This window comes from Podarcis pityusensis, assembly GCF_964106645.2.
Source record: "Podarcis pityusensis genome assembly, chromosome: 14".
NCBI classification, from domain to species: Eukaryota; Metazoa; Chordata; class Lepidosauria; order Squamata; family Lacertidae; genus Podarcis; species Podarcis pityusensis.
Window position 1 is genome coordinate 13,085,671 of NC_138039.1, and position 107,917 is coordinate 13,193,587.

Sequence of the window (107,917 nt, forward strand, 5' to 3'; positions counted from 1 at the left end):
TTACTTCTTAAATTACTACTGGTTTGCTACTAAATACCTGCAATATATCCTGGTTTTGCTCCAAGGAGCTCAAGCACAGCTATCCCCCCTCCTCCATTTTATCCTCATGACAACCCTGCAGTGTTTTTGCACAGTGCTTAAGTCTGTACCCAGTATCATATTACATACTTTGTGAGGATTCTTTGGAGTCACACAAGGTGAGATCAGTGATTGGGCATCTCTATGCCTTCCCTAGCCTAGCAGCTTTGGGGAAGGAGCTATCTAGACTGAGGAAATATTGCAGTGGAAAGATTAAAAGAGAACTGGTGATTGATCTACAAGCTGGGACCCTGCCCAGCTGCATAATAAGAACTGGAGAGAAGGAAACATCAGGAGATCCAGTTATGGATCTCCTGCAGCTCTTCTAGCTTTGTCCTCTTGTCTCCTCTTTCTGGAAATGAGTAGCATTAATGCAAAATGAAACATCTGTTTTAATTAATCTGTTCAAGTCAGGTCCTGAACATCTGTAAAGAAAAAAATGTATTCAGGGGAACATTTTCAGAATGCTTTAGTATGGAAGTTTTTTGTCACAGTTTAAAGCTGTTGTGTACTAATGAAGCATATCTATCAACTTGACATCGTTGCGTTCCAATGAGGAAGCAAATATGCAATTTGGTTGCTAACTGCAGGAGAGAGAACAAAAATTGCTTAGTTGTGCCTGTTTGAAAGAGATTTGCAATTTCTTGCCCTTATAAAAACCTGACTCTGTTGGAAACAAATAGTATGCTTGAAACATGTTCAGAATATAACAGATAGGACAGGTGTGGTTTCTTCTGCCACATTTTTTTAAGAGTAATTTAGCCACATGTCTGTTTACAGAGAAACACCCAGTACCAATGTTGTTCGTTTCAATTGTGTTGGTAGTTTAACAGGTTCAGTTTCCATGGCCTGTCATTACTGATGAAGGTAGATGTTTCCTGGGTACTTCCCAAATAAGAAGCAATGTCTTGTAAACCGGAAGCAGTTCTGGATGAATTGCGTGCAGCTCCATCTATTTTTTTTATATAAAAACCCCAGAAAACTGGCTCTTGATTGACATTGTCAATATAGAATGAATGCTGTGAGGTTTCCCACACATCCAACATGCGCTCCATCCACATTTTAGCTTTTACAAGATTCTCCTACATGCCTTTTCAGTGTCTAAAATATTTTAAATAATAAAGCCAATGGGTCAGAAACTGGAAGAGCATTGCTGCAGATGGGGAATAGGAAGGAGTTACCTTGCTGCTCTTTTCTACTTAAAATAAGTTCTGGATTAATATTCTGTAGAGTGGTGTGTTAGATAGGTAGAGCACAAGGGAGCTTCAGACAAATTTTATGTGTGAGGAGGGGTGGGGTGTTGTGCTGGCTCCCTCTGTTGTCCAGAATATATTTTTGTTTAATTTGATCCACATAGCCCAAGTATCAAAATAAAACTTCATAAAACAAATGCATAAAAACGAAACCAAACCAAGGCTGGCATGGGATGTTACATTCACAAGAAAAAATGATACAGCTGGTTATCTCTATAATTGCAATAAGATAGAGACAATTGAAGAGTACTGGCATAGCAAACGAAAGAATGAGGTACAGTATACGGAAACCTAAGCCTAAACCTATAACAAGAAACCATCAGAGACACAAGGAGTACCAAGAAAAAAAAGGCTACTGTGTCAAGAAAAATGTTCAGCCAGTTAGATGTTACCTATCTTAGGGCTGTGGAAGAGAAAAGTGTAAATTTTCTTTTTTATGTATTCAATGAAATCCCAACAGACAAAAGAGGTGGTTCCTTTCCAAAAACGAGGATTAGGAAAATTTCTCACGTAATGCAATATTCCAAATATTATTTCACCATAACGTGGTGTTAAATTAAAAATGTTTTCCATCTTTGGGTAATCGGTCGGCGTGCAGAAAAAAAAGGCAGTGTAACAAATCTTTTAATTTTTGTATCTTGATATTCTTTCCTTCAAAAAAAAAAAAACAACAACCAATTTTGGCAAGAGTAAAATGTTTTCTTTTAGGATCTTATTTATGTCACCAGAAGCCTTCCGCCAAAATCGCTGCACCCCAGATCAGTCCCACCAAAGGCGGTAGTGGGTCGACCTTGATCCAACAACTCCTCCAGGAATCCGAAGAGACGCTCGAGGGACATGCGAGAGAATTGAATCATAGAACTGGAAGGAACCACGAGGGTCATCTCGTCCAACCCCCTTGCAGGCAACGTCGTCATGGAAACGCCGCTGGAAACGCCCCCTGCGTTTCTCCGTCTGAGGCGCGCGCCGAGCCACGTCGGACGTCACACTCTCGGAGGCGCCGGGGGCGGGGCTCGTTTGCGTGCGCATGTCCCTCGGCGGCCGCCACCCTCCCCATTGTTGACTAGGCGGAGCCGACGGAAGCCGGCAAGGCCGCCGCGCATGCGCCGCGCTGCGTGAGGCAACTCCGGCCGTCTTGTGTGGCGTTTCTCCCCGCCCCGCAGTCATGGCGGCGGAGCAAGAGGCCTTGAAGGGCGGCAGCGCCGTCAGCGGCCGGAACCGGGGCGGCGTCCAACGCGTCGAGGGCAAACTCCGCGCGAGCGTGGAGAAAGGGGACTATTACGAGGCACACCAGATGTACCGGACGCTGTTCTTCAGGTACGCCGGGGCGCCGCTCGCGCTTCGTTTCACACATAGCCCCCCTCCCCCCTCGCGCCGCCGTGAATATACTCCTCGCTTCGCCCCGCCTCTTTCCAGACGCTTCTAATTGCGCACCAGTAGTCCTCCGCGCGCACGCCCCCGCCCTTTCCCCAATACGATTGGCTGAGCCTCTTGCCTTTCTCGATTCGCCGAAGCTCTATTGGTCGAGAAAAGGGGCGGGGTTCGCGGGAGGGAGGAGGGGGCTCTCTGTGTGTCTCCCCATCTATGCGAAACTCCGGATCTGGAGGGAGAGTAAGGGGGGCAGAGTTAATGAGTGAGGCATTTAGAGTCGTCTGTATGTGTATACGTACCTGTAGGTAGGTAGGTAGGTGGGTGGATGGCTGCTCCTATATACACGCACACAAACCCCGCATATACGCATACTTACAAAACAGATGTTGAAGCTTGCTATATACAGACACACACACACCATAGAAACAGAGAATTGTAGAGTTGGAAGGGGTCCCCAGGGTCCATCTAGTCCAGCCCCCTGCAATGCAGGAATCACAGCTAAAGCATCCATGACAGATGGCCATCCAACCTCTGCTTAAAAGCCTCGAATGAAGGAGAGTCCAGGATCTCCCGAGGGAGAACGTTCCACTAGTGAACTGCTCTCACTGTCTCCTGCACGCAAGCAGAGACCCACAAAACAAATACACATATTTACGAAACAGAGATGTTAAAGGCTTAAAGCAAACAGCTTTGCTATCCACCCTCTGCTGCCCTGATGCAATGTGGTTCACGTCAGAGCAGCTGAAAAGGGCGGAAGCCAGCTCATCTTGCTTTATGAGTTTTAATATATGTGTTAAATTACTGCAATGGAAATATGGCTGTAGTGCTTTAATTGCAGCCTTCCAAGATCCGGTGCAAACTGGTCAGAAGTGCTGTTCAATGCATTTAAAATTGCCCTGTGTAATATATTCAGTGAGAGAGTGATTAATAGGTTTATTGTGCCAATGCTTTCATGTGTAAGTTGGTGCCCACTTTGTCAGATGCATGGTTATCCTTAGTTGGCAGATATATTTTGGCATGCTTTGGGGGGGTGAGGCGGCAAGGACAGTAAACAATGGGTTGAAAAGACCATGGAATGCAAGAGTTATACATTGCGTGACATTTCTGTTCAAAGCTGAAATGTAGACCTGGTAAGTGCAGTAAGCATTTGCAGTACCAGTAACTGGAAATAGCAGTCTTTCTAGCATTTTCTTCTGTTGTAGCAAAGTGATGTAGCTACTTCTCTTTAATCTTGCTTAGTACAACACTCACTGTCAGCCAGTGATTTTAATTAGCGGTAGGTTATTAAGGAACTATTGCTGCTTCATTCATCACTTAATGAGTAGAATCTATTCCACAGAATTTTGGGACAGCCACCAACTTGGGTAGCTCTGACAAGGCTTAAACAAATTCATAGGAAGTAGTTGCTCTCAGTCACTAATCTTGACTGCTAAATAGAGCTTCCATTTTTCAGAAGCAGTCGACCACTGAGAACTATGTGGGGAGAGCACAAAGTGTGCTGCTCACACATTGCTGAACTAGATAGACTTCTTTGATCTAGCAAGGCATTGGTTATTTTACAACCACCTTTTATATCCAGCAAGTGGATAGGCATCTTAGTGATATTTGAGAAGGGAAAGCTATGCTTATTTTAAGATTCAGAAATGCCTTGTTTCATAAGCTATTGTAGGCTGGATCTTGCTTCATCAGATGTATCTGACCAAGCAGGCTTCAGCTTGTCAAAATCTATGACACAATGTAACTGTTACTCTGGGAGCCTTCAAAGTATACTTACTTTGTATACTTTGTATACCTACTTCATCATCATCATCATCATTTAATTGTATGCCTCCTTTCCATAGTTAAAACCATAGTCAAGGCAGCTTACCAACATGAAAAGATTTAAAAAATTACAAACATAACAAAAGGATACATAACCCACAACAGATAAATAAAATACATTGAAAAATACACAACCGTAATTGAAGACTTTCCACATAAATCATTATAAGATCTAAGAAGAAAGATACAAAAAATTATTATGAATAACAGCAACAAAAACCCCTAAACAATACTGCAACTCAGGAATCTGTTCAGCAACCTCAGCTTTGGTAGCTGGAGTCAGTCAGGACACCAACCTCCCAGACCAGGTGGAAAAGACTAGCAATGCAGGGTGCAGGGAGGTAAATCACTTGGTATTGGTTGGAAATAAATGGTATTGGTTTTTCACGACACTTGGTTCTCATTATAAGCATGATTATAGGTTTTTTTCTTTTCAATTGACCTCATATCTGTCAACGTTTCCCTTTTTTAAAGGGAAATTCCCTTATTCTGAATAGGATTCCTCGCAAGAAAAGGGAAAAGTTGACAGCTATGGTTGAACTACTTAACCTCTTCACCTTTAGAACTTGCAGCAGATGGCAACATATTTAAACAAAGCCAGCAAGTAAAGATGCACAGTTAAAATAAGGCATTCTGTACAGGAGAAATCCTTTTACCTGTACAGAAAGTCTTGGAACAAATTCATTGTAGTGTGTATGACAGAATAGCTAAAGTGTTAATGAGTAAGTATAATCTTTTGATTAGTTATCTTTAACGTGCAGCCAGTATCCCAGTCAACCTGAAGTATTGGGATAATGGAGAGGATATTTGGGATTATAAGCAGATGCATTTGAGGTCAGGGTGTAAAACAGGTTAAGGTGGAAGCATTTACATCCAAGTTCCATTACTTCAGACAAGAGGTATAGAGTAGAAGAAACCTTGTTCTTTATCAGGAGTGGGAGAAGGGATTCAATTTGTGGCCATAGTGGAAATTGTTATTGCTGCCTTGAGTCTTTCAGCTAGAAGAGGGAAAATATTTTAATGTGTGAGCTGAGTCAAGCACTATCATAGATCAAATATTTCCCCAGAGGTCTGGTTGTAATTGCAGTAGTTTGAGGCAATGGTAAATGCATTGATGGGTAGAAAAATGGCAAAGGTCTCAATGACTCAAGCTAACTGAGTTGGTATTTTGTACTTTCAGGTTGGAGTTGATAATTGCACCTCAGTTTCCCTCTTTACCTTCCTCTTGTCTCATTTCCTTACCCATTTGATACAAAACCTTATACAGTATAGATCAGAGAAATTGAAGTATTTGAATATAAGGCATAACTTGCATTGGGAAAATATTTCTATGGCACTTGGAAATATATTCAAGGCATATTGGGAACATGGGCATTTATGCTTCCATTACAATCACACATCACCAGCTATTGCAGAAATTATCTTACTTGTCTGCAAAAAGCCAGTTGTGAGCATTATCCGTGGGAGTTGTATAGTCCAGAACGTCTGGAGCACCCCACATGGTCTATCCCTGAGTTAAATCCCCACAAACAACCCATGAGAGGTTTGATTGAGAGAGTAGCTGGCCCAAGGCTGCCTAGTGAACATCATGGTTGAACAGGGGTTTGTACTATCTGCTAGTTCCTTTCTCTGAGGTTGCAGCTTCTGGAGAGGTTGGTTGTGCTACTCCGTTGTAGCAAAAACATTGGACTGTTGTAGAACCTTAAATATTAACTACAGTATTTTAATATTTAAGTGGGTGGCGCTGTGGTCTAAACCACTGAGCCTAGGGCTTGCCGATTGGAAGGTAGGTGGTTCAAATCTCTGTGACAGGGTGAGCTCCTATTGCTCAGTCCCAGCTCCTGCCAACCTAGCAGTTCGAAAGCATGTCAAAGTGCAAGTAGATAAATAAGTACCGCTTCGGCGAGAAGGTAAACGTTGTTTCTGTGCACTGCTCTGGTTTCGTCAGAAGCAGCTTGGTCATGCTGGCCACATGACCCAGAAAAACTGTCTGTGGACAAATGTCGGCTCCCTCGGCCAGTAAAGCGAGATGAGCGCCGCAACCCCAGAGTCGTCCGTGACTGGACTTAACTGTCAGGGGTCCTTTACCTTTTATTTTATTATGGTGTAAGTTTTTACTTTTCTCAGGTTAGGGTTGATAATTGCATGTCTTGGCTTTTGTCTTTTTCTTCCTCAGGCCCATTTCTCTTACCCTGCAAATACAAAGCTTTTTGCAGATTTGAGAAATTGGGACACTTGATCAAGTCATTTCTGAAACATAGGTCCATGCTGCAGTACATTCAAGTCAACTGAACCGCTCATTTGAAATGGAAAATAAAATGAGGTTGGATTCCTTAAAAGGTTGATATATCATTTGTCACTGAGAGCAGCTTGTAGAAATATGGGGATATATAACATTTTTATAAAAAATGAATGCTGAAGCCTGGGTGTAAAGAGATTTTCAGCAAACAAGTTGCAATAACATTTAAAGTTGTTTGTTAGCTGCTTTATAGGAAAAAAAAGTATCAAAGTGATTTAATGAGATAAAATAAAAGAGTTAAATACAGTCAATTAAAAGCCAAGAATATTGAAACCAATGTACAATACAACATTCCTAAAATGTTCATCCCACATTAGAATGAGGACAAGTCCTACTCCTCCCCACATGCACAAGATGACACCACACTAGAGGCTAGCTTAACAACTAAAGGCCTGAGTAAAGGTTTTTGCTGATGAAGACTATAGGGGTCAGGGTTGGTTCATGTGGGGAAAGGTGGTCTTTGTGGTATTGGGGTCCTTGGCCACATATGGCAGTTTGAATTGAGCATGGAAATTAATTGGTAGCTAGTGCATTTGGGCCAGTTTCTGTGTAATATTCTCAGACCTTTGGGTCTCAGACAGCAATCTGGCTGCTGAATTTTGCATTACCTGTAGTTTCCAAACTGTATTCAAAGGTAGCCTAACTGTCTTTGTGTAATCTAATAAGAGCATAGACAACTGATGCTAGACATAGCCTTCCATTTTCTGATCAAGATTGAGATACACACGCCAAAATTTATTTGGCACACAAGTCTTTTTATTTGGATCAAGGCAGTTGAATGAGCTTGTTAAAAGTACTTAGTTCACTTTTAAATTCTATTTATAGACAAGCAATACAAGAAACCTTTGAAATGTCCTTTGTGAACTGGTCTGAAGTGGTAGGTTTTAGGATGCTTTAGATGGCATTGAGTGCACAGTTTGAATTCTGTTGAAAGCCAGCAGTGTGGGGCAAGGCTCAAGAGTGCTTGAAAGATCACAAAAGAAGCTCATGTCCCAGATGTTGTGTAAGGGTATCTGTTTAAGTAGTTCAAACGGTAGTGAAAACTACTGTAGAGGAAATGGCAATTGTACATATTGTAAGGACGTCATAGAATCATCTGTGAACTGTTAAGAGTTTGAAATTGTTTTTTGTTTTGTTTTCTGTACCTCCTCACCCCTATCACTGCATATTTACCTAAGCTGTTGGATTTGTTAGATTATAAACATCTGAACGTTAGGTCTCAAGGATGTCCTTGAGTTTGTGCCGACGATAAATTGATAAAAAGTAGATCTCATTGTGACAAGTTTGGAAATATGTTGATGTGGTACTTGTGATGATTTGGGCAGTACCTGCCCTCTTTGTACCACTGTGGTCTGGGGTGCTTTCAGGTGCTGCATAGCAAACTTGTGGATGGTATCTTCTCCAAACTGCATGGTTGCAAAGTTAATTACAGTGGTACCTCGCAAGACGAATGCCTCGCAAGACAGAAAACTCGCAAAACGAAAGGGTTTTTGGTTTTTTGAGTTGCTTCGCAAGACGATTTTCCCTATGGGCTTGCTTCGCAAGACGGAAACGTCTTGCAAGTTTGTTTCCTTTTTCTTAACACCGTTAATACAGTTGCGACTTGACTTCGAGGAGCAACTCATAGCACGCGGTGTGGTAGCCTTTTTTGAGGTTTTTAAAGACTTTGGTGATTTTTGAAGCTTTTCCAAAGCTTTTCCGACACCGTGCTTCGCAAGACGAAAAAAACCGCAAGACAAAAAAACTCGCGGAACGAATTAATTTCGTCTTGCGAGGCATCACTGTACAGTTCTGCTATATTATTTATAATTCCAGAAAACCTGAGAGGTGCAGGCTTTTCCTTCTATAGTTCATCCATTTGTTTTATGTTGTGTCATTTCTGTAAACATAACTGATGAAACAAAAAGTCTGGGAGCTATTAATTGGAGCATAACATCTGCTTGATGTTCTTAGTTATGCCGATACTCCAGAGCAGTGGAAAATAATGGTCTGGACTCTTAGTAAAACAGTCAAGGTTATGATTAAACCATGATCAGAGCTGTGATACTGGGCACTGCACAAATTCGGTGCCAAGAAAAATGGGATTTGGTGACCTCTGCAAGGTAAGCATATTAAACAAATCTGTTTCCATTTTTGCATAATACTGTCGGATAATTATGGAAGGAATCAAGGAGCCTTTTTCTGGTTTTGTGATTTCATTAAGTATTGCCCATTTCCTGGCCTATTTTCACATATAGCTGTACCATTTAGAAACCTATGTTTTTGCAAAAGAAAAAAAGAAAGAGAACATTTGATGCACTCAGGAGAACTGTATCTGATTCGGACTGAACCAAAACTAGAGTAGAACTGCAAATCAATTTACCCCTTGTGAATTGTATCCCCAATCTTGGCAATAAATCAGGGGCTGCAAAACAGAGTAAATATCACCCTCTCTGATTTGTCTTTGTGATCTCAGGATTGGCTATATGGTGCCCTGATGTTATAATTCTGATTGCATGTTCCTTAATTGGCTAGTTCAGAGATCAGCAGGAAGAATGTGGTTTTAAAATGGCTTTAAAAAACAACAGTGTGGCTGAGCAATTGCAGAGAATGGCAGTAAGAAAAAGTGCAAAACACAAACACAACCCCAGGATATTTTGGAGAATGTTTGGGGTTGCCAAAACTCCCTTTTTTACACCGAAAATACCCATAATTTTTTGTCTGCCCTCTAGCAAACTATGTGCTTCATCTGGGAAACTGCCCTTTTCTATGGAAGCTTCATTATGTTCTTGTGCTTGGAAGCAGTTGTTTCATATAGAGCTATGCTTGTTTGGTTTCTCACAGATACTTTGAAATAGTGACCATGAATCCTAAAGTTCCCATGAACAAAAAACCCTTTTCTGTACCTCTGCCTTATCCTAGTATGTAGAAAGGGGCAAAATCACTTTGAATGGGGGCAGTTGAGAAGCGCTTTGAAATGGGGAATCTCATATAATCAGCAAAGCAGAATTGTGTGCTGGAAGAAGATGGTGGCTTTTGGAAGGAAACTGTCTTTCTGTAGGCATTAGGTAACGATTTTGCAGGCTATAAGGAGTTGGGGTGAATCTCTACACTGAATGAAAAGGTTCTGAAATAAGGTACTTCCTAGAATGTATGGAATAGCTTGAGCTAATATGGTATATGATTTTGATCTTTGAGGGCGGGAGCATTGGTACTGAAGCTTTCCTAGGGTGCAGCAATTTCGAAGATAGACAGATGTGTGCACTGTAAACACCTGCAGTCTGCATGCTTCAGCTGGTCTGTGTGGTGCTAATCATTTGCTATTTCCATCCCATCCATGATGCGGGTGTTAGTGAGCATAGGATCTGTTTGGTTATGCAGCCCATATGACAAGGGCTACTACACAGTGAACATGTGCCCCCCCCCCAAAAAAAGTGTCTGCATTTTGAGGTTGCCTGCTATGCCATCTTCCTGAGATTCTGGTTTGGCATGCAAGTATCAAACCCACGTTGCCATCTGGTCACACTTTTACTGCCTGTCCAAATTTACCGAGGCTGTCTATTTCAGCTGCTGTTAACTGCTGCTTTGCCATATGCCACACCCTGCTTGGGGATTTTAGATGGGAAAGCAGCAGCCTGAAGGACCGATTCATTGTAAATGTAGTGCACATAACACTGGTGTCTAGAAATCAGCAGGGGCTTGGCAAATTCAGGAAAGCTGGAACCAGTGGCAGGGTGTGGTGGGTTTTGAAAGTGCAAGGAAAAGGCTACAGGGGATTGTGGGGGCCACTCGGTCAGGATTAGAGATAGCCGCCTCCATCCTCCTGCAGACATTGACCTGCAGAAGAAGAGAGCAGGTTCTATTTCCTCGGAGGCTAATACTGACAAGCCATGGCTGGAGGGGGCTTTCTGCACTGTGGAGAGAAAATAAATGAGATATTTCTTTTTAAGGCTTGGTGCTGCTGCCAAAGACAGCTGGGTGGCAGCTCAGTGGGAAAACAGTTCTTAAATAATGCTGTCTTATTCATGTGGTGAATCTTCATTTACGTACTAGGTGTTGTTTGGCTTTTTGTTTCGATTTTCGCAGTCTTCTCTCTGTCAGTTTTCTTGTCTTCTCAGTTGGTGGGCAGGAGGAGCATCTCTCCTCGCCAGGAATATATGGATTTGCAGTGGGATGCCAAGAACACTGTGCAGCAGTCTGGTTTTTTGGAGGGTTGAGTGGGGTGGGAGTTTGCTTTCTTCTTTGAGACCAAGGAATGCTCATATGCATACATTCTCTCATTAGGTGGGTACCTGTGTAAATTGGCCCCCTAAGATTGAGGGGCAGTTCAAAATACATTTCTCGTGAACACCTTCCATGAGTTTTTGTTTGTTCCTGCAGTCTGCGGCATCTCATGATTTAAAAGATAAAAATCCATTCAGTACAAAGCATTTTCAAACATATGCTAGCTTGCCTCTTTCTGCTGTATTCTGAATACCTTTCACTCTTTTTCCCCCCATGTGCAGGTACATGTCACAGGGCAAACATGTGGAAGCTAGAGAACTCATGTATTCGGGGGCCCTCTTGTTCTTCAGTCACAATCAAGTAAGACCCATTCAAAATGGTGATAAATGTAATAAATATTGAACACTGAAAGATAGCGGTGGGAATGCCCTGATAAATGCTGGGTTGTGGCCAACTGCAGCAGTTTTAAAGCAGCCTAACGATCTGCTACTTATGCGCTTACCTGGTGCATGAGCAGTTACTCTGGGAAAGCACTGAGGTGGCAAATGCATCTGCTGTGCTTATGTCTCTCTCTTAGCGGCCCTTTGAAGTTAGGAAAGAGAGAGGATCATTATTGCCCAAACAATAAGTATTTTAATATATAGCACAGGGCAACTCTGGAACAACTGCTCAGATTGCCCCTCTTTCCTTTCTCCCTCCCCCCCCCCCCCAATCTTTGAAGGCTGGAAGAGAGTATCTGATGCAACAGTGTGCACAGCCTCGGCTCTTCCACTTCTCCTACTGCCTTAGAGAGAAACCTTTTAAGTTTAGAAAAATGGGGAGCTGCCTGGCTTCATGGTTGCATTGTTGAATGAGTGGTAGCAGCAGCCTATGTAAGACATAAGCACACCCTAAATAATTGATTCTTAGACTATTGCAAAAGCTCTCTACAAATAGAATATAAAGATAGCAGCCTTCACCAGCATATTTGTGCTGGTTTGAATAAAACCGTTCAGAAATCTCAGGGAAATTAGTCCAAGCAACAAGTCCAAGTGGGGGGTTTTTTATATATAATTTGTGACATATACACCCCCCACCCTGCCCCCTTAATGTTGATGGCTTACTTCAATCTATTCAGTATTGTTTCTTCTGTATCTTCTAGCAAAACAGCGCTGCTGATTTGTCCATGCTAGTTCTAGAGACGCTAGAGAAATCGGATGCAAAAGTAACAGATGAGCTATTAGGTAAGAGCTTCTTCGGTTTTTGTTTTATAGTTGGGCACCTAGAGTTCTGAGGTGTAAGCAGTAGCGTCAAGTGCTTTGATTCCTTTTTTTTGTTTTGGTCCTCTGTCACCCTGAGTTGGGAGAACTTAAGAATTGTCTTCCTGGACCAGAACAGTTCTGATCTAGTCCATCACTATTTCCATCAGTGGCCAGCCAGGTGGCTCTGACAACTTACAAACCGTGTGTGAAGGTGATAGCTATCCTTCGCTTTTTGTTGTTTTGCCTTACTTACCTGAGAGATGCTGCTTCTGAACACCAAACATGAGCTACCATGGCTAGAAGCCTCTGCTAGACCTATCGTCGACTGATGCCAAGTTACTGAAAAATAAACTATTATAATGAACTGACCATGGGTCTGAGTAAACTAGAGTTGTTTGTAGGTGGAGCGTGATCTTTGGCACTATCCTCTCCCCAACACAGGCACAACCTGTAATGTCTGCACAATAATTGACCTCTCTGCCGTTTTGATGGACAGCCACTTCTCCAGTCTGCTTGGCGATGCGCTCACTGCTTGCGGGTCGACCTTTTTGCCCTTTACTTATCAGACTGCCTGATTCGGTAAGCATGCAGTTGATATAGCTCTTCACACAAGCTGCCCGTCTGGAAATCCTTTGGAGAGTCTTTTCCACGTTGACCACTGATCCAGGGGTTTGTGGACAGAACGAAGGCCGGGAGAGAAAGAGTTTTGTAGCTTGCCAACCTGGCAACTTACCTGGTGTCCTGCAACCCAACTCCATCTTCAGGCTTTGGTCCTTGACAGCATCCTCTGATGGAAGATAGACTTCTCTTCACCTGCCTGAAATTATGGTAGATTCAGAACATCTGTGTTAAGCCATTCAACAAGGGAACTTGCCCCCTGACATGCCATCACGTATTAGGAAAGGGTGTGGCTCCTTGCACTGCAGCGGAGAGGTCAATTAGGTGTTCCTTGCTGATTTCTATCTAAAGAAACTCACGCTTTAAAGACATTTTAACTGAGTATATTCTGGTAATTTTACACGACCTTTGTGTTTAAACAAAAAGGATGCAGTTGCCGTTAAAAAAATGTTCAGCTAAGTGTTGCTTGTTGTGGTTGCTTCTAGAGAACCTGGCCAAAGTGTTCAGCCTGATGGATCCAAATTCACCTGAAAGAGTGGCCTTTGTTTCCAGGGCGCTGAAATGGTCTAGTGGCGGATCAGGAAAACTTGGGCATCCAAAATTACACCAGTTGCTAGCCATCACGCTGTGGAAAGGTAGGAACAGTTAATGTAAGTGGCCATTAAGTTGGTTGGCTGCTTGCTCTTCAAAAGATCCAGATACTGGCTTTGTTTGCATGTAATGTTCTACCATGAATATGCTGAACCCAGTCAATTTATTCCTCCCTGCTCATGCCAGGAAGAAACAAACCATGATCCATGGCTTAGCGTTACATACAAGCTCAGGGTAATCATTTGTTTTGCTCCCAACGCACCACAATCTGTAGTGGGCGAAACAGACCACAGTACCTGGTTTGGACATAATGTGAGACCAGGGATTGTGGTTTGCTTCCGCTGTGCTCTAATGAGACAAACAGGAAAGGCAAGTTCATGAACTGTGATTTACTGTGACTGGTGTACCAGGCCACTGTGGCCTAGATCTAAAAAGAGTTCTATGCCCTAAAGGGGACTTTGAAGAGCAGCTCCCATACTGCACTTCCAATCACGTCTGAAACTGAGAGGGATCTCCAAAGTGATCTGGGCTATCGAATTGAGGGTGGGTCTATATGTCCCAACTGGCACATGCAGACTGGTGGGAATACTTAAAATAGTTCTCTCAAGAGCATAGCTTGCATCTTTTAAATGTCTTGTTTTAATGCTCAGCCTTGAAGCCTATCAGACTGGAGTGAAAGATCTTGGCTTGTAAAATACTAAACCTGGTCTGGCCCGATTGCTTGAGATTATGGCAACTTGGATTAGTGTGTGTTCAGTGTCTGCTTTATTTTTAAATCTGGGATGAACACAACAGAGATAAATTAGGAACTTGGCAGCATGTCTCTAGATTTTTTTAGGCCTCCGATCCCTCATATCCATACAGTATTGACACCTGCTCAATAGACTTCTTTTAACATGAATGTATTTCAGTATCTTACTACATTGTAGTACATATGTTATAAAATACAGCATATATTCTTTTTTAAAGAATATTCAGCTTTAGGAACGTAGGAGGCTGCCTTATATACTGAGTTAGGCCATTGGTCCAGCTAGCTCAGTATTGTCTACACTGACTAGCAGCAGTTGTTCTGGCTTTCAGGCAGGGGACATTCCCAGCCCTCCCTTAAACTGCCAGGGATGGATCCTGGGACCTTCTGCATACAAAGCAGATGTCCTTTCGTTGAGCTGCAGCCCTTCACCAAAGTTTGTTCATATTCTATGCTGCTGTCTCCACCCTCCACACAAATTCAAGCTGCGTTTCAAGGAAATTCATAATTCTTTTTTACTCAGTTCATAGTTTGTCGCTAACAAAATTTTATCAGCCACTGTTTGACCTGTTAGAAATATGAAGGGAGTGGGGAGAAGGGGACAGGTGGGTAGAGTGGAGCATGTAGAGGGAGGGCGGATCAGGGATCTTGCATATTTCTGACCTCTGATAACCCTCCGAAATGACTCTCAGGCTTTCTGTGCATTCATATGGACTAGAAACGTTAAAAACAAAGTAGAACATTATGTGAATTAAATGAAAATAGGGTAGCACCTTACTGTGTTTTGTGAAAGATTACAGAGCTGTGTGGCACCACTTAACCTCATGGTTTACTTTAGATAAAGCTACCAGGCTGGCGGCACAAAGATTTTCCACACCTATTAAACACCTTTCTACATGTACTAGAGAAGATCTGGCTCAAATCCAATCTAATCCGTGTTTTAGCACTCTATTTAAAATTTCCTATACTTATAAAAATAGATCAAGACCTGGCTCATCACCTTACACTGCAGTTTATTGTAATGAGAAACTGACAGATAAACAAGTATTAGGGAATTTTAAAATATTAGAGGACTATGGTCTAATTTGAGATTGCAAATATGTTGAAAAATGTATTAACACAGAGTTGCTGATACTGGCAACTCTCGCCTCCCATTATTTTTAGTCTCTACAAATAAGTTAGGTAGTGACCTCCATAAGTGCTAAGCATAACTCATTGAGTGACTGCACTAACTAACTAACAATCAGAGACACTATAGGTCAGCTGTGTAAAATCTCAGCAAATTTAGATACTATTAGTCATCCCTTCCTAGGTAGATGGGAAGGTGAGGTTAATGACAATATTCCACATACAGCATGGAAATGGAAATAAAATCCACATTTCACACTCCGTTTGAATCTTTTTTTCTTTTCTTTATAAATTATTCTTCAGGAGATATTTAACTTCATGAAAACTAAGCAGAATATACAAAAACACAACAGATAAATGTTGGAGATGTAACTGGTATCATGCCCATTTTCAAACTATATTTTGGGCTTGCCCTCAAATTAGAAATTTGGTTCTGATAATAAGTGAAATGGAAAATAACACCAGTTAAGAGACATCTGTTGATCTCTTAATCATTCATCTAGGCTACCTGAAAGACATAATAGTTAATACATTTACTGACAGTGGCCAAATTGTCAACTCGAGAAAGGTCAACACAACATCCTTTGAAAAACGCCTTTTAAGAATCTGGAATGTAGCCTATATGGTTAAATTTATTGATTTCATAAGAAAAAGAAAGGGAAGACATGAGAATGACAAGAGAGTGGCATTTGTTAATTCATTAACAAAGACCATTAGGCATGCTCGATTAAAAACATACTTAGCTAGGAACAATCTAATTAATCACTTTCCTTTTTTTAGGTTTTTTAATTTCCTTCTTAATGATACCTGGAAAATTCAGAAGAATTGTTTTAAAATGATTTATTCATCTATTAATTTTAGGAAATCTAAAATAGCGAACTAATTATTAACTTATAACTGAGAGATAGGTATTTTATTTTCACCAGTCACCTGCCTTTGCAGTCAGAGTATAAAATGCAAAAAACTAAGCAGGGAAAATTATCAGACCAAATAAAAGCACCAGCCATTGCAATTTGTATACAAAATATGAACACAAGAATGATGCTAAGCAGATAAAACCACCAAAATCAATTAGAATTTTAAAATCATACAATTCTAAAAACTAGGGCATTCTTGTGGTCCTTATTTTGATGGTGGTTGCTAATAATTTTAAAGTGTCTGCTTTCACCAGCCTGTTATGATCTGCAAGGAATAAACTTTCTTAAATAAATAAAATTTTACTAGTTTTCAACAATGTATAGGCAGAACAAGATGTTTTCCCCATTTTTACCCTCCTCCCCTGGAACAGAAGATTAATGTATAAGATTTTGCCATAAATCCACATGCGTGGTCGGAGTATTTTATGAAGGATTGCCAAACTTCAATAAAATCATCCACATCATACATATTGTTCAAGGCATATACCTTCTTCTTAAGTTTTTATCTGAATAAAATGTATGCCCTATCTCCATTGTGTGATACGCAGATATTCAAGTCCTTTCTAATCCTGCACTATTAGTAATTGTGCCGCCACCAGAAGAAAAGTAGTAAGTTTATTATATAATGAAGCAAGTTGCCCTCCCTTAAGCATTGTTAATTGACCCAAACTTTCATTACCCAATGCTTTCTGATTGTTACTTATTTCAGCAAATACTGATTCCAAGAATGGTTGTACTAGTTCATATGTCCTCCACATGGAAGGTGGAATGTTCTACCAGTTGCCCAGCATATAGGTGAAGATGTTCTATGTATGTCTTAAGAGAGTCATATGCCACTTGTCAATGAACTTAAAGGAGTTTTCTCTTACACATGTTGATACCGATTTTAAAGGGCCTTTTGCCCATTGGTTGTTCTAGTCAGCTTCTTCAATTTCAGTGCCTAAGTCTGTTTCCCAAAGTTGTTTGGTGGCTGAATGTTGCCCAACAGCAAGATCATTGAGTATATAATGTTTTTTTAGAATGCTCAGCCACATTTAAAACTAATTTTTTCCAAAAGTCTCAATGGTGCTTGGGAATTAACTTCTGGATTTGAAATAAATTTGTTGACCTCACCCAAACTTTCCATAATTTATTCTGCTCCAAGAATGTTATCATTTTCGTAGAGATTACCTGGTCTGTATAAGCCCTTTCCTTTCCATTTTACATCAAATAGGTTTCCTTCAGGTGAGTAAAAGTGCAATGTGGATGGGATTAGTGGTGATATAGGTGGGGCTAATTTGGAGATCCAAGACTGCCAGATTTTCTGCTTTTGCGAATGGGTTTTGCAATTATTCATTTCTAGAATAATTTTATTATGGATTTTAAAATGTATGCTTGGGATTCTGTGTTGCATAGCTTTATCAAATTCCATTTGCACCCATGCCTTTCCTTTTATGTTGTGCATCATGCCAAAGGCATTTTGTATGTGGGCAGCATCGTGGTATCTTTGCAGATTTGGTAGGCCCCTGCCCCTTCCCTCTGAGATTGTTGATACAACACTGTTAAGTGCAGTCTGGGTCTTTTGCTGTCGTATGCAAAGTTTACAATCATTTTTTGCCATTTCTTAAGAGTATCAGTACATATAGGCAAAGTTTGGAACAGAAATAAAAACGTTGGCAATATCATAATCTTGGCTGATGCTACCCTCTCCATCCACAACACGGATGTCTTGGACCACGTTTTAAGGTCCCCCCCCCTTTTTTTTTATACTCTTCACCATTGACAGAAAGTTGGCTCTGTACTATAGGATTTTGTGATATTAATTTCCAGGTAGTTAATATGATGTGGGCAAAGTTTAAAGCCTGTTTTGAATTGTAACCTTATTTGCAATTCTGAGGGGACGTTCAAACATAGCAGCTCTGAATTAGTTTTATTGATGGTCAATCTGGCTATTTTAACAAATGCTTCAATTTCCCTGATGACCTCCAACAGGTTTGTCTCTGGGTCAAAGACCATCAGGGCAATGTCATCAACAGCAAAAACAGCTGAAATCTGCATCTATTTCTTAAGATACCTTTTATTTTATTATTGTTCTGAATGTGCAAGGAAGTAACTTACCACTGCATTATTGTCTTATCAGTTTCTTGCAACATTTTTAAAATATGGAATATTTTGCGTCAGAATATTGAATTAAAATAATAATAAACCTCACTCATATCTTGGCATTCCAACCTTCATGTTGCATGCTATAATGTACTTTCTTTATTGGCTTGTTCAAATCTTGCAATATTCTCGAAAAGTAAAATGGCTTCCACCTTGCCAATATAAACTGAGACTGTTATATACATATTTCACACACACACAGGGAGAGAGAGAGATATACAGCAAACTGATTTTCTTTTTCAACTTCTTTTCCAGAGCAAAACTATTGTGAATCTCGGTATCACTTCTTGCACTCCACAGATGGTGAAGGATGTGCAAACATGTTGGTAGAATATTCCTCATCCAGGGGTTATCGCAGCGAAGTGGACATGTTTGTCGCTCAGGCAGTGTTACAGTATGTGTTTTGATCTTAATTTGTTTACACGCTTGTGTGGTTGCTCGGATAACTTTTTTTAGCCATAAGGGAAGGATGGGTTATTGGTTTGTTGTTGGTTTTCTTTTGTTTTGTATATGGTGTTCTCATTTTTATTTTTTTTATGTTGTGAACAGCCCTGTGATCTTTAGATGAAGGGCAGGATAAAAATGTGAGCCATTAAATAAATAAAGGAGCAGAAAAGTATACAAGCTCTGCGCCACAGACTAATCTTGGCCCACCAAGGTTTCCAAATTGGCCCACAAAGCCATTTCCCCAGAAACACACCCACTTGTCAGCTGACATCACTGGGTGACACCCACAGATGTGCAAGGTTCAATCCTGCTTGCTGCTGCTTCACCAACACATTCCCCAGCAGGGACAGAGAGCAGGACTGTGAACCCTGTGCTCATGGGCAAACCCTTGAGGTAGGTCAGTTTTATTACCTTCTGTATCTCTTGAGATGAGAGAATAGGGAGAATGTAGCTGAGGTGGACTTTAAACCACAAGCACCCAGTCTTGTCCTCCAAGCGACAGCATTCTACCACCAACGCAAGACTCCACTCTCGACCTTAATTTCCCTTCTCTAATACATTAATAGCGGTGACGCCAGAGGTTACTGTGAAGGTGACCTGCTTAATATGCAAATTTTCAGGTATGCTCTGAGCACGAAACAATAAAGAGTGTTAAGCTCATTGAGCTCTTCTTGTCCTAGCACTGATATTGTACATAGCTCCTCTCTAAACCTTTTGACGTTATTCATAACTTCAAAAATTCTGTTTCCTTTTTTTCAGATTCCTGTGCTTGAAGAACAAAAGCAGTGCATTAGTGGTTTTTACGACCTATACACAGAAGCATCCTTCCATAGAAAGAGGACCTCCCTTTGTACAGCCATTGCTCAATTTCATTTGGTTTCTGCTGCTGGCAGTTGATGGGTATGGTTTTCTTTTAGCCGCAAAGCACAATGCTGTCTTTTTTTGCCCTTGTGCCTGGTTTTACATTCTCTGTTGCTTCTTTTTTAGAGGAAAACTAACAGTATTTACAGTATTGTGTGAACAGTATCAACCTTCATTGAAGAGGGATCCTATGTATAATGAAGTAAGTTTACTTTTAAATTGGTGGAATTTAATTCCTTTACGGTCACCTTTATAAACTTTCATTTTGCTTCTGTGCTTTTCAGTCCCATATGTGCCCCCCAGAGCACTTCACAACACAATAAAGCAGCAACAGTGCAATTAAATTGGATTCAGAAACAACTTACCTTAGTTTATAAAAAAAACCAGCCGCATCATAAACTCTAGGAATCAGACAGCATAAAAGCACTTCGAAATAAAACCATGTTATCAATCTCATGAACCACCCTGAGATTTACAGATGATGGGTGGTATACAAATTTTATAAATCATCATCTTTTTGACGGCTTCAAGGCAAGGTGCTAAACAGTTCTCCCAAGGGAAACAGATTCAGGGCCTAGGCCCCACCACTGAAAATGCCCTGTTCTCCATATTTGCTGAGCGCAGTGCTCAACGCATCCTTGCCCAGCCTTGGATTCCCAGATGCTGTTGGTTAGCATGTACACTGCCTTAAGATGGATTGTTATAGGCAGTATATAAGTAGTTGTTCTAAATACAGTGGTACCTTGGGTTAAGAACTTAATTTGTTCTGGAGGTCTGTTCTTAACCTGAAACTGTTCTTAACCCGAGGTACCACTTTAGCTAATGGGCCTTCTGCTGCCGCTGCGGCACCACCGTGCGATTTCTGTTCTCACCCTGAAGTAAAGTTCTTAACCCGAGGTACTATTTCTGAGTTAGCGGAGTCTGTAACCTGAAGTGTCTGTAACCTGAGGTACCACTGTAAACCCATTAGTCCCAGCCAGCATGGCCAGTAGGTAACATCTGCAGGGCCACAGGTGGTTTTTATGATGGTGATGATTACTATTTAGAGAAGCTACCTTAAAGGATAGCATGCAGATCAACCTTGCTTTCAGTGTCCCCTAAATCAGGGTTACAAAGCACTGTGTGTGTGTAGAGACTAATTCAGGAGGGGGTGATACTTACATGGGACTTTCAAGTGTTCAAAGCACCTCACATATCACTAATACTGTAAAGCAGGCTGATATCAGTGGCAGACTTTGGGCTTTCAAATTTCAGTGGCGTCCTGTATGATGCCAAAGCTCAGTGTCCTCCACCTCTTGCTTTCTAAGTCATCGTTGTGGCACCCATTGCCGGGCGAATCAGTTGTGCTCCCCTAAATCTGCCTCTGCTGATATTACTATCCCCCAGATTGCAGATAGAGATGCTGAAGCTGAGAGAATAGCAGTGTGCCTTGAAGTCATCTGGCAAGTTCATGGCTGCACTGCATGTATTTGACATTGGCAGCTAAGCCTCACACCTGCAATGCGGCACCCAAAAAGTAGTAATGCAATCTGTGAGCGTGAGACTGGAGCGAATGGGGTGGGGAGAGGCAAACCAGGTGTGATTCTGTTGCTAGAAATTAATTGGTTTTCCCTGTGAAGGAATTATTGTGGTTCAGTCGGACATCAAACCATGGTTAAGGATCTTTAATGATAGTTTGGCAGGGTATCAAAACTGATACACCATAGTTATGGCCGTTAATTCTCCTTTAGGGAATTGTCATAGACTAAGGAATGGACTTAATGGAGCTGAGTGGTGGGAAACTGAAAATAGCTTTCCACCGTGGTTAATATGTAGTACATTTGGAGGATTGAGCTGTGGTTTGGATTCTGATCTACAAATGCAAACCATGGCTTTGTGCGGTGTCTGAATTGAGACAGCAATAACGACAATAATAACTACAACTAATCCAGAATGCGGCAGCTAGACTGGTGACTGGAAGTGGCTGCTGAGACCGTATAACACCGGTCCTGAAAGACCTACATTGACTCCCGGTACATTTCCGAGCACAATTCAAAGTGTTGGTGCTGACCTTTAAAGCCCTAAACGGCCTCAGCCCAATATACCTGAAGGAGCGTCTCCACCCCTGTCGTTCAGACACTGAGGTCCAGCTCCAAGGGTCTTCTAGTGGTTCCCTCTCTGCAAGAAGTGAGGTTACAGGGAACCAGGCAGAGGGCCTTCTCGGTAGTGGCACCCGCCCTGTGGAACGCCCTCCCATCAGATGTCAAGGAAATAAACAACTTTCTGACTTTTAGAAGACATCTGAAGGCAGCCCTGTTTAGGGAAGTTTTTAATGTTTGATGTTTTATCGCGTTTTTAATATTCTGTTGGGAGCTTCCCAGAGTGGCTGGGGAAACCCAGCCAGATGGGCGGGGTATAAATAATAAATTATTATTAATATAACATTCCCTCTTTCTTGTGCTTTTTTAGTATCTAGACAGAATAGGACAGCTCTTCTTTGGTGTCCCACCCAAACAAACATCATCCTATGGAGGACTATTAGGTGAGTTTAACACCATAGATAAACAAGATAATCTAAATGAAAAGAGACTGCTGGATGCTTGTCACTCATTGTCATCTGAAGTACAGTAGCTTACAGGGTTTAGGGCTTGTGTGTACTGACACCAGTTTTCCTACTTACAGCAGTCTGCATTTTGTCAGAAAAATAGCACAGTGTCCCTCAATCTAGAAAGCTACCTGTCAGCTAATCCAATGTTTCCTGCTGCATGTTTGACACAACACTAGTGTCTCGCCACCAGGTTACTCAACCCTGGCAGACAACCAAGTGACAGCTGTCATTTCAGCATATCTCTCAAACAGAATGTGGGAACTTGCCCTTCCACTGGGCATTCGAAAATGGCCGCTTCTTGATACTTTCCCCTTGTCCTGTACTTCCATCCTAGGCAATCTTTTAAACAGCCTGATGGTAGCTGGGGAGGAGGATGACACGGAAGATGGACAGGAAGACAGCAGCCCCATTGAACTGGATTGAGACCTTCCAGAGCAGCTTGGAATCTGACCATGTGCTCACTGGGGGATAAAAGAAAGAAAAGACACTTTGAGAACGAGTCCTGCAGTCGTTTCTCAACAGGTCAAAGGGCTCCTCTGTTCTGTTTAAAAGAAGGTTGCTGAGATGTTCATAATGTTTTGGTCTATATTATTTATGTAAAAATGCAATGGGGTAGCCAAGAGAGCTGATTTGGTGTGATCATTAGTGGACCTCTGATAACGCTGGCTGGTGATGGACTGAGATGTAGCCTTCTCTGTGATTCCATGAGCAGTATTCCCTCTTTTCACAGTCACACTAAATAAAGCTGAAACACACATTTGTTGCTTTACATTTTTTAAAAAACTACACTTTTGTTTCAGTAAACTAATAAATTAAGCGCTTAACTGTCACCAAGGGACCCCGTAAAATGCAGAGTTGTAATTGCTGTAGCGGATGATCGGTAGACCCGGTGCCAAAAGCGTTTCAAGATGAGCCAAAGAAATCAAAACCCCAAGCAGAAATACCAAATTAATTACCACTGTAGAAAATGATATGATTTGGAAACCCAGGGTGATTTTGAATATAGCGTGTGGGCTGTGAACTGACCAAATCATCTTTAAGGTCTTGCTCCACTCTTAATATATGTGATTTAATGCGAGTGGATCACTTGAATACCGAAGGCTTAATCAAAGTAGACCCTCTCTGAGTCCAGTTAACACTGTATGTATATGTACTGTGGCTGAAATACTTTTCATTCCCCGAGAGACAGCATTCCCCCCCCCCCTACACCCATTCAGTGATCTTGCTACAACCCAGCCAAAACACTGCATTTTGGCAGACGAAACAGAGCATGCAAATATTTGAAACAGGGTGATCCTTGGAGAAGGGGAAGCTGCAGACCTCTTGGTTCTTTCTTGTTCAATATTTATTTTTATGGGATGATTTATTGATTCATTTTAACACTTTATGTAAAAAAAGAAAAGAACAAAATTACAAGTAACTGCAAACCACATGTTAGGCTTAATATAATTCTACATCTTGTCTCCATTAATGCACAACACCAGATGTTAGCGGTATGATTCAAAGATGAAATGGGGGAAACACTTTATTTTTTCACATTTAAAATTTTAAAAAGGCTTAGATTAATACAGTGATCATGCATGAGGGGGAATAATACGTTTTTATTTACTGTAAAAATAAAAATAAAAGGATGAATTTGTGTTAATTGTTGAGTATTAAATAAATACTTTATACTGGGATCTCTACTGCTCTTGGCTTTTGAACATGGTTGTGGATCAGCTGTTTTATAGGTGATGAGAGCTTTGAGCAATGATTTTGCAGGGTTTGCAGTTTCTGCAGTAGGCAAACTGGTTCTTCTGGCTTGAGAAATGCAGCTGCTCCAATCCTGGGTAGTCAGATACTTTCAGGTCCTTTTATTCAGTCCATCTAGAGGGTGTTTGCTTTTCATGCCTTTCTGCATCTGCATCTTCCATCTTTCTTGCAAGTTTAATATCTTTTGTAATCCTTTGTGGTATGCCATACACCCTTTGTTTCATGGCAATATAAAACAAAATCATTTTCATACTTTACATCCCTTCTTTCCACAAAAATTGGCTCATGTTCATTGCAAAGTGCTTTCCCAGTTCCTGGAGGCGAATTCCCAGAATACTATATTTGTTGCTGCTGTTGTGAGCCTGCTCTAGGTAAGAACTAGTGAGATGTGGAAAGTTGGCAGCATCTATTACCCATCCGCAAATAGTTTTCATTTGAAACAAGGTGTATTGAGGAAGATTGCCTGCTCAGGCAGCACATAATATGAATTCTCAGGCAGGCAGCTTTGATATTGTTCCATGTAGAAAAGCAAAATCACGCCTAAAATTAAGAGTTGTCTAAATGAACCCTTGATCCAGACCTCCCCAGCCTGGTGCCTTCCAGCTGATGTGGGACAACAACTCCCATTGGCCATGCTGGCTTCTGCTGATGGGAAGAATTCTGGTCCAACCTTGGGAGAGGCTGCCTTTTGTAGTTGGCACACAATGCCGTATGTTGCTACTTCTATATAGCAAAACCATGCTGCAGATTATATGTGACAAGCTGCCTCCTCTGGCTTTGAATCTCTTCCTTTGACAGCATTAATTGTAAAAGCGGGGTGGGGTGGGGGGAGTATTCTGCAGTTGGGGAAAGTGGCGTCGTGAAGATTGCAGTTTTCGTGCTTTCTAGAGAACCCTTTTTCTTGCTTCTTCTGTGGAGCCCTCACAAAGTGCCGTTTGGAGACACATTTTATGGCACACCCTCTGTTCATATGGAGCACTGGTCAGGCCACTTGAAGACCACTGTTGGCCCTATTCAAGCCTGAACATAAACCAAGTTCTTTAGCTATGGTTGATGTTCAGAGAGGTAAGGCAGCAGGCCCCACTCCCATTGATTTGGCTAGAGGCAGCTGCCTCCTTAGACTATGTCCTTAGGCTTAGTGGCTGTTTTAAGTGTCATTAAGGTAATGGGAAAGTTTTTGGTTCTTTCATTGGCTTGTTTTCCTCTTCCCTTCTCATGCCTTTTTTCCTTATGTATCCTGTCTCTTAGATTGTAATTTGAAGGGTGGGGCCTTTATAATTTTTTTTTAATCTAGGTGTAGTAGTAATACAGTTGCACATTGTAAGGGAAGATTATTAGGGAGGGCAAAATGTTTCATCTGCCACCACTAATTTCAGTGAGAAGCTTCAAGCTTTCCCAAAGCACAGTTTTGGCCAAAGTGTTTAAGGATTCAAGAATTTGCACAAAGGTAACTTGGAATATGCACCTGTACTGTACAACCCACTGCTGAGAATGAGCAGATTCATGCTGTGAAACAAAGCATTTTGATGAATGGCGCTCACGATTTTTGTGCATGCTTTGCCTAAATTGCAATCGGTAGCCTATTTCAAGGTTCTTACGCTGATTAAAATTCATTTTTCTCCTCCCAATGTCTTGCTGACATTTAGCAGCTTGTGTGGGTTGTTGCTGGTTTTTTTTCCTTAAAAGAAAAACCCACATGGAGAGAGACGCCAACAGCCAAGCTAAATCCAAATCCCTAATTTGAAAACCTGTCATGTGGGGGACGCTTTTGTATTTTATTTTGAATCACTAGGTGGCACCAGAGCCTTCATTCTTGGCTTCTTGCTGTTTTCAGAAACAAAAGGGCCTCTTATCTCTGAGTCCAACACCCCTCCCCAATGTTGAATTGCTTTTAACAGCAGCAAATGCATGGTGTGGAGTGTTAGGAAACAATTCTCCCTCTTCATCCCTGCGCCCACCATATTGTTTGGTCGAACTGCATGCAAGGTTCTCTCCAAATCAACTGGGACAGGTATGATTGTATGCATCCATGTGCAGACCAATAGCTTGTACCAAGTGGTTCCTGTGGTAATAGTAAGCATGACTGACTTGATTTAATTCACAGCAACTGTGCAGTTTCCAAGAATTCAGAATTGCTTGCCCAAGGAAGTGAGGGAGATGAGAGAAGCCCTGTGTAAGACCCCAGCTGGTTTCAGGTGATGGTCAGTGTTTGAAATTCGCCAGGTGCCAGGCCCATTTTGCACCTGGCTGCCAGCCACTTGCAACCAAGTGAAGATGCCTGGGTGCCAGGATGGCGCCTGACACCTCCACCATCTGAAGGCGCATGTCTGGGTATCCTTGGATCTGGACTGTTTTAACATACTAGCAACACATCTTGTAGAACTCTATCTGTTACAGTTTATCTGCGCAATCAGAACAAATTCCAGGAACCAAAAAGTCATATTGAAAAATGTGTTTTTGAGCCATCTGGCCCAAAAATGGCAACTAGGCCAGACTATAACCCTGGTTTACAAAGCCATTTGGCACCTAGCTTATATATCTGAATTTCTAACACTGGGTGGGGTAGGGAATCACAACACCATAGCAGAACCACTGCCCTGCATGCAGGAAGTGGCAGGCACAGTCCTTGGCATCTGCAGTTCAAAAAGAATCAAGTAGCTGGTGAGAAGAAAGACCCTAAAGAGTTGCTGCCGGCCAGTAGCAGGCAGCACTAGTCTAAGTAAAAATGGACAAAATGACTTGGCAAGATAAGTCACCTTCCTTGGTGGTTCTTCTTGTTGGCATCTGTCTGTCTTGGGAGACAACGGAGTACACTTCTGGAGGTGAAGTCAAACTGCATAGTGGCCTCCCCAGGATGCAAGCCTTGGCAATGTGTATGGAGGTCCTGGGCTGCCCAGACAACAAGACCTCCCTCGGCTGTGTTGATGTGGCCCAAAGGAAAGCAGAGTAAGATGTTTGGTACCAGCTTGGCTTCAGGAGTTGCCAGAAGGAGGAGTACAAGATGCCATCCAACAATCTTACAGACTACACTGCAGATTTGTGTAGGTTTACCCTTTGGTTTAGCCTTTTCTTCTCGCAAAGATGTCCTGCAAAGCAAGGTTTACTCCCAAAGCCTTTCTCGTGAATGAGTATAGCTGCAAGGCAGCCGAGGTTAGGATCAGTGTCTTCCTTTCCCTAGTTGGGTTACCTTCCCAAGTTGACAAACCCCACCTGCCCCTCATTTCCTTCTTCTCACTTCTTGTATACTCCATAATTCATAGTAAGCCTAAAATCTCCCGTGCATTCCCAAGAGTTTTGCTATCTGCAAGGGTTTCGCGTTTGTTTTGTGTGGTCATCCTAGCAAAATGCTGTGTTGAAGTGTTCATGGACTTCTGAATAAGAAAGCAAGTATGCCAGATCTCTCTGGCTAATCAGATAGGCTCCTCTAACCCATCACATCCTCCCAACTAACCTTTTAAGGCAGACCTTATCCCTATATTACAGATATTAAAAGAACAGCTTGCCTACCAATTATAGGTTCATAGTGTAATCTCCAGTTGCTGCCCTTGTCTATAATCACAGTGCTTGTTTTAAGCTTTAATTGTCATGTTGTAGGCTATGTTTTGCATCTCATTGCTTTTTGACCCTCACAGTTTGCAATTTACTCTCTCTGCACCAGTGTGTAGATGGGTGGGTATGTGGTTGGCAAGCAGAATGAGCAGGGGTGGTAGCCCCTGTTATAATGCAACATTATTATTATTATTATTATTTTATATTGTGTGACTATGACAGCTGAGAGCTCTTCATATATCTGATGTAGAAAGCTTATGCCATTATTAGGTCTTCAAGATTCTTTGTTTCAGGTGAGCTCATAATAGAAGTAAGTTTGAACCCAGGGCTTTTCTGTTCCACACCTTGGGTTTTTGTGCTCCTGCGCTTCACTAGCTTGCTTTAGTCTCACAGAATGAAACTGGGCTCTGTGCAGTATCTATCCTAGCCCACCTCCCCATCCCTCAGGCAAGGCACCAAGAGCATCCTTGTCAGGTGTTCAATCAAGCATCTTTTGCTTGACAGCTCCAGATTTTCACAGCCTCCTCTGGTTAGGCTCCTTGCAGTCAGCATGTACTTCCTGCTATTTAGCCAAAATACACATCCCAGTATCTTAAACCAGGCCTTTTTCCTCCCAGCTTTGGCAAGTAGGATAAACGGTTGTCCCCTCTCTCTTGAGATACTGCTAAATACTTCAAAACTGTCAACATCTCTTGTCTGTAATCCTCTTTTTCCCTTGGCTAAAAATACCTACTTCCTTCAGCCGCTCTCATAGGGTTTGCATTCAGGACCTTTCATCAGCACAGCTTTTCTCTGAACCCTCCTCCAATTTAACATCCACCTTCTTGTGCGATGCCCAGAACTGACCTCCTATTTACAGGTTCCAAATAATGGATTGAGCACCCAAACCTGGTGTTTTGAGCAATCCTGGAACAGTCCCGCTGCTGTGCCACGTTCTTGCCAATCTTTCCTCTGTTAAGCTCGAAAGGCCTTTTTTCTCTGAAATTCGGTTGTGAAATAGGTGTCGGCCTTTAAAGGCATTTGCAGAAATAACACGCCCCGTGCAAGTTGGGAAATGCTTCCTGGGTAGCGAGGCCCCTTGTGAAGCAAGCTGAATGTTATGAAATGGCAAAGAGTATGAGAACAGCTGACCTTGATGCAAAGTACTGCAGGAGTACATTGAGAAGGGGTTGCTCCTGGGCAATAGGGAAAACAGATTGTGGTGAAACCGATATGAGCCATACGCTCATGACTAGCAGTAGACGTTGCTCTGTACTGTCATTTTCTGTCTACTCTGCATACATGTAGTCTCAGCTCTTGGATCATGAAGGGGAACTGCAAATGTAACACCCATTAGGAACCTAAGAGCCCTGCTGGATCAAGCCAGTGGCCCATCTAGTCCAGCATCCTCTTCTCACAGTGGCCAACCAGATGCCTGTGGGAAGCCCGTAAGCAGGACCTGAGCATGACAGCACTCTCTCCCCCTGTGGCTTCCAGGAACTGATATTCAGAGGCCTCCCCCTACACAGGAAGATCATAGCCATTGTGCCTAGTTATTCCTCTCCATAAATTTGTCTCATCTTCTTTTAAAGCAGCCATGGCCAAACCTGGCCCTCCAGCTGTTTTGAGACTACAGCTCCCATCATCCCTAGCTAACAGGACCAGTGGTCTGGGATGATGGGAATTGTAGTCCCAAAACAGCTGAAGGGCCAAGTTTGGCCATGCCTGTTTTAAAGGCATCCAATTTGGTGGCCACCGCTGCATTTTATGGGAGTGAATTCCGTAGTCTTAACTAGTGCTGTGCGAATAAGTACTTCCTTTCGTCTGTCCAGTGTCCAGCACACAAAGCTCCAAATTCGTCTGTCCAGCACACAAAGCTCCAAATTCGGCTGTAGATGCTTATTTATTTATCTCGGTAATTGTATCCTGCCTTCCAAAGCTCAACCCTTCGCATATACCTTTCACAATACAGTACTGGAAGGCAATTCACATGTAATATTAAAAGGAGAAGAAAGAAAGCACAGAACCAGCCTTAAAGGCAACTAAAGGAACCCCCAGAGGCAGAACAAACATGGAATAGTTAAGACCAGTCCTATTCACACTTAGAAGTGAGTCCCTCTGAAAGTGAATAGTTGGCTGAATATACACCAAGAGGGATAGCACTGCTAAACTGCACCAGAATCTCAATGATTTGCTGGGAAAACTCTTCAGCCACTGATAGCACATAAGTAAAGGGGGAGCTCATTTAAGATCTTGGGGCAGTGAGTTCCATGTATGAGGTGCTGCCCTGGAAGAAAGCTCCTTCTTGTATTACTACCAACTGTACCTTATAAGATGGAGGAGAGCCTGCTTCCACAGGTGTAGAGCCCCTCCTGGATGGTTTGGAGGCAGCTGTTATTGCAGGAGCACCTCTGAAAGGTATGAAAGCGTCACCTGGCAAAGGTGGAAAACCCGGTGCGACTTGTTTTGTATAGCTAACAGCATGCCTGCATTGTCTCTTCAGAGAGCCCGTCGCCTCAACATACTGATCTTCTGTACTGGGAATTTCCAACCTCTGGAGGCCTAGTGTTCTATGAAGAATAGTTAAGCACCAAACAGCTTAACTATAGAGCCTGCCTGATGTACGTACATCTCTGTGGCTATGGCTTCACTGCCTTTTAATCAACCTCCATGAGGGAGGAGATGGGCCAATGTCACTCTGCTGCATCTCTCCCCCTCACATCACTGGATCATCCTATTTCAGGGAGGCTGCCTACTTTTGAGGAGGCTGCCTGGTGTACCTCTGCATGATATACTGCTCTGGATTTGCAGTATATCAACCTCTGCTGCAAGGCAGGCGATTCTGCTGCCACGTGTCTCTGTATCAGGCATCATCCAGTCTCTCCAGGTGCAGAATAACCTGGTCAGATGAGGTTTGCCGTCATGTCTCTGCATGAGTTGGGCTCCTTTGTGGGCAAGCATTTATTGCTCTTGTGTGCTATAAGTAAAACTTACTGAGATGCAATAATGCCGTCTTCACTTCTAAAACTGCTTTTGATACCAGATATTTTGAAAACTCTTTATCATGTTGCCTGCATCACCAATTTATTTGCTCCACAAATTTAACCAGACATTTGTCTCCATTGATCAGACAGAATAATAATTTATTGGCATGGATGACATTTAGTACCAATTTTTTTTTATAACCAGCGACTTAACACATGTATGCAATGGATAAGAGGGCATTTATCTTACAAACACTGACTTAAGAAAGAAACACATTCTGTTCTGAGACTTGAAACATACCAGCTTCACCCTTTCTCCCTTTTACTGAAGTTGAGCAATCATTTCAGGGGGAAACCAAGGCTGTATTGTGTGTAGCACTGATACTGCTGTGGGTGTGCTCTCTCTTGCATAATTTGTGAAATTGGTGGAGATTATTGTTGAGCCTGTGGGGGAGCGAGAATTAATATAATTCAGCGGGGGGGGGGGAGAGACGAAGCGCCAACCAAATGATAGAGCAAGCAGATGTTGGCAAAGCATGAAGGCTGGCTAAATCTGTCAGTATTACTACAATAGAAAGGTAAACACGGCTAGAACCATAAGAGGGGGCGTGTGGCTTATAATAGCGTAAGGCAGAAATATTTACCATATTGTAACTTGTTTGCTAACTTCAAGAGTCCCAGCGAAGGTTTGTTAGTTGGGGGTGATTATCTGGCAGCAGCAAAATCTATGAACTTCTGCAACAGCCACTTAGCTGGGGGTAAAAAAAGGAGCAAGAAAGACCTATGATCTCATGCCCTCGGCCAGGAATAGCCAGCATAGTGCCTCCAGATATTGTTGGACTCTTCCTCCCATCAGTCCTAGCCACTCTGGCGGATGATATGGCATGATGGGAGCCGTAGTCCAACAACCTCTGCAGGACAACCGTTGCAGCTAATGGGTCTTTCACCAAATCTATATGAACTTTGCTTCCTGACATGTTTCCGATGCATTCCACTCGTACAGTGCATAGTGGTTTGTTTGGGGGTTTTTTGGAACAATAAATATTACCACTGTTGTGTAAACTGGGGTTGTTCTGTTGAGAGGGGGGGAGGCTTATAGGGCCCGCTTTGGGTTAGAGGGGGGTGGTCTTAGCAGAAAGCCCTCCAGAGCGCCCCCTTTCTGTGTCAGAGGGCCCTTGCGAGTGTGCACCTGAAAGAGGCAGCAGCAGAAGACGCCAAGGTCCCGATGCCGCTGTTGCAATTTCCCACAATGGCCCTGATGTAGCATCACTGCAGAACATTGTGCAAAACGAACACAGCAGTTCCCAACCCCAGCTGCTTTTTTTTGTTCCCCGAAGGCGGCGGGTGGTAGCCAGAACAGGCACCAGCAATGCTTTTGGTTGGGACAGTGGGACCACCAGCAGCTACCCAAAGAAGCTGCATGCTGAGCCTGGGAAATGGCCCTTTCAGTCTTCTATAGGAATCTCTTGGGTACAGAACCATTTCACTTCCATACCTCCCACCTAGCCGCCAGCAAGCTGCTGTTAAGTCAAGCCTGGGTGGAAACCAACAGGGATGTTCTGTCCATTGCTCTTGCCCACGTGCTGCTCGTTTCAGTGGACACCCTGTGGGATTTTTTCTGGCTTTCCCTGAATGAGGCAGTGGCATTGCAGAGTCTGGGCCCAAAACAAGTAATGCCCTGAGGACCAACTCCATTCTGCTAGACTGGGACAAGCTTCAGTGCAGGGATGGGTAGATCGGTGCTGGACCAAGACGTTTTGCTGCCCGAGACAAAGGATGCAGTGGTATGTTCCCGCCCCGCTATTCACGTACAGAAACTGAACTGATTGGCAAGTGAATATTGAATTAACACCGGCAGCAAAAAGAGCTTCCTCCGCCATACCTGAAGGCAGCAGGCTAGTTTGTGGGGTGCAAGGAAGGCTGCTTGAGAGCTACCCAGCTGTGTCCTCCCAGCTTTTGCTGCCCACTTTGTCAAATAGTAGGGCTGGCCTGGGATAAGATTGCAGAGATGCACTCTTGAGCAAGTCACACACTTTCACCCTGATCCAGCAAGGGAAGTCTGTCTCTGGAAGCTCATGTGGTGTTCATTCTGAATTCATCCATATTGCAATGATCAGCTGGGCCTATTGAACTTGTGTTGGGGAGGGTTGAGTGGGGGGTTAGGGCTATACAGACAGACATCCCCACCAGAGGACTCTGGTTATGTGACAAGCTGCACATAATTAGAGCCAGATCGATTTACAGGGGGAGGAGTAGTTAAGTCATTTGCAGCAAAATCAGCAAAGATATTTGTTTTGTGCCACATGAGTTTTGTGGCATGAGTTTCAGGGACTTGAGTCCACCTCCTGATAATGCCAAGGTTGTAGGATTATGGTGTGACATGAAACTTTCTGCAAGGGCTTTTGCTTAGCCTGGAATAGTCTCAGATTGGCCATATGAAGACCCTTTGTTTCATCAAAGTGTCCATCTGTTACTAAAATCACAGGCAGATTCCCCATCCTTCAGGAAGTTTCGGGGCTCAATTCCCCCACCGTTTTCTCAGAGCAGTGTGCTTTTTTTTTTGTTAAGGTCACTTCTCAAGTTACAATTTAGCAGCACAGAAGGAACGTTGAAAGTCACCTTTGTCCAGAGAGCCCTGTGCGCACACTCGTGCACACAAGGTTTCCCCATTCTCTTCCATGGAGGGGACAAGTGCAATATCCACCTGGCCATACCAATGCATAGGTACGACCCAGCCAGTTTCAAGACCTATGGAATCCAGTGGGAGAGATTTAAGCATGTGCTTAACCCTCATTGAAACAAATGGGTGATGCAGGCCAATCCCAGAAAATCCCACTGCACTGATAGGAAGCTGGCTTATACCAAGTTAGACCAAAGGTACCTCACTCAGTATTGGCTTCACTGACCGGCAATGGCTCTCCAGAGTTTCAGGTAAGAGTTTTTCCCAGCCCTAATTGTGGGGATTGAACCTGAGACCTTCTGCATGCACTTACAGGTGTTCTGCCCACTGAGATACTCCCATTCCCAAGCAGTGCACAGGATTGCAGCCTTAAAAGTGCTTAGCTTGCCGATTTGTGCCCAGTTTCCCACATACTAATTTTTATCTCAAAACCACACCAGTCACACAAAGCCATTCAACCATTTTCGGGAATAAAGTGTGTATGTGGGCACACTTCCAAAGGACTGAATATATTTCAGCTCGGTAGCAAGAGTCCAGCTGAGAATCCCATGATGTTAACAATGAGCTTATGTGGAAGAAGTTTTCCTGTTAATTTTTACAACGAATGGCTCCCTTTGTTAATGAAAATCGAAAGAAAGTCACAACACTCTCTGGGCTCAGAAAGGAAAGGTAGGTCTGATTACCACACTTCAGGCTGGGCCTGCTCAATCTGTGGCCTCCCAAGTAAAAATTAAATATAGGTAGCCACATTTTTTGGCCTACATCAATAACCTCAGAGAGGTAGCAAAACAGATTCTAAAGAGCCTCTCTGGTGGACCAGTTTTGTTGGAGCTGAGGAGTGTGTGAAAAGTTTCATATATGAAAGGCTTTCTCTACCTTTTCCATGGCTTCCACCACTTTTCTTGTGATGGTGCCAGCACTATCGGTTGCACTCCCGGGAGTCCATCAAGAGTGAGGTCAGGAGCCATCGCCCTCACTCCAAAATGGCTTCATCATAAGATCATGTCAAAAAATGGAATCATCATCAGAACGGGGACCAGATTTCCGGTCATCCCGCTGAAGCCCAGTAGGTCAAAAAGAGCAAAGAAAAAGACACACACTTGGAGCTGCAAGCATAATTGCCACGACAGGTAAACACTGCCCCCTCTTTGCGTATTGGGTGGGGGGTGAAATTAGGGGAGGGACTTTTTAACTCGGCCACCAAGTTGCCTGCCTCAGCCCAGAACCACACCAGGCTGCATGGCTTGGAATAACCATCTTCCATTCAAATACTCCGTGAACAGGTCCCAATGCCGAAACACCAGTGGTTGTTCAAAGAGTGAGGAGGGACAGAGGCAGAGGTATCTGAGTGGCGGCGTGCTCACTATCAAAGGAGCTTCAGATTGGTGGTGACCTCACTGCCAGCGCCTCGCCCTCTCATGACAAGCACACTGGTGGGGGAGCACCACTTCCTCTGCCTTCCCCCTCACGTGCCGCCACTGCCACGCCATGACCAAAGCCATCTCATCCAGCAGAGGTGGACCTGCTGCTTAGACCTGTAGCATCACAAGGCGATAGGCGAACCACAGACCAATGCGCATAAACGTTTCGTCAAACAGTTGTATGAAGTGACGCTTCGCAGGATGCGGTGACCAGCTGACTTTTGCTGAAATGTCAGCATCGTGCACAGTGCTTCTGGGCTTCATGATGATTCTTCCTAGTGGGTTTAAGCATAACAAAGGACACCCTTTCCGGGGTGTTTTCTCAGTATATGTCAAGCAAACGGCTGCCATCCTCTGAAAAAGACATCCTTGGTCGCTGGAGATGTTTAGACCCTTTAAGAAAGTGTTTGGGCAACATTGCTGCTTAAGGAGGGAGTGGACTGTGTGGGTATTTCCCAAATCTCCTGCGGTGAGCCTCTTGCCAAATGTTACATGTTCAAGGACAATGTCCCCAAGGGAACTGCTTAGGACAGCCTGAGATGTTAAGAAACGCATCATCACCTCCAGCTTAGGAAATGCAACTTTTCATATGTATTAAAAAAAGTGTCTGCTTTGGCCCCACAACACTGTTGTCGTCGGCCCAGAGGCCCCTGTTATAGCACCTCCCACCTTGCCAGTCCAACGTGATTCGCTGAATATGTTGTCGTTGCTCACATTGCCAGGAACAAACAATGTTATTGGGTTGTAAACAGATTCTCCTTCCTTGGTTCTGTCCAGCATGATACTACTATGGTTTATGCTTGAAATGGGCTTCCACTGTGAGGAGGGGGGAAATAACAGCATTAAAACATTGACATGTAAATGCAGCAGCAATCTTAAGTGGTTAGTGACTAAACCATGCCTGACCATTAAGTGCAAATACAATCATCAGGTTGCATCCAAGTTCTCCTCACAGCAGACCTATTGGACTTAATGAAAGCAAGTTAGTTGTGTCTTTTAATTCCAGTAGGTCTGCTCTGTGTACAAAACAGGATGCAACCCAGTGTCTTAAAGTTCAGCCAGTTAGTTGATTGATTTAAATGCTTTTGATTGATTATAAAACTACTAATGCAAACCACAGATGGCAGGTACATAATAGTTTTGGAGGGAACATCATATAGATAGATAGATAGATAGATAGATAGATAGATAGATAGATATAGATATAGATATATTCCATAGAAACTTAACAAAGAGGGTTAACTTTAAAAATAAAAAAATCAGACCAGCAGGCAGAGTAAAAACTACACAGGAATCACTCTCCAAAAAGTACAGTACAAAGTGCATCTTTTAAAATACGATGTATATGCTAAAACAAAGGAAGTACTGTATACTTTTTTGTTTTATTCCCTATGCAGAGTGAATCAATTAATTAATAGCTTGATTGATGAAAAGTCAGTCAACTGATTTAATTTCCAGGCATATATTCAAAAACCCCATCTCCGCTGCACATTTAAGTCAGGACCATGCCACTTGAAACAGTCATGAGTTCCCCCCAAGGATCCTGGGAATTGTAGTTTGCTAAGGGTGCTAAGAGTTGTTAAGAGACCAGTCTTCCGCTCCCAGAGCAGTTTAACAGTCAGTCCCTTTTCCTAGGGAATTCTGGGAATTGTGGCCCTGGGAGTGTCATAGGGGCCTCCTAACAACTCTCAGCACCCTTAACAAACTACAGCTCCCATAAATCTTTAGGGTGAGCCATGCCTGTGGTATGATAGTGCTTTAAACGGTGTGAATGTGGCCTAAGAGAGCTTCCTCTGCCTCTCCACCTTCTTGCCTTCTAAATGGCGAATGAGGAAACCCATTTTTTCCTCCCTTGCAGGGCTTAGGTCTTCCTTTCTGCAGCAGGTGCTGGGAACCGAATCTTCAAAACACAAGCTGTGCCACCGAACCATGATGACCCGCCATCATTCCCAGTCACGTCCCACCCCTCACCTCACCTGCATATTCCTGCGGCAGCATTGGCCTACTGATCACTTTCTGGAAAGCTGCGATCCACTCCAGCTGGTCGCTTTCCGTCTCACAGGCAAAAAGGAACTTCCTGTCTGGAGTCACGATGGTGATTCCATGTTGCCAGTGGTTTCCCTGTATGGACGGCGGGAGCCCTTCCAAGACCTTGTAGCTGTTTTCTTTGCTTCCAATAAAAACTTCCCCCCTGGCGAAGGCATCCTGTGCGGGCGACATAGCATAGGATCTCAGAAGAGCAAGGAGGCACTGGCATTTTTTCTTCCAAAAATTCATCCATGTCCCCTAGATTCCAAAGGCCTGACACTGTTGTCCCTGTTCAAAATGGCTTCGGGGCTTATGACAAAGTACTGTTGCTATATATCCCCTATGATGGAGGCAGTGCATGAGATAACAAACAGAATTATCGCAGATCAGCTGACGTAATGTCCCTGCCTTCTTGGCTTCAAAGATTTCTGCAGCAAGTTGCTTTTTGGGGGGTGGGGGTAAGGGTTAAGGTTTATTTCAGGCAACTGGAAACTATAATTCTACCATCCTTTCTCAACAGAGGCTTCCAAGCTGTATGCAAAAAAACAAAACCCCAACCTTTCAAGGAAGTCATTTCAAAATGAACAGGAAGTCTCTCCCATTTTTTCCAGCATCCCAACTGATCCCCAGCATCCTTGACAGAAACAACTCCACACAAAAACTGCAGGGAGATGTTGCAGCTTCAGACAGTAGTTTATTCCACTGCCCATCTGTTCTCAGTTTCTTTATCTCCCCCATTCATCTCAATCAGTCTGCGCATCTCCAACTTAAGGCTAATAAAATTGTGTCCTAGCTTTTCTGTGAAAGGGCAAGAACATAAGAGGACCCCTGCTGGATCAGGCCAGTGGCCCGTCTTGTCCATCATCTTAGAATCATGGAACTGTGGAGTTAGAAGGGATCCCAAGGGTCATCTAGTCCAACCTCATGCAATGCAGGAATCGCAGCTAAAGAAAACCTGACAGGTGGTCATCCAAACTCTGCTTAAAAACCTCCAAGGAAGGAGAGTCCACAACCTGAGACGATCAAAGAGCTCTTCCCATCACCTCGCTCAGTAGGTTAGAGTATGGTGCTGATAACGCCAAGGTCGCAGGTTTGATCCCCATATGGGACAGCTGCATTGCAGGGGGTTGGACTAGATGATCCTCAGGGTCCCTTCCAATTCTATGATTCTATCAGGAAGTTCTTTTGAATGTTGAGTTGGAATAATCTTTCTTGTCATTTGAATCCATTGATTCAGGTCCTACCATGTGGAGCAGCAGAAAGCAAGCTTTCTCCATCTTCCACGTGACAGCCCTTGAGATATTTGAAGATGGCTATCCTATCTCCTCTCAGTCTCCTCTTTACCGGTCTTATCACACCCAACTCCCTCAACCATTCCTCAAAAGGCTTGGTTTCCAGGCCCTTGATCATCTGGGCCTTTGGCCCAGGTCCTTCAGTCCCCCCCTCCTCTGCACACGTTTCAGCCTGTCAATATCCTTCTTAAATTGTGGTGCTCAGAACTGGACACAGGACTCCAGGTGTGGTTTCACCAGGGCAGAATAGATTTGTTCTGTTCTCACAGTGGACAACCAGATGCCCATAGGAAGCCCATAAGCAGGACATGAGCAAACCACAATTTCCCCCCACTTGCAGTTCCCCAAAACTGGATAGATCAATTTAGTTTCATTCCATTCCATGACAGTTTTGCACATGTTCATTCATAAGTCTGTCCAATCCTATTTCTGGGACCAGTGGGACAAAAATGAATGAATGAATGAATGAATGAATGAATGAACGAACAAACAAACAAACAAACAAACAAACAAACTGGATCACAAAATTCAGAGAATAGTGAAATTCAAAGGATACTCCTGTTCTGATATGTGTATTAACTAAGGAGGTGCGAATCAGGTTGACTGACTTAAAAATGTGAACTGAACAGAAAATGTGAACTGAACAGAATCCACCCTTATCTCTAGTTTTTGCTGGCCCTAATTAATTCCCACCCCCTACTCATTTGGAACATTTATAAGCCACTTGATCAAAAATATACAAATATATATAAAACGGCCACCATTGAAAACAAATCTGTTTGAAAACAAATCTGTTTGAAAACAAATCTGTTTGAAAACAAATATGCATAGAATCGTTATCATGAAAAGCAAAGATAAAAATCCTTTGGGAAAGTGGAATGTTTTGAAATCCTGCCATGAAGTTCTGCGGTTGCCCGTCCCTGGACCAGCCTGAGATCATTAGCAAACATGGGCCTTACCAGGGGATCTTTGAAGTACATTAGTCTTCTGTCATCCATGGTGAACCACCGCTTCTTGAAGCCTTCAGTTTGCTAAAGAGTGGGAAAGAGGAAATAAACAGTGGGGGGAAACATTTGTATTACATGGAGTTCGGTGGGACTTATTTCCAATCAGTTTGCTTAGGAGGGCAGCTACGGGCCATTAATTTATTTCTTCGGGTGTGAATAGAGCATGTTGAAATGCCAAAATGTAGATATGACAAATCAAATCGTTTCCAACAATGCTACCGATGCTTGAACAACTTTCTTCCCCCCTACAAAGGGACAGTGTCAATTAAAGTATGGTGAAAAGCCTAGATTTATTTAATTTGCAGCTAATGAATTGGTTAGCCACAGAGACAGCTTGATTAAAACGCTATTGGCTCACGGCAACAAGAAAATAATTAATCTCTCTGCACGTCTTCTTAATTAGGATAGAGATGGTGAAGTGTGAATAGTGAGCAAGGCTGGTGTGCTTGCCTTCGAGGCTAGACTTAGGAACAGATGACCCAAGATACTGCCTAGGATGTGGCATCTGGAGATAATCGCCAGTTCCAAGGTATACACATGGTAAGGGCACCTTTCTGAACCTCAGACTCTTCATCCCAGCTTGGGATCCAAACTTTGAGAGTTAAGTACCCACCAGTTTGGAAGAGGAAAATGGCGCCTCTCAAAAATAAGATAGTGATTTTTTACTTACTCAGGGCACTCCCTAGCTATGCAGAATATACAAGTTTGAAAATTAACAAAAATTAACCCAAATACAACCTGATCAAAACCTTTGAGCTTCTGGGCCTTTCATAATGTTAGGATGTCAGTTGAGAGGGTGTGTGTGTGAGGCCTCTCGGCTCCAGTGACAGAACGCCAATCTGAGTTGAGGGAGTTGGACAGCAGGGCATGGAGACTAAGGAAGACTGCTTTGCCCCTCACCTTAGTGACTGAACAAATCCCAAGCTTTCAAATAAACTATAAACACAGATATGCAGGGCTATCTAGTGTGTTGCACAGAATGTCACTCGTCTGCCAGTCAGGCAGACGTCATGGGTGTGTGGCTGGCGCAATGAGCTCCTACGCCCCAGGGAATGGGTTTGTTCCCTTGAGGCCAAGATGGCTGACCTGGAGAAGATGAAAGAGGCTGAGATGTTGGTGGACAAAGCCTTTAGGGACACGATATCTGCGTCCCACTCCATGGTGACAGCTCCCTGCTGTCACAGAGAAGGAGGGTCTCCAGAAAAGATGGCATCACTCTGAGGGAAATTATCCCTTTAAAAGGGCCCCGTTTCCCTGGGGAATGAGGAGTTGTTCTGTCATGCCAAGGATACTCTCGCAGGGGATGGAGATACTGCCGATAGTGGGCCATTTGATCATTAGGGGCCTAGACTGCTAGGTTTATGATGTGAGTGCAGGCGGCATAGTGACTTGCCTTCCTGGCACAAAGTCTGTTATACAGCGCCCATAATTCTTTGCAGGAAGCAATGGATGCCACTTGGAGTGCCTTGGAGGACAAAAGATGGTATATAAATGTAATAAATAATGCAAAAATAAAGGATTGTATGCAAAACAGCTCCATTTGACCAATGGTGGCTGTATTCCATAATTCAGCTTTTCTTTAAGCAGAATTTGGAGTGTAAAGCTTTTTTGGGTTTGGTGCTTCAGGCCCCCAAACACACCCCAAATCTAGGCCAGTTTAAGGCACTGTTTATGACTGACCCCATCCAGAGCTACTTGAGTCAGTCAGCCCCAAACAGCTGCTGCTTTGCCCGGCTATTATGGGGCGAACTATTACGAGGTTTCAGCTGTCTACCTAGTGTAAAAATATCGTAGCCATTTTGGGGTTTCACATCATGGCCTCCGGAATTTGCTTGTACTACAAAGTATACTAGTATATGTCAGCTTTCTAGCTCATGGAGAAATACCCCAAAGATTTATTTATCTTTGGATGTGATGGCCGCTTCATTTTAGATCTGATGTGATGCTGTGGCTTCCAGCCATAAAATGCAAACACGATGCGGATTTTTAAGCCGTCTATTTCCAGTTTACAACATAGCGCGTAGTAGACGGTGCAATGTGGAAAACATGGCTATATATAGGGCTTGAGCACAGAGCACTGATGCACAAGATACGCAGTGCGGTCTTGCGAGTGTCCGACTAGGACCTGGGAAACCAAGTCTCAACTCCTCAGCCAGAAAGCTCCCTGGGTGACCCTGGAACAGTCACTGTCCCTCAGACTAATGTCCCTCACAGGGTTGTTGTGAGGATAAAATGGAGAGAAGGAGAGCTATGCAGGCTCCCTTGAGCTTCTCAGAGGTCAAGTGGGATGTGATTGCAATAATAAATAAATATAAAATAGGAAGTCAGAAGCATCATGGTTGGCAGGTAATGTGAGGCAGAACATTGACAAAACACTTCAACCCACCCCAAAGTTTCTAAACAGCACAAATAAGAATATTCTTCCTTTTAGCATAGACAGAAAACATAACATGCCTCCTACCTTTGGCCCAGTCTTTTCCATGTATCCTTCCTTCAAGTAGTTCCTAGAAAGCTTTGGCACCAGCTAAAGTTTGTGAGAAATAAGGGACAGTGATACTGCAGGTAGTAGATAGTGGGTAAAAAAAAATAATGCATGAGGAAAAACTTGGGTGTTAATGGACTCAGTATAGATTTGGTTGACCATTTTAGCCAGAGCTTCTGGGGAAAAACAGAAGTCAGATGAGGATTCGCAGACACGACACAGTTCGACAGCTGGCACACAATTCCCACATGGTCTTCCCACCCGTTGCTCTGCCCTAGTCGAGGGTTTGGTCCCCTCAAGATATAGGCTGCAACCCTGCAGGTGAGAATGCTCAGAGCCCAAGGATCCAATGTGGCCCTGCAGTCCTTTCTCTCTGGCCCTTGGCTCCACACTCTCCCAGGCCACACCCCTTCCAAGCCCAGCTCCGCCCCCTCCTTCAGCCCTTTTGGAATGCCTCCTTGAACTGTGGCAATGACTCTTGCTTGCCTGGGTGGATACAGGGCTGTGTCAAAACCTCTGGCCTTTTGCAGCCTAATATTAGGCTGCAAAAAGCCAGAGGTTTTGACATAGCCCTCTATCCACCTAATATGCAAAGCTGAAGGGACGCGGGTGGCACTGTGGGTTAAACCACAGAGCCTAGGACTTGCCGATCAGAAGGTCGGCAGTTCAAATCCCCGCGACGGGGTGAGCTCCCATTGCTCAGTCCCTGCTCCTGCCAACCTAGCAGTTCGAAAGCACAAAGTGCAAGTAAATAAATTAGGTACAGCTCTGACGGGAAGGTAAACGGCATTTCCGTGCGCTGCTCTGGTTCGCCAGAAGCGGCTTAGTCATGCTGGCCACATGACCCGGAAGCTGTACGCCGGCTCCCTCAGCCAATAAAGCAAGATGAGCGCCGCAATCCCAGAGTCATCCGCAACTGGACCTAATGGTCAGGGGCCCCTTTACCTTTACCTTTATGCAAAGCTGAGAGATGCTTCCATTGCTCTGCCTCGTGCCCATAGAGGAATGTCGCCTGCAAGCTGAAAAAGTTCCCCCACTTATGCTGTACGCATGTAGCTGGGAATCATTCCTACTGAACTCAGTAGGACTTACTTCTGAGTAGAAAGAACTGGAAAAATCAGGGGGCTTCAGCCATTACCACAGTTCCCCCCAGCACCTAAGAGTGCTTGAACATTTATAGTGCGTTCCCAAAAGCACACCAGAGAGAACAAATTGCCCCTAGACATAGCTAAACAGAGTGCATTCTCAGGCAAAACTCTTGCAAGCAAATGAGATGCCAAAACACTGGTGAAGATTTGGGAACTCTGAGGACCTTGAAATGCAAAAGGGAGCACACCAATCGCTTAAATCAAGAAGGAGAGCACAAATCACTGAAACAAAGAGCATTTTCAATACGGGGAATGGATGTTGTCGTTTTTATGAAGTATTAGTGGGGAACCTCTTGTCCGCAGCTCCTCATTGAAGCCTCACCTTTTGGCCCATGGGGGCTTTTTAGCTAACTTCACCCATCTGCCTGGATGTTATGTACTGAGTTGAATAGGATCCAAATTGCAGCAGTCTGATTGGTCCTAGAACAATAGGATTCAGAATGCAGCAGTTTGATTAGTCCTAGAACAATAGGATTCAGAATGCAGCAGTCTGATTGGTCCTAGAACAATAGGATTCAGAATGCAGCAGCCTGATTGGTCCTAGAACAATAGGATTCAGAATGCAGCAGCCTGATTGGTCCTAGAACAATAGGATTCAGAATGCAGCAGTCTGATTGGTCCTAGAACAATAGGATTCAGAATGCAGCAGCCTGATTGGTCCGCAGGAGCCACCCAATCCAACTCCAGGTGGAAGTGAATCCGCAACCTGATTGGCCTACAGGAGAATACCGGAACTAGCCAATCACATGGGGCCCATTGTGTAAATAATGTATATAAAGCAGACATTTCGGGGGAACTTCCATTCCTCACTACTATGAGCTGAATAAAGGGCATGAAATCCACACTCGATTTCACTGGATGTCAGATTTAAAGGAAGAACAGGTCATGCACTGAAACGCATGGTTCATTTGAATAAGGGACGTGAGCACTGAAAACTGAACTTTGTAAATTTCAAGGCAATGCTCTAATAGTTGGTTAGGTCAAAGCAATCCAGAAAAAAGGAGATACAGCTTTCAGCAGCAATTGCATCAATCTGCAGCTAGTTTAATCAACGAAACACTTATCACTAACAAACAAATGATCAGAAACACCATTATTCACCGCCCATAAGATTCATCTATGTACCAATCCATTGCAATTCACTCAGAATTAACAAATCCATCATTCAAACTGAAGAATCAGGAGAGACATGATCGATCAATCCTTTCTGCTGCCAGAATCTCTTTCAGCTGATACATGAACTCAAGGTCCCTCTTTAGGTGAATGCACATAAAAAATAGCCGCTTTAAAAGAAACCCTCACATTTAGATTGAGACCCTTTTATAGTGAACTTGTCAATGCTGAAAGTATGTTGCAAGAAGTTTCAAAAGCTCATTTTTATAAATGCCACAGAATCAGGGGTCTGGCAATTCCAGTTCTCTCTGTCTCTCGTTTTTCCAATCTTAAATTCACTTCTCCATATTCCAGCAACAATTTGTGATTTATTTAGCTGTGATTACTGCATTGCAAGGGGTTGGACTAGATGTCACTGGGGGTCCCTTCCAACTTTACAGTTCTGGTTTGGGTGTGTCTCTGTCTGTCTGTCTGTCTGTCTGTCTGTATACAGGAACCCTTTAACACCTGTTTTGTAAGTATGTGTATTTGTCCTTATTTCTATGATTCTAATTATTCTAATTAACTATTGGCCTCAGTTCAAGGTGCTGGTTTTGGTGTATAAAACCCTATACAGCTTGAGATCAGGCTTCCTGAAAAATCATCTCACCCCTTATTTACCCAACCACTCACTGTGCACCGAGGGCTTCTTGCAGATACCCTCTTATGGGGAGGACCTGTCCCTTGGAGTCCCTACCTCTTGACAGGCATCTTCTCTGCTGTCTTTTCAATGCCTACTGAAACCCTTTCTCTTTCAGCAAGCCTTTTAAGTAGAGCTCTTTTCCCCATCCTGCATTTAGACTGAATTGGTTTCTGGATGTTCTAATTGTTTGCGTATTTGCCTCCACAAGCAGGATATAGGTTGTTGTTGCAGTCTAGCAAGCATCTGGAAATCTACAAGTTCGAGAGTGGATTTCATGCTCTTTATTCAGCTCATAGTGGTGAGGAGGAATGGAAGTTCCCCCAGAATGTCTGCTTTATATACATTATTTACACAATGGGCCCCACGTGATTGGCTAATTCCGGGATTCTCCTGTAGGCCAATCAGGTTGCGGATTCACTTCCACCTGCAGCTGGATTGGGTGGCTCCTGTGGACCAATCAGACTGCTGCATTCTGAATCCTATTGTTCTAGGACCAACCAGACTGCGGCATTTTGGATCCTATTCAACTCAGTACATAACACCCTGGCATCAAGAGACACTGTTCTTCTGAATCACAAGCTCCTATTTAGCTATTCTCTAGCCATTCAAGGCTTCTCCATGAATTTCTCTACTCCCTCTTCAAAGGGGTCAACACCGTACCTTGTGGCAGGTAGTTCCATAGGCCATATTTTTTGAGAAAGCTGTTAGCTGCCCTGGGCTCTGGTGGGAGGAAGGGCAGAGTATTGGGAAGCAATGAACATAAATGAATAAAGTTAATTCTGCAATGTGCGAAAAGTGTTTTTTCCTTTCGCTTGCCCTGAATCTTCTGAATCATAACCCTGCCAAAGAAACATCCCCACTTGTCCAAATGTCACAAACAAGGTGTAGCTCAGGGACAGAACACCTGCTCTGAAGGTCAGGCCCACAGCATCTCCCTGTTTGCAGGGCTGAAAAGGGCTGGAGAACGTCTGGGTTTGGTGCACCAGTAGTCTGACTCAGGAAGCCTGACAGAATCATAGAATCACAGAATTGTAGACTTGGAAGGGACCCTGAGGATCATCTAGTCCAACCCCTTGCAATGCAGGAATATGCGGCTGCCCCATTCAGGGATCGAACCTGCAACCTGGGCATTCTCAGCACCATGCTCTAACCAGCTGATCACATACATGTGCAAACAGCAAGCCGTCCAGGCTGCAGCCGTCTGGGCCATTGGGGTGAATAAGCTAGGACTGTATCATGTTGAAATACTTATGGGGATCCACGAAAGGGCCTGATTTCTGCTACAAACAGAGCCTCAGAGTGGGAGGAAGAACAAGTTGCTCCAAAGGACCCCCATCAGCACAAAATGTACTGCAATAATTTTATAATCCAAAGGAGTACATTCAGCCAAGCCAATATGCTGATCAACCATTTCTTTTGGCCAAGGGCAAGAGAGAAGACAATGCCATTTTTTCTCCCACTACTTAAGCAGTGCAGTTGCATGATTAAAAGCCATCTCTGGCTGCCGTCTCCAAAGACTGGGAGATTCAGTCCTGATAATAATAATAATAATAATAATAATAATAATAATAATAATAATTTATTTGTACCCAATCTATCTGGATGGGTTGCCTGAGACATTCTGGGCTGCTTCCAGCATATATAAAAACACGGCAAAACATTAAACCTTAAAAAGCTTCCCTATACAGGGCTGCCTTCAGATGTTTCCTAAATGTTATATAATTACTCATCTCCTTGACATCTGATGGGAGGGCGTTCCACAGGATGGTCGCCACTACTGAGAAGGCCCTCTGCCTGGTTCCCTGTAACCTCACTTCTCGCAGCGAGGGAACCGCCAAAAGGTCCTTGGAGCTGGACCTCAGTGTTCGGGCTGAACGATGGCGGTGGAGATGCTCCTTCAGGTATACTGGGCCGAGGCCATTTAGGGCTTTAAAGGTCAGCACCAACACTTTGAATTATGCTCGGAAATCATAGAATCATAGAATCATAGAGTTGGAAGAGACCACAAGGGCCATCGAGTCCAACCCCCTGCCAAGCAGGAAACACCATCAGAGCACTCCTGACATATGGTTGTCAAGCCTCTGCTTAAAGACCTCCAAAGAAGGAGACTCCACCACACCCCTTGGCAGCAAATTCCACTGTCAAACAGCTCTTACTGTCAGGAAGTTCTTCCTAATGTTTAGGTGGAATCTTCTTTCTTGTAGTTTGGATCCATTGCTCCGTGTCCGCTTCTCTGGAGCAGCAGAAAACAACCTTTCTCCCTCCTCTATGTGACATCCTTTTATATATTTGAACATGGCTATCATATCACCCCTTAACCTCCTCTTCTCCAGGCTAAACATGCCCAGCTCCCTTAGCCGTTCCTCATAAGGCATCGTTTCCAGGCCTTTGACCATTTTGGTTGCCCTGAAATGTAATGGCCCCTCCCTGACCACTCAACTAGAAACACCTAGGAACAGGGGGAATCAGAGCATCTAGTTCAGTATTGTCTACACTGATTGGCAGGGGCTGTTTGGTTTTTCAGGCAGGATACTAGGCAGCCTATAGGGAAATATTATTCTTTCTTTTTTTTTAATTTTCTTTTCTCAAAACAAGTATCCAATATCATTGCTAAACATACATTTTCCACCACCCCCCGTTGACTTCCCTCAACTACCATTTCTGGTTTATTACATCAGATGATACATCCCCCCCCCCATTTATTTATTTTTTTGATGGCACCCCTTATATGAGATTTTGTATATAAATTTTCCCTCGGCTCTTTTTGCTGGCCCATGTAGGACCAACATGGATAGTTGGCCCCAGTGAATATTTCACGTTTTCTCCCCTTATGGCTTTGATCTATAGGCTACCACTAAAACGAGGCTGCATTTTAAGTTGCATTTTAAACTGTATTCTAACTTATATTTTAATCAACTGTTTGTTTTGTTTTGTTTTGTTTGTTTTGTTTTTAATGTTTTTACTGTATTTCTTTTCGGTATTTCTCTTCTGTATTTCTGTTCAATGTTAGTCGCCCCGAGCCCAGTCTTGGCTGGGGTATAAATAAAAATTTATTATTATTATTATTATTATTATTATTATTATTATTATTACAATATTATGTTATCACATTGTTGTACTTCTTGTTCTCTGTAAATAAAATTGCAAATGTTTATTTAAATCCTGCCAGCGAGACCATTTCCTTCTGTTGTTTCTGCAATATAGGGAAATATTCAACAAAATAGATCTCTCAGCCACAAGGACTTCCGGTTATGCAAATCAGCTCTACAGGGATTGGGAGAAAAACCCCAGAAGAGATTTAGGGGACTCTCCCAGAACCCCAGAAGAGATTTAGGGGACTCTCCCCAGGCACTGACAGCAACACATCAAGCAATGAAGAAAGAAAGAGAAAAGGCGAGAGAGAAAGAGGAACTCACATCAAGGTCGCTCGCTCCAGGGAATGCCACTTGTAAGTAATGGAATCGAGCGGCGCGAATGGCGTTGAACCAGTCCACCATTTCCTGGGAGGAGGAAGAAAACAACATTTGAGGGGAAAGAGGCAGAAGTGATAGCAACGGGCACGTCCATAGATGCTGCACCAGCCTCAGGTCAACTCTGATTTGATCTGAATTTAAATGCAATTTAAATTTGCCAGTGATTACTTCTGCAGGCTTTTGTAGCATTCTGGTCTTCGCCACGATTCTTACGCACGCTTCCTTCAAAGTCCCACTGTGTTTGCTGGGGCTCAGTCCTTAATAAGCTTAGGAATCATCTATTCCGTGGCGACTCATTGCTTGCATTGAGAAGGACCCCCTTGTTGTTATATGCGAATGACGAGGCCATCATCTCACGTTCCAGACCGGGTTTGAAATATCTGCTGAGGAAGTTTTCTGATTACTGTTCTGGAAATGGTTTATCCATTAATTATGAAAAATCTAAAATTTTAGTATTCGAAAGAAGCTTCTCCCGGTCTAAATGGGTGCTGGATGGCCATAACATTGAACAGATTAAATACTTCAGTTATCTAGGGCTCACATTCCATCATACAGGATCTTGGAAGCACCACTGGCAAACCTCCCTTCAAAAGGTGGAGATCACAAAGCTAGCCATACTCAGATTCTTTTTCACAAAGGGCAGCAAATATGTTCCAGCAGCCTTAAGGGTTTTCAACGCAAAATCGGTATCCGAACTCCTGTATGCTGCAAATGTCTGGCATCATGGGGACCTGCCTAAGCTAGATGGCTTTCAGGCAAAATTTCTTGCATTAGACTTCTTGCGGGGAGGGGGGGAGAGGTTAATCGTTTTGCATTTCACTGATATTTTTGTAAGCTGCCTCGTGTATTTTATCTATTACTAATATATATGTTTTAAAATAATTTCTAAACCTTTAAGATCTCTAAGCAACACATAAAAATACAAACGGTGTGTGTGTGTAATAAAAACAGAGATTAAAAACAGAACTCTAGTAATAACAGAGTCCAATCCCATCATAGAATTGTGGAGTTCAAAGGGGACTCGAGGATCACCTAGCCTAACCCCCAACAATGCAAGAATCACAGCTAAGGAACCCCCAACAGATGGCTGTCTAACCTCTGTTTAAAAACCTCCAAAAAAGGAGAACACACCACTTCCTGAGGTCATTCGTTCCACTGTCAAGCAGCTCTTATCGTCAGAAAGTTCTTTCTAATGTTTAGGAGAAATCTCCTTTCTTGTAACTTGAATCCACTGCTTTGAATCTTATCCTCCAGAGCAAGAGAAAACAAGCTTGTGCCATCTTCCACAGAACAGATATTTGAAGATGGCTGTCATATCCTCTCTTAGTCATCTCTTCCCCAGCTCCCTCAACCATTCCTCAAAAGACTCAGTTTCCAGACCCTTGATCATCTCAGTCACCCTCCTTTGCCCACATTCGAACTTGTCACCGTACTCCCGGTCAAGGAAAGTCTGGGTGCTTTCTATTTAAAGCAGAGTCGTTTCACTTTAAACAGCCATGGCTTCTCCCAAATAATCCTGGGAACTGTAGCTAGTTAAGTGTGCTGAGAGGAGGCCCTCTATTTTCCTAACAGAGCTACAATTCCTAGAGTCCACTGCAAAGAACTATAGTCCAGATAGGGCTCTGGAGAGTCACTCTTGCACTAGAGTGCAACGAAAACAACACCCCTGGATTATTTGCAATGTGAAAAGTTACAGGATTTCAGCAGGGAGCTACAGGACAGGCACCGAATGGAAACAAAACAGTACGTCTGCCCCAAAATCTTTATAGTCATAAACAGTACTGAAAACGGGAACATGTATCATTGCTCCAATTCCCTCAGGAGCACAAATCCTCATGAATGGGCAATGCAAAAGGATGTCTGCAGGGGCCCCGAGAATGCGTATAACATAAAATGATAATTATTAGAAATCTGTGATATATTACAGTAGTACCATTCCGGGAGTGCATTCGATTCCTGAAAACATTCGAAAACCAAGGCGTGGCTTCCAATTGGCTGCAGAAGCTTCCTGCACTCAAGCGAAAGCCACGTCGGATGTTCAGCTTCCAAAAAACATTCGCAGACCGGAACACTTACTTCCAGGTTTGGAGCGTTTGGGAGCCAATTTGTTCGGCAACTAAGCCATTCAGGAATCAAGGTTTGACTGTATTAGCAAACCTACAGCTTTTTGATCACCACCTTTGAGGATTTCATTTCGAAGGCAAGCCCAGAAGCGTAATGGCAGCAACAACCTTTTACAGTATATTATCAATGCAGCACATTTAAAGAAATCTCCTGCTGGCCAGAACTTGCTGCTGAGATTTGCTGCAAGGCTGGGAGACAGCCTGCAGAGGGTGCTTCGGCTACAAAGAGGTGCCCTGATGACAGAGAAAGGGCAGGCAGAGGCAGAGGCAGGTCAGCAGTGCTGTCTAGTAAATCAAGTTCACTCTTGTATGCTTTCGCGGGGATCAGAGCCGATCAAGGCTTGCCAGCCCTGTCAAAAAATGGGGTACAAAAATGGGGAAACCTAACGCTGCCTTGCTTGCTTCTTCTACCGTACTGGAGCACAGGTTTATCTCGAAGAAGAAGAAGAAGAAGAAGAAGAAGAAGAAGAAGAAGCTCATCAGATCATAGAAGGCACACTTTGCAAGTCACTGGGAAGTGTCAAATCCAGAAAACCAAACAGCTTTACACAGGGTAGCCCTCTGTTTGAAGGCATCCTTGAAGCGCTGTCTGGTTCAAGTTCAGTGTAAATAAAAGCAGGGCTGTCTTAAGCATATGTGGCGCCGGGGTGCAAAGATCCGCCCGGCGCAGCCCCACCCCTGGTTGCCCAGTCCCAGGCGTGCAGGAGGGCAAAGCCAGCCAGCCACCTCAGCGTCTTGCTGGTTCAGTTGCCCCCGAACCTGCGGCGCACATCAGAAGAGCCTGCTGCAGCACTCCGACTGATGGGCGGGCTCTTCCCTGGACTCACCTCTCAGGCCCTGGACTCTTGGCCTGGCGCCCCTGAGAGCCCAGCGCCTGGGTGCCCTGCACCCCTAGTGCCTATGTGTAAGACGGCCCTGAATAAAAGGATAGCTCAGTTGGTTAGAGCACAGTGCTGACAACGCCAAGTTTGCAGGTTCAATCGCTGTATGGGACAGCTGCATATTCCTGCATTGTGGGGGTTAGGTTGGATAATCCTCAAGGTCCCTTTCCAACTCTACAGGTCTAGGAGTCTAGGATTCAAAACGAATTCTGCGATTCACTGATTCTATGACCTTAAGAAGGGAGAGCAAGAGGGGCCCTTGACATTGCCCATCAATAGTTAGCAGCTGTGCAGCAGATGGACCAGTCACAGCTTTCCTCACTATGATACCTCTCTTCAAATTATAGTGGAAAAAATCTGCATCCACCCTGATAAAAGCAGCATATGCACATTTTCTGCAAGTCAATGAAAGGGCAACTGTCTCAAAACAAACAGCATCTGTCCACACACAGGGATGGTGGTGCTGGAACATTGCTTTGGGCACTGCTATGGAGCTCTTTGCAAAGAGATTGCATAAGGAGTTAATCACCTTTATTAATATTACCTCACCCAGGGAACTCAGCTGATGATGACAATGCGACTTTTCTCCTTGCAGATCAAGATAAGCTGGTGACAGCATGGACTAACTATTCCTAGCGAACATATTCCTAGCGACAGGCACTAAAGTAGGGGCCGCAGTGATGCTCTCTGAGCTTTAAGCCGTATCACTAATTTAGTATGGGAATCTGATCTGCTTAGTTGCATATATGCACATTGCAATGGCTGGTGCAAATATCTATCGACCTATCTGCATCTGAAAACCGCAAGAAGAAAATGAAAGGAACTGAGGACTGGCAAGGTGGATCTCAAACCTTTTCTGATCAGGTGACATCTCCTGACTCCAGGTAACCCAGAACAGAATCCTTCTCCTCCTTCTTCTCCTCCAGAGCCATTATACTGCAGTACTAAATGATACTGTACGGCAGCGGTGGGGGACTTGTGGCCCTTTCCAGATGTTGTTGAACTCCAACTCCCATCAGCCCCACAAAGGGACATAGGAGGTTGCCTTACACCAACTCAGACCATTGGTCCATCTAGTTCAGTACGGTCTACACTGGCTGGCAGCAGCTGTCCAGGGTTATTAGTGGGGTAGGAGAGCTAAAAATAATGCCAATATATTTAACAGCTGGCAACCAATGCACCCCTTGGGTTTCAGATAGTACATGGGTAGCAGAAAGCCCTGGAAACAAATCTTCACGGCCCTCTACCGGCTATGGTGGCTCATTTGCCAGAAGTAATGTATTTAGCATTAACTCTGGAAGTGTTTACTCGATTCTGACCAAACTAAGCCTCCTATGTATATTTTGGTCTCACAATGCATCTGGTATTTTGCACTTGCAACAGGAACAGGTGCGGCACAAAAACACATTGAGCGATATTTGATGCACCCAACATGATGGCAAGGAAGGTCCAGAACTCAACAGAAGAGCATCTGCTTTATTGGAAATGGGCAAACAGTCTGAGCTGGTATTAAAGCAGCTTCTTTGTTCCTCCAAACATCATGCCATGCATGCGACTCCTGTCAAGGCAACATCTAACTTGCCTAGGAGCTCTCCAAGGTCCTGAAGATTTCAAACCTTTTTCTGCCCTCTACATCCACTTTGTTGAAACCTACAGTCTGTTGCCTAATCTCCACTGTCAGGTGCTGGACAGCTCCAGCAGATCTCCATTCAATATCTAAGTCTTAAGATCAACAGAAAGGATGGCCCTCTTGGTAGGTCCCACACCCTCAGAAATTAAGGGAATGGCAGCCAGAGGGAGGGCCTCCTCTGCAACAGCCCCTAAAATGCAGGACTCTTGTCCGAAAGAGGTACATCTGGGACTAGATTGTCATCATGTGCTGAAGATGCACCTCTTTACCCTGGTCATTGAAAAGCAGGTAAGAAATCATCATCGCCATCACAATATAATTATTTCTTCTCTGCCCAGATGGTACAAAGCTGGGAGAGATGCCACAGTTTCTTTGTTGGCACAAAAACCAAAAAACATGGGGAATGTGCAAGCCCCACCCATGGGTGCTCTCTACTGCCCTTTCCTTATGACACATGCAAGGCGGCTCTTACAGCAGCCTCCTTTCTTACTTCAGAGCTCCCACCTTGCCATCTTCATGGTAAACAAAGATGTTCCTTGTGCTGTTGTCTTTCAAGTACGTGATTTGCAGCCCGTGCGGGTTCCCGATTTTGGCAGGCTGGAAAGTGGCGTTCAGGTGCTCAATCTTCATGATTGCTTTGGGTTCTTTTGCCTGGGAGAGGGGGGGAGAAAGGAAACCGAGAGCAGTAAGAAGCCAAGGCGAAGGCAGCAAGCATGCTCTGCAAAACACAGGCGTTCAAAACAAAAGAGCACTTTTACTGAGAGTGCAGCCTTGATCCAGTAGCTCCAGGAAGGGCAAAGGGGGCCTGACCACACACATACACCCCGAGAAATGTGCAAAAAAGTGCTCTGTCCCCCCCCCCCAAAAAAAATTAGCTTGATAATGTACAGTGGTAAAGAATTGTAGAGTTAGAGGTGACTCTGAGGGTCATCTAGTCCAACCCCCTGCAATGCATTCTATTATTCTATTGAAAAACACTCAATATAACCTGAAACTCTGTTCTGCTTCACTAGAGATGCCACGAGTTGAATCTTCTACATGCAAAACGCATACAATACTTATCAGTGATCTATGGTCCTTTTCCCTGGGAGATTCCCAGATATTTGGTCTGTGGTTGCGCACACGGCATACATTTATAATATATGACTTCCTCCTAAAGAATCCTGGGAACTGTAGTTTACCCCTCAGAATTACAGTTCCCAGCACCTTTAACTAACTACAGTTCCCAGGATTCTTTGGGGGAAGTGACGTATGTGCTAGATGTATGGCACAAGTGCAGCCTGGGGCAGCAGCTCAAATGCCTAAGTCAATTAAAAAATGGAAATAAGTAGGCTAGGCCAACAATCAGTTAAATGACATATGGATTCACCAACATGGAACTTTAAATTGTGCTTTTATATCAAATTTCCTTTTCTGCGCATACTGTAATGTTTTACTGTTGCTATGGCCATTGGCTAATGCAAATAAAGTTTTATTTATCTATCTACACGGAACAGTTCCCTTTATTATGGTGGATGAGATCAACACCATGACCAGTCTTTTGAAATAGCTGGGAAGAGGGGGAATCCACCCATCTTCCACACCCAATTAGATAGCAGTGGTTCATGATGGAATGCTGTGGACTTTCACTTCCCCAAGGGTCAAGACGGCTTCAGCCATGTGAAAGAAAGAGCAGCAACATCTTAGCCCACTCACTGGGAAATCCCCTTTGACAGAGTAATCCAAATCATGTCTACTTGAAAGCAAACAGCACTGATTTCAATGGGGCTTACTCCTCCTTAGGTGGGTGCAATAGTGCAGCTTGGAAATGCCCTGGAGAAAGGGGCGGTAAAGGTGGTCGTATCTAAAACTGGCTTCCTGGAAAAAGAGGACGGCTTGCAACATAACTTCTATGGAACCCTGGTGCAACCACACCTCCATTTTCCAGGGCATGGCCAACATGTGGCTTTCTTAAGGACGGGCTTTTTGGAGAAGTTGCGTTCTGATTCTTGGTAGTGATGATGACTCTAGATTCTGAGCAAACTTGTGGGTGAACCCATGTGGAAGTCAGAAGGGCCAGAAACAAGACTTGACTCACCCAGCCTGTGCAACTACACCCATGACCAAGCCCAGGTAGGAGACCCTGTTGGATTAGACCAAAGGCATACCTAGTCCAGCATCATGGGAACTGTAGTTTCACCTTCACAGAGATACAATTCTCAGCAAGCTACAGTTTCCAGGATTCCTGGAAGGGAGTGGTGTGTTTCAAATGTGTGCTGGATGTGTTTCAGTGCATGCTGTGGATCTGTCCCTGCTTTTCCAGGAAGTCCACAAGCGTCACAGACTGGTTGGGCATAGAGGAGTGGTGGGAGCAACCAGCTGGGGAACCCCCAGGGAAGAAGACTCAGAGCCCGGGCAGTGGTGGTGGGACAATGATGATTGCTCAGAGGGAGCAGGCTGGGGGGGGGGAGGAGGTGTCAGAAGGCATGACAGGGCTTAGTGAGCTGGGAGAGTCTGTGGCAGAGAGCAGTCCAGAATCAGAGGCAGAAGCAGTAGAGGAGCGGGGCCAAGAGGCAGAGATGAGTCAGGCTGGTGAAGAGGCATGGGTGTCTCCTCTTCCTGCAGTGACAAGTTCCCCTCCCCTGCACACTTTTGCCTCTCGCCCCTCCCATCACCAGCACATGGACCCCAGAAGATGGACCAGTGGGGGTCTGGCCCTCGGTCCAAGGAAGGTTCCTCCCCCCTGCCTTTCACTGCTGCTTCCCCGTGTCAGATTTTAGATTTGAAGTTCCTTGGGGCTGAGACCTTCCTTGGTGTGATCCACACAATGGCACAGCCCCCCGATGGTGCTACGTAAGTGATAAAAATGAGGTAGCAAGGTGTTGGCGAATAAGCATCACTAGTCTCGTCCCTACCAGAGAGGAGTGGCAAACCAAGCTGATGAACTATGGCAAGATGGCAAAGCTGACTGGAAAACTCAGAAACCAAGAAGTTATAAAAGAGGGGGGGGGGGAATTATAAGTTAATTAGGAGACCAATGTAAGCAATTAATATAGAGATACCATATGAAGATATTTGAAAGCAGGGGGAGTTATTATGGGGGGAGGACCAGAAGAGGAAGTTGAGGGAAGTTGTGGGGAGGGGACTAGGAAAATGTATCTTGTTGAGTTTGATGATCTGATGCGTTGTAATATGATAAAAATGTATAATCCAATAATTTTTTCATTAAAAATAATAGCAGGAGACCATTGTAAGCAGATGGAAACAAGAGCAGGATTTTGACCCACTTGTAGTGTAAAAATTATTATGGATAATATGGTTTGATATAAAAACTGGAGTACATATGAATATGCAGTTGTAGATGTTTAATTTGAGACCCCCATGGAGGGGATGAGGGGAAGTCTCGAGATCCGGGGAATCTCCTTATACAGATATGTTTTTACTAGTTTGTGTTTATTTATACTTTGTATTTGTAAAACCAATAAAAATGATTTCAAAAAAAGAAGAAGCAACAGGAGCCTCGTGGCCCCATTACGTGACCTGCTAGCTATTCAAAACTGAAAAAAGGACCCGCCCCTTGGAACCAACCCCCATTCTCTTACGTCATTTTTGTTGTAATACTTCAGGGCACCTTCCCGTTCTGAAAGCACGAATTTCCTGCTCAAGAACTGCCCGTTGTCACGGCCCCTCTTCCAGAGAAATCCTTCCCGGTACCCTATGGAGGAAAAGAAGAACGGAGAAATATATTCTTCCCATGGCAACTTTTTGAAAGGAAAAACAGAGGGAAGGGGAATAGTTTGATGTTTTAATTTGTTGGAAGCTGCCCAGAGTGGCTGGGGCAACTCAGTCAGATGGGCGACATATAAACGAATTATTATTATTATTATTATTAACCTTTTTTGGCACTGAGGTGGTTGCCACAGAGTCTCCCTCCGGCTAGATGTCAGATCCTCATTTTCGCATCAAGACCCCGAAGCCACCCTCTCGTTTAGAAATAACACACACAAGGACACGGATATTAGGTTAATGTTATTGGGCAAATTTGGCCACAACTTTATTGATTACAGAATGTGAGCGGTATTAGGTTTAAGCATTGAATGGACCTGACTATATCTGACTCCTGCCCGCTGCGCAGGAAGTCTGGTAAGGGTAAACTGCTGGAAGGGGGAGCCCTGTCGATGCAGACCAACTCGAGCTCCCCCTGGTGTTCCCATCGGAGTCGTGTCGTGGCCCTAGCCCCCGACCCGAGCTTCGGACAAGATCAACACCCCCAGATTCCTTTAATGGAATACCCTTAAGCTTGGAGGGGCAGGTGATGGCCACACCTCCCCTCCCCCATCACAAGGTCAAACAATGCCTAACCGCAACTCTAACAAAGTTGTGACGACTGCTACAAGGTAGGCGAAAACCACATGGCCAGTGCCAATTTGCCAAGTGGAAAAATTCCTACCAGGCCCCTCAACAGTGACCAACCGAGGTCCATAGCAAGGCCTGTGCCTAAACCTGCAAAATAGGGAGGGAGGGCGGGTGATTGAGGAAGCGAGCCAAAGAGGAAGTCCTCCAGCTTGTGCCTCCGTTTAAATGGTCGCGGCCAGCCAGCGGATTGGCTGGCCAGGCTCTGATGTGGCCAGAATCCCCCCGGGCAATGGGGGACTAAGTGGCCACATGGTCCACCGCAACTCCTCCCCACTGGGAAGTGGAGCAGATTTGCTGCTCTGATATTTTGGCTGCTGGGCAAATGTGGAGACCCAAACTTAAGAACAGGAAAAGAAAAGCCTGAGAGGAGCATCCCTAGGAGGAAGCAGCAGTCTACTTAAGATAGTATGCATAGGTTAAGTCCTGTCAAAGGCAACTATGGGGTTGCAGCGCTCATCTCACTTTCAGGCCGAGGGAGCTGGTGTTTGTCCATAGACAGCTTTCCGGGTCATGTGGCCAGCAGGACTAAGCCACTTCTGGCGCAACAGAACACTGTGACAGAAACCAGAGTGCATGGAAATGCCTTTTACCTTTCTGCCACAGTGGTGTCTATTTATCTACATGCATTGGCGTGCTTTCGAACTGCTAGGTTGGCAAGATCTGGGACAGAGCAATGGGAGCTCACACAGTCGTGGGGATTCGAACCGCTGACCTTCTGATTGGCAAGCCCAAGAGGCTCAGTGGTTTAGACTGAAGGACTAGAGTCTTAGGAATCTGTGCAATTTCATTTAGAGGTAGCCAAGGCAACAGCAGACAGATCCAGGATGAAGCTTTCACTCCTTCCACTGGCTTTAACTGGAATGGCCGCAACAAAGCCATTAAGCAAATTGTATTCTGGTCATTTCCATAAGTATGTTAACAGTTTAGCTTGTCACATTCCATTTGTAAATATCAGGGTGGTGGTGGGGGAACTATCCATAGCTTGCTTTGGGAAAGAGCTGCAGCTCAACAGAAGAGCAACGGCTTTGCTTGCACAAGGTCCCAGATCCAATCCCTGGCTTCTCCAGACCCCTGCCAGTAATCCTGGAGAGCTGCTGCCAGCCAGTGTTGACAATACTGATCTAGGTGGACCAATGCACTGACTCTGTATAAGGCACCTTCCGATACGATACGATAATCTTTATTGTCATTGTCCTATACAGAACAACAAAATTGAAAAATTGATATAAGACATTCAAAAACCAACAAGCCTGTTATCGCAGCTATCCCAACCTGGTTAGCCCCCTAAAAACTCTGATACCCCATTTTTAAATACAATATACTCCCATAGAGACTCCTTACACTGCGTTTAAAACCAAAATCGCATTTGGGTAGAAACTGTTTCTCAGGTGGCTAGTCCTAGTCTTTATAACCCTGTACCTTCTTCCAGAAGGCAGAAGCTGAAAGAGATCATTTCCGGGGTGCGCACTATCCTGCGCTATCTCTGCAGCTTTCTTATGGCACCTGGAAGCATAAATTTGATCCAAGGTGGGAAGAGTGCACCCAATTATTCTCTCTGCAGTCTTTACAACCTTGGACAGCATTGTTTTTCCCCTGACTGTGCAGCTCCCAAACCACACACACAGACCACAAGTTAATACACTCTCCACAGTACAATGGTAAAATGCCATCAACAGGTCCTTTGAGAGATTGTTTTTCCGGAGGATTCTCAGAAAATATAACCTCTGCTGTGCTCTCTTCATCAGGTCTTTGCTGTTTTCTCCCCAGGTTAGGTCATCTCTCAACTCCATTCCATGTTTTTCTCACAGAAAATGGCAAAGCTCAGCTCAGAAAATTAGCACTTCCCCAGCTTTGGGAAAGAGGTGGGAGGGCTCTAGGACTTTGCCAGAACCTCACACCTCCTTCCCAAAGCCTGGCACCTCACTTAACTGGTTTTGGGAAAGCAGCATCAGTGCTGGTTGTGTGTGTGTGTGTGTGTGTGTGAAATTTTGGCCTCCCTCCCACACCCATTCAACAAGGCAGTGTGCGGCCCATGGGTTCTGTGTTGATGTACTCTTGTGGCCCACTTGGTAGGAAAAGTTGGGCCGCCCTGGATTTGGGTGCTGGACTAAGACTGGGAAGACCCAGGTTCAAATCCAGCTCCACCCGTGAAGCACCCTGGGAAATCTTAGGCCAGTGACAAACCTTCTCCTCTCACACACCCACATGCACACACAACTACAGTTCCCAGGATTCTGGGGGGGGGGGGAACCATGGCTGCTTAAAGTGGAGCAGTACCGCTTTAAATGCATCGTGCAGATGAGGCTCTTAGCAACATTTTGATGGTCCCACTCTTCATTTAAATCCCACTTTTCCTCTAAGGAGCTCAAGGCGGCACAGATAGTTCTCCCAGCCACCCCAATTTTACCCTCACAACAACCTTGTGGGTTAAGTAAGGCTGAGAGGGCATGAGCACCTGGGATAACAGAGTTGTGGGTTCGAGTCCCACATTGGGCAAAAAGATTCATGCATAGCAACGGGTTGATCCTTGTGGTCCTTTCCAACTCCACAATTCTGTGATTCTGTGGTTCTGTGACTGGCCCAAGGTCACACAGTGAGCTTCATGGGTGGGGATTTGAACCTGAGTCCAACCCTCTACCCACCACACCACGCTGACATTTATCAGAATAGGCTTTTTAAAATATGGCATACGTCAGTAAAAGACTCGTTGAGCAACCCGGCTGAATACTTCCAGCAGAAAAACTGCTTTCTGTTTTGTTATTCGAGGAAGTGAACTGTTAAAAGACTCCAAAACTGTCAAAGCTCAGGAAGCGTGACTGTCAGCTCTTGAGCAAGCCTGATGGTTTAATCAACCATATCCTCCAGGCATCGCTTGTGTACCTGTCTGTTTTCTGTCAGCCTTCCCGAGGGAGAACTTCATCAGCCTCCTTGTGATCTATCATGTGCGATGCAACATGGAATTAAGCAGTATTCCACACTCGAATCACAGAGGCTTGGCAGGTAAAGTGAGAAGGAGGCCACCGATAACAGTTTGGGCCCCTCAAAAGACAATAAAATATGACCTGTTTTGTATCTGACGTGTGTGGAAGGAGGAGTCACTTCCTGTTTTAGCTTTACATATTAGCTGTGATTCCTGCACTGGATGAGCCTTGGGGTTCCCTTCCAACACTGTCATTCTGCAGAGTGCCTGAGTGGTAGATCTCAAATGCTGGGGAATGTTCATTCAGAAGGAGACATTTCATTAAAAGAAGAAAGAATCATTTTCTTCTCAGATTCCCAAAGAAAGGCATCATAAATATGGATTAGTGGGCAGAGGAGACATTCAATTCAGTTCACATTTTTTTAAACAAACATTCACCCTCCTCCCAATTTTGTGGCGCAGTTCTCCGAGTAATAGGTGCAAAAATACATTTGCTAGATGCTGCTGTGTACTTTGTCGCGGTGTTGTCCCAAATCAAAACCACTCCTTTTGATGGGAAGAGTGATCCTTAAAATAATAATAATAATAATAATAATAATAATAATAATAATAATACAGTGGTACCTCTGGTTGCAAACCAGAGGCCCATTCACAACATGAAAGGAACGCAACCCGCACGGGTTGCAATTCGCCACTTCTGCGCATGCGCATGAAGTCATTTTGCGCATCTGTGCATGAGTGAGCAGTGAAACCCAGAAGTAACCCTTTCCGGTACTTCTGGGTTGCCGCGGGACACAACCTGTAAAAACGTAACATGAAGCAAACATAGCATGAGGTATGACTGTAATAATAATAATACTACTACTACTAATAATATTAAAGATTTTCTCTTGTGTAACAAAAAAAGGAGTGAGTATGGGACCAAAATGTATGGGAAACCACCCTATTAGAAAATCTAACCAACAAACTCAAACTAGCAGAGGGGCAAGCAAAGGAAGATACCTTCACCCTTTATCACATATACAACACCACTAGACAAGGGGCCAAAGAAGGAGGGGAAGGTGTGCGAATCATTTTAAAACCCATGCACCATATTTGGCTTTCAACAACTTTGGCGCTCCGCTTCTCAGAAGGAAGCAACCCGCTACTTCAGCTCCCAAATCTCAGCCAATTGGAGCTGAGGGAAGCATATTGACAGGTTTAGAAAGCAGACTAGGAAGGCTTTCAAGATGATGTCATAGGCATGGAGCCAGGTGCGAGTCATGTGCATTTCTGTTTTTGTTCCGAAAAACCAAATTCCCCACTACACACCGAACACTAGAGGAAGCAAGAAGCTGAATGGACACAAAGCATTTTGGGCTCCTAGCTCACAGTCTTTTCCAAGGGTAGTTTCTCCATAGAAGTTGGTAGTTCTTATCTACTGTACAGTGATGATTCATTTATGAATGCCCCCCCCCCACCCCTGCTGCAAAAATTAAAAAAGCACCCAGGGAACACTTTTAAGACGATTTTCAATCTGTGACAAAACATTACCTGCCGGGAGGTGAAGGTGAAGAGGAGGAGGTTCTGGCCACAAAGAAAACAGTGTTTTAACATGGTTTGAGTAATTTAACTGTAGAAATTGGGCGCATTCTACCTTCATCTAATTTCTGTACCTGCTGTCTCTGGCACTGCCTGCCATTTAAGGGCTTAATAAACGCTTACGCCTAGCACGTCTAATTCCCCTTGCCATCCTTCTTCAAGCTGCACATTATCAACTTTCCAACTGCACATTTTGTGTCCAATTGCACAATTAAAAAAAAAGACCCTTGGTACAAGTAATAGCTTGCGGAAGACCTCTCCTTTTAAGGCTTAAAGGAGAAAATGATGGGGGGGGAGGGGGGGAGATCTGCAACAAATTTCCATCCCTTATAGAATTGTTTCCCTTTTCATCACAGCCAAAGGAACATTTTGAAAGGAAGGATTGATAGCTTTTGCTTCCCAGGAGCTGGAAATCAATACGGTGAAATACAGCCAGCAACCAAAGTGTCTTTCTCGCTAAACTATCAGACAAAAGCTTGGTAAAATGCTCACGGCCTCTCTCGTCAAAAAGAAGCAGGCATCTCCCCCATTCAAGTGCTGCTGGATTTTATTTATTTTTATTTCTGGAAATATTGGTGTGCCACTGCTCATTAAAAACAAAACCAAAGCGGTCTGTGACAACCATATGCATATGCAATAAAAACAGCATAAACATTTAAAATTGGAGATCCGCTGACCATTACATACACATACCCTCCAACATTTCTCCAATGAAAATAGGTACATCCTATTCCATTATTAGGGACGTGGGTGGCGCTGTGGGTTAAACCACAGAGCCTAGGACTTGCTGATCAGAAGGTCGGCGGTTCGAATCCTCGCAACAGGGTGAGCTCCCGTTGCTCGGTCCCTGCTCCTGCCAACCTAGCAGTTTGAAAGCACATCAAAGTGCAAGTAGATAAATAGGTACCGCTCCGGCAGGAAGGTAAACGGCGTTTCCGTGCGCTGCTCTGGTTTCGCCAGAAGGGGCTTAGTCATGCTGGCCACATGACCCAGAAGCTGTACGCCGGCTCCCTGGGCCAATAAAGCAAGATGAGTGCCACAACCCCAGAGTGGGTCATGACTGGACGTAATGGTCAGGGGTCCCTTTACCTTTTATTCCATTATTATTATTATTATTATTATTATTATTATTATTTTACTATTTATGCCCCAGCCATCTGACTGGGTTGTCCCAGCCACTCTTGGTGGTTTCAAACATATATAACAAAATAACGAAACATTAAACATTGAAAAACTTCCCTATACAGGGCTGCCTTCAGATGGCTTGGGGGATCAGATGACTCCATACCCTCCAACATTTCTCCAATGAAAATAGGGATGCCTTAAGGAAAAGCACGACATTCCGGGATCAAATAAGAAGCCACTGAAAATCTGGGACTGTCCCTGGAAAATAGGGACATAGGGGTTTTGGCAGATAGATGTTATCTTAACAGCCTGCATAAGCTTGGCAACATAGAGAAGTTTCCAGCCAGCATTTATAGGTTGTAGCAGAAGGTGTCTGCTGATGAGCCTTGCCAGCTCAGGGGATGATCTCAGTGACTGGGTGGTCCCTAAGGTACCTTGGACCTATGTTGCTTAGACGTCTGTAAACCAAAACAGGCAACCCTGTACTGTACAAGTCCACTCTGCCCCGTGGCTAGTTCATTTATCAACTAATCATCCACACTTACGATACTCCAGTTTCCCAGTTTCTCTTCACAGGTCTCAATGCCATGTACCATATTTTTCGCTCTATAAGACACACTTTTTTCCCTCCTAAAAAGTAAGGGGAAATGTGTGTGCGTCTTATGGAGCGAATGCAGGCTGTGCAGCTATCCCAAAAGCCAGAACAGCAAGAGGGATTGCTGCACAGCGCTCCCTCTTGCTGTTCTAGCTTCTGGCTTAGCCGCGCAAAGCCTCTTCAGGGCACAGGGAGCGTTCATCCCACTGCCCTGAGGAGGCTTCACGTGGCTATCCCAGAAGCCAGAACAGCGAGAGGGATCGCTGCGCAGCGCTCCCTCTTGCTGTTCTGGCTTCTCGGATAGCCCCCAGTCCCTTCCCACACCTCCCAGAAAAGCAGTGATGGGCTGTCCTTCTCCCTCCTCGGGGAAAAGCCTGCAAGCACCGCACACACACTCCACACGGCTCGTGAAAGGGAGCGCTGAGCAGAGCATGGGATGCATACAGGCTCTGCTCAGCGCTCCCTTTAAAGAATTTTTTTTGTTGTTGCATTCCCCCTCTAAAAACTAGGTGCGTCTTATGGTCAGGTGCGTCTTATGGAGCGAAAAATACGGTGTATGTTGTTCTCTCCCTTCCCGTTTTGCATTCAGAACAGCCTTGCAAGGTAGGCTAGACTGAGCTACCGGTTACTGAGGACCACATGCAGGGAGAGCGATGTTGCACTCATGCTCTGCTTGTAGGCACCCCATGCGCATCTGGTTGGCCACTGTGAGAACAGAATGCTGGACCAAATGGGCCTCGGCATGACCCAGAAGGACTCTTCTGATGTTAAGTGCTGACAGGCTCCCTCATCCAGCGTCTTGTTAAATAATGCAAATAGTTTTCCTTTGCAGGCGAAATTGCTGGGATAGATGCTATCTGGTGCACCAACAATTTCAAGGTGAAATCTGTCTGTGAGCAGCGGGGTAGAGGAGTAGGGAAAGGCGAATACCGTACAGATCTCTGCCCTATATTTTTTTTCCAGGGCTCTCATTAGCATCCCTGGCTGAAGCCTTTCTGCAGCGCCCTGTCTGAAACTCTGCTTTGTCATCTGCAGCGCTGAAACATATACAGCCTTGCTTGCCCTTAGAGGGTGACCTAATTCCCTTGACTTTATCTCTTCAGCAGCCTCCAGCTCAAACACCTGGGTTGCTTTCCCCCTCTTCCTTAAGTTCCTCTCCCACCTGCAAAAGGAGACCACCGGATAATTTGCGCACCGGACGCTACGGATGGTCCAGCTGGCTCCTGGAAAGGCAGGACCTTCCTACCTAATGTGTTGAACTGAAGATGATCTGTTCCAAAAGCTTTGCTGATGTAAAAGCTTTGCTGATATAAAAGAATATGGAAAAATTGGTTTTTAATATGTAAAAATTTAATGTTATAATATATCAAGATTAAAGATCAGGATTAAAAAGGAGGGAAAGGAATTGCTGAACTAACAAATTGAATTGGAATACAAAAGAGGGAGGTATGAGGAAGTCTGGGAAACAAGTAAACGTAAGAGAAGTGATGAAAAGATGGAATTGTTTTTAACTGTTTTTTCTTCCTTGTATTTTGTATTTTTCTTTCTTTATTGTTATTTTTCTTATTAATGTAATCTTTTTCTTTTGAAATTTTAATAAATATCATTTTAAAAAACAACAACAAAAGCTTTGCTGATGTCATCTTGATAATCAAGATAACCTCCCAATTAACTGGCAGTTGTTGTAGCAGCAATGAGCTCAGGTGTGATTACAATAACTTGCTTTGATATAAAGCAATTGGCTTGTTGTGATGTTATCCTTGGGATGCTGGACTGTGAGTCCAGAAAGGGGAGCTACCTGTAAGATTTTGGCTATTTGCCACCTATGCTCTCAACTGGTCAAGTGAAGTAATGGGCAGTTCTGGACAAAGTGACGTATGCTGCTTTGTGTATAAATAATGTCTGCATGCTTGTTTGGGTGGGTGTGGACACGCCATTTCCTTGCTACAGTGATCATCTGGCATCTGCAAAGGCAGGCTGCTTTGCTGTAAGTCTACACCTTTCTTTAATAAAGCATCCTTGTTTGGTGTCCCTGCATCCTCGTAATGCTGGTGGTCAACAAAAGAGGTTTAAAGACTCTCTCAAGGCAAATCTAAAAAAATGTAGCATAAAATCTGACAACTGGGAAACACCGGCCTGCGAGAGCTCCACTTGGAGAACAGCTTTTACCAAAGGTGTCATGAGCTTCGAAGAAGCTTGAACTCAGGATGCAAGGAAGAAACGTGCTAAGAGGAAGGCACACTTGGCAAATCCACACCGTGATCAACTCCCACCCAGAAACCAATGTCCCCACTGTGGAAGGACATGTGGATCCAGAACTGGCCTCCACAGTCACTTATGGACTCACTGTTAAAACCGTGTTTATGGAAGACAATCTTATTCAGCTACGAGGGATCGCCAAAGAAGAAGAAGAAGATACCTGCACCAAACCACTCCCATAAGCCGGTGGATCAGGACACCTGGACATACTTAGGACTCAACGCAGCACACAGTTGTTCCTCCTGGCCTTTGGCTTAGAATCAATTTGATTCCCTCCCCCCCCCTTTCTTTTTTCCTTTCTCCTCCTGTGAAGAGGCTCCATTTTAATGTTTTAATGTTGTATTTTAATCAACTTGTTTTTATTATTGGTTGTTAGCCACCCTGAGCCCGGTCTTGGCTGGGGAGGGCAGGGTATTATTATTATTATTATTATTATTTAGTCTGAGCTTATGGCACTCTCCTTAAAAGGGAAGTAAGGGTCCTCATGGTTCTGAATTATATAGGAACCTAGGAAACTGGCTATGGTGCTGGAGGAGACTGTTGAGAGCCCCATGGACTGCAAGAAGATCAAAACTATCCATTCTTAAGGAAATCAGCCCTGAGTGCTCACTGGAAGGACAGATCCTGAAGCTGAGACTCCAATACTTTGGCCACCTCATGAGATGAGAAGACTCCCTGGAAAAGACCCTGATGTTGGGAAAGATGGAGGGCACAAGGAGAAGGGGACGACAGAGGACAAGATGGTTGGATAGTGTTCTCGAAGCTACCAGCATGAGTTTGACCAAACTGCGGGAGGCAGCGGGAGACAGGAGTGCCTGGCGTGCTCTGGTCCATGGGGTCACGAAGAGTCGGACACGACTAAACGACTAAACAACAACAACAAGGAAACTGGCTTATACCAAATTAGACTGAATCAGACCAGTGATTCATCTACCTTAGTACAGTCTACTCTACACTGACTGGCAGCAGGGTTTGGGGCAGGGGTCTCTCTCAGCCGTACCTGGAGATGCTGACAATCACACCCAAGACCTTCTGCATGCTGGAAGATGCACCCCCACTAAGCTACAGTCTTTCCCATGTTGGTGAAAGTGCTACATAAGGTTTGGTTCAGCCTTTCCCAATCTGATCCCTTCTTGATGTTTTGTATTACAATAGGGATGGGGGAAGAACCTAGATCCAGCTTGCATTTAAGGGTGAATCCACCTAATGGGCATTCGCTTCAAAATTAATTCCCCAGCCAGGTAATGTGTATAAAGATGTAAAGTGTGCATAGGAGTGCATATAATAAGTGACATTAACATGCGAAATGCATTCTATTTGAGGAAAGCTCTGTGCAAAAATGTGTATAGTAGGCAAAACAAAACTGCACACAAAAATGTGTATATTTGGGGAAATTCACATTAAAATGTTGGTGGATTTCCATGAGGACTTGTGTGGTGTGTGGGGGGTGGGGGTGGGGGGTGTGTGGGGGGTGTGGGGTGTGTGTGGGGGGGTGTGGGGTGTGTGTGTGTGTTTTAAATTGCAAACTAATGTGGAGAACTGAACTTATCTTTAGAAAAACATGAGAAACCCAAACTGGCAGATTCGCCTGCCTCTAACTCAGACTCCCATCAGCCCCAGCCACAATGCCCAATGGTCAGAGAGGATGGGAGCTGTAATAATAAAAAGGGGGGAGGAGGAAACATCTGGAGGGCACCAAGTTGAAGATGGCAGTGGCTCCTCTGATCCCTTCCACTGCACCATATTTACGTGAGCTGCTAACCTGAGCCGCAGACGGAGGCTGCAGCTATTATCTGAGGAAGTGTGTTCTGCATTGACACGCGCACTGCTCTTTGACGGCAAAATAACAAACGCCTCCAGGCACCAGGCCTCCCCCTGGGAAGTGTGCGCTGGGCATTAGAGCCAACTCCCTGGTGCCCAGGGACGAGAAACTCAGCAGCCTCTCTGGATGACTCATTCCCCCTGCAAGGCAGGATGATGTAATTGATGGAGGAGCCGTGAGTCCGCTTTGTGGCAAGCTCCCCTGCTGCCTGGGAAAAAGGCACCCTCCCCTCACCAGCAATGCGATTTTACTTCTGCATTGCCCAGAAGGGTAATTTCGGCCCTGGGTGCCAATCCCGACTGCGCTGATCTTTTCAGCTCCACGTCCCCCCATAAAACTTAACATTAAACAATAAAAATGATATAGAGGAAGGAACTAAAGATATTTAAACCAAACGCTGAAGGATATAGTCCATGCACAACTGCTGCCCGTGTATACATTTTATTTCCATCAGCGATTTCATCCCCTGGTGTGTATATAAGTTTTATTTATTGCCTCCATTTCTACCCAGCTTTTCCCATCCAAATGGGACACATCGCAGAGGCTAAGATTATGTCATAAAGATATACACCTCCAAATCTTTATTGCAGTCATAGACCAGCATACATATACACCTATAAATTAAAAAAACACACACACCACTGTACAGTGCTGAACAAGAATGCATTGCAGGCAGCCTGACAAAAATATCAGCCTGAACAGCACTGTTTCTCCTCGTCCACAAAAGATATTCTGTGAGCAGGGATGATGGAGGAATTTGCAATTTCCAATGCAAACTGACTGAGTGCAAAATTTCTGGCCTGTTGTGCAGATCGGAATATAGTTATCCTTTGGATTTTGCTCTTTTCTGAATGGTGCAATATAGAAATGTGCCCTTTGAAAAAAATACAGGTGCAGATGTGCACACACACACCTTAAATTGTACCCTTTTGTACAATGCGGGAAACAACAGCGACCGCTCTAATGTGTGAATGCTGACATTCAGAAACACACGCCAAGCAACTGCTGGGTTTACACCAGGGGTCAGGAAACTTTTTCAGCAGGGGGCCGGTCCACTGTCCCTCAGACCTTGTGGGGGGCCGGACTATATTTTGGAAGAAAAAAAAACAGAACGAATGCCCCACAAATAACCCAGAGATGCATTTCAAATAAAAGGACACATTCATGCATTGCAGGGGGTCGGACTAGATGACCCTTGGGGTCCCTTCCAACCATAAAAATGGAAAAAAAAAACACACTCATGTAGAAACACGCTGATTCCCGGACCGTCCATGGACCAGATTGAGAAGGCAATTGGGTCGGATCCGGCCCCCGGGCCTTAGGTTGCCTACCCATGGTTTACACCGTTCAATGTGCATTTCAAGCACATGACTCGCCCCCACACAAAGAATCCCCGGAACTGCAGTTTGTTTAAGGGGGCTGGGAATTGTAGCTCTGTGAGGGTGAAACTACAGTTCCTAGTTTTCTTTGAAGGAGGTCCTGTGCTCTAAAAGCACATTACAGATCTGCCTAATGTGTGACATTCACCAATACGCTGCACTACATCCTTGCACCCCAGCACAGGGCAAGCCAATGCCTGTCAGACATTTTGGACTACAACTCCCATCAGCCCCCACCCAGAATGACCAATGACGGGGGCAATGGGAGTACAGTGAGAGGGCACCACATTGCCATGAATTTTTCAATTTATTTTCACTTTTAATTTGTATACCGCCATTCTATAGACAGGGCAGTTTACAGCAACAAAATATACAACAAACAACACACACCTTATAATAACCTGATCCAATACAAAAAATCATAATAAAACATAACTTTAAAATGAACGGCTTATATTAAATAAAGTCATATTCAATAGAATATTGAATATTGTTGTTGTTGTTTAGTCGTTTACTCGTGTCCGACTCTTTCATGGGGTCACGAAGAGTCGGACACGACTAAGTGACTAAACAATAACAATATTCAATAATCTATTAGAATATAATAGTACACAATAAAATTAACTCATAAAACACCAGCAAGTAATAATGAAACAGAAATTCCCTATTAACAATAAATAATTACTAAGCTATGATCAATAAAAATAAGGGCAAATCGCAATACATGAAGTACTGCAATACGTTGAAATACCACGTAAAAGAATCAAAGACAGACAACTTATATATTTATTTTTAAAATATTGGGGTTTTTTAAAAAAAAAATCCTGAACTCCTCTTCTTCCTTCTCGACTGCTTCTGCTATTCTTAATATTCTTAATATTCTCCTCTGGGAGAGGCTAATTGTTCAGCTGGACTTGATTGAAAGTGGGGGAGATGGACTCCCCCCCCTTTCTTTATTCCTGTACATGGCTTCAACCAGCCAGGATTTTATGAACTGCTACAGGATCAAGCACAGAGATCCCCTCTCCCCTTCTCCATTTTGCTTTCCCAACTGAAACTCAACATTCAGAGGCTCCTAAAGACATCTGTGCATGCTCTGCCCTTATTAGGCTGGCTGAGTGATGCCCAATTGGACGTTTCTGTTCCCTAAACTTCTGCCTGTCTCAAGATCCATCCGAGAAAGTTGACCCCTTCCTCTCATTTCCCACTGGCCCTGGTACGGTTCCAATCCTGTCGGCACGTTAGCAGCTGAGTTCAGCATTAGCAGGAATGGAGGATTTTGGGCGCAACACGTCGGAGGTTTGCTTTTCTGAAAGCAGACACAACTCGGGGCAAGGGCTCCAGTGGCAATAAAAATGCTCCCTCATCCTACGCTAGCTGCTTAATATTCCCACAAGCTCCCTTCTTGTTTGTTGTTGTTGTCCTTTAGAACAAAGGGCGGACAGAACCGCTGAGGCCTGGCCCAGCTTTGCACAGCCAAGGAATGAAACAAGGGTCTGTGCGCTAGATCATACGGACACAATGGGAAACCGTAAATGCCAAGGTCTTTGTTGGGTCGCACGCCTTGAAAGATGTTGTGTGTTTCCCAACACAACCCTCAAGGCCCTGAATGCCACCAGCCGCCATGTACCCAGCTGCGCCATTTCCAGTCCTGCGCCCACCACTTTGTTAACAATAGTATTACTGTTCCGTTGGTCCGCAGGATGGAAGACTGAAACTGCATGTATTGGAATGGCATGTGAAAGATGAAGAGGTTAAGTCAGCAATGATACATTGGGCTAAAGAATTTGGTTACAATATACAATTAGAAGATTGGGAAAAGCTATGGAAAGAAGGTTTAAACTTTACAGCGTGTAATGCTTTGAAAGAAAACATACAGTCATACCTCATGTTACGTCCGCTTCATGTTACTTTCTTTCAGGTTATGTCCCGCGGCAAGCCAGAAGTACCGGAAAGGGTTACTTCCGGGTTTCGCCGCTCGCGCATGCGCAGAAGCACAAAATGACATCACGGGCATGTGCAGAAGCGACGAATCACAACCCGCGCATGCGCAGACGCGCCGCTGCGGGTTGCGCTCTTTTCATGTTGTGAACTGGCCTCCGGAATGGATCCCGTTCGCAACCAGAGGTACCACTGTAATGAAAATGATGTATAGATGGTACATAACACCAGTAAAGTTAGCCAAAATGTATAAAGTAAGCAATAAATGTTGGAAATGTAAAGAAAAAGAAGGTACCTTTTACCATATGTGGTGGGCTCGTAAGAAAGTAAAATGCTTCTGGGAAATGATATATAATGAGATGAAGAAAATGTTGAAATATACATTTGTGAAAAAACCAGGAGCATTTTTACTTGGTATTGTAGGTACAGAAATTAATAGACAGGATAAAAACTTGTTTTGATACGCAACTACAGCAGCGAGAGTACTATTAGCCCAACGATGGGAACAGGAAGAATTACCAACAAAGGAGGAGTGGCAAATAAAACTGATGGCGTATGAAGAACTGTTGACTGGGAGAATTCGGAACCAGAAAAACCAGGACTTCCTTAAGGATTGAAAGAAATATATGATTTATTTGAAAGGCAATAGCATTAATGTAACATCGCTTGTAGGTTTACAATAAGTTTTGTAAGGAGGACTATATAAATTATTGTAAAATGATTTAGGAAGGAAATCATTAGGAAACGAAGTTTAAAAGCATTAATTATAACAATAAAATGCAAGATCAGATAACAAATTTGAAAATCACTAGACAGGATTGACGGAAGTCTCAGGCTATAATAACCAAAATGTGGATGATGTGATGTGAAGTTTTGTTTGGAAAATATATGCAAAAACTAATAAAAATGATTAAAAAGGAAGACTGAAACTGCAGCAAAGACAGCGGGTTCTATTGCATGTTTTGCGCCCAAAGCAAGGCAATAAGTGTGTTGGGTGCCTGGAATCTTCAGCCCCATCTTGACCTCCTTATAGCACTTTGGATCAGGGTCTGCTCAGATTGGGCCCCACCAGCACGGTCAGGGCCAGATTTAGGTTTGATGAGGCCCTAAGCTACTGAAGGTAATGGGGCCCTTTATATGTCCAGCTGTCCTTTGTCACCAACAAATTGTCGCTGTTTTTTTGTGTTGAGTATATGCTATATGATAATTTATGGACCTAATAGGTATCTAAAGCCATCTGCACATGTTGCCGTGCAACCAGTCCATGCAGAATGTAGGCACCCTATATATAGAAATGAGCAAACCAGGGATATTTTAGGGAGCAAGCTAGCAGGTGGGGCCCATTATTTACATCATAGGAGCCTACACAATAGAAAACACTGTTGCTGTATGTAGGTTTTATTTTATTTGTTTTTTATCTTATATTTTGGAAATGTACATCCAGTGTTTTTTCCCCCTTTATTTTTTTTGGGGGGGGGGTCCATGAGAATGGGGCCCTAAGCTATAGCTTGTTTAGCTTATATGTAAATCCAGCACTGCACGGTACATTTAGAGCTGCATCATATCGCTTTAAATAGCCACAGGCTTCTCTCCCCCACCTCCCGAATCCTGGGAATTGTGGTTTGTTACAGTACACACACAAAGCAAATGTTCTACCCCTGAGCTACAGAACTGGAACAGTGTCAAAGAGCCTCGTGGCACCTTAAAGACTAACAAGCTTACGGCACCAGCTTTTTATGGGCTTGTGGCATAATAAATAAAGTTTATGTTCTAATATATCAAAGACACTTTGATGGCTTTTGCTGCTGGAGACTAAAAACGGTTGCCCCTCTGGATTTTTTAAAAGGATTTGAAAGTAGGACAACAAAAGCATCACTGACTGTGGCACAGATTTATTTTGTCCTCTGGTGAAACAAGCAGCCTTCTTTTGAAGCACCTCAGCTCTCTGAAGAACAAACTGTGATTTTTCCCAAGTCGCAGTTCCCTGCCATCAGAGGGCCACCTGGGAACATCCACACTATGCGTCTGAAGCACTCTTGCAGCACTTCAACCGTCATGGCTTCCCCAAAAGCATCCTGGGAACTGTAGTTTGTGAAGAGGCTGACCTCACGGGCCAGCACTTCCCAGCACCCTTCACAAACTACAGTTCCCAGGATGCTTTTGGGGGGAAAGCCATTATGACCGATGAAGTCATATATGAGAGCTTCAAATGTAGGGCAAGGTTGTGACCCTAGGCAAATGGGTGAAGCTTTTTCACTTCTGGCCTCAAAACACCTAAACAAACAAACAAAAGCCCTTTATGCATAGGGAGCATCTATGCCCCTCCATGGCCTCCAGTTTTATGGTTAAGAATGTTAGTAGAACCTTGTTGGATCAGATCAAAGGTCTTCTCAAAGTTGCCATTCATATACCTTCAGGAAGCCTGGAACATGAGCACAACAGTCTTCCTCCATGGTTGCCATCTTTCCACACACACACACACACACACACACACACCCCATCCAGGCCTTGCCTCACCCCATACGCTAAACGGCCCCAAATAGGGAAGGTACTCCAAATAAATTTAAGGTTTCAATTGTCTTCTTCTGCCTAGTGTTCAAGGTTCTATAGCTCAGACTGGGAGAAGCCTCCCCTACACAAATAGTGCTCTTGTGGTTTTCTTTGCTAGCCACTTCGTCTGCTTGAGACAAAAATAAAATGGTCTAGAGCGATGACACTGTGGTATGTCAACAGAAATATATGGCCTCAGAGTAAAGGCAAGACTATTTATGGTGCACACACTTTCTGGTTTTTATATACTTATTGGAACCTCAGTGTGAGGAAGAAAGACTGCAGTCTATGACCTTCCTAAGAAAAAAAGAGTCTTTGCAGCAGTGACATCAGCGAGATTTGCAGGGCGTCTGAAGGGGATTTATATTTTATGATATGCGGCAGGCACCTTCACTGCACTGTTTTCAACACCTGACCTCAAACCTTTTTGTCCAGAAAAGCTTACACAGACCTGTATTTTTTATTATTTTTATTATGTACTTGCAACCAGTCAGGGGATGGCTCCTGCCTGACACTTTCTCTGTCCCCACCTCCTATTGGCCTCATAGTAACCTTAGGTCAGGTGAAAAGGTATTGAGTTGCAAATCGCCATCTTGAAAGGGTGGTGACTTTAGTCTTTCTCTGAATGCCACAGAGAGAAAAAGGATGTTAATGGCTCTCCAAAAGCCGCATAGCCTTAGGAAGGCTAAGGCAGGCTGGAATTGGGGAGAGAGATACCGTTTTGATTTCTGGAGTTATCTTTTATTTCTAAAATGCTGAGACTGTGCTGGACAGCGCAAAACATTGTATGGATGTTTTGGGTGTATCATGTTATGTCTTTTGTTGTTGTTGTTGTTGTTGTTTTGAAGAGTTCTTCAAGAAAACTTTGAATAATGTAATAATGTTTTTATGGTTTTCTTCCAAAAGGAGTCAGTTCCTATGCTTCCAGTCACTTCAAACTGTGCAATATTAATATCTTCAGTAAGGTTTGCCTTTAAATGTGAATGCAATCACCATTCGGAGCCAATTTGGGAATGAGTTTGCCATTAGTATCATAGATAGACCAATCTCCTACACCAGGGATTAGTCTAATTCCCTTTTCTAAAGCCATCTAAGCTAATTCACAAACCCACCTCTCATAACAGCAGTTATCACTGGGCATGAAGAAAAGTTGTTTCCGAGAATCAGAGTGCTTTGAGGATTAAAAGTTAAGGTGATGAAAGAAAAGTGTTATTTTATCCTGTTGGGAGAACTTTAATGGTAACGTATCTGATTCTTCTCCTAATGCAGATTGCACTTCCATCATCTGATAGAGGACTTAATGGGATCTGGAGATTCAGATCTGTACTTTGCACAAGCAAACGCCAGGTTTTGCTGTATTAAATGCTACATGAAAAATGCAAAAGGCCACAGTGTTGTTAGGCAACAGATAGTGTGGTACAGTGGTACCTCGGGTTAAGTACTTAATTCGTTCCGGAGGTCTGTACTTAACCTGAAACTGTTCTTAAGATGAAGCACCACTTTAGCTAATGGGGCCTCCAGCTGCCGCCGCGCCACTGGAGCCTGATTTCTGTTCTTATCCTGAAGCAAAGTTCTTAACCTGAAGCACTATTTCTAAGTTAGCAGAGTGTGTAACCTGAAGTGTATGTAACCTGAAGCGTATGTAACCTGAAGCGTATGTAACCCGAGGTACCACTGTATAGGGTTTTGAATGCCAGATTAGGGAAAGGAGGCCTCAGTCCAACTCAACCCTGAAACTCAAGCCCCATCTACACTCTATGAAACACTGTAATACCATTTTCAACAGTTATGGATTCCCCCAAAGACTCCAGGGACGTGTAGTTTGTCAATGATGCTAAGAGTTGCAAGGAGAACTTCTGTTCCCCTCACAGAGCTACAATTCCCAGAGTTCCCTGGGAAGAGGGCTTGACTGTTAAACCACTCTGAGAATTGTAGCAGGGGTCCATGAGGGGAAGAACTCTCAACACCCTTAACACACTACAGTTCCCAGGATTATTGGGGGGGGGGGGTTAGCCATGACTGTCTAAAGTCGTATTATAGAGCTTAAAATTTATAGTGCAAATGTGGTCTCGCTGGGTGACTCTGGCCCAGTCAATAACCTACCTCACAGGGTTGTTTGTGAGGATAAAAATGAGTGGAGCATGAATGCTATATTGAGTTCCTTGGAGAATGGGAAGGATAACACAGCAATAAACGCAATAAAATATTCGTTGCCTAATGGCTGCAAGTCTATACAGTAGTTATTTCATCCAGCACTTACAATTGCTCTATTTACCCCCTTCAAGTTCTGTTGGGCTCCAACTTCCATCAACCTGAGCTAGGATAGGCACTGGCTAGGAGAGATGAGGTTTTTAGTTCAGTAGCATCTGCAAGGAACCAGATTCCCTACCCCAAATGTAGCAGCATTCTAGAGCAAGCATAGATTTAAAGTTGAGGTCACCAAGATGGTGTTTTGGAGAGAAGTTCAGCAACACAAAGGTTTAACACCACTGCAGAAATGGGAACTCTCTAGAAAACCAGCAACTGACAGAACGGGAAAATAACACATGTTAAAAAGAACACCTTTTATGGACAGTGTTCACTCAATCATTTAAAAAGGTTACTGAGCTCAGAATATATCTGCAATTCTAATCCCACAGAATGGTGTGTTGTATAGGACTTTCCCAACCCACTGGGGATTTGAACCCTGATCTCTGTGATCCAACACTTCATAACCACAAAGGTTCTCAGGTTGGGATCCTATAAACAATTCCTTGGGGAAAATTGCCATTGCCATTGAACTCAATGAGGCTTACTTCTGAGTAGACAAATGCAGAGTTGCATTGTTGGTGAAAGAACAGCGCAGAATAATGTCTGGAGGGCTCAATAACTGGCTTTAAGGGTAGGAAAATTACTTGTTGCCATTGCATCCAATACATCCAGTGGCAGTGAACACTCCTAATGCTTTAAAAATGGCTTATACGGTGTAAATAACACTCCATTTCGTAAGGTTTGGACAGCGTGAACACATTATTTGTCTTTAATACACCACGTTCAAAACGAAAACAGCTCACTTGGATGAAAAAAGTCATAACTTTGGGATCAATAGCAGGGCATTGAAGCATTTAATCACTCTGTTACTTAGCTAGCGGGAACTGGCTCCTCACACCAGAATCAATGAGCCTAATACATCCATTAATTTGGGGGCTTTTGGAAGAATGGAAGCAGCAGGGCTTATTCTATTAAAAGGAAAAACCAAACAAAGCCCCCGGTCACTGAAGCCAACTATTGTCAGAGGAGTATGAGCCAAATGAGTTGCGTGAGGGGGGATTTTGCAGCCCCTACAAAATTAATAAGAAACCAATGCTCAGCGAACGAAGAATAATCCAAGGTGGATTATTTGCAGCCTGGCGCCCGCACTCCCTATCTTCTTGAAGACACACTGGGTTGCCCTAGCCAGCCCGCCTTCCCGTTGCTGCATTGGGGGTTCCTGCCCAAACCCGTTTAAATGAGCCAATCCGTGATGGGGCCAGGGGCGGGGCCACAGGAGTGGACTAAAAGTAAGCAGGCTTCACTCAAGTCCGCTCTGGTAGCTTAAAAAGGGGGTGGAGCCAGAACTCAGAATAGACCCAGTAGAAATAATGGACAGGACTACCTTAGGCCCATATACTTCAAGGAGTCTACTCTAAGTATGGGATGGGGGAGGAATTTGATTTAGTTTGTGGTTAAAGGCAAACCTACCCCATTTGTGTTTTCCGAAACAATACATCAACCGAAACACAGAAATCCATTTTTTTAAAAATGCGCTTCTCTGAATTTTGCAAAGCAGTTGCTTGGTCCAAGTTATATGTACAAAAATGCTAAGCTAAATGGTGCATATGAATGCGTTTGTTACGGAAAACAACATACCAAGGTGCATTATACTGGAGGGAATTGCTTTGCAAAAATATGTGTATTAGACAAAATTGCACGTGATGATGTGACTATTCAGAGAAATGCACATTAAAATGCTGATGAATTTTCATGAGAACTTTAAAAAATTACACAGAGAGAGAGAGAGAGAGAGAGAGAAAATTGCAGACTGATGTGGAAATGGGATGGACCAAACTTAAGATTGGAAAGATGAGAAAATGAGAAAATGAGAGGAACCAAAATTGAAAGCTTTATTCCAACCCTGTGGGTTAAACCACAGAGCCTAGGACTTGCCGATCAGAAGGTCGGCGGTTCGAATCCCCGCGACGGGGTGAGCTCCTGTTGCTCGGTCCCTGCTCCTGCCCACCTAGCAGTTCGAAAGCACCTCAAAGTGCAAGTAGATAACTAGGTACCGCTCCGGCGGGAAGGTAAACGGCGTTTCCATGCACTGCTCTGGTTCGCCAGAAGCGGCTTAATCATGCTGGCCACATGACCCGGAAGCTGTACGCCGGCTCCCTCAGCCAATAAAACGAGATGAGCACCGCAACCCCAGAGTCGGCCATGACTGGACCTAATGGTCAGGGGTCCCTTTACCTTTTACCTTTACTCAATTTCTAACTTGGCTGGATACAAACCCATAGAATCATAAATGGCGCTGGAGGTCATCTAGCCCAAAAAAGGCAAGATATGGAGCACCCATGACAGCGGCCTGCCTCTGCAACAAACCCTCAGTTGCATATATTTTCATTGCAACTGTTTTATTACCCACCCACCCCGTGAAGACAGGGGAAACAGAAAAAAAGCTCTGAAGGCCAATTCTTAGCAAAAGCAATGCAAAAGGAGCAACCGGCCCAGTGCTTGTTTTCCACTTTAGTTTGTAGCTTCTCCAGCTGGATTTTTAGAATATTATAAAATGTCTGGGTCAAACTACCCTGTGTCATCTGGCCCCAAGTCAACTCTCAACCATTGGGAATGCTGTGACTGTTGCTCTGCGTATCCTCCAGAAACACAAGTCTGGGGTTGCCGTGAGGATCAGCGAAGTGGAAGAGAGGGTTTTTTGACAGCTGTCCAGGGAACTCTGCAAGGCTTCCAAACTTCTCTTTCCGGTGTGGTCCCCAGATAGAGGTTGTTTCTTGCTCACCCCTGGGGCAGCCTTGGTGCTTATTCATATTCTCCCTCTAGGATCCTCCTTCAAGCATCCCAGCACATTTGGGCTTTGGAGCCTCAGAGATGAGCGAAGACCTTTCTCTCCCAAGAATCTACTAAGGTACAACTGTCAGTTGAGCTGCAACTGCATTGCTTTGGCATTTGACAGTCTATCCCCAAAAGACTTTTTAGATACACACACAAGCATACACATACAGTCATACCTTGGGTTGAAGTAGCTTCGGGTTGAGCATTTTCGGGTTACGCTCCGCGGTGACCCGGAAGTAACGGAATACGTTACTTCCGGGTTTCGCCACTCACGCATGCGCAGACACTCAAAATGACGTCACGCGCATGCGCGGAAGCGGTGAATCACGACCTGCGGACACACAGACGTGGGTTGCGTTCACTTCAGGATGTGAACGGGGGTCCAGAACGGATCCCGTTCGCTTCCAGAGGTACCACTGTACACACATATTTCAAGTTTCCCTTGCATGCAAAGATAGGCTCTGGTGGTTTGAGCAAATGAGACCAATAGTGGGTCCAACGGTCAAGAAGGTGGTTCCTGCATGTGCTGTAGAATGAAGTGAAAGGCAGATGGGGCCCGTCAACCTGGGATGGTAGCCCATCTAGGAGAAGGAAAACCTCTGCAATCTTGTATGCCTCCTTCCGGCAACTCCTGCAGCCAATCTGATGCCAAAGGTATTGCTCTGCTTTCCTTTGGACCACATCAGCCCGGCCAACAGAGGTGTCCTGTCATGTGGGCAGCCCAGGATCTCCATGCACACTGCCCAGGCTTGTGTCCCAGGGAGGTCGCTTTGGTGCTACTGACACCGGTTTGGCTTCACCCCTGGAGGCACACTCCATTGTCATTTGAGACAGAAGGATGCCAAAAATGTCAAGCTCCATTGTAAATAAAACTTCTTAAGATGTTTCCAGGCTGCCACTATTTTCAGATGGGATTCAATCACATTTGCCAGCACAAATTCAGGTTGAACGATTACAGTGGACAGGAAGGTCTTGGGCAACAAACCCATTTCTCCTGTCCCCATCCTCCTCCTTGCCGAGTTCTGCAAGGGCAAGGCTAAGGTGGAGGAAGCTGACAGCCAGCCCTAGGCTGCACAGGCTGGCAAGTGGGAGCAGGCTGAAGGCAGATGTCAGGGAACTGCCATCGGCTCAGGGGGAAGAGGGGAAAAGCCAGATGGATTACAGAGAGCCCCCAAAGATCGTGGGAAGCAGCACCTCCTCAGCGGAGGAGAGTAACCACGCCTCCAGTGGAGAAGAGCTTCAGGGCTCAGAGGAGGCGAGGCGGTGCCAGGACACCTTGCCTGGGCAAAGCAGGGAAGAGAGAGGTCCTCCGTTACCCACGCCCACCTTGCGCAGTAAGCTTTCGCGCCGAGAGGGGAGATGCAGACTGGGCATCAGGAAACTAGTTTGCTGGGGAAAGTTTAAGCCCCACCCACTCACGGATTCTGCCAGTGAATGAGCCAGCCACGGGAGAGTGGTGCTCCGGACAGATAAGTTTATTTTGGCATCAAAAGCAAGGCTTCACAGCCAAGCAGGGAGGCATTTGCCTGCTTGCTCTCGAGCAACCCCTTGGAACCCTTACAGCAGACTAGGGTTGCTGGGGCAAACTCTTGCCTGCCCTGATAGACCAGCCTCCACTGTCATGGTTGCTTCAAGGCAAGACAGGAGCTTCTTCAGATCAAGGGCCATATTCCCACCTGAGCAACCTTCAAGAGCGGTGGGCAAGGCCAGAGGCAGAGATGGGCGGGGCAATGGATGCAAATGTTGCCTTTCTACAGTAGGCTCTCTCTACCCAGCACCTGGGCAAGCAAGAGGCAAGATCAGGATTCAAGGGCACATTTCCAGCCAGACAAGAACACTCACAAAGGGGTCAAATTGGGGTCAGTGGGGGGCATGGCCTGGACGGAGTCCCAAGAGACAGAGGTCTGGACGGCCACATCTGGCCTCAAGGCCTGAAGCTTCCTCACCCCCGGTTTGAGGGGAACTGAACATTGTCCCAGGATCCCCTGCAAAGGACTATGTAGTAATAGTAGTAGTAGTAGTAGTAGTAATAATAATAATAATAATAATAATAATAATAATAATAATAATTTATCTATACCCCGACCATCTGGCTGGGTTTCCCCAGCCACTCTAGGCGGCTCCCAACAGACTATTAAAAACGCAATAAAACATCAAACATTAAAAACTTCCCTGTACAGGTCTGCCTTCAGATGTCTTCTGAATATCAGGTAGTTGTTTATCTCTTTGACATCTGATGGGAGGGTGTTCCACAGGGCGGGCACCACTACCGAGAAGGCCCTCTGCCTGGTTCCCTGTAACCTCACTTCTCGCAGTGAGGGAACCACCAAGCTGCTTTTTGAGATTAAGTTATTTCCTCAAACTTTTTTTCTCTGGGCCACACTTTCAGAATAAAAATTTGGTTGCGCCACACAAAAATTTTAATTGATATGAAATATATTGGGGGAGGGGGTGAAGCAACTCCTAGCAGTGCCTGATTTATAATATAAAACACAACTACTTTATAATATGATAATGGGACGTCCAAAAGTATAAACCAATGCAGCTACATAAGAACACAAACCATTCCTCAAATATAATATTGTCTTCGAGTCTTCCTGCCACGCTTACCATCCTCTCCTGCCACACCAACGTGGTGCACTACACCCTTTGAGAACCACTGTTAAAACACATTTACAAGCAGAACTCTTCTTCTTCTACCAAAGCCCACAAGCCTCAAATGCTCCTTCCGACAAGGGAAGCTGACTCGACAAAGGCAACCCTGGACTTCCCAGCACTCACAGAAGGGGAAGCCAAATGTCAGACCCAATACGTTCCCACACTGGCGGCCACAACCAAAAAGAGATTGTCCCCGGCGCACGTAAGACGCTGTCTGGATTTGCAGCCAAATGTTTGCATTCAGAAGCCTCCTCCATGGCAGGCCTCCTTCCAGACTGACGAAGTTGAATGTTGGGGCAGATAAAAAGGAAGTGCTCTTTCAGACGGTACATCATTACGCTATGGGATTTTCTCCCACAAGAGACAGAGATGGCCACCAAGTTGAATGGCTTGGGATGGGATTAGTTCACAGAGGATAAGGCTGACAAGGGATATTAGCGGGTGGCGCTGTGGTCTAAAACCACTGAGCCTCTTGGGCTTGCCGATCAGAAGGTCGGTGGTTCGAATCCCCACTCCCATTGCTCTGTCCCAGCTTCTGCCAACCTAGCAGTTTGAAAACACACCAGTGCGAGTAGATAAATAGGTACCGCTGTGGCGGGAAGGTAAACGGTGTTTCCATGCACTCTGGTTTCCGTCACGGTGTTCCGTTGCGCCAGAAGCAATTTACTCTTGCTGGCCACGTGACCCGGAAAGCTGTCTGTGGACGAACGCCGGCTCCCTCGGCCTGAAAACGAGATGAGTGCCGCAACCCCATAGTCACCTTTGACTGGACTTAACCACCCAGGGGTCCTTTACCTTTTTTCTTTTTTACATATGCAGTATGCCTCTGCTGCACACCTGTTGCTGAGAATTGCAAGTGAGGAGAGTGCTGCTGAGCTCCCCTCCTGCTTGAAGGCTCCCCCAAGACATCTGGTTGACCAATGAGAGAAGAGGATGCTGGACCAGATGGGCCAATGGCCCGGGATCGTATTCTAGCTTAAAGCCTGCAACATCAAGCCCAACCCTCAACTGTCATCTACAACAGCCATTCCGCCAGGCCATGAGAGCGAGGGGCAGCCGCTCTCCTGGGCTTCAGGCAGAGGGACCCTTCCAGCCCTACTGGGAGATGCCAGAAATTGAACCTGCGACCTTCTGCATGCAAAGCAGATGCTCTACCCCTGAGCTAGGCCCTTGCCTTAAAACACAAGCTGCTGTAAGCTCTGTGTTCCGGTGCTGCTCCTTTCCCTTCCCTCCTCTTTGGTACGCTTGAGGAGATGAGAAGCTTCTTCCTTGCGATATCCAAGCTGTGCAAACTGTGGTTAGTTAAAAACCAAGGACAGTCCATGTGGGCCCCTCCAGATGCTGCTGGACTCCAACCCCCATCAACCCTAGACAGCATGGACAATAGTCAGGGATTATGGAAGTTGTAGTTCTGCAACATTCAGAAAGCACCATATTGGCTACCCCTAACTTAAACGATGGTTGATGAAAACAAGCCCAGATCAAAATGTGGTTTAAACCAGGGATGGGGGAAGCTTTTTGGCTCCATGGACCAGATACTTATTCAGATCTAGCATTGCGGGTCAAATTTGCCAGGGGTGGAGCTACCCACCTGTCAATCACTTGGTGTCACAATGACAGCATCATGTCCGATCCAGCAGTTTACAGTCAAAGCCTGCTTTCTCTTGCCAATGCATGATTGGGAGAGCAATTTAAGGCTCATGGTTGTACATTGGTAGGTGGGCACGATTTGAGGAAAACAGCCTCAAAGTTTAAGCCAGGGTTTCCCAAACTTGGGTCTCCAACTGTTTTTGGACTACAATTCCCACCATCCCTAACCGCTATGGATGATGGGAGTTGTAGCCAAAAAACAGCTGGAGATCCAAGTCTGGGAAACCCTGGTTTAAACAAACCACATTTTCCTTGGGTTTTGAGGAAGTGTGACACCATGGGAAACTATGGCTTCCAGCCTCATTCTTTGGGGACTGAAAAAGGAGGGAGAGAGGAGGGGGGCTGCATAAGCTAGATGCTTGCCAGTACTAATTTTTGTAGTCCGCACCATGGCTTCCCACTGCATCTGAACCGAGCCTTTAAACAAATTCCGCTAAATGATACCTTTGAACAATAAATAGAAACATTTGAACTCAGAAAACTTCGCCCAACTACCTGCAGAGTAAGGCTCCTGCTTCTCAATGTAAATGAACTCTTTCCTTTCATATTTGGCTCTGATCCATTGTTCCCGTAGCAGCCTGTGAAAAATGAAATAAAGGAAAAAGTGGGGGGGGGGGTCAGATATATGGTCGGGAATCAGCCAGGAATGTATTAATTCTGCGTCGAAAGCAGCACTGTACAGGAATAAGTTAAAACACAGACTGGAATCCTGGTTCCATTTCTGTTTCTTCTCTTAACATCTTGAGGGGGGGAATATAACAGATTCCCTCTCTGAATACACAATTGATTTTAAAAAAGAGAAATAAATAGAAGTCGGCTCCCCAGCTACAACAATAAAACTTTGCAAGCATCGCACACTGCTTAGATTTTGAAACGCTGGCCCAGGAGGCAATGTCTTTCTCAGGCTGCAGATGTTTCCAGACTGGCGCTCATTTTGGGTAGGACTGAATCGCATGCTGGCAAATTCAGACTGGGCCATTATAGTCGCTTGACAGGCATTGCGCAACAAACCCACTTCCCCAAAAGACCGGACTTTGTGTGATAAGGAAGGTGACGGGAAAATTCTTTGGAAAGTGCAGGTTAAAGACAAGGATGGGCAAACCTGCCAGTTTCGGTTTCTCTGAGTTTCTCATTTTTCCAATCGTTAGTTCAGTTCTCTACATTTCCACATCAGTTTGCTTAAAAAAACCCCAACCCAATTCTTCATGTAAAGACATCAGCATTTTAGTGAGAATTTCTCCTAGAACTGTAGAGTTGGAAGGGATCCCAGGGGCCATCTAGTCCAACCCCCTGCAATGCAGCTAAAGAAGAATGAGAGTCCACCATTTTCCGAGGGAGTCCCTTTTACTAAGGCAACATATTTTTTGTTCGCAATATTACCCAACATACACATCTTTGCGAGGCACTTTCTTTTAAAACGATGGATTTTTGTGTGATATTTCCCCTTCTTTTATGCACACGTTACCCTACTACATTGGTTCTGGTGCAAATTACTTGGCCAGGGAACCACACTCAAAATTCGGAGGTGCACAAATTTCAAGGAACTACTGAATGACAGTCCATGTGTTGTTTTGGAAACCGGGGTTGAGTAACTTCGCCTCGCAGAGCTACAAGTCCCAGGGTTCCCTAGGAAAAGGGGTTGTTTATTAAACCACTCTGAGAACTGGTAGCTCTGTGAGGGAGCAGAGAAGTCTCTTAACAACTTTCAACACCCCAAAACAAAATAAAACCCTACAGCTCCCAGGATTCTTTGGAGGAAGCCATGACTGTTTAAAGAGGCACAGCACTGCTTTCCTCAGATAGTACAGATGGGGCCTAAGACAACTCCCTATGTTCAACATCTTCTTCTGCCTCTGAATACGGTATACCTGAAGGCCTCAGTCAGTATACCTGAAGGAGCGTCTCCACCCCCATCGGTCCAATTGGACATTGAGGTCCAGCGCCGAGGCCCTTCTGGCGGTTCCCTCACTGCAAGAAGCCAAGTTACAGGGAACCAGGCAAAGGGCCTTCTCAGTGGTGGCACCTGCCCTGTGGAACGCCCTACCTGACATTTAGAAGACATCTGAAGGCAGCCTTATTTATGGAAGCTTTTAATGTTTAATAGGTTATTGTATTTTAATATTCTGTTGGAAGCCGCCCAGAGCGGCTGGGGAAACCCAGCCAGATGGGCGAGGTATAAATAATAAATTATTATTATTTTTTATTATTATTATTATTATTATTATTATTATTATTATGCAAAGGAAGGGCTGTGCCACTGAGCTATGCTAGTCAGTCTTGATCATAAAACATGGCTCCTTCCAGCTCCCCGGCTGCTAACACCCCAAGTTTTATGCAGTATATCCTCTACCCTGCTCTGCTTCCCTCTTTGGCTCACCGCAGGCTTCCTGAAAAAGCCCTTTACGAGGGCTCCTGCAGCACAGCGAAATATTTCAACAAATATAATTTTAACTCGGCCGCTTCCTTTCATGCACGCCCTGAGAATGCAGCAGTCTGCAATTTTTTTTACTTCATTTAACCCTGAGCAATCCACTGGAAACTGTGTGTGTGTGTTCAAATCATCGCCTTGGAGCACAGTGGTGTCTGTCCTCCCCACCCCCCTGTGTTTCACAGCTCCCCCCCAACTGCCACTGTTCACATCAACATGACTTCATTAGTGTCAGATTCGTTTCTGTTTATGTATACACCAGCGGGCATTAATGGGGCAGGGATGTCTCTGCCCTATGCAAAGGCATTCACGCCTTGAGTAGAGACGAATTAGGAGCAGCTTAAAGGCTCTAGTCCGTCTTAAACTGGTTTGAGAACACGTCAAACAGAAGTATTCATTAATGAAGTACAGGATGTGTATGCTTTTGGATAATGCTGTATGAACGCAGATTAAAAAAACCCTGGGGGTCATCTAGTCCAACCCCCTGCAATGCAGGAATCTCAACTAAAGCATCCATCCAACCTCTGCTTTAAAAACCTCCAATGAAGGAAAGTCCAACACCTCCTGAGGGAGTCCGTTCCACTATCAAACAGCTCTTATTGCCAGAAAGTTCTTCCTGGTGTTCAGTTGGATTCTCCTTCCTTGTAGCTTGAAGCCATTGGTTCGAGTCCTACCCTCCAGAGCAACAGCCTTGCTCCATCTTCCATGTGGCAGCCTTTAGGCCATGGGTAGGCAAACTAAGGCCCGGGGGCCGGGCCCAATTGCCTTCTAAATCCGGCCCGCGGACAGTCCAGGAATCAGCATGTTTTTACATGAGTAGAATGTGTGCTTTTATTTAAAATGCATCTCTGGGTTATTTGTGGGCAGTGGCGTAGCGTGGGTTGTCAGCACCCGGGGCAAGGCAAGTAATTTGCACCCCCTAACCCGTAGGGGCAGAGAGCTGCGAGTGCGAGCGCCCCCCCCCAGATGTTGCGGCCGGTGCGGCCGGCACCCCCTGCATCCCCCACGCTACGCCACTGCTTGTGGGGCATAGGAATTTGTTCATTTCCCCCAAAAAATATAGTACGCCCCCCCCAAGGTCTGAGGGACAGTGGACCGGCCCCCTGCTGAAACGGTTTGCTGACCCCTGCCTTAGGCTATTTGAAGATGGCAATCATATCTCCTCTCCATCTATTTTCCAGGCCAAACATACCCAGCTCCTTCAACCATTCCTCATAAGGTTGCCCTCCTCCATGCATGTTCCAGCTTGTCAATATCCTTCTTAAATTGTGGTGCCCAGAACTGGACACAGCATTCCAGATGCGGTCTGACCAAGGCAGAATAGCTCCTCTCTCCCCTTCTCCATCCTTCGGCACCATTATCAGCTTTTTAAAATTTTCTTAAAGCATTTTTTAAAAATAGCGGCAAGTGCTGAGGAGGCAAGGCTGGGGGCTGGAAGGGAGACCCCAGGGGCCAGAGCCTTCCTACCTGTGTCAATCACTACATCACCAGGATCGACAGCAAGCCCCACATTTATGCTGCTAACCAAATTGGCCCTACAAGCCACTAGACCTCAACAGAGGTGCCTGTTGACTCAAAGCTCAAGACGCAAGCAGCTTCAGCTGGGTATCAGTCCATTCCTCTCCCTCTCCTTTCTATCCCGGGAGAAGCTAAGTGGGGATGGGGGGGGGTTAAGAAAGGAACATAAATAATGTTATGTCCGGAGGCTTCCAAGAAGCTACAAATAGCTCGCTGGGTTCAATCCAAAAGCGGGAAAGGAATTTTTGCTGCGTTTTCCACTCAGAGACTGACAGGGTTGTGCAAAGAGAGGGAAAACAGAGAACCAGAGAGGCTTGAGAAAGTCCCGTTGAAACCGAGAGGTGGCAAACTATGGCCCTGCAGGAATGAATGACATGGGCAAGCTCAGAAGCAAACCCTTGCTTACTCTCCTGCATGAATTCTTACTCAGGCCAGGCAACTAGACAGGTGTATTGCTAAGGAGGTGGTTGGAGGATGGATGGCAGCTAACAGATTGAGGTTGAGTCCTGACAAGACAGAAGTACTGTTTTGGGGGGGACAGGGGGCGGGTGGGGGCAGAGGACTCCCTGGTCCTGAATGGGGTAACTGTGCCCCTGAAGGACCAGGTGCACAGCCTGGGAGTCATTTTGGACTCACAGCTGTCCATGGAGGCGCAGGTTAATTCTGTGTCCAGGGCAGCTGTCTACCAGCTCCATCTGGTACGCAGGCTGCGACCCTACCTGTCCGCAGACTGTCTTGCCAGAGTGGTGCATGCTCTGGTTATCTCCCGCTTGAACTACTGCAATGCGCTCTACATGGGGCTACCTTCAAAGGTGACCTGGAAACTGCAACTAATCCAAAATGCAGCAGCTAGACTGGTGACCGGGAGTGGCGGCCGAGACCACATAACACCGGTCCTGAAAGACCTACATTGGTTCCCAGTATGTTTCTGAGCACAATTCAAAGTGCTGGTGCTGACCTTTAAAGTCCTAAACGGCCTCGGCCCAGTATACCTGAAGGAGCGTCTCCACCCCCATTGTTCAGCCCGGACACTCAGGCCTTCTGGCGGTTCCCTCACTGCAAGAAGCGAAGCTACTGGGAACCAGGCAGAGGGCCTTCTCGGTAGTGGCACCTGCCCTGTGGAACACCCTCCCATCAGATGTCAAAGAAATAAACAACTATCTGACTTTTAGAAGACATCTGAAGGCAGCACTGTTTAGGGAAGTTTTTAATGTTTGATGTGTTATTGTGTTTTTAATATTTTACTGGGAGCCGCCTAGAGTGGCTAGGGAAACCCAGCCAGATGGGCAAGGTATAGATAAATTATTATTTTTAATAATAGGAGTAGTCAAAGGCAAAAGAGTCCTCCCCAATATCTAAATCAGCTCCTCTCTGTCCACTGGGTCCCTTCCCAGGATTCAGTTCTGCAGTTCCATTCTATTCCTCCTGCCGTTTTGACCAGCCCTGCCAAGACATCTCCATGGGGCTCATTGCAAAGTGTGGCTTGGTGTTATGTATGAACTGGGTCTTTTAGATTATTTTATGAAGTGGGATATATCTTTCTAAATAAATACAGTGGTACCTCGGGTTAAGTACTTAATTCGTTCTGGAGGTCTGTTCTTAACCTGACACTGTTCTTAACCTGAAGCACCACTTTAGCTAATGGGGCCTCCTGCTGCTGCCACGCCGCGATTTCTGTTCTCATCCTGAAGCAAAGTTCTTAACCCGAGGTACTATTTCTGGGTTAGCGGAGTCTGTAACCTGAAGCGTATGTAACCCGAGGTACCACTGTAACTCAAAGTGGTGATTTTTTAAAAAAACAACAACAACCAGTGCTTTGTTTTCTTTTTAAACTTGCTCACAGCTGGCATTTTCATAACCCAAGACAGTCCGAAATAAGGAAAGGAAAACAAAGCCATTGCTTTCTCCTGAAACATCCAGGCATAAGAGAAGTTATTTGCTGAAGAGGCACTGCTGTGCTGAGCTCCCCAAAGCATCTGCAGAGGCCAGAGATTGTCAGGGCATTTTTATTAAGTCAAGCCCCACCAAGGGATTAAAAATTCAGCAGAAACAAGCAAAATACAAATTGCAGATGGTGCAGCTGCACGCACGGCTTTTCCCACCGCTGCAAAATTATATTTGGGGGGGTACTTACAGGCAGTCCGAAAATGTTGGCTTGTAATAAAATGGTGGGATTTTCGATTCGTATTTTGCTTTCGACATGCTGTTTCCGCTAGAAGCCATCAGCTGCAAGAGAAAAGTTTGGTTTAAGAGAGAGATGAAAATTTGCCATCCGATTTCTTTAATTCTATAGCAGGGATGGGAAGCCTCGGACCATACAGGTGATGATGGAATCTACCTCCCCAGCCCAACATGGAGGGCTGCAGGTTCCCTGCCCTTGTTCCTTATCAGGGCTGGAGCAGCTTTGGCCCTCCAGATGTTAGCGGACTACAACTCCCACCATCCCTAACCAGTGGGGCTGAGGATGATGGGAGTTGTAGTGCAACAAAAATCTGGGGGAACCAAAATTGCCCTTGTCCTGTTCAACTGAGTGTATTTGAATCATTCCTCGCTCACTTTTAAGGGCTGCTATGTCAAAGATGGGCAGAAGGTCAACTGAGATCTATTTCCAGGGAATCAACAAAGGTTTTTTTACTGCCAAGTGTGTTCTTTTGAACAAAAAGCCCTCCTCACAACAAGATAGGTTGTTGTAATTCTTGATCTGAATGAACACAGATGCAGTTTATTTTATAAAGTGGTTTACATATACTTAAGTATGTAAGTAAAAGGGAGGGGGACATTAGGGATATAAAACACCATACAAGCTTCCTTGTACAATGACTTTTGCAGCTTTTTACACACAATTTACAGTGGTACCTCAGGGGTTAAGAACTTAATTCATTCTGGAGGTCCGTTCTTAACCTGAAACTGTTCTTAACCTGAGGCACCACTTTAGCTAATGGGGCCTCCCACTGCCACTGCATTGCCGCTGCACGATTTCTGTTCTCATCCTGAAGCAAAGTTCTTAACCCGAGGTATTATTTCTGGGTTAGTGGAGTCTGTAACCTGAAGCGTCTGTAACCTGAAGCATCTGTAACCTGAGGTAGCACTGTATATGAGAATTCAGGATTACCCACAGCCAAACCATGGAGACATTTGATTCAGTTTGCGTATAAAGTTGAATCTATATGCTAGAAATTGCCAATACCTTATATGCAAATAATTAGAGGAGGGCTTTAATTTCAGCAATTAAAGAATGGTACAACAAAATAAGAGATTATATAGTAACAGCTAAATTAAGTTATTAAATCAGATTTAGAGAATATAATGACAGTTACAGAGATGTTGTTGTTAAAGTGGAATCTATTCGCTGATTCTTGGAGTTTATATGAATTACCTCCAAGGGCGATATATGGATTTTCAGTGTTTTGATGAGAAGACTATTGGAATATTGTGTTTGCAATGGCATAACCCTCACTGTTTTTTCAGCTGCTGTTGTTATGTAGTTATATGAAAGCCAAATTTATGGAATCTGCACTTTCGGAAACAGTACAGCTCAAAATTCGCACTCATCTGAATTTTGCGATGCAGATCTCCACCCAAAGCTTATAAAAACGTACATATTACATTAAAATGACTATGTTAATGAAAATAACAAACAAAAATCCATTGTATTGGGGGAAACTGTTTGCACAAATGTGCACATCAGTCAAAACTGCATACAAAAAGTGTATCTATTAGGAGAAACGCACATTAAAATGCCGATGAATTCTCATGCTAAATTAAGAAGAAGAAAATCTTCAAAGTGCTGCAAAGTGTAGAGAACTGAATTTAAGAATGGGAAAATGAGAAACTAGGGCTGCCATAATTCAAGAAGTGATAATTCGGACACCAAAAAATTGAGATTTTTTTTTTTTTAAAGTTCCCAGAGTTGTTAAGCTTTTTTTTCTTGAAAAACACACACACGGTAAAAGTAATGTCCGGGAAAATCTGGGTGTATGGCAACCCAAGAGAAAATAAAACTGAGAGTACCTAAAGGGACAGATCCCTCCTTGCCTAGGGTTGTGGGAGATCTATGGTCAGATCTCGTGACATTTTATATTTACTTAAAAGCAGCATGGGATAGGGCCTCGAAAACTTAAACAGAAAAGTGGGTAGATAAGATAATCACTCCCCTGCCTCTAAATAAAGCAGCTTTGATGTGATTATAAGCATGATTAAACCAAGATTCTTGCGTGTGCTGTTTTAGCAATACAGTGGTACCTCGGGTTAAGTACTTAATTCGTTCCGGAGGTCTGTACTTAACCTGAAACTGTTCTTAACCTGAAGCACCACTTTAGCTAATGGGGCCTCCTGCTGCCGCTGTGCTGCCGGAGTACGATTTCTGTTCTTATCCTGAAGCAAAGTTCTTAACCCGAGGTACTATTTCTGGGTTAGCGGAGTCTGTAACCCAAAGCGTATGTAACCCGAGGTACCACTGTAATGTGCAAACCAATGGAGAATCAGGTAGGAGGTGGAATGAAACCAAGTGGCTGGATTTCTGAAAAGAAAGCATTTCAGTCCATTTTGTAACAAGTCCTGGTCTGTCCCCACCCCACCCCCCAAAAGACACAACATCCTTTCCTTTGTACATACCTCAACTTGCACATTGTCCCATTCATCTAAACGGACAGATTTCACTTTGCTGACATGTGGGATGTTGCGGTGGATTCCCGAACAATTTAAGCAGATGAACACTCCTAAAGTATGAGATGCCCAGTCTGGATCTGGAAGATATAAAGGAAATAAGAAGAATTTAAAACACAAACAAACCCACACCTCAGCCCATAGGAGCTGATGCCTATGAACTAGTGCAAGATACAGTGACTTGGCTTTTAAATGGAGCTGTTAGTCGGAGCCATATTGCACCTGTTCTTAAATATCTGCATGGGCTGCCAACTCAATGGGACTTACTTCCAAGTAAAGAAAGATATAATTGCACTGTTAGCCACTGTCTTGCTCTGGAAAAAGGCCCCAGCTGACAGAAACTGCTAAGGAATTTGGTTGTGTGCCAGCACATAGAGAGTTTTAAGTAAAATCTTTCTATACAAAATAAGGTAAAGGTAAAGGGACCCCTGACCATTAGGTCCAGTTGTGACCGACTCTGGGGTTGCGGCACTCATCTCGCTTTATTGGCCAAGGGAGCCGGAGTACAGCTTCTGGGTCATGTGGCCAGCATGACTAAACTGCTTTTGGTGAACCAGAGCAGCACACGGAAATGCCGTTTACCTTCCCGCCGGAGTGGTACCTATTTATCTACTTGCACTTTGACATGCTATCGAACGGCTAGGTTGGCAGGAACAGGGACCAAGCAACGGGAGCTCACCCCGGCGCGGGGATTCAAACTGCCCACCTTCTGATCGACAAGTCCTGGGCTCTGTGGTTTAACCCACAGTGCCACCCGCATCCCGTATACAAAATAGACCTTTCAAAAAGGCCATCCTATTGCATTTCCAGGTTGTCAAGAGTGTGCGTGGAAATTGCTGGTCCTTGTCACTTCTACACGTGGTTAATCAGCTTAATGGCACTTATTCCACCTCAAGATCACCATGCCAACATGATCATGTAGCTATGTGCCTAAAACATTTTCAAGTTCAGGACCCCAATTTTCCAATGACTGTTTATGAAAAGGAGACACTCAGCTCTTGAAGCTCCCGGTTAATGGGAGCCACCACCTCCCCTGGCAGAATTCAAGCAGTTTCAGAACACAGAAGATAATTAATACGCCGCAAAACATTATTATCCCTAGAAAAACACTAATAAGCCAATGCAAGAGGAATCACCAACAGAGGTAATTAACTCAGAAGAACAGGCATCTGAACCAGGTTAGTTCCCACCACTGAAAAGAATTCCAACTTCGGAGCTTACAAATATCTGACTGGACAAGTGCCATTTTTGCTGTATACACAGCATACATTTAAAGCACATAGTCCCCCCCCCCCCCCAAGAATCTTGGGAACTGGAGTTTACCCCTCAGAGCTACAATTCCCACACCCTTAACAAACTACAGTTCTCAGGATTCTTGGGGCGGGGCATGATGTTCTTTAAATGCATCGTGCATACACAAACTTTGATTTCGCGGATCTCGAATCCCTGTTTTGGACTGGAATTTCAGAGTGCTGCAAAAGCGATACAGTGGTACCTTGGTTCTCAAACTTAATCTGTTCCAGGAGTCCATTCGACTCCTGAAACCATTTGAAAACCAAGGCACGGCCTCCGATTGGCTGCAGGAGCTTCCTGCACTCAACTGGAATCTGTGGAAGCCACATTGGATGTTTGGCTTCCGAAAAATGTTCGCAAACCGGAACACTTACTGGAACATTTGTTCGACAACTAAACCATTTGGGAACCAAGCCGTTCTGGAACCAAGGTACCACTGTATCCCACTTTAAGCCAGTGCATGACCCCACTGGGTTCTCAATCATGGAGTTACCCATGGAGTGCTATTGCTGCTACTCACTAGGTAAGCCTCAGGGGACCAATCAACATGAGAGGGCATTTTGCATTTTGCTCAAGCCTGGAGTTTATGATAAAGGACTTAGGATCCAACTTGTTTCCTTTCCCTTCCCACCAAGGGGTTTCTAGTTCTGCTGTTTCTGACTCTTGAAAAGGTTACAAATGTGATGGCTCGTTTTTTGTTGGGTCTTTGCTTTTCTCAAGCCACAGAAGTAATAAAGGAATGAAGCCAAAGTGATCTGAAATCACGGGGAGTGCCCATGGATTTCAGAGCATCATCTGCTGCCGAGCCTCTCCAGCAGCCTCCCCCAGCCTGTCCCCTTCCAGATGTTTTGGGTACAATTCCCAAAAAGTTCAAAACAGCTGGAAAGGCACCAGGTTGGGGAGAGGCTGCTGTGTGGACAAAGGCATTAAAAGCCATGCAGAATCTCAGACGCATTAAATTTTCTAGGAATGTATTGATAAGCAAGAGAACAGCAGAAAAAGGGAAAGTGGGGAAAGCCCCACAGTGGTAACTGACAGGGGAATGACTAATGGAAAATTTGTTTTAAAATAAAAATAATAAAGTGTTATTATACCAGAGTCATTGTAAGGGGTGGTGCGGGAGAGAGAAATGCATTGTGAGAATGGGAGGCAAAACACAGCAGGAGAGATCTGCTCTAATATCCCATTCTACCCTAATGTCAAGAGACGTGGGTGGCGCTGTGGGTTAAACCACAGAGCCTAGGACTTGCCAATCAGAAGGTCGGTGGTTCAAATCCCCGCGATGGGGTGAGCTTCCGTTGCTTGGTCCCTGCTCCTGCCAACCTAGCAGTTCGAAAGCACGTCAAAGTGCAAGTAGATAAATAGGTACCGCTCCAGCGGGAAGGTAAACGGTGTTTCCATGCGCTGCTCTGGTTTGCCAGAAGCAGCTTAGTCATGCTGACCACATGACCCGGAAGCTGTACGCCGGCTCCCTCGGCCAATAAAGTGAGACGAGCGCCGCAACCCCAGAGTTGGCCATGACTGGACCTAATGGTCAGGGGTCCCTTTACCTTTACCTTACTCTAATGTCAACTACTACTACTACTATTGTGGTGTGGAGTGTGCTCTTGTCCGGGATTCCAGCCAGCCACCCTCCATGCCCTTTGGCAGAGTACTCCGTTTCACCCCTCCCCAGTTTTTCCATTTCTTTCCTAGCAGATCTGCCAGCTAGCATTCCATCTCCACGGAGCACGTGCAGTTTTCACTGGGCTGTTTTTGGAGTCCCCTTTTTGGTACTTCTTGGGCTTCCACCGAGGCTGCTGGTATTCCCCCACCCCTCGTGTGTGTGTGTGTGTGTGTGCGCGCGCGTGCACGTGCGTGTGTGTGTGTGCGCACATGTGGTGTCCTTTTGGCTACATAAGCAACTACATCAGAGAAGGCATTTACTATTTAGGGCCCCTCTGGACGGGTGGGTTTCGTTCGTTTGCTTTTTGTAGATATATGGCCACACCCACAACACCCACATAAAGCACTATGATATTGCTTTTACAGTCATGGAGAATCCTGGGAACTGTACTTTGTTTAGGGGGCTGGGAACTGCAGCTCTGTGAGGTCAACACCCTCAGCAACCTACAGTTCCCAGGATCAGTGGTGTAGCATGGGTTGCCGGTGCCCGGGCGGCCAGGCAGATGTGGGATGGGAGGGAGGGAAACAGAAGGAGTACACATGTGCATTCAACTCCCTAATGGCATCTGCGCCACCCAGGAGATCACAGCTGCAGAGATAAGAAAAGAAGAGTCGTTCCATTGTCTGGAGAGGTGACTTCCTGGTTCACTTGGAGAAGCTATTTTCAACAGAAGCATGCAGCTGTATTGAGGCAGCATCAGGTGCTGAAATTTTGCACCCCTAACAATTTTGTGCCTGGGGCAACCACCTCACAGTACACCACTGTCCAGAATATTCCATCACAGTTAACATGGTGCAATAGAGCGTTAAACATGGGGTGCAGACATGTGTGTATTCTGCAAACGTTACTGATACAATAATAGTGCATTTGAGGCCATCCACACAATGTTGTGTTTTCTTAGTTGTTCTGTGATGCTTCCCCAAGGTTACTACAGGATGCAAAACAAGCAGGAGCACCCATTCTGCTGCACCTCCACATTCAGAGCAAGCCAATCACCCACTACAGAGATGCAACAGAAGGAGCCTGTCCTCCAGGAACAGCTACATAGCTGGAAGGAGGCAGGGCTGGAGCAGGTAGTCACAGAGACACAGCAGACAGGCCTCTCTGTTGGCAGGCCTTTGGGGCTCAAGAGAGCCTTCTAAGCCTACAGCCACATCACATTTTCATGGCATGCAACCAGTTCTCTCACAGTGAGTGACTTGGGAATTACACAAGTTCTTGATCAGGAAAGGCAAGGCAAAGCTCAACAAGGTCATCACTGCAGTCAGATTCAAGCCGGGCCCAGCAAGATGTCATTCGTGTCAGGTTAATAAGGTTACATGGAAGCATCAGCTGGCAGAAGCAGAGGGAGGCAGCAGGCTCATAGAGCTGCAATGCAAGAATTCAGGGGAAGTGGCTGGATGTATTTGCCAGGGCTCATCGGAGCAGACCAGCAATGCCATCAAAAGCAGAAGCCCAGGATCCCACTCAGCAGAATGGGCAGCAGGGCTGCAAATGCCACAGAATGAGCCTGACCACGTTTGGGAGTGTGCCAAGCATGACTGCTACATTCATATCCTGCTTTTCCTCCTAGAAATTCAAAGCGGCACACACAGTTCTCTCAAACCCCATTTTACGCTCACAACGACCCTGTGAGGTAGGCTAGGCAGAGAAACAGTGTGACTGGCCTAAGGTCACCCACTGAGTTTCAAAACTGAGTCAGGATTTGAACCCTGGTCTCCTGGGACCTTTGCCACTACATCACACAGGTCCTATCATCTAGGGATATCTAGAGAAGTCTACAATTGCCCAGCTGAGAAGGCAACATGTCAATGTCAGGGATCCACAGCTGAGAGTGGTCCCAGAGATCTGGTTCACACACATATGTATTCTCAATTGCTTTTTCATTTTCATTACACCTTTCCTCTAAGCAGTCCAGGATGAACACAACACTCTCCATCTCCCCAGGTAAATCATTCAGATCAGCTCCCAGCCTCGCAAAGCGGTGCAGGGCTGGTAGGGCAGTGTGGGAAGGATGCAAACCCAGAATCGGCCTCACTTTGCAAGGCTGGGGTCAAAGGGCACATGGCTGCTGCATCCTCCTCAGGGGTATTTGCCCACAAGGGCCATGTCATTCAGCCGAGCTTCCCCGGGCGCCGGCAAACCACATTACACCACTGCTGGGTTGCCCCAATTTATTCAAACAAACAAAACATCAAGCTAAAAGTATTTTTTTAAAGAAAAAAACAGCCGTAAAAGCAGGAAGAATAAAATCATCATCTTCTTCAAAAAGAATGCGTGGCGTAAAATATATCCCACAGCGGAATACAACGTTCATATTTGCAGCAAACATGCCAAATGATCACGAACATTGCCAAATAAAGTCATATTTAGTGGGATTGTGCCAAACATGAGATTGTTCAGTCATCTAAATCACAAAACGCCCCCAATCAGAAGCAAAGGCGGAGGAGTCCACATTCCCCCTGGTGGCACGTGTTGTATGAGTTAGGTGTTTGTAGCTCCCTGCTCTTCCTCATGCATGTGGTGCCTGAGGACGTTACCTCACTCTGCCTAATGATAGGGCTGGCCATGTTTTTGTCCTGCCTTTTCTCTAGAATCATAGAATCATAGAGTTGGGAGAGACCACAAGGGCCATCGAGTCCAACCCCCTGCCAAGCAGGAAACACCATCAGAGCACTCCTGACATATGGTTGTCAAGCCTCTGCTTAAAGACCTCCAAAGAAGGAGACTCCACCACACTCCTTGGCAGCAAATTCCACTATCGAACAGCTAAGGATAAATTCCACTGTCGAACAGTCAGTCCATCTAAGGATGGACAGATTGCCTTATAAAAAGTCAGCGCATTGGCCCGTCTAGGTCCGTGCTATCTACACAGACTGGCAGGTTTTCGAGAAGGACGAGTTTTGCAGCTCTCCCTGGAGATGCCAGGGAGCAAAGAACCTTCTGAACACAGAACATCAGTCCTTTTCCTTGACTGGAATGGGGGAGCCTCAGGCTCTAGGGTCAAATGTGGCCCTCCAGGCATCCTTACCAGGTTCTTGGGACCCTCCCAAGGCCATGCCTCTCACCAGCCTTGCTTCACACCTTCCTCCAGGACTTTTGCCTGCCTGGAATGTGTCCTTGAACTCTGAGAATGACTCTTGTTTGCCCGGATGGAGGAAAAAGCCAGGTGCATTGTGTATGTGTAGGAACTAGCCTATACAATTAATTTGGTTGCTCCGCCCACTTTTGCTCTGGCCCCGCCCACCACTGAGAGGTGGCCCTCAGGAGGTTGCCCAGAACAAAAAGTGGCCCCCAGACTCAAAGCATCCCCTACTCCCTGCTCTAAAGAAACAAATTTGTGTTGTTCTACTGTTCATCAGAGTATATAATCCACAATTTTTTAATAAATTGTGTTGTTTTAAAATCAGTGAGTTGCAGATTTTTTCTTATTTAAAAAAGGCAACCCAGCAATGCAGTCAGGAGCAGATGGGTTCTTGTTTGCCTTTATTTTTAAAAAAACACAGGTACACATTCAAGTTGTGGAGCAAAGTTCAGCGTGCCGTGTGCCTCTTGGAGGTCTCTGCCAACAGTCGCAGAGCAGTGTTGTGTGTTTATTATCTTTGCTGGTGAAGGAGTGCCTGGCAGGAAAGTTGGAAGGGCAGGAGGCCTTCTCCTAGGCAGGGCATGGCAATGAAAAGACGGGAGCAGCCACACAGTGAAGGACCAGTAAAAAAGGGCTCCTAGGTTCAGTTCCCCAGACTTCCAGCTAAATGGGCGAGGCAGTTGAGCTGGAAAGTTCCCATCTCTGCCTGAAACCCTGCAGGTGCCACTGCCAGTCAGAGCGGGCACTGAAAACTGCCTTCTACTGAGTCAGACCCATCTATTTTCTATGCTGGCTTGCAAGGGCTCTCCTGGGTTTCAGTCAAAGGTATATGGAGCCGTATATGGAGATGCCAGGGATTTAACCCAGTGGAGGCTGGTGCCAAGAGGGCAGAAGGCAGGGAGGACAACAAGGAGGACAGGCAGAGCAATCTAACTGCAGTTCGGTCCCCATCCACCTCCTCTCTGCTGAGTTCTGTGCCCGCAACACTGAGACTAAGGAGGAGGAAGCTGAAAACCAGTGTCACCCCCTGGACTGGGGTTAAGTAGGAAGGCAGACAGCTGAGGACTGGCTAAGGCTGTGTTCTCTGCTGCCTCCCATGCTATTTTTGCAGTGTTGGCAGTACTGAAGTGACCTCCTTGGAGCACAGACCTGGGCAGAGCGTCTGGAGGTCCTGGGCTGCCCAGATGTCAAGACCACCCCTCTCAGCCTCGCAGGTATGGTCCAAAGGAAAGCAGGGCAATATGCTGGGCACCAGCTTAGCTGCAGGAGTTGCCAGAAGGAGGTGTACAAGATGTCTTAGAGACTCCACTCCAAATTTGTGTAGGGTTTGCTCCTACATTGGCTCCCAGTACATTTCCGAGCACAATTCAAAGTGTTAGTGTTGACCTTTAAAGCCCTAAATGGCCTCAGTCCAGTATAGCTGAAGGAGCGTCTCCACCCCCATCGTTCTGCCCGGACGCTGAGGTCCAGCATCAAGGGCCTTCTGACGGTTCCCTCACTGCGAGAAGCAAAGCTACAGGGAACCAGGCAGAGGGCCTTCTCGGTAGTGGCACCCGCCCTGTAGAGTGCCCTCCCATCAGATGTCAAAGAGATAAACAACTATTTTACTTTTAAAAGACACCCTGTGTAGGGAAGCTTTTAATGTCTGACGCTGTATTATTTTTAATATTTGGTTGGAAGCCACTCAGAGTGGCTGGGGAGACCCAGTCAGATGGGCGGGGTATGAATAATAAATTATTATCATTTTTATTATTATTATAAACAACTACCTGACATTTAGAAGACATCTGAAGGCAGCCCTATTCAGGGAAGTTTTTAATGTGTGACATTTTAATGTATTTTTAATCTTTGTTGGAAGCCGCCAAGAGTGGCTGGGGAAACCCAGCTAGATGGGCGGGGTACAAATAATAAATTATTATTAGTATTAGTATTAGTATTAGTATTTGGCCTTTTCTTCTCCCAAAGGTGTCCTGAAAGATAGCGGGTACAGATTGTTCCTCAGGGTTTACTCCCCAAGCCTTTCTCATGAATGAATGCAAGGCAGTGGAGGTTTAGGACCAGTTTTCCTTCTCCTGGACGGGCTCCCCTTCCAAGTTGACGGGCCTAATCTGCCCCTGTGTGCACCCTCCTGTTGATTGTGCACTCACTGAGTTTCAAGCACCAGGTTTCAATCCATGCTGACACACAACAGTTCTCCAAAAGGGCCTATGGATCCTTGCAATAAAAGATTAGCAAAGGAGGTGGACTATCTTTTGTTGGAGGTATGTAAAGAGAGACTGGATGGCCACGATTCCTGCATTGCAGGGGGTTGGACTAGATGGCCCTGGGCTCCCTTCCAGCTCCATGATTCTGTGACTACTGTTGGATGTGTCATTTCTCAAACAAGCTTTACAATGATTGGGAAGCCTTGATTTGTTTCCTGCCAAGGCATGAGCACTTCTGTGTAGGGTGAAGTCATCCCTGCCCATCTACGTCCCCCTAGTTTGTATGCAAACATACAGTGGTACCTCAGGTTAAGAACTTAATTTGTTCTGGAGGTCCGTTCTTAACCTGAAAATCTTCTTAACCTGAGGTACCACTTTAGCTAATGGGGTCTCTCGCTGCTGCCGCGCGATTTCTGTTCTCATCCTGAAGCAAAGTTCTTAACCTGAGGTACTATTTCTGGGTTAACGGAGTCTGTAACCTGAAGCATCTGTAACCCGAGGTACCACTGTATTTATTTATTTATTGGCCGCTGTATAAGCCAAGCTATATTTGTGGCCATCTTGCAGGGATTAAATGGAACAAAATTTACAGTAAATCAGTATAATGCAGTTTATACACAGTATAATACACCTTGTAAAATAAGGTACAGTGGTACCTCTGGTTAGGAACTTAATGCGTTCCGGTGGTCCATTCTTAACCTGAAACTATTCTTAACCTGAGGTACCACTTTAGCTAACACTAACAAAGCCATGCTGATTTGAACAACCAAGGGGCAGAGGGAACCAGCAACTTCACTACACTCTAAGGTGTTAATCAAACACACCCTAAGGTCAGTCTGAGGTTGCTGGGGCAGTGTCCCTTGCATTCCCATCAACCAGGCTCCACAGACTGGAAGATATAAAATAAGCTTATTAGGTTTACTTGGGTCCATTTCTGTGCCCCCCTCCTGTCTTTGGTGCAACTTTCCACCCCTCCAGCCTATCAGCTCCTGCCTTGTCGTTGCCGGTTTAAACAGGCATGCTTGCCTCCTGCTTCTTTTAGGAATTGCAGCCTGCACTGCAGTTCACAGCAGACGTACAGCTTGAGTCCCAAAGTAGCATTTGGTATGACATCAACACTTCCAACTCAAGCCAGGGAGAAAGCGAGAGGATGGGGAGGGGTCGCCTGAGTCAAGAGAGACATCTCCCTGCCTCTTCTCATAGTATGTTGGGGGGGGGGGTGCCTGACCTCTTCCACAAGCTGTAAAGTTGCCACCAAAACACACACACACACACACACACACACACACACACATACACACACACACTCCTGCAGCTTCCATGCAGACTTTGCTGTCAGTCCTCCACAGCCAATAAGGGCATCCTTTCTGTGCTGTGAGATGTCTATCCTGCCAATTTCAGCATATTCAGATCAATGACAGGCGCAGGATACCCTGGATAAGTTGGCATCCTTAGTTGACACCAAACACCCTCTTTAGGTGGGAAAACAGACTGCACCTCCCACCCCAATGAAGGTGGCTATTGACTCCCAACAAAACCAGAGAGAAAGAGATTGTTATGTAGGACTCCCAGCATATTTCAGAGATCATCTCTCCACCCAATGCTTCGATTCCCTTTGTCATTTAAGTTGGCATTGGATCACACTCACACCTAAGCTATATCTATCATCTATATCTCCAGTGCAAATCCTACTCACTGAAATGAAAAGGGCATGGCTAACCTTATTTCTGCAATAGTAAGTCAAACTGCTTTTCATATTGTGTTTCAAATGCTGTAACTGGCTCAGGGTCATGAATTAAAGCAGCAAATTGGAGCCATTCATCTCAATAGGTCTACTCGGAGTAGGGCTAGCCTTGGACAGAGCACACACTTTCTCTAAGAATGAACAATGGGATGACTTGAGTTTCCTCTCTGGAAGTTTTTTTTTTTGGGGGGGGGGGTTCCATATACTCAGCTTACAGATATCCATCCCCCCCCCCTTTCTCAGCGCAGCGAGGACGCTCTTCCCTTCCACCAGCTACCGGTTCCTCTTTCCTGAATCTTGCAACAGCCTAGCAGAGACCGAGAAGAGGAGGAGAAAGAGGATGGGGAAACCGGAGGGTGGCGGCGGCAGGGGGGGGGGTTAAGAAAGATAGGAAGGAGCTTCACCCAGTCATCTACCACCCTCCAAGATAAGGCTGAGGAACAGTGTCCGGGAGGGAGACCCATTTAGCGCCCCACCCTTAGCCCCGGGAGCAATTTGATTGGGAGGCTGGAGGGGGGGCGGTTAAAGGAAAGTTGGGGTGCGGGAGGGGTAGGCGCTGGACTCCTGCGAGGAGCAGGTGCGTGCCCCCCAAAAAAACCACCTCCCTCCGGGGTGTCCCTCCCTCGTCCCCCACCTCGCAGCTCAGCCCAAGAAAGGACCCCCCCATCACCACCACGCGCCCCCACCCCACCTTTCCGCCTTACCGGGCGCATCGCAGTCCGCACACACGTCGTTGCCCTCCCTCCGGAGCAGTTCCAGCAGAGCCTTCTTATATTTCTCCTTCGCCATGGGGGCGCTCGTTGCGGGTGGGGGGCAGGTGTTGTGGGGGGGGGAGAGAAGCAGCGCCCACTCTGCCCTAAGCGATCTTCATAGAGCTCAGCTGCCAGCGAGGGAGAGGCTTACAAGCCGGGGTGGGGGGGTGGCGGGAGGGAGGGAAGGAAGGAGGGGGAGGAGAGGGCAGGGTTGTCGATTTCGGGGAGGGGGCTGCTTCATGTAGGACCCCCCCCCCTGCGCTGCTGGCAGCAGCCCTTAGGGGTGGGGGCGAGGGGAGCGCGGCGTCCCTCCCCGTCCCTCCTGCCCTTTCAGCATCACTCCTGCAAGCAGTAGCAGCCCGTCTGCTTTGCACGGGGGAAGGTTCCGCATTCCTCCAGCCGGAGACAGCATTCTGCCTTTAATAAGGGAGGGAAAAGAGAAAATTAATCCAACTCTTCCCCCCCCCACCCCACCCCGCGCTCCACCCCACCTCCCGCAAGGACAGAGCGTTGCCCGACGGCGACCCCTCGCGGCCGCGGCGCCTTCCTACACCCTGACCCTGAGAGAGAGAGAGAGAGAGAGATGGGGGTCCCCGATATAGCAAGGAGTTTTAGGCTTAAGGTTGCTCAGACTAGTTTTCTTCGTGTCTTTCTCTTCCGGCAAGGCTGCTGCGTGGTGACTTGAGCTGGGATGCGGGCATCGCAGGGGGTGGGACTAGATGACCCTTGGGTCCCTTCCCAGTCTATTATTCTAGTACAGTGGTACCTTGGGTTAAGAACTTAATTTGTTCTGGAGGTCCGTTCTTAACCTGAAACTGTTCTTAACCTGAGGTACCACTATAGCTAATGGGGCCTCCAACTGCCGCCGCTCCGCCACTGTGCGATTTCTGTTCTCATCCTGAAGCAAAGTTTTTAACGTGAGGTACCATTTCTGGGTTAGCAGAGTCTGTAACCTGAGGCGTTTGTAACCTGAAGCATCTGTAACCCGAGGTACCACTGTATGCTTTTTTTAAGGGGGGGAGGTTTGTGTGCATACGTGAATAACAGCTGGTGCACAAACCACGCTGTGATAGCTAGCTATTGCTCTCCAACTGTGGAATTTATGACGCTTAAATGCAGACCTATATATATCCCCCGAGAATTTACAGCAGTACTGATAACTATAGTATACATTGCACCTGATGCGAACATCAATGAGGCAATGGGTCTTCTGCATGATGCCATTAGCAGGCAACAAGGCAAGTACCCCGAGGCTGCATTTCTTGTATGCGGGGATTTCAACCAGGCAGATTTGAAAGTGGTCCTATCTAAATTCTATCAACACATAAAGTGTGCAACCAGGGGAGAAAAGACTCTGGACAGGCTGTATACAAATGTCAAACAGGCCTATAAGGCCGAACCATTGGCACATCTAGGCCAATCTGATCATGTGTCCCTGCTCCTGACTCCTGAATATATTCCACTGAGGAAACGGATTCCAGCTATAAAGAGGGATATTACAATATGGCCAGCTGAAGCATCCCAACAACTACAAGACTGTTTTCATGACACCGATTGGGAGGTATTCGCCCAACAGGATGTAGAGACTCATATTGAGCAAGTGTTGGACTATATTAGGTTCTGCACTGACAATGTAACACGGAGGCGCCGGATAAAGATCTACCCAAACAGGAAGCCCTGGATGACAAGGGAGGTCCAGGGGTTGCTAAAGGCAAGAAATACTGCTTTCAGAAGTGGAAATAAGTCGCTGTACAGCTTAGCTAGAGCCGATCTAAAGAGAGGTATCCGTGTAGCAAAGGAGGCGTATAGACAGTGGCTGGAGAATCATCTACAAAGTAACAACACCAGGCAGGTGTGGCAAGGTGTACAAGAATTAACAGGGTATAAATCCAAGGACTCCCTGGCAGACGAGGGAGGGGCATCCCTCGCAGAGGATTTGAATGCCTTTTTTGCCCGTTTTGAAGTAACATCTGCAGCAACACCTGCTGAGGCTTTACCAACACCACCACCACTCCCTGTGAAGGCTTTGCCATCATCACCACCATTACCATCATCAGTACAAAGGAATGCAGTAGTCTCTGTGGAAAAAGAAGAGATGAGGAAGGTGTTGAAGGGAATCAACCCAAGGAAGGCCACAGGGCCAGATGGGGTAGCTGGAAGGGTATTGAGAGACTGTGCAGATCAACTAGCAGGAGTTTTCACTGGGATTTTAAATCGATCCCTAGCCCAGGCTATTGTTCCATCCTGCCTAAAGTCCTCTATTATCGTTCCAATAGCAAAAAAATCTAACCCGGAAGATCTGAATGATTTTCGTCCAGTAGCACTCACACCTATAATCATGAAGTGCTTTGAAAAGCTGGTACGAAATTATGTCATTGCCTGCCTACTGGAGGGACTAGACACATTCCAATTTGCTTATAAAACGAAAAGATCGACAGAGGACGCTGTGGCGATTGCCCTCCATGCCGTTCTTGCACATTTGGAGCAGCGGGGGGGGGGGGGGTTATGCCAGACTGCTTTTTTTAGATTTGAGCTCGGCATTTAATACCATTCTACCACAACGTCTGATGTCTAAACTGGAAGATCTGGGGCTTCCGTTATCACTTTGTGGGTGGATATTGGACTTTTTGTCAGACCGCCCCCAGAGGGTTCAGTTGGGCCCTTATACCTCTAATATGCTCAAGACTAACACAGGAACACCACAGGGATGTGTACTCAGTCCGCTTCTTTATATTCTCTACACGTACGATTGTGTCGCTACTCACCCTAGTAATAGGGTTGTCAAATTTGCAGATGACACAACCGTGATTGGGCTCATCCCTGAAAGGGAGGGTGAAACGGATTATAGAGATGAGGTGGAGCGGCTGACAGAGTGGTGCAGAGCTAACAACTTGCTCATAAATACAAGGAAGACAAAGGAGCTTGTGGTGGACTTCAGGAGACAGAAGAGCAACGTCCAGCCACTTTTGATTGATGGGGTCTGTGTGGAGAGGGTAACAACGTTCAGATTTTTGGGCATTGAATTACAAGAGGATCTGTCCTGGAGTGTCAACACAAGGGGGCTTGTGAAGAAGGCGCAGCAGAGACTGTACTTTTTGAGAATACTAAGGAAAAACCATCTTCCGCAGAAACTGCTGCTTGCCTTCTATCACTGTGCCATTGAAAGCGTGCTCACTTATGGCTTATGTGTGTGGTACGGAAGCTGTACTACCCAGGACAGGATGGGGTTGTGCAGGGTTGTTAAGGCAGCAGAGAGCATTGTTGGCTGCCCACTCTCTACCTTAGAGCAGATTTATGCCACAAGGTGCCATAGGAAGGCACTGGACATAGTAAAAGATCCATCGCATCCTGGTCACTGTCTCTTCGAGCTCTTGCCGTCGGGACGGAGATACAGGATGATGAAGACAAGAATGAGCCGTCTTAAGAACAGCTTCTTCTCCAGAGCGATCTCGGCCCTGAATGGGAAGCCCGGACTTTGAAAGTCATCTAATCTCCCTTGCTGTATTATACTGTATTGATTAATTAGTGTTTTTATGGAGCAGTCAAGTAATTTCGTTGTCCCCGAAGGGGGCAATGACAATAAAGATATTATTATTATTATTATTATTATTATTATTATTATTAATTTTAAAAAATGGATATAATTAAGCCCTGGTTTAATTGTGGGGTTTTTTAGCACACACACACACACGAAGAATTATGCAATACAGTGGTACCTCTGGTTAATAACTTAATTCATTCTGGAGGTCCGTTCTTAACCTGAAACTGTTCTTAACCTGAGGTACCACTTTAGCTAATGGGGCCTCCTGCTGCCGCCACACAATTTCTGTTCTCATCCTGAAGCAAAGTTCTTAACCTGAGGTACTATTTCTGGGTTAGTGGAGTCTGTGACCTGAAGCGTCTGTAACCTGAAGCGTCTGTAACCCGAGGTACCACTATAGCTGTCAACATTTCCCTTTTTTTAAGGGAAATTCCCTTATTCCAAATAGGATTCCTCGCAAGAAAGGGGGAAAGTTGACAGCTATGGGTACCACTGTAATTCAAACTTCCTTGGGAGAACAAAAGGGGATCACAACCCGGTGTCGGCTGGGTTCCTTTGGTGGGATGGGAGGCCAACACTAGGTGGTGCAAGAAGCAATGACAGGCAGAGCCAACTCCTAGAATCTTAGAGTTGCAGAGTTGGAAGGCACCCTGAGGGTCATCTAGTCCAACCCTCTGCAATGCAAGGATCTCAAAGCATAAACAGATGCCCATCTCCTCTAGGTCTAAGGAGGTGGAAGCTGGCAGCCAGTGCCAGCCTGCTTGACTGGTTGTAAGTAGGGAAGTAGGTGGGGACTGGCTAAGGGCAGAGCTGATGTTGCTGGGGCCACACTCACCCTAATGGTCCAGGTTCAATTGATGGGCAGAGAAAACCACTGCTGTTAGAATGGCTCCTAAGCCTGGTGATGTTTGCTGGAATGGCTATACCTGTTTCATCATAATGCAGCCATAATGCAAGTCAGTTTAAATCAGCATAGCTTCACACGTGTGAATATATGGTAAACCACTCCTGATTAAAAACACACTACATCAAAATGTTCTCGGTACTGTGAAACGGATGCAGTCTCATAAGAATGCACTGTGCCGAGTTCTCGTCAGGGAGGGCAACTAAGAGGAAAGGGCTTTTTAATATTAAATAAATAAGCACACAAATCAAATTTTGGCTTGTAGCTTTTCTGTGGAAGTTTATCGATTTTCTTTATTTTATTTTAAATCTGGTTGCTAAGCAATCCCTCTCTCCTCCCTCCGCAATGGGAACAGAGGAAGGATGGGGGGGGGGCAAGGAGAAATTTATATCTTGCAATAAAATCAAATAAGGAGATGGGAACATTTCCTACCTTCGGAAACCTGTCATTGGGGGGGGGGGGAGGATGCGAAGATCAGTCAATATTAACAAGCATCATTTCAGCGAAAAGAACAATTCGGTTTATAGACAGCATTGTCCTTACATGGCAGCAATGATTCAGTTGGCGGCTGCTATCGCTGGGCCCAGAACCAGCAGGGCAGCTCAGATAAAACAAAGTCAGATGCTCAGCTTCTGCCTAACCAAAGTCTAACCTGGCCTTTGCCAACCTAGTGCCCATCCAGACACGTTGGACTACAACTCCCATCAGCGTGTGGTGGCAGGGGCTGATGGGAGTTGTAGTCCAAAAAAATCTGGAGGGCCCCGGGTTGGCAAAGGTGAGGCATAGATGCTAAAGAAGGCAATCAGGTTAGGTAGGAGGCCAGGGTCTCGCTAAAAGGGATGGAATTCGATTCATTTCTCATTTAAAGGCAAGCCTACTTCATTCACACCTTCTGGAACAAATCTTCCCAGAGAGCTGCTGCCAGCCAGTGTAGACAATATTGGCCTAGATGGACCACTGGTCTGGTGACACGGCATAAGGCCTCTTGCTATGGTCCAATGTAATACGTGTACTGAAAAACAGCCATCCTTCCAAATTTGCACTTTCTGAATATAGATTTGCAATGAGGTTCTCCGGCCAAGTCATGTGCAGAAAACACATTGCTGCTATTGTTGCTGTTACAGCATTTATTAATTTTTTATGCCGCTTGGATGCCCAAATGCAGATACTGTGTTAAAGGGTGCATAAGTGAGAGCTGGACCATAAAGAATGCTGATTGCCGAAGAATTGATGCTTTTGAATTATGGTGCTGAAGGAGACTCTTGAGAGTCCCATGGACTGCAAGAAGATCAAACCTATCCATTCTGAAGGAAATCAGCCCTGAGCGCTCACTGGAAGGACAGCTCCTGAAGCTGAGGCTCCAATAATTTGGACACCTCATGAGAAGAGAAGACTCCCTGGAAAAGACTCTGATTTTGGGAAAGATTGAGGGCACAAGGAGAAGGGGACGACAGAGGACGAGATGGTTGGACAGTGTTCTCAAAGCTACTAACATGAGTTTGACCAACTGCGGGAGGCAGTGGAAGACAGGAGTGCCTGGCGTGCTCTTGTCCAGGGGGTCATGAAGAGTCGGACACGACTAAACAACAACAACAACACATTGATTTATTGAAATGATGCACCAAAAT

At 45.1% G+C, this 107,917-nt stretch overlaps 2 protein-coding genes and 1 long non-coding RNA gene across 4 annotated transcripts; 2 read left to right on the top strand and 1 right to left on the bottom strand.

Moving 5' to 3' along the window:
• Positions 1 to 2,416: 2,416 nt before the first annotated feature.
• Positions 2,417 to 23,062, top strand: GET4 (guided entry of tail-anchored proteins factor 4). Of its 2 annotated transcripts, none has more exons than XM_080981232.1 (9): positions 2,417 to 2,648; positions 11,307 to 11,385; positions 12,167 to 12,248; positions 13,370 to 13,519; positions 18,666 to 18,804; positions 19,617 to 19,757; positions 19,845 to 19,920; positions 22,167 to 22,239; positions 22,640 to 23,062. In XM_080981232.1, exons 1-9 carry the CDS (start codon positions 2,497 to 2,499, stop codon positions 22,726 to 22,728), a joined length of 981 nt encoding a protein of 326 aa, XP_080837358.1. In that variant the 5' UTR covers positions 2,417 to 2,496; the 3' UTR covers positions 22,729 to 23,062. The 2 variants fall into 2 exon arrangements, with proteins under 2 accessions (XP_080837358.1, XP_080837359.1); XM_080981233.1 differs by lacking the exon at positions 2,417 to 2,648 and adding an exon at positions 2,973 to 3,007.
• Positions 23,063 to 33,116: 10,054 nt separating this feature from the next.
• ADAP1 (ArfGAP with dual PH domains 1) lies at positions 33,117 to 102,309 on the bottom strand. Its single transcript, XM_080981193.1, has 11 exons — positions 101,797 to 102,309; positions 91,050 to 91,180; positions 88,570 to 88,661; positions 82,985 to 83,067; positions 56,111 to 56,223; positions 53,034 to 53,180; positions 47,839 to 47,922; positions 41,459 to 41,521; positions 38,950 to 39,021; positions 36,647 to 36,875; positions 33,117 to 35,486 (listed from the first exon to the last, which is right to left on the bottom strand). Exons 1-11 carry the CDS (start codon positions 101,879 to 101,881, stop codon positions 35,458 to 35,460), a joined length of 1,128 nt encoding a protein of 375 aa, XP_080837319.1. The 5' UTR covers positions 101,882 to 102,309; the 3' UTR covers positions 33,117 to 35,457.
• LOC308463158 lies at positions 42,380 to 44,346 on the top strand. The gene is made up of 2 exons (XR_013979497.1): positions 42,380 to 43,003; positions 43,493 to 44,346. It is a non-coding gene; the product is annotated as an uncharacterized lncRNA (long non-coding RNA).
• Positions 102,310 to 107,917: the final 5,608 nt, after the last annotated feature.

Coding starts and splice junctions, on each gene's coding strand:
- GET4 (XM_080981232.1), top strand. CDS start 2,497: ATGGCGGCGGAGCAAGAGGCCTTGAAGGGCGGCAGCGCCGTCAGCGGC. Junction 2,649..11,306: donor TACCGGACGCTGTTCTTCAG/GTACGCCGGGGC, acceptor CCCCATGTGCAG/GTACATGTCACAGGGCAAAC. Junction 19,921..22,166: donor GGGATCCTATGTATAATGAA/GTAAGTTTACTT, acceptor GTGCTTTTTTAG/TATCTAGACAGAATAGGACA.
- ADAP1 (XM_080981193.1), bottom strand. CDS start 101,881: ATGGCGAAGGAGAAATATAAGAAGGCTCTGCTGGAACTGCTCCGGAGG. Junction 83,068..88,569: donor CCAACATTTTCGGACTGCCT/GTAAGTACCCCC, acceptor CATTTTTCACAG/GCTGCTACGGGAACAATGGA. Junction 41,522..47,838: donor CTGGAGCGAGCGACCTTGAT/GTGAGTTCCTCT, acceptor CACAAACTTTAG/CTGGTGCCAAAGCTTTCTAG.